Raw genomic sequence first — 114,955 nt, 5'->3', positions numbered from 1 at the left:
CTTACATAGATGTCACATCGGCATACTGAAACTGCAAGCAGAATTATTTTGGCATGTCGCTTTCCTCCCCACCCCCACCCCCCGCCCCATCAACCAGAACTATTATTATTTCCTGCCATATACAAAACCCAAGCCCCTCTCATCTTCCTGTCCCCTTTGCCTTAGATTTCTAATTTCTGCTCCAGTGCTGAATGTTCTCTTTCCCCACAATTCTTGGTCCATCTTTGGCTTGTCCCCCCTCTCTGGAAGCTCCTTGGGGCACAGACCTTGTGTTCTTGAAGTCTTGCGAAACTGGGCGTATGTGTGCATGTGTATGTGATTAGAACATTCTTTACCCCAGGCCAAAGGTCCTTTGCAGATATGTTTCCCTTTCCTTTTCCATTCTCTTTTTGACCCTCTTCCACATCTGAGCATTGGCAGATACACTTTTTCTGAACAAAGGGATATATTTTTCGTTTAGGCGTTTAATTGGACACTTAAAAATATCTGAAAGGCTGCACATGGTCTGAGAAATGAATCTGCTGCCACTTTTCAGGAGCCTGAAGATCTTGGCTTGAGAGATTAGAATGACCTGTTTTTAATCTATGAAATCCTAAGAAAGTGCTGCACAGGCCTATCTCTGACCCTGTTGCCTTCCTCTCTCTCTCCCTCTTTCTCTCTGTTGTCAGGTTGTTGCTGAAACCCTGGTGAGTGCCTGCCATTTTTGTTGTTTGACACTTTATTCAGGACTCATGGGGTGGACTCACACAACAGTGCCTTCCAAACCACAGGAAGGTTTTTTAGAGTGACCATTTGTGCACCGTCAAAAATGAGGATGTGACTTCGCACAAAATGTGCATTTGGTAATTTATATGTACATATAGATGCAAAATTGCTGAAGATTTAAATAGAAGTGCAATACATCTTGCCATAGTGGGAAGACTGGCCAGGTGAGCTTTGTGCAGACTCACATTGCTGTCCAGCTGCTAACAGCTAATGGGCAGCTTCAAGGCTCCTCCTGCTTTCCTTTTTTGGGCTCTTTACCTTTTAAAGTAGGCTTATGTTGGTCAGCTCTTAAAACAGCAAACTGTCCTTTGACAGCCCTTCAAAGGGAGGAATGTCTTTTGCTTAGAGTTGGGCACATGGCCACTCAGAGGTTTGCCAAACCCATCTTAGCCCATATCTCACTGGCTGTTGGGCCTGCCCTACTGCCTGTATTCATCTGGCTCTCCAACCAAAGATAACCTGAAAACATTCCCTTACAGTAGTGGGGGAGGATAAATTATAAAAAATCTACTGTTGGCTTATTTAGGCATGACTTCTCGCCTGCAAAACTGGGAAGGCAAGGGAGGGGGTATGCTTCTCAAAGTACCCAGAGAGGAGCAGAGAATGTCAAAAGTTTGCATAATAACTAGGTAATTAACTGCACAGGGAGGACAATTAAAAGCAATTGGGAAATTGTTAGTGACCTGCTAAGTATTCCAAAACATAAGAGTGCCATTAGTTGTGCTGTACATTTCTCACTACATATGAAGCACATGGGAAGATGAATTGTCATTGCATTGTTGCATGTATTTATTGTCAAAAGGCAGTTTCACGCAACCTTTTTTGGTGTTTGGGAAGAAATGGTTGCTATTTCTGTGTGTTAATGTCCCACAGGTGACGATGCAAAATATGACCTCCTTTTTTACCTGTTGTGGCAGGATTTTTAAAAACCAGCTGAGTTGTCTGTTTAGGGGTAGGAAAAGATGTTAGAGTTACATATAGCCTTGAGGTGTTCATAAGCTTCTCGAGGTTGAGGGGTGTCTTCTGTTATAGACCCATTAGGCCAGGAGTGGGGAACTGGATCTGTCTGGCTTGCCACATTTCCCTCACCACCACAGGCCAAGTTTGACAAGTCAGTCACCTGACATCATTGCCGCATGTGGGCAAAGGCACATTGCTCTGCAAACCTCCAACAAAAAGTGGATTGTCAAGGCTTGCAAAGTGCCCTGCATGGGACTTTTCAGGTATTCCGATCAACTACAGTCCCCTTTTAGCCCACCTGCATCTTGTTACCTGCCCCACACTTGATGTCCTATATGCCTCCTTGTGTAGGACCAATATGTGGCTTAACCAAAACAGCCTTGCAGGCCAAATGGAGAGGCCTGTCAGAGCCCTAATGATTAGGGAGTGTCTCTCAGTCATAGTCACATGGAACCTTTTTGAGCCTGATGGTGATCTCTCACTGGATCAGCTCAAATGGCAATATGTTTAGTACACTTGGAGAGAGAATCCTACTTGGGCAGACTTCTACTTGTTGCCAGCCTTCTCATAATAGTCACAGAAGCTTTTGCTGAACTGCTTTCACAATCTTTGCTGCCATATTAATAGAAGAATACATAGCAACCTTCTTACAGGAATGCACTAGTATATAGGCTCTCAGGAATCAAAAGGAAAATATTTCACTAGCCTGTATCCTTTGCTGTTCTTCCCCATCCCTTCAATCTTCTTTGGTTTCGCAGAAATTGTCCGATGTTTCCGGTGATGATTCGACATCTCTGGAGACACGCTTCATGACCATCTTGTGTACGCAGAGCTACCCCCAGCTCCGGAGAGGTAAACAGGGAGGGAGTGGTGTGTTTGTTGAATGTTGTGGAGCCCGTGCCTAGATGCAGACTCATTGACCTGACCTTTCTCAGGCCGTGTTATTGTAGTTTGGAAAAGGGCAACTATTACCTCCTCAGGGGCTTTGAAGGAAAGAGGCTGCTGATGCAATTGTTGTGCTACAAAAAAGAAAGAAAGAAATTCTCCTGCTCCTCTGATGGAATTCAGGGTTAGGAGGTTTGTTTCACTAACTGTACTTTTCTGTAGAACATCTTGATATTTGATACTTCCCTGTGGCAGCACCTAATCGCCCTTGGACATACTTGACCTTGCCTAACACACTGTAGAAGTGGACTAAGGGCATAGCAGTTTTATGACACTGCTGTTGCCAGTCCCATTGCTCACTGAGGACAGTTGGCTAGTTCCCTAGCTTAGCTTTTAGGTCATTCCAAAGCCGTAGAGGGTTCTGATTTCTTATTCTCTACCTTCAATCCTTGTAGTCTTCCAGGAGTTTGTTAAGATGACGAACCATGATGTGGCACATGCCATCAACAAGCGGATGTCTGGAGATGTGCGTGACGTCTTTTTAGCCATTGGTGAGTGTCTCTTGCACGGGCGTAAAAAAAAGAGGCTTGTGCTTTCCTTGCACATTGAGTGTGGACTTCAGCAAACCTTGCCCTGCCGAACTTGCTCTTGCAACTAGTTCACCTCAACAGTCAACCAAATTTTTATAATATTCCTGAGATGAAGCAAGCTGGCCTTAGTTAAATTTCCTGTTGTATTCCACTTGCAAAAAAATGTGTGGGCTGGTAATTGTAATTTTATGTTGTAAACTGCCCTGAGATCTATGGGTATAGGCAGTATACAAATTTAATAAATAAAAATAATAAAAATAAAGTGTTTCACAGAATTCAGCTATTCCAGTGAATGGTATTAATGTCTAAGAGAGGCTATATGGGTGACTTGCTATGTATCCAGTGGGGACTTAGCTATTGGCCTGCTGAGGAAGGAATGGTATGTGGGATGCCTCCTAACCAGCTGAAATCTTATGTTGGTACACTATGCACCTTTACCAACATTTGTATGCATGTTTCCGGCCTTTTTTTGTACAGCTTTGAGAGCTAGAAACTTGCTCTTGGAGATTGCTGTGCAGATTTCAAACACCTTTGGCTGAGACTTGGCTGTTAGATAGAATCAGTGAATAGGATCTCACTGACACTGTAACCTTTGGCATGGCTCAGCAGTATGTCATATAGGTCTTAGAGGCTTCAAGCACGACCTCTCTTTATCAGCGACTTTCTGCTTGGTTGCAGTATGTTGATTCCCTCAGGCTGCTGACCTGCCTGCAATCTTGTTCTCCTGAACAGACTTTTAAAAATGTACCTTCACCAAGACTAACAGGAAATGGCCGCCACCCGCTGCGAGCTTTGCCACCACTGAGCTCGAATGTGGCTTCTTCAATGGCTGCTTCTCTAGTCATCTTGTAGCGTGTTAGTGGGCCTGTTGAATTCACTGCAGACCCAGAGATCCCCTCCAGTGGTGTCCAGAGAAGGATGCTGGATAGACAAGAAGCCTGGAGAACAGTCATGAGAGAAGCAACACCAGCTGGATGCATTGCCCCTTGCTGCATAGTTAAAACATTTTGCAACATCCTTGCACACTTAAATTTAGCAATTCCCTCACAGAGCAGGAAGTGGCTACCCAACCATCCATATGGCTTTCCTCCTACTGCAAACAACAGAATCATGTGCAGTTTTTCAAAAAATATTTATGGGTTTTTTCTTTAATGGAGATGAGGCAACCACACTATACATTTAGAGCCCTCTGCTTGCAAACCTGGGCTCTAGAAACCTACATCCATCTGTGATTGACCCAGACAGCAAACATGAACCATTTATCCCACCCTGTCAACCAAATTGGACATTCAATACAGTAATTGGGGGGGGGGTGCTTTCCAAGAGCTGTCTTTTCCTCTCCACTCCTTTCTTTCTACACACAAACCAAAAAAGCAACCTGAGACACCGTAGTTCTTTAAAAACATGGGTGTGGGGGTTGCTTGAGATGGGGCTTCCTGTACAATGTTTTCATGTTGCACTGCTCTTTCTTTCAAGTGCGGAGTGTCAAGAACAAGCAAGCTTTCTTTGCCGACAAGCTGTACAAGTCCATGAAGGTAAAAACTACATTCCCTTTGCTGTTTTGACTCTCACCAGGAAAGGGAAGGCTAGATCAGAAGCTTTTAAATTACAATAATAATCATCTGATTGCAAAGTAGGAGTTGGGGTGGTTTCCTGAACGGACCTGCATTTGAGAAGGCCAGGGATGGCTAATTCCTGCTTGTGATTCACTGAAACAATCAGGAGGCCCCTTCAGCAAATAGTTTGTTGCTTGTTCGAAGGGAGTCAATTTGGAGAATTTGTCATTGAAACAGATGCAGCAATGAGAGTCACAGTGCTAAAGGCTTGCATCGTTCTCCCATTTCAAATATAGAGCTTTGCTCTAAAGAGGTTGAGTGGGGTAGCAGCAGCAACCTGAGGCGGCATTGGAATGTGCCCAGCACCAGCTCATCTCTCAATGCTGATGTTCATTAGCAGAACAGAGCATGAAGCTCCCATTCTACCATCTGCCAAGTATCACTGTAAACAACTATCTGGTTGATAGAGCTTGTTGCCACCTTTTCAAAATATTTTGCTGATAGCAATGTGCGGGAAAGTCCCCTCACTTCCTGCCCTTGCTCTCTCTTTAAAAAAATAAATAAATTCTTACTGGTTTTTTGATCTCCCAAGGGTGCTGGCACAGACGACCGAACTCTTATCAGGATTATTGTCTCAAGGAGTGAAATTGATCTGCTCAACATCCGGCGTGAATTTTGGGATATTTATGACAAATCTCTCTATCACATGATCGAGGTAATGAGAGGTTCTGGTTTTTGCCAGCACAAAAACCAGAACCAGAACCTCATGTTTGTGTGCAGTGAGCTGTGCTGACCTTTATGATTTGTTTCATGTACATCTTCGACTGGTTGTACTCACAGCAGCCTGTTCATACCACGTGAATGTTCCACCCAAGCATAGGTGGCAAAAAGAATGTGCAGTCATAGTAAGACTGCTTCACACCATTAGAATTTCCTCCATAGAGATGTGTCTTCCTGTAAGAACAACCGTAGACTAAAATTTGACGCGTATGGTCATATGTGCTTTACCACGATAGCATCTAATCAGACAGCTGCTATGAGTAGCAGATGCCTGATCAATGTGCTTGTACATTTTCAAAATTACCTGGGCTTTTTCCTAGACAGAGAATGAACTGTAACCTTCAAAAGCGGCCCTTCAGGTTTCTTTGAAGAATAACTCACCAGCAAACGACATTAAGGAGATGCTAAAGGAAATATAACATCCACATTAAGAAATGATATCATTTTATGCTATCTTAATAGTTACGGCTTATGCTAAAGAGTCCTAGTAGTTTGAGGCTTCTCCGGCACAAAGTAATGATAGTTAAATCCATTTAAAGGCTGCAGTGTAGATACATCAAAAGACACATGTTGGAATTGCCTTAAAAAGTTCATTTTTAAGTTTCTATATCCTCTGGTTTACCAGTGAGGCTGATCACTTGTAGGCATTTCTGGTTTTCATTTTGTCTTCCTTTCTTTTTGCAGAAGGACACCTCTGGAGATTACCGCAAAGCCTTGCTAGCCATTTGTGGGGAAGAAAAGTAACCAGCAGGTGACTCTTGTGGAAGCTCGTCCTCATGTCTGTGCCGGCGTCACTCGCATATGTGTAGCCTAGATATATCACTGTTGCTTTTAGAAGCATCAGGGGATGTTTTGGATCCACTGAGAAGATTCACATTGGCTGGGAGGGGGGGAAGATATTGCAGAAGAGCTTAACACTGCAAACAACAAAGAACACGGGGATTGCTCAGTCCAGTGGGTGGGGGAGTTGTCTAAACTGGTGCAAAACTAAGTAATGTACACATGTCCAATGAAGTAGCACTGTTGTAGGTATTTTAAACCAAAGAAATAAAATGTTACACGTTGCTGGCCACCGGAAGGCTCTGGTCTGCTTTTTCCCTCTTCTGTTGTAAGAAGAGAACATGTAAACAAGAGACACTGATTCTCAGTAAGGTGCTGGGCGTGCCAAAAGATCTCACTCACATAGTTCCTATGTAGCAGTTCACAACTGTGTAGTCACAAGTGGTGACCCTCTCTTGAGTTAGGCAGCTGCCTGACACAACACAAAATGAATGATATTTGGGGTCTAGTTTCCTTACACTGGACTTCAGAGAAACTTGAAGGCAATATGGCTCTTCTCTGCTTTTGAGTCTCCAAAGCTTAGTGTGACAGAGGTGAGACCTGACCTGTCTCCTAAGCCTGGAGAAAAGAAGAGCTCCGCCCCCATCAGCTTGCAGTGAGCCAGTTGGTATGTTTCAGTTTATCATTTTTTAATTCTTTCTCCACATTTCCACGTCACTTTTTTAAAAAAATTACAAAAGTCCTCATGAAAATTTATCAGCAACTTTGTGAGAATTAAGAAGACGATTATTATTGTTATTTTTAGTGCCTCTCCAGTTAGATTCTGTGTGTCAGGTAGGGCCGGGGAATAATAGTGACAGACCCTCACAGAATTGTCGTCATAAATAAGAACTGTATATTTTACATACCCACATTTAAATGGTTGCTTTTAATGAGGCCATTCTAAGCACCAGTAAACATATTTTGCTTGTGTGAGTTCAGTTCACTCAAGCAAGTAGCTGGCAGGGCTCTCATTTAGCAACAAGATAGGCATGATATTCAAGTTACTCAATGAAACAGCAAATGTATAGGAGCTTTCCAAAGCTAGGAATAGTCAACAAAGAGGCTTGTAAGTGGCTTGCTGATTATTTTATTTGTTCTGGCCTGAGGCCCAGCTGTAGAATCACTCACAACATGACCTGAGTTTCCACCAGAAACCATAAGCTTGAAATATTTGTTCTTGCACATGAGGATTTTCCCCAAGCTGCAGGCATAATAATATATTCAGCTCATCCTTATCAATTTCCGGTTTTCATTTGGGCTCAAGGCTTTAGAAAAGTTCCTTATGACCATGTGAAGGCCCAATGTGGAAGATTTTTGTTTGTGAAGGCCTCTAAATCTGCTTGCAAGAACAACGGGGGGATCACAGGCTTCTCACTGACCTAAGGGGGCTTGAAGCATGGGCCAAGATGGTGCTCTCGCTCACTTCTTCCTCAGCTTCCTAGACTAAGATGGTCCAGAGAGGGGACCATACATCACTATCCTCCCAAACACCACTCCCTCCCCCATTTTATCCTCACAGCGACTCTTTGAGGTGGGTTACACTGAAAGACCATGACTGGCTCACAGTCAACAACTTAGCTCCATGGCAGTGTGGAGATTTGAACCTGGGTCTCCCTAGCCCAAGTTTGACGCACCTAAATTAAGAGACACATGGTGCTGAATTTGTGAGGAGTTAAAAATGTTCAGTCATTTTGATACATCCATCTTGATCGTATCATGCTGGCGAATAAAAGTTTGTTCCAATTGTCTGTTCCTCACACAGCTTTTCTCCCTTAGCTAAGCTCCGATATGAGAAGGGTCTTGCGTAGGAGAGAAATAACAGCGAGGGGCTACAGAGGGAAGATAACGATGGGGAAAGGGTCTGCGTTCCTCACCCACATGCCTATTTTGTTGCTAAAATGTGACCACCTCTAAGCCCCTCACCTATATAATTGGACCCTTTCTATATTATTTCACATGGATCTGCTGCCGGACCCTTCGCTCTCATTGGAAGCAGTTGTCGTTGACGTCAAAAGTGACAATTGGAGTTGTTGCTCATGACTTCCCCAAATTGTGATCTGCCCATGGCTTTCTCAGCAGTGGCCCTGTTGCTTTGGAGGTGCAGTCTCCATCCCTGGCAAAGTTGAAGAGGACTTTTAAGACTACCTCCTTTCAGTGCCTGGGTTTTCAGGTTGCTCTGTTGCCTTATTAATTAGATTAATCTATGCAATGATTTTTATTTTTTTAAAAAAAATTGTAAAAATTTTAGTTACGAGAGAATTTATTTTGTGCAGAATATTTCTCGGGAAGAGGGGTATACATTTATTAAATAAACTTTTCAAATCCGTTCTCAAAATGGACCGTTTCCTGCAACAAAGGGGCCCCACAGTGATCCATGAGGAATAAAGGCCTCTCCCACTCACTCAGTCGCAGCATGTTTGAATCCAAAGATGTTTAAATATGGAAACTAATTTCTTACAACATACTGGGAAGGACCACCTAACAGCTGCATATATAACTGCTTTAGGGACCACGTCTGAGCTGTAGGCTGCCAGCTGGCCGTCTCTGAGTTAGAAATGGAGCAATATTTTTTTTCTACCCCCACCCCCAGCCCTGTCAAATATGAATTGAGGTGTGGTGAAAACATGTTGCTCCTAAGGAATGTTTTGGAAAGGGTTGTGTGTGCAAGAAAGGCAGAGCTGACAATCCACATTTTAACATTCAAAGGGCCCTGCCCTGAAGAAAATATCGATGTTCCGCTATAGTGAGGTGCCAGTTCCTCTTTCCTTCTTTTCCCCAGCTCCTACCTCTGCTAAGGGCTGTGCTGTGTTGAAGCGACACAACAGGAAATAATGTGTTAGTGTTTAGGAGAAATGAGGACAGCAAATAATGCATTTTAAGGAAGGCAAGGGAAAACTGAAGTCATGAGAAAAACAATACCCTAAATAGTTCCCACAGGAAAAACCACCGTTGCTAAAGGTTACAGGTTCACAGTCGCATCCAGCTGCATTGCATGTCCTCATTTCAAATTGGGCAGCCCAGATAAAACTTCCAGGAAATGCTAAATTATTGTTTGTGTGTTGCAACATTTAAAACAAAACAGAAAACCTCCACCAACTATAATTCTTCTCTTCATGCTGCATCCAGATATCTGGAGCATATCCTCCCGGAGTCAGCGGGCAACAATATTTCACATCAGTTTTGCCACTAGCAGACTCTAGAAGGAATGTTTGCTATGGGGCAGGAATGGGGAAGCTGCCGCCCGCCATATGGTGTTGGACAACAACTCCACCCCCGCCACCCATAGGCCAAGCTTGCTGAGATTGGAAACTTATTTACCAGAGGAAGAAATAGCTGGAACCAGTGCTTGCCCCCACCCCCCTAAAAAAATGTTTAGGGGTACTCTCATTTTCCTACTCATATTGAAATACTGCCCCTACTGAGGCCAAACTTAGATTCACAAAATGTTTAGGGGTATGAGTCCCCCCAGGAAAAAAGCACTGGGCCTGGAACATAAGTAAGCCAGTGAGACTCTTGGAACTTGGGTGTTGCAAAAGCACCTCCAAGGTTGCAGGATACGGCATATCCTTTTAAGTATATGCTAGTCACGCCTTCTGGTTTCTCTTCCTCCACACCTGTCTCGAGTTCTGCCATCATCTGTATCAAGCTACAGATTCTGTAAATATCAGCTCTGATGAGAAAACCTTGGGAGTTATCTTAGCATCTTCTTATTTGATGAGAGCAAACGAAACATATAATCCTCACAAGATAACGTCATCTTTCCACAGGAGCCGAAACATAGCAAAGAGCTGCTGGGTAACATGCATTGTTTTGGAATCTTACTACAAGAGTTGTCACCTAGTCATGCCGGGGGTGGGAGGGGGGTGTTCAAATGCTATTTTTAAGGTGTTCAAGACACATATCTTGCCTGTAGGGTTTTACTATGTATGAACCTCCTCACCCTGGCAAATGCATTCCAGCCACTGAATATACCTGCTCAGCCCAGAGGGTTTCATCTTTCATGCTTTGATGATACCAAGCATTAGGTAATAAATAAGCCAGATGCTGAAGGTGTGCGAGCTGAGCCATATTAGCGAGTTGAATTCAGTTAGAAAGAAAGAGATTGTCAGGAGGCAGCATGTTCTAGCTAATACAGTGGTACCTCGGGTTACATACACTTCAGGTTACATACACTTCAGGTTACAGACTCCACTAACCCAGAAATAGTGCTTCAGGTTAAGAACTTTGCGTCAGGATGAGAACAGAAATCGTGCGGCAGCAGCGGGAGGCAAAAGTGGTGCTTCAGGTTAAGAACAGTTTCAGGTTAAGTATGGACCTCCGGAACGAATTAAGCACTTAACCCGAGGTACCACTGTAAGTATTTAGACGGCGTGGGGGAGAAGATAGAGCTCCTGTGCCTTTAATGCTTGTGTAGAAGAAATGGGAACTTCATCTGGTGTCTCTCCCAGGACAAACAGCACTGGCTGAAATTCCCTCTTCTGTACAGCTATTCAATGTTTTTCTCCATTCCTTTTACCTGGCCCCTCTAATAATGGATGCTGCATGCACACCCTACATTTAAAATATCATGATTCCTCCAAAGAAGCATGAGATTCATACCCTAAGGTACAAATAAAAATTATAAAAAATCCTTCAGAAAATTTACTTTGGATGCTAAAAATGACTTTTAATTTATCTACAGGGTGGTGCAATACCCAAGCCAATAGACTTTTTGTTACATAGATTAACTTAAGAAGTTCAGAACACACTTTTTTAAAAGAAGAAGAAGATCTGTGTAGGCCCAAACATTCTTTTCTGGTTAATTTGAATTCTGTCATGTCATGAACCACATCCCAAGATTCCTAGGTGCATCAGGAAGCACCCATAGAGTCATAGAATAGTTGAGCTGGAAGAGACCACAAGGATCATCTAGTTCAAACCTCTGCAATGCAGGAATCTTTCACCCATTTTGCACACAAAACAGGCATGCTCAATTGGCTTGCCATGCACTGCTTGTGGGTCATCATCTGCAAGCCTATACCATGCAGATTGATAGATTTTAGATGGATGCATAGATGCAGATTTTAATAGGCCCTAAATCAGGGGTGCAGAACCTCCTCACATCCTGTCCTAATAAATACAGTAAAAGAAGTTGAGATGCAAAGCCAGTGAGGGATGGGGCCTGGGGACAGAAGGCATGGCTGGGGGAAGTCATGGTGGGCCAAATCTCACCCCCATCCATTAAGTTCCATACCCCTTCCTTAAGTTGAGCATAGGGTGTTCTAATCAGTAACTAAACCTGTGCAATTTAAAAAAACAAAAAACAAAACAGCATGATACATTGCAATAGAGAGCTGGCTTATACTGAATCAGGCTATTCCTATCTGCTCCAGTTGGCAATAATTCCATGAGATATTTGGCAAATAGATGCCTTGTCCGGTTCTGCTGTCTGAAACACTTTTACCTGGAAATGTCAGTGGTTGAAATGGGGACCATTTTCTGCCACCCAGCTATGTTCCCATGATGTCATGATGGCAACATAAGCCACTATGCCTGACTGTGCAAGTATTGAGTGTTTGGGAGCTGATGAATTTTCTCAAGGCCTATGTTTCTCCAGAAAACATGAGTAAGGTTTCCTGCAGAAATGCCCAAATGGAATGGTTCATCTGTGGTAGCCATAAGCTTTTGCATAGATGGTTCCTCTCAAGTGGGTCTGGTAGTGATGTTGCCTTTAGTGCTTTAGGTTCTAATTTCCCTATTCTTCTCCTTCCTTGGACTTCTAATACTGCTTTCTCCTACCTCAGTGGTACTCTTTTCATTCCCCTGGGCCACTAGACCACCTTCTATAAGTTCACAAGAATCAGTTGTATTGGGCCTGTTCAGAATGCACTCAGGTTAACCCAAGTACATGATTTGCATATCTCTATGTTCTGGAAATCCCCTTCTCTTGACCAAAACTTCCTCCCTAAGCTCAGAAGGCGTCATCATTTTGTTTCACTGCTTTCTTTCAGACCAGAGCAACCAAACAGAGCAAACTGAAGGGGTAAACAAAACCCACTCCTGATGTGAACTGGCAGGCAGTGCAAACAGCTTTCTTCTTGACTTTGTGGGTTCAGCCCCTTTTGAGTTACCTAACATCCATCCTGTTGTGCAGAAGACAGCTTTTCTTTCCAAAATCAAACTGATTACGAAGGATGTTAATGCTTCATTCCATGGTGGTGGTGATAGCATTATGGCAAATTTGTGCCACCTTTTGAGTTGTGAATTTCTCCCTATATATAATAAAAAGGTAAGAATGTCATCACACAAGCCCCACTGGAGGATTTCTAGTGCCACATCACAATCCTGGAGTTGCATGAAGTCAGGGCAGGATTGGGGAGCAAATGCGAAGGCAGGTTATACTACAGCAGTGGCCATGGCATGAGATTGAGAAGGGAGAAACACTGAGAGGGGGAAAGTGGTGGTTATAAAAGTTTGAGTAAAGTAGGAATGGACAAAACTCAGAAGAAAATGGCAATTGTAAGCAAAGACATAGGTTTGAAATAAATTACTTTGGAATACATTAGGAACCTGCATCCTTCATCCCTCACATGAGGCAACTGAGGATGAAAACCTATATTTGTAATGAACTGCACCATTTTGAAGAGAGTAAATTTTTCCTCTTACAATCATATATTTTAATCTTATATTTTGCGTTTTATTTAATTCATCATTACATTTCTATCCTGCCTTTTCCTTCAAGAAACCCAAGGGGGCAGATATGATGCTCCCTGTCTCCATTTTATCCTTACAACGATGATCCTGTGATTCAGGTTAGGCTAAGAGACAATGAGCAGCCCTAGGTCACCCAGAAAGCACTGTGCCATTTTATGTTTCAGAAGTATGCACCACCTTGATAGGTAAGTGGAATGTGGCGGCATCTTGACATCCATTCACCTGAACTGCACACATTGCCCTGTTCTTCCTGCCTGCTCCTTTTACCTCAGAGCTCTTAGGCACAACACTGTCTGACATTGAGAAATAGGAGCCAATGCAAAGGTCAAACAATGTAGCTTTCCCCCACTGCTTTCAGAGACAGAGCTAGACACATGCCTCAGTGCTTCCTTCTAACCTACCAGGAACAGGTCTCAGTTAATTCTGACAGACCAGACAACTGAGAGCTCTGTGCTGGTTACATCCGAGCATTCACCCAATCTGGCCTGCTGTGGGGTGTGTGTGTGTGTGTGTGTGTGTGTGTGTCCAACAACTGGTGTTCCCAATCTGCCTCTGGCACCATAGAGAAGTTGCAAGGCTGCATTCAGACTGCACTTTATTCCATTTCCCCATTGTTTCCTTATCCTTATTCCTTATTTTGTGTTTTATGTGATCTTTCCCGCAACGTAAAAGCCACTTCTGGGAATCTAGTGGAAGTTTAGTGCTCATAATTGCTTCCAGAAAAGAAAAGAAAAATAACTGTTTGCCTGGAGTTTTGCTCTGTAATTGCCCCAGTTTCCATGGATCATGCCATGTGATAAAATTGGGGGCTGTATACCACAGCTGTCATGAACTGGCTGGACACAGAGGAGTGTTGGGTGGAAGCAGCTGGGGAACCACAAAAGAAAGTTCAGAGTCCAAGGAGTGGTGATGGAACAACAATGAAAGAGGGAAGACTGGGAAGAGGAGGTGTCAGAAGCTGAAGGGGTAACAGGGCTCAGTGAGTTAAGGAAAGTCTATGACAGAGAAAAGTCCAGAACCAGAGGCAGGGAAGCTGAAGCAGAAGAGTGGGAGGGGGGAGACCAAGAGGCAGAGATGAGCCAGGCTAGTAAAGAGGCATGGGTGTTGTTATGTACTGAGTTGAATAGGATCCAAAATGCAGCAGTCTGATTGGTCCTAGAACAATAGGATTCAGAATGCAGCAGTCTGATTGGTCCTAGAACAATAGGATTCAGAATGCATCAGTCTGATTGGTCCTAGAACAATGCAGCAGTATGATTGGTCTGCAGGAGCCACCCAATCCAGCTCCAGATGGAAGTGAATCCACAACCTGATTGGCCCACAGGAGAATTCCAGAAGTAGCCAATCACGTGCAGCCCATTGTGTAAATAATGTATATAAAGCAGATACTGTGGGGGAACTTTCATTCCTGCTCACCATTATGAGCTGAATAAAGAGCATGAAATCCACTCTCGACTCTGAGTATATTTCAGGTGTCTCCGCCTCCTGTCGCAACAAAGTCCCCTCCCCCTAATTCCCAGGAGCAGGAGAGGAATGAAATGAGTGCACACAGGCACAGTCTCCAGTTCCCTGTAAGAAGCCCTGGAGAAGAGGAGACATGTCCAATGGCATCTGCTGCTGTGCTGTTGGTGGCAAATGAAGTTTAGCAGGACAAGGCACCATATTCATCAAAAAGCCACAATTCCATAATGCGGAGTAGAAGGAATGTTAGCAACCAGGACAGAAGTGCTAGCATTATAACCAGGAAAGCTAATGCAATAATGCCCATGTCTGAATGCATAGTCAGAACTGGAAAAATTAAGGTGTGGGTAGCCAGTGTAGGCCCTCCATATGTTGTAAATCTACATCATCCCTGACCATGATGGGGCTGAATTGTAGTTCTCAGCATTGGGGGGGGGGGGTACTACTGGGCTAAAGCAGAGTGGGTGCCACTTCCTTCATGGTTGCCCCCCTGCCACTCAGCGATACACCATGGCTTCTGCATATGCTGTTTGTCCTGACAATATATTTACACACCACACAATGGATTGGTAAAAGGGCTGGGTGTTGTGAGTGGTGTCCTGTAAACATTGCCCTGTATAGACCATTGCTCTGGTAAAGGCATATGTAAGTAAGGTCGGGCCTAAGGACATTTTTCTATATGAAACTAAAACCACCTCTAGGTCTCCCTTGTGCTGTTTATGTTCCTGTTTGACCTTTCTTAATCTAGGAGAGAAAGCTGAAAAAGAAGACAGGAGAAGGCACCTTTTATCATATGTGGTAGAAATGTAAGGCAGTAAAAGAATTTTGGGAAATGATATATAAGAAGTTGAAATAAATGTTTAAAATAACATTTTCTAAAAAACCTGAAACTTTCCTTTTGGGAATTCTAGGTGCCAAAATCCCAAGAGAGCAGAAAAGACCACAGTTACACAGATGTTACTGGCCCAGAGATGGAAAGAAGATAAAGTCCCTACCAGAGAAGAATGACAGATCAAGTTGGTGGATTGTGCTGAAATGGCTAAAATGACTGGAAGAATCAGAAATCAGGAAGACCAAAATTTTAATAAGGAATGGGGGAAATTTATAACATCTTAAAGACCATTGTAAACAGTTAAAATCATTAGTAGGATTAGAATACCACTTGTAGTTTAATGGTGAATTTTGGATACAATGGAGAGATAAAAGATTTGGATTATTATGAAAGATGCGGGAGGAAATGATTAATAACAGGATGCACAAAGGGGAGAAGAAAAGTCCAAGAGACTTAATCTGAAAAACCAAATAAACAAATTTTTAAAAAAGAAAAGAAGAAAAAGAAGACAGGCATTTGTGGGTAAATCTGTCCAGCTAATAATTTCTCAGAGGCTGGAAGCATCTGTAGCAACGTGGTATACGTGCAAATGTGGGGAGAATGACATGCACACAGAAATACCTCTGCAAGAATATGTTCACTGCTGGAAATAAGTTTACTCTGGATTGTGCATATATAGTGTGGCCTGCTTTGCATTGTCAAAGAAGGCACACATACCCCAAAATGAGGACAAAAATAGACACAAATCTGTACGTGCTACTTCATATGTACACTTGCACATTTAGAAATCATTTCCGTAATTTAAATAGAAAAGCGGCCTATCTGCCTTTTCAATTTGCTGTCCAGGTGCTAACCATTGATGAGCATCTTCAAGGCTCCTGATCTCCCTTCTTATATGCTTTTTAAAAATAGACTTCAGTAGGCCAGCCCTTCAAACAGAGAATGATTTCAAAGACTGATTTCCTGATAGCCCTTTCAAAGAGAGCAGTGTCATCTGTAAAGGTTGACACACATGGCTACCCTAGCTATAAAGCAATACTGCTGTGTTATCCACCAGCAGACTTTGTGCTGTAAAGCAAAGGGGTGGAACCTCTTGAAGTTGTTGGACCTATTAGCCATGCTGTCTGGGGGGCTGATGGGAGCTGCAGTCCAACCACATGTGGAGGGTCAAGCTTCCCCAGGAGATCTGAACATACCTGGGTTGCTGTCTACACTCTACCAGCACTGCTCCTAAGCTTAATCTTCAGACACTGGCTGCAAAAGGTAGATCCTGGCTATGTAGGTTGAATGCCAAGCCAATGTCCCTAATTTTCTCACAGAAAACAAAGACTATATTTGCTGTGATTTGACAGAGGCCAAAGACTGTAACAGCAGAAAAAAATATTGAATTATGAGAAGCCTCTTCTAAGATGGGATTTCCCCCCTTCCTTTTTCCACCCTTCCTAGCACCCATTTTTTATGACCCTTCATTTCACGGATTTCCATTTTTCCCAATTGCCATCTGTCAGCCACATGGAATGACGGCACAATACAAGTCAGGTGGCAACCCTGGAGCCTCAGGCCCTCAAATGATTGTGGCTTGGACTCATCTGCGACTGGATCTCTGAACTTTTTTAAAGCAGCAACAGGCTTTTGGTTAGCGGCCCTGAGGAAGGGTTTGATCCTTTCTCTTCCTGCCATTTCCATGACATAAATCCTTCCCCTATTTTCTCCACTGGGAGTCTTGATGTCATTATCCCACACTGTCTAGAGTATTTTCCCATCACTTTCCTTATCACAAAAAGTCTGGTCTTTGGGGGAAGTGGGGCTTTTTTGTGTGTAAGACCTCCCTATCAGCTGTAACTGAGAAACCTGGATTTGCTGGTATGTGATTGAATCTCACCCCTCAAATATTCGCAGTCTGGATGCACCCTAAGTCATGGATCTCCCGTGTCACATTGTAATGTTAACAAAATTAAAATGGTAGTTATTTCTATATTCCAAAGGATTTGGAATACCTGGTTACTATCAATCATGCAGACTTTCCCCAGGAACAATAAAACAGCTTTGTGGTTAGAATACGTAGCCCTTTAAGGAATGTGGCATGGAATAATAGTCTTTCCAAAACTGAATCACATTTTTCCTCAGTGAATTATTCACTGAATGGTGACTACTTCAGCATACCCCTCTGGGCTAGAGGGGAGCCCTTTAAATTACTTTTGGATCCTCTTCAAAAACCACCGAAGAAGAGCTGTCTATGGCCTCCGCTGGGGAATTCCCCATCTCCTAAGCTAAAAGTAAGCTTAGGCGTGCCTTCTTCCTCACATTCGATTAAAGCACCCTGAAAGGATCTTTTGGACCCCCCCTCTTACTTATCTGAGTGAGTAGTCAAAGAAGACATTTTAACTCCTTATTTTGGACATTGTGGGAGTTTGGGAGGGGGTTACGTAGCTTGTGATATATAGCTCAGAATTTAATCACAAGAAGCTGAAATCTCTCTCTACTCCCTGCTGGCTCCCCACTCCCAGCTCGTGAGCTAGAAGAACGTATACTGTTGGTTCTGTGCCTCTGACCTAGTATAGGAAACACATCATATGAGAGTCCATGTTTATAGAACAGACTATCTGGAAGGTGGTGAAATGTCCTTCATTTCAGGTTTTAAAGCGAAGGTTGGGTGTCCGTCTCTCATGGATGCTTTAGTTGAGATTCCTGCATTGTAGGATGTTGTAGGTGACCATCGGGGTACCTTCCAACTCTACAGTTATGTGATTCTGGGATTCTATGAACAAACCAATGTTTATTTGAGCAGCCTTGGTGATGTCAAACTGGCCAGCTGGTCAGCTAAAGAGAAGGGGTTTTTTTTGGTCTACTTTTCTTATGGCACAAGCATGGGAAATAAAAAGAGAATCTTGATAATCACTGGGCTTGGAATAAAAGGAAGAGGTGAAGTTTAATGGTGGGTCTAGAAAATACTCTTGGCTCTGAGAAGTGCAAGAGGAACTCATTAATTCATGTCTCAGGGTTGAAGGCTCCCCAAACGTGAGCTTGAAGGAGCACCTACCTGCATAGCTTCCAGCCCATGCTTTTAAGATCTGCCCTCTTCATGCAGCCATTGGTGGAAGGTAGTCTTTCAATATCCTGCATCAAGCTTCTTGGTAGTGTCCCTCACCTATAGCACTGTCCTTCCTGACTGAGATTTGGTTGTCTTTTCACATTCGTAATGTTAACATAAAATATATTCAGCTCAGCAGTAGTTGCCTACACTTTTCAGTATAATTTATTATCCTCTGAACTGTATTTTAAAGTTTGTTACTGTTTGGAATTTCTGTTACTGCTTTATGATATTTGCATATCGTTTTAAGATTGCTATGCTATGTCCTGCACTCTGGTAACAAGAAGGGCAGGGTAAAAGAACTGTGCAGGGAACCTACCCATACCAGCATCAATCCAGCACTGAACATTATTAATGATAAGCAACATCTCCTGCTCTGAGAGGAAAAGAGGATCCAAATGGTGGAGAAGAACTGACAGCAGTTCTTGGCCAAGAGAACGGACTCCTCTTCCTCCTGCTATTTCCATTGACCAGGTTGTTTATGTGTGTATGAGAAAAAGCTGCTTGCTGTACAGTTCTAAGGTTGATTTTCTAATACAAGTACTGTTTTTCAAAAACCCAACATGAGAACCACGCCCCATTTCTCACCACCATTTTTCATGACTTCTCTCTCATTCATGCATATAATTTAGAAGTTGGGTGCTCCTCAGGTGACCAGATGCCATGCAGAGGGCAGGGCTCCTGCACCTCCAACGGGTTGTGCAAATAAGGAAAGTTCTTTGGACACCACTTTCCCAATCCCTGCAGCACATGATAAAGCAGCACTGCCAAAATTCCTTCTTATATGCAACTCTTAAAGGTGCAGAAGCTCCCTTCTCTCTGCAGCCAGGCACATACAGGCAGGTTTTTTTTTAAAAAAAGGAGAGACAATGGCCAGCAGATCATCTACCCCGCACCTCCAGGCCCCAGCTACATCTGGTTGCAATGCTGCTTTTGGACCGGGGCTAGTGAAAACCTTGCTCCAAAGATAAAGTGTGTCTGGGACACTGTTTAGCTGACAGCATGGAAAGGCAGCCCTGTCAAGCCTGTGAGAACAAGCTTATTACACCTGTTATAGGCCTAGATAAAAACCCTTGCAGCAAGGCTCGCCTCCCTCCCCAGGGCACCCCCATTTTATTTCATGCTCATTTTGGAAGAGGGATCCTGTGGAATCTGGAAGCTTACTCGATTTCATTTTTAGCCACTAGTGTAGTATAAACACTGACAACTGGGAAACACTGGCCTGCGAGAACAGTCTTTACCAAAGGTGTCATGGGCTTTGAAGACGCGTGAACTCAGAACTCAGGACGAAAGGGAGAAATGTGCTAAGAGGAAGGCATGCTTGGCAAACCCTCACCGTGATCAACTCCCGCCTGGAAACCTATGTCCCCACTGTGGAAAGAGGTGTGGATCCAGAATTGGTCTCCACAGTCACTTATGGACTCACTTTTAACCGTGTTTACAGCAGCTTACTCCGCTACAAGTGACTGCCAAAGAAGGAGACACCTGGTGGCCCTCTTGCTCTGCAATTCCTCTTAAAAAATCGAAGAAAAATCTCATGGAGACTTCTTTCACTGGGCCAAGTAAAGCTTTGTTTTTAAAAAGGAAACAGACTATTTTATAGAGAGCCTTCATCGAATCCCCCGCAGACCACCTGGGGGAAGGACAGGCAATTGCACAGCTTGCTCATTAATTATGATTACTTATTTCTGCACCGTTTTATTTTTTTAAGGAGGGGGAAAAAATCACAAAGCAGTTTACAACCTGCATTAAAACATCCAAAAATAATTTTAAAAAAAATCCAGAAGAAAACATTGCAGAAGAAAGTCAAATATAAGAGAAAGCCCGTTCCACTCCTAAGTCAGCAGCCTACGGGATCAGGCTAGAAAGCGACCTGCCTAGCAGTTGCCCTTGTCGGCGATGCCAGCTAAGCTCGCCCGCGCGGGCTTTCCCCTCGCCCCGCCGCCGCTTCCTTTCTTGGGCTGGCGGGTCCCTTCGCTCTCTTGAGGTTTTTCGAGACGCCGTCCGTGCGCGCGGGGGTGGTTGGGAGGAAGCAGCTCGCTGATTAGCCGCTCGGCTTATCAATCACGCGCCGGGGAAATTCCAGAGTGGGCGGTCCTTCTGACTCACGCTTCCTTCCTCAGGAGAGAGAGAGAGAGAGAGAGAGAGAGGAAGCGGAGCGCGAGGGGGGAGGGCGGGGGGAAAGGGGAGATGCCCGCGGCTCAGAGCCCACTAGATCCGGGAGCTGATTGGGTCCCCGTCGCAGGATCTCCCGCAGGTAGGATCGGGGCACCCATTACCCCAAGCCAGCCTCATTTCTCCTTTCCTACGGGGAAAGAAACGGTCCCCCCCTTCCTTGTCCCGGTGGGGACAGAAGGGATGCTTTACGCTTATGGTCGGAGGGGATGGATGCTTAGCAACGGGCTTGTGGTGTTTTCCTGTGAGGGGGGCGACCAAATGGTGCGCCTCCTCTTCCACGGTTCCTTGTGCCCCAGAACTCCGGTCCTGGAAAAGCAAATGGAAATAAGGAGACCCCCCCCCACTCCCTAAAGCGGGGAGGGGTCAGGGGTTGAAGTTCTGTAAAAGTCGAGACCCCGTTTCTCCCATGCCTGGTGGACTCTGTTCCGTGAGAGGAGTTGTTTGCAACGTTCACAACCCGACGCAGGCACAAGTGGCTCGTGCTGAAGGGAAGGTTTCACAAACGCACCTGTGTCGTGTGTGTCTTTCCTTTGGAGTTATCAACAGGGAACCTGTCACACACTCCATAGTGCTGGATAACAAACGCGATTTTAGCGGAGGGGTTCATTGCCCCTGTTTTGTTGAATTGACTGAAGGGTTTCTTTCTTTCCAGGCTCTCCACAGTGGCAGTAACAGAATGCTCAGGTCATGTTCACAGAATAGGGATTGTTAAAGGAGGTCAGATTTAGGTTTGATGCGGTCCTAAGCTACTGAAGCTAATGGGGCCCTTTATATGCCCAGCTGTCCTTTGTCAGCAAAAAATTGTCACTGTTTTTTGTGTTGAATATATGCTATATATGGTAATTTATGGACCTAATAGGTATCTAAAGCCATTTGCACGTAACAAAATATGTATTTTATTGAAGTAATTGTTGAACTGAAACACAATTAAGAAGTCGTATGTTAATAGTGAAATACAATTAAGAAGAAGTATATTAATAGTTAAATAATTATTAAGCTCTAACTTAAAATGATTTTTTTTATTCATAACAAACAATCACACAAACACATTGGCATTGGGCAATAACAAAAGTTCCTTTAGAAACACAATTTACAAAGACTCATAATCTAGTCTCTAGAAACTTGGTATGACATTAAATAATAATAGGTGTAAGTATATGATGCAAACTACTAATAATTATAAATAGCAGAATGTAGGCACCCTATATATAGAAATGAGCAAATCAGTGATATTTTAGGGAGCAGGCTAGCAGGCAGAGCCCATTAGTTACATCATAGGAGCCTACACAACACAAAACACAGTTGCTGTATGTAGGTTTTATTTTATTTGGTTTTTTATCTTATATTTAGGAAATGTACATCCAGTTTTTCCCCCTTTAAATTTCTTGGAGTGGGGGGCCAAGAGCATGAGGCCCTAAGCTATAGCTTGTTTTGCTTATATGCAAATCCGGCACTGGTCATATCTTTTGCTTTAATGAGGTGACAATCTTCTATGTGGGGGTAAGCACCATTGAATTCAGTTGGATTAACTTCTGAGTGGTCATGCCTTGGGTTGTGCTGGGAAAAACACATTTGGGTTTAAAGATTGTTCCAGACTGCGATTCCACATAAATAAGTAAAATTATTTACTGATTTGCTGAGTGTTGCTCGGGGCTGAACATATGCATTATGTTATTAACGCATTTTTAGTCTGTCCTTAATGAAGGCATAGGCACATCAGTATAAGCACTGAAATACAATACTATGCAACAAAGACCTGTTATTATAAGATTAAAAAATACCACTGGATAGCTCATGTGGTTAGAGCATAGTGCTGATAACCAGTGGCATGCAGTGACATTTTTCGTCAGGGCCAGAGGCACCAGCTTGCGAGGGCGATAGAGGGGGCAGGATGACTTCGTGCATGTGGCCATCACATCCACCACCACCCCCAAGCTGGGCAAAAGCTTCCTGGGCTTTGGGAATGAGGCAACAGGCTTTAATATTTTAATTGACTTGGGACATTTAAGGGACTAACCTAGTCCCCCTAGTCAATTGACCGCATGCTACTGCTGATAACCATGGTTGCAGGTTCAATCCCTACATGGGACAGCTTCATATTCCTGCATTGTAGGGGGTTGGACTAGATGATCCTCAGGATCCCTTCCATTGTAGAATTGAAATCTATGAACACGAAGAAAACATGATTAAGACTACAGTACACATGGGATGTGGGTGGCGCTGTGGGCTAAATCACAGAGCCTAGGGCTTGCCGATCAGAAGGTCGGCGGTTTGAATCCCCGCGATGGGCTGAGCTCCTATTGCTTGGTCCCAGCTCCTGCCAACCTAGCAGTTTGAAAGCATGTCAAAGTGCAAGTAGATAAATAGGTACCGCTCCGGCGGGAAGGTAAACGGCGTTTCCTTGCGCTGCTCTAGTTCACCAGAAGCAGCTTAGTCATGCTGGCCACATGACCTGGAAGCTGTACCCCGGCTCCCTCGGCCAATAAAGCGAGATGAGTGCCGCAACCCCAGAGTCGTCCGCAACTGGAACTAATGGTCAGGGGTCCCTTTACCTTTGCACTGTTGCACTACTCATATAAACCAAATATGTTCTTCATAGAGTTGACTAGCTGTATTACGACTTAGAAACACCAAGACCCTGATCAAACAGATATGTTTTCAATGCTCAAAGGTATGGTGCCAAACATACCTCTTAGGGGGGGCATTCCAAAGGGTGTGTGTGTCACCATGGCCACATAACTAATAACACCTGATGGGGACACAAGGAAGGACCTCCTTTGAAGACCTCAATGCACGGGGAGGTGCTGATTCAAATGTTTAGGTCCCGGGTTATGACACCTACGGCCCATTCCTGTTCTGTAAGCCTCCACTGATTGCAGTGGAGCTTACTCCCAAATAAATGTGATTAGGATTGTAGCCTTAACTTTATGTATTTATTTTGTTAGAAAGATGTTGGAAAAAGAAAATTATGTGGTTTTGGTAGAAATGATATAAAGGATTAAGTAAAAATGAATTGATGAAATTGATGAAAGAGAGAACGTAAAATAGCAATATATTAAAACAAATTATTAAGATAAAAACAAGGATGGAAGGATTTGCTGAAATAACATTTTGAACTAGAATACAAAAATGGGAGGTGTGAGGAGGTCAAGGAAATAAGTAAAGGAAGAAAGTTATGTAAAGGTTTAATCTGTTCTTTTTCTTTTTCTAAATGATTGTATTTTTTGTATTTTTTCTGTCTTTTGTATTTTTCTTTTTTCTTTTTGTAATTTTCAAAATTCTGAATAAACATTATTAAAAAAACCACAAGCTTTATGTATTTATTTCTGTCCTACCCTACTCCCCAGTAGCTCTGGCTGATATGCAGAGTGTTGTACAATCTCGTCTTCTCAGCACTTCTACGAGGTAGGCTAGACTGAAAGATAGTGGCTACCTAGTGAGCTTCTTGGGAGAGCAGGGAATTGAAGCCAACACTATAGCTATCACGCTACTCTGGCTTTTTATATCACTTTTGTGTTCTTCAGCTACTTTTCTTTTTCAAAATAGTGAAAGGAGGTATTATCCATGTTTTGCAGTTGGGGAAAATGAAGCCAAGGTTTAGTGGTTTCACTTTGTACATGATAGTGACTCTAAAGCTGCAGGTCTATGCATGCTTATTTGAGTAAATGCTCCTGTGTGACTTATGTCTGTATAAACACGCATGAAATTGGATTGCAACCTTGCAAGCCCAAATAATGACACATGGTTCATTGTCAGTAACTTTAAATGAAACAGGAATCAAAAGGAAAGGAGCGTTGTTAACGTATGCCTAGTTCCAAACTCTTCCTACTCTTGAGAAAGAGTAAGCATGCCCTTCTAAAAATTTTCACTATATATTGGCTAGTTGACTGATGAAAAAATAAAGGATAAATTAAGGATAGAAATGATTCTCACCAGCTATTTGCCCTAATTCCAATAGCTGATACATGCTGATGTATTTTGGCCAGCAGAATTTGTAAATGTTCAAAAAGTTAGATGCCCCCATAGTGTCTACTCTCCTTTTCTAATTGCTACAGAAATACATCAAAATGGATTAAAGGTATTTCCACTTAAACTTTTCCAATGAGAAATTTGCTGAAGTGGTCTTCCAGCAGGAAGCACATTTTGTAAATAACTGCGTATTCTGGGCATTGTGAATGGATATTTAGCTGTTTTTTTCTAGACCATTCAAAACAAACAAACCCATAGATCAGTTGTGTACCATTGTGAAGGTAATACAGAATTGCAGTGTGCAGAAAGTAGCAGCTCAGAAAATGCCTTTACAAATGTCTGCTAACATTTTGCTTATTAATCTAAAATTATTCTATTTATAAAATAGAAGTTGTTTTTGTGGATGTGTTTGCTTCAGTTGTGGAACATAGAACCAGTTATTTCTTCCTATAGATCTTTAGCAATATGAGCAATCTCAGGGACACACATTCCCCCAAGCTATGTATGTTCTTGGCACTTATGTTGTACAGATGACCAAATGCTACCACAGTAATAATGGAATACTATGTTGAAATTCTGGTGATGATTAAGCAATTCTAATGATGGCATTATTAGATTACATATGTCAATGTTGTTAGTCTCCTCCAGTGATGCTGTTGGTTGTGTGAATTAGCTAGCCTTCCCAAACTTGAATGGTTTGGTATTCCTGCATTCTTTTCAGGTAATCAGAATGTTACATGGGTAGTTAATTCTGGTCATGTAGCCGATGGAATTTTGACTATTGAATTATGTATCTGTACTTTCTTGTAAGGAAAGCTGACTTCATAGTTTCTCCTCTTGCGAATGAAATCATATTGGAAGGCTATACTTCAAGGTAGCATTCTGATGGAGATATCCTGAGTTTCTAAGCTGTAGCGTTCATGAAGGTAAAACCCAGCTTTGTTACATGCAGTCATGTGCTTAGTGAACCCAAGAGAAGAGGGAAGTGTGTTATTGTTGCTTCTAGGCTCTTGTCAGTAATAGCTATTGTCTTGGAGCCTTTTCCATCAGTTTCTCAATGAATATATGTGTAGAATATATGTGAAGCTCATGTGATTCTAAGTGATGTATATAATATTTAGTGACTTCAGAAAGTCTGATATGGGGGTGGTAGTGTTTAAATGGTTAATTGAAGTTTATTTTGCCTGCAGCAAACTTGGAGGATCTATATTGACAATTACCACCAGAATTTGTATATTGCAAGTTGCATATAGTTGGAGGGGATAAATGTGTTGCTTATAAATGTGTGAAGAGAGGTGCTAATTTTAATACCAGCATGGTGTGTTTGATAAGTTGATCAGAACTTGTGGTCGTGCTGGCTGTTTCTATTCTATTTGACACAAAAAGGATTGGGTACCTGCCAGGCTCTTTTTCTTTTCCCCATGTGGTTTTCTGTTTGAAGGTGAAGGTTTAGAGCAGGCCTGGGGGGAACCTATGTCCCTCCAGGTGTTGCTGAACTACTGCCATCTTCACTGACCATTCACCATGCTTTCTGGGACTCATGTGGGTTCAGGATGTTCAGGAACATCTGGAGAGCCACAATTTCCGCAGTCTGGTTTAGAATCCATTGCATCGGGACCTAAACTTTGGGAAAGTGCTTAATGCAATTATCTGTTTCTCTCTCTGCAACGTTTTTCTGAACTTTGTGTTCTATTAGGGATGTCTGATAAACAAAATTCTAAAACAAGGCAGTGTTAGAAACTGGGATAGAATAACTAGGAGCCAAATGTCTTTTGGGACGTGAGTTGTGGGCACCAAAACAGAAGGTCCAGTCACCATGGGGGGGTAGCAACACTTTTTATTTATTATTTTGATAAGCATGAACTAATACACAATTCACATAAATAACACATTGTTGACACATTGTTAATATCATATTTTAGCAGAAATTGTTAATACATGTTTAATTTGATGTTTGCAATAAAAACATTGGTACCAAACTTTAGTTTTCAAAACACTCTACTCTTTATTGTTAAACTCCTTTACATATTGTCTATCCTTAACATATACTCCGAGGCTTCAAAGCACATACATTTCAGTAATCCTTGAGTGTCAGCCAGGCACAAAAAATGGCATCTAGACTTTTTGAGGTGCTCCCAAATGGAGAAGATTTAGGCGCAAAATGCGCCTGGCGCCCTGCTAATTTCAAACCCAGCAGCAAAGGGAAGCGGCAGTTCCTATTGAAAGTTTGTGAATGTGTTTCTCTCTAACTACAATCACTTTAGTAAAATTAAAATTGTTCTCTGAATTGCGTTTTGCTCTCTCTGTGTGTAAATAGAAGAATCACTTCAGTTTTTTATGATCTATTGTTATCAGATGGAACAGAGATGAGTTGCAAGTTTAATTCTAAAATGATTTGACAGGTCCTGGCCACATTTGATGCTCTGAAGCACATGGAATTTTGCTATGCTTGTGTGCGTAGGCATGTGGGTTTTTCAATGCAAAGGTCAGTGTACAGTGTGCCTTCTTTCAGGTTGAGCAAGGCATGACTTGTGGGAGGAAGGAAGCATGTTGCCAACTGCTGCAGTTGCATCCAAATATCAGCATACTAGATCTTTGCCAGCATAAGTCGGAGCAATGTTGATCCATCTTCCATTATTTTTAACACACACACCCAGCCTCATGCACTTTTTAGCCTCATCCCGTGTCATATCCTTTCCGCACTCCCTTCACTGACCCTCTGTGATTTTGTTTTCTATACCTAAGTGTTAGTATGAATGTCAGAAAACTGCAACCCTGTCAGACTTGCAAAAAAAATTTTAGACCTGCATTTAAGGTTGTTGTTGCAGTAGTTTTAATTGCGAGCTGCTTCGAAAGTCTTCAGATGAATAAAGTGTGAAAACAAAATAATCTTCAAAGCAGCAACGACACATCTTGAATTTAAATCAAATAGGGTACTAACATTTTTAAAAATCTGAAAGAAAATAGTAATAAGACCTGGGCAAATGAAAATACTTAAAATACATAAGGGTCAATGCTAGGCAAGCCTTATTTGGGAGCGCATTCCACAGCTGAGATGTTGTCATAGAAAGCGTATTCTTAATTTTATTAACCATTTTTAATATCCTGCCTTTCCAACAAAATATTGCTGATGGCAACTGAAAAGAAAATTTGTACTAGTGCAAGCAATGTTTTCCTATATATGCCTACTCAGGAGTAAGTTCCACAGAGTTCCACAGGGTTTGTTCCCAGGTAAGTAGGTGTAGGATAGCAGTCTAAAACACTCCATATAAATTACACAGAGACACAGAGACAGAGAGAGAGAAGTGTACAAAGATGTACAATTCTTTAAGTCCCTCTCCTGAAAACCTATTGATTTGATTGTCTACCAGATAGTATTTTGTGCATCTTCTTGCCATTCCACAGATGGCAGGTGTCATCACAGAGGAGATGTTTGTCCATATCTTGTACACACAGGTGCATAAAAAGTGTACCTCCCCCCCCAAATATAGAGGTTTAGTTACCAGATGCAGATTTTATGAAGATTTGGTTGACTGATCCATTCACACTCACATATGAATGAATTGACTAAGGCTGTACACCTGTGCACACATACCTGGGAATAAGCCTCATTAAACAGAGTAAACATGCATAGGGTTGCATTTCTGTATGGATTGTGCCCAGAGTTTCTTTATACCAGTTGAAATGCAGTGTTTCATCTGAGGAGTACTGGTTTGTCAACCAGGATTTATTTGGATTTGTGCACTAACATTTCAGTCTTGAGTCTTCTCTACACCAGCGTTTCCCAGCCTTTTCAGCTTGGTGATGCATGGGTTCAGATTTACCTATCAACTTATTGTCAGATGAATTTTGGAGCTTAGGTCTCTGGCAGCCAACAGTTTCATTCATTTTAACTGTAAGTTTGCCTGTTCTTGAGACATCCAAGCAAAAATTTACTTAACATGGAATTTGTTAAAATATTTATCGTTATTCACTATTTTGTTTATAGGAATGTAAGAGTGCCAACCACCTATTTGCTGGATATTGCTTCATAAGCTGTTTAAAAAATAAAAAAATGAAAATTAATACAGCTGCACAAGCAGTGTTAGATGTAACAAACTTCAGCTCACCCTTGGTTTAACTGTTAATTAACTGGGCGGTAGATTCAGTGATGGCACACCATGGGATCCTTGTGCAGGGAGTGTTACAGCTCGCTTCTGGTTCTCAGGTTCCAAAGGCCGTGGTGATCACTCAGGGCTCCTCCTTGTCTGAGCACTTTGTGGCGGGCCATCACTGGCAGCGGTTCCCAAGTGCTTTTTTGAGCTTTTCCATCATTTTGTTACAGGTGTCAAAGCAGCCTTATGATATACCAACCGAGCAATAGAGTTGTAAGGGGTATTAATTGTATCAGTGAAATACTACAAGCTATAGTTATTTTGGGTTTGCTTATAAAGCATGTGACCCATTTGCGCAGGGTTTATGACCTGCAGGTTGGGAAATGCTCTTCTAGATTATACTTGTATATCCAGTTCGTTACCAAAACAGATACAATTGTTTCAGCCTTGGGGCCTGTAAACACTTCCAGTGGAACAATCCTGTGTAATGATGCTAGGCTCCATCTTACGTTGGTGCCAGCCAGCATAGCCAATTGGGGATTGAGTGCTAGAGTCCCTGATGTATGCAAGCAACTTTTTTTCTTTCTTTCCCTACTTAAAGGGAATGTGATGGGAATGTAGAACTCTCTGTATGGAGATTTTCTCCATTCTCTAGCACAGCATGAACAAGTTCTTCTGGTCTACAAAAGCCAGATACTCTCTGTTGCATATGCATGAGTATCACTTACTGGCCCATTCTATGTCAGCATACAACTGACGCCCGAAAAGACAAAGTTCGTGGGAGGACAGATTTAGCAACAGTGGAATCTAGAACAAGAAGGTTGGGTGGCAGGAAAGCATTAAGAAGCCCAGCTCATGCTGTAGCAATGTGTGTGTGCAGTCCATTGGGAACCTGTTGAAAACCTCTCACTCCTTGGTTGGTCTGTGAGTAATGCAATGACTGCAGTAGTTTCTCATGTGTTCAAGGTGTTTCTGCTGTCCACTTCTCATATTCCAAAGATTTTCTGGGATAGCTAATTTAGGATGGAACCTAACCACTAAGAATGAAGCCCCCCCCCCAAAAAAAACCCCCACTTCATTTGTGAACAGGATGGACATGTGAATGCTGACTCCATCACAAATCAGCATAGAGAAAAGAAGATACTGTACCTGCAGACAGGTGTTTTGTTTAAAAAAGGGGAAACCCCGTTTTCTCTTCTGATGTGACTTATTATTAGCCTTCAACAAATTAATCTGGCTCCTGTGAATATTGTGGTCATGATCATAGCTTATCCTGTCTCCAGAAAGGTAGATTAATGATATAAATTACATTCTTCTTCAAATGTAGTCACCCAGATGGCCAAATACCTAGAATGCCGTTGACCGTCCTTGTGACTGGGATGCTGTGGGCTCTTATTGGTTATTCTGTTTGCTATATTATATTGCCCATTTCCTTGACTAGATTTTCTTTCCTTTATTATTTTAATATAATACGTATAATATATATTAAAGTGTTTAGAGGGCACTGTTCATCTAAATGAAGTGTGAGTGCAAGGATTACCACTAGCACAAGCGGAGTTTCCCCGTCTACCCCTCTGTCATCCCCAAATCCTCTGTAGAAGGTTGGGGGGGAACTCAGAACAGATTTAAGGGGGGATGGGAGGGAGAGAAGGAGAACATTCCACTGTGTAAAGCGAAGTCCTTGAGTTGATGGAATGTATGTTGAAAACAACCAATGAGCTTCAAAAACAAAAAACAAAAACAAAATACATAATTCCCAATTATGCAACCAGCAGGGACAAGAATTTATAGGCACCCAGTACACCTCACCCCTCTTCAAAAACCTGGGCAAAGGGTTGTTTGACAGTGGAATGGACTACCTCAAAAGGTGATGGACTCCCCTTCATTGGAAGTCTTTAGACAGAGGGTGGCTGGCCATCTGCCAGGGATTCTTTAGCTGTGATTCCTGCATTCAGCAGGTTGTACTAAATGACCCTTGGGTTCCTTCCAACTCTGCAATTTTGTTCTTCTTCTGCTACTGAAACAGAAGCAATGGCATAGTGAGGTGTAAGGCTGCCACAGAGAGAGCCTCCCTGTGGGGCCCCAGACTATTATTCTCATTAGGTGTGGAGACCACCAGCAGAATATCTTCTGTAGATCTTAAAATTCAGGTAGGTTGGTATGGGAGGAGGCGTTCCTTCAGTATTTGGGACCTGGGTCCTTTGGGGCCTCAAAAGCCAGCAACAGCACCCTAAATTGGGCCCAGGAGGCAATAAGCAGTCAGAACAATTGTTTGAGAATTGACATTGTATGCGAAGACCCCAAGGCAATGCCTAGGGTCCTGCACCAGTTACCAATTCTGGACTGTTGTCAGGGTCAACCCCATGTGGACTGCTTCCGCCTCCCCCCCCCCCCCAAAGAATTGGCTACAACATACATTCACATTTGGCAGAGATTCATTAATCCTTGCATTCCTTGCTACTGGGGGCTGGTGCTTGTGCAGAGTGTGTGATCAGCACGTTCAGAGACCTACACACACCACTTTTCTCAATCAGCTTCCTGTCAGCTGCTAGCGATTCTCCAGAAATAGACACTGTACTCATGTGTCACCTGGTGAGCCAGTGACTCTGTCTCACTGCTTTGATAAGCTTTCTGCTTCATTGTCAGCTGGGCCTGAATTGTCAGGCTTTGACCTTGACCTGGGTGCCTAGTGGATTAAAAGTGCCGAAAAAATATGTCATATGCCAATGAGATAAATGCAGAGAGGCAAAGAGAGGGGTGTGTGTTTCTTGTGCCATTAATTCTTGTCATTTCCTAAAGCATGCAAAACTTCTCGAACTGCAGGAGGGTCACCAGCTGCAAGTATTTTTATTTATTCCTTTTCTTTGTTACATTTATATCCTACCTTTTCTCTAAGGAGCTCAAGATGTTGTTCACAGTTCTCTGCCTCCACATTTTGTGCTCAAAACAACCTAGTGAAGACGCTTAGGATGAGAGGCAGTGACTGGCCCAAGGTCATCCTGTGAGCTTCGTGGCTCAGTGAGGATTTGAACTCTGGTCTCCCAGGTCCTGGTCTGACACTGTAACGATTACACCACGCTGGCTTACTGACTAAAGCAAGCATAACAGAGAATTGAAAAGGCTTTTCATTTCCAGCCTCTCTTATAAGAGGTTCCCCACCCCTTGGCATTCCTCTACAATATGTTGTCCAAATTGCCTGTAGAGTGTTTAATGCACTGCTTCCAGGGAGATGAATTTTTGGGCAAGTTATGAAAGCTACGCTTCTTTTAATGAAGTGTAAATCTTCCTGCGGTTGGTCAAGGCTTAAAACACCCACCCACCCCAGATACATGCCAGAGCATCTGTGCAGCTGGATGCCAAACACATTTTGCTAACTTCCAAAATAGCTACTTCTTGACATACTTGCATGCAATTTCTCGGTCTGTATTTATGCATTAGATTTGTGTGTGAGTTTGGGGGGGGGGGTGACGAGAGAGTGCACTCCAAGAGAGTGGAGCACAAAAGTGAAATTTGTGACAAGGCTCCAAAAATGCAATTATGTCTGGCGTGCTCTGGGATTTCTTGTTTTTGAGTTCTTCATCTTTTGCTTTGCTTAAAATTGGTTGTAGCCAGCAATAATGTCCCTTTTAGTTTGAGGAATTCGTTTGTGCATTGGAGCTTCCTATCTCTCCCCTTCATATTTGTTCTGGGAGTTCCCATAATCTTCCAGAGCAGATTTGTGGGGATATGCAGAGAAAGGAGAGGGAGGGGAAGTTCTGTTGTGGAGGCGCAAGTCCTAATGCAGAAGTGAGGAACCTTTGTGACCAGATCTTTATATTCTCCATCCCCATGGGAGTAGCTAGGATTTTCTGACTCTTTCTATTTTTAGTTAAGTAGAAACTACTTGAATAAACTACTCCCGCTATGCCCCTGTCCACCCCTATGGGCCAGTGTTGACAGCAGGATGGGGCCACCATGTATCTGCTTGCCCTCCTGCAAACTGCATGGGCTTCAGTCAAACCTGGACTACCTGTGACCCACGAGGCCAAATGCAGCTGACCAGCCATGTTATGGAGGCTCAATGAACCTGCCGTTGCCCAGGGCTGTAAAAACTGGAACGTTGACAAGGATGTGGCAAAGCTGGTGGGCTACCTTACTAGATGGGCTGTAGCTCAGTAGTAGAGCATCTGTTTTGCATGCAGTTGGTCCCATGTTCAATCCTGGAGGTAGGACTGGGAGAGAGCCCTGCCTGAAACCCTGGAGAGCCACTGCTATACTAGCTTGATGGATCAATATCTGACTTGGTATAAGGCAGTTTCCTGTGCCCAGCCCGGTATGGGATCCTGGCTTGAAGAGATCTTTGCTCTTTTTCCAAAGACCCTCGTCGTTCTCTTCCTGGTCGCATGTGTCCTCTTTCCCCACCCCATCAAGCTCTGGGCCACCACAGAGGCGATGGTGCTACATGTGCAAACTAAGGTCAAACATAAGGGAAATGTATTGGAAGAAGGATTTTTCTTCTCTTGTTCCAGTTCTCCCCATTTCTCCGAAACATTCCCTTGGAAGTCTTTCTTGTAAAAGACGTGGTGGTTTCCTTCAGGGGAAACTCCCTACATTAATTCATGGCAAATGAGAAGTTTGGAAACCAAAGGCGTTTAACAGCAGCCTGGAGTCATTCAACCCCCTGTGCACTGCCTTAAATCATCTTGCGTTCTTGTGGCTTTTGCATTGGGTGGGGGGACGACACGTCTGTGTTTTTGTATAGAGGGAAAGAAAGAGATCTTAAATATATTGTTGTGGCCATTGCGTGGGGAAAATGCTGTCCCCCATCCTGGCTTTTGCACAGCTGATAGATAAATATAATTTAATGAGTCCTTGATGACTGAAAAAGTGATTTTGGAACTGAAATGTAGCTTACAAAGACAGAAGTCTGAGCAAGGAGAGGGGTGTTTCCCAGGGACATTATGTCGCTTTTGTGAAAATTGGGGCATCCCTAAATATGAGTATTGTCTCCCCAGGTACTTATGTATTTGTAAATCTGCTGATAACATGAAAAACACCCTCGTCATTAAAAATGGCCCCTACAGAAACTACCTCTGAAGTATTTCCTACCACTTAGTGGAAGGATGAGATAATAGAGGATGAGATAAGAGGGGGGGGTCACATGTCCTTGAACAGTGCAGGGAGAATGCTTAACAATTGTTGTGTCTCTGCGTTTTCACGTACAAACAATTCTCATTGAAAGAACTGGGACTTGTGCGCACATGAGTTTAGAGACAGGACGCAACTCACTTTTGTAACTGGGTGCCCAGATCATAAGTAAATAGGAGTTACTCAGTTTTTACTTGGCGTGTCAGGAGAACTGTTAGTATCATGAGAAATGGAAACTTACTTGAAAGAGCCATGCTCAGATGGAAAACATTTATGACAATGTTTTCTCACCTAGCTTTTTAAGAACCTTCCTTTGTGGGAAGAAAAAAACCCCCATGTTCCTAACCATCAGGCATTTAATTGCTGTTCTGGTCCCGGATTATGCCAGGTTTCAACCCTTGGCTGGAAAATCCCCAGCATTCCTGACAGGCAGGTTGTGTAAACTGGGAAACACCTCCAGAGATGAGACCTTCCAGACTTTTGTTGTGCAGTAGCGGTTGCCTGCTCTGTCGCCTTCTTGCAGCTGGAGGGTGCCATCTGTCTGTCTTTTCTTTGACACAGGTTGTGTGGCAAAGCATTTTCTGCAAGTTGGTTGCCTTTGAAGAATAAAAAGGATGGTTTTGTGCTAAGAAGACAGACCTATAGTGATTGAGAACGCTAGACTTAAATACTGGCGTGCTGCCTGAGGAGTTGCTGCTGCTGTTACCACCTTCCCCCCTTCTCCTTTTGCCTCCCTCCCTCCCTCCCTCCCTCCCTCCTCCTCCCCCTCCCTCTGCTGTCACCTTCTCTAATTTGGGGTACCTTTGAGACCCCTTCTTGGAGTGAAGCTTTGTGACTGAGCTGGCTGTGGAGAGAGCTTGCATTACTGCCATGTTGCCTGATTGATGGCAAATCACTCTGATACCTCACTCTGTTTAAAAGGACCCCTTCCTCTGAGTGAGGACTGGTGGACTGGGACATCACTGTTAGGAACATCAGATAAGCTGAATCACACCTCTGGAGGTATTGGCAAAGTGGAGTTCCTTGAGTCCTGTCAGGGAAAAAGGCAGGGTATAACTAAATACAGTTGACTCCCCATTTATGTGGGGGTTACGTTTCAGACCTCTGCATGCATTAGTGAAACCATGTGAAATGGGGAGTCGCTTGTATCAAATCAGCTAACGTATGGGGAAGAAGCACGCACAGAAGTACGGCTTGCACAGCTGAGGTCCGGGGAAGCAGCTGCTGCCATGCCACATTCTCTTAGGGCTCCAGGGAGGGTCTCCTTGCATGTCAGGACTCTACAGGGTGCTCCCTGTTTTTGGGATCCACTTCTGGGTTCCTGGCACCACGCATGTGTGTGGTTGCACACTCAAAGAGTGTGTGTAAATAGGAAGTTGCCTGCATCTAAATAACTAAATAACAGTACAGTGGTACCTCAGGTTAAGTACTTAATTCATTCCGGAGGTCCGTTCTTAACCTGAAACTGTTCTTAACCTGAAGCACCACTTTAGCTAATGGGGCCTCCTGCTGTTGCCGTGCCGCCGGAGTATGATTTCTGTTCTCATCCTGAAGCAGTTCTTAACCTGAAGCACTATTTCTGGGTTAGCTGAGTCTGTATCCTGAAGCATATGTAACCCGAAGCGTATGTAACCCGAGGTACCACTGTAGTACTGAATTGTAGTCAACTTCATTGTTCACCCCAACTCCAGTTAACTTGCAAATAAGTTATATAGCACCAGATCCAAAGTCCTGTGTGGGACCTATCCAATTATTTTTTAACTACAGAATGATCCCTGTGGAAGCACATCACATTACAGTATCCATTTCTGTGAAATCATGAGGGGCTTTTATCAAAAGTTTTTTGGAAGTCCAAATATTGTTCCTTGAGGTGATCTGATATCTAAATATAGTTGTGTTTCAAAGGGTTAAGATGAGTAAACTGATTCTTTCTCAACAAGGCTTATTCTGCTCTGTGTTTTCATTATTCTTGTTTTTAGCAATGCTTTCTACCAATGCAGCCTCCAGGAGGAGCTAAAGTGGTAGGAAACATTGTTAAAATCAAGAAGAAGAGCAGGGCACAAATTGCTTAAGTCAGAGGTGGACCTGCAGTCCTCCAGATTTTTGATTCCAAATTCCACCATTGGCCACACTGGCTAGGGGTAAAGATAGTTGTCATTGTGGCCTGGAAGATGGCCTGGAAGGCCATTGATTAGCCTCCCTCTGCTGCCCTAAATAAGCAAACATATCTTACAGAACTGGTGCTAGTACGTGTAACACGAGGACTGAAAACTTTATTTAAAAAACAAACAAACACCAAAATTCTTTGGAATCCAGGACTCATGGCCTGCACCTCAATTACAATTGAGTAATTTGATTATTTCCATAGTCAGAATGCACAAAATTGCTGATATGGGGCAGGGTGACTGGAGTTCTAATGAACTATAGTGTATGGCAGAGGGGTTTATGCAGATCATGAATGGGGGGAAAATAGTACTTTTATATGTATATGGAAATGCTTGTGTCATTGAATTTAATGTCATGGGTCTGTGAAAACCCTCAGAGCAGTTAACTCCTGACTCCTCCACCCCCACACATCTGATCAGTAGTTTGCTCTTTCTTGTTGACTAGGCAACTCATGGCTTATTCATTGGTTCTAATTGTTTATATTTCACTTTGAAAAATACAAATCAAGCTGGCTTATGAGTGAAATCAAACTGCGATAATCAAGTTGCCATAAGTTAATACTGGAAACTCATCCCTCCCGTGAGGCAGATGGTGTCCATCACCCCATATTGCGGGAATGAATTTTGTAAGGTGATTGTGGGTTATGTGAGGAAGTACTGAATGTTGCTTTCTTCTGAATCTGCTGCCAGCCACATTGGGTGAAACAGGAAAAGGGGAATCTCTTCTGCCAGCAGTGTCTGCTTTGTGAGTGGATGGTCACCAATGGATTTCACCCATGGTGCCATGTGTATTCATCTTTCAAGATAGTATATACACACACATATATATTTACACAGTATACTCCATCAGGATACACACGCTGCAAGCATTTTCATTTCTGCACAAAGAATTGTAAGGAAACAAACAAAAAAACCCATAAAGCTAAAGCTGAAGGAGATTTGGGGTCTTCCAATTTTTTTAACTGTGTCAGCTTTCTAGAAGCAACCTATATATATACTGAGACGCAACAGGCTGACACCTTTGAAATAGTTCAACAAGTTGACTAACTGTTCTAAAGATACTTTGTAACAAGTCCCTGCAGAGATAGTATTTATGTTTTTATGCCAATACAGTTTTTATGCCAATACAGACATTCCCAGTGCAAACGATAGCAATCTGCATTCGGGAGGGACTGTTACCATTCTCATTTATCTAGAGACTAGAGATGAAGTATACTAATTGACCTCAAGCTCATAAGCAGAAATGTGATGATGCTTTTAAATAATGGAATGCAACCTTGCAAATAAATTACAAAGTCCTGTATAGAACCCAGTAGTCAATCACACTATAAAGTTTGTTATTTTGTGAATTCTTGTTGGGTCTCACAGCAGTCTCTTTTTACTCTTTCCCTGAAGCTAAAGAAAAAAAGCTCTAACTTTGAAGCATTGATTTGCAGGAAAAGCTCTTCTCACTCTTAGGAGGAGAGAAGGCATCTTTCTTGAACTAATTTATTGTGCTGTCAACTTGGACGGTTTAAAAGGAGATTAGAGAAGTTCATGGAGTTTTTGGTCATCAATGGCTGCTTGTCATATTTCCTCCCAGGTAGGCTTCCCAGAGGAATCATTGGCTGCTATAGGGAACAGGCAGCTGGTCTAGCACTGCTCTTACTATGTTCTTGTATCTACATACCCTTGAATGTGTTACTGATGAAGACAGTGGCAGGCTTGTAACACTCCTATTGAGGACTGTTTCCTGCCTCCACATTGCGTGTTGCTTTAATTTCTACTTCACCTGCTGTGCTCTGTATTTATGGACTGCAGCAATTCTATCCTTTGATTTGAAAATCAGGAGGCTCTTTGTTCATTAGGTCAAAACAGCACAGGGAAAATATTTTTTTTCCATCAGTGGCTTGTCAAAAGTTCAAAATATGCCTTGGCATCTGCGGTGTGTAGAAGCTATGCATTCTAAATTGAGAAGTGAATCACAGTTGTCCTAGCAGAAGAGATTTCACAGAATCTTAACGATGGAGGGGACTTCAGATGTCCTTATCTGTTGCTCTAGCATCTTTGATAGGTGCTCATCCAGCTTCTGCATAAAAACGCCAACAAAAGGGTGTGCATTGCTTTCCATGTGGGATGTGATACGTAAGTAGCAGTCAAGTACAACATTCCTTGTTTTCCTAGAGTGGACATGGAGGGGAATGTTTGGTCCAGCCAGTTGAAAACTTCCTGTTTCCTCCTGGCTGGGACATACTTCCTTTGCATGTGACTAGAGGTAGGCGTGACCTTACCTGTCCAGGTAACAAAAAGTCAAGGCACACAGTACTCTCTTTTTGACTTCTTCTGTCGTTGGAGCAGCTTTTTAGCTAGCCAGCAGAGGACACTGGGATTATCCCCATATGGAATAGCTCCACATGTATATACTTTGTAACTAAGCCTGCCTTCAGGGTTCCAACTGTGAACAGAATGTGAGTAAACTACTTTTATATACTTTACACAAGATTGTGGCAAGTTTATTCTTTTAAGAGGGATATAAGGGGACTGACCAGGAACTTAATAGTGAGAGGCTTACACAAGCCTGCAACCAACTACCCGCTGTGTGTTTAAAGGAGGAGTGTGAAACTCTGCTAAGTAAAGAAACTTGCTAGCACAAGTTAGGAAGGATATTAATAAACATTATATCCTCTCCTGCTTCCCTGAACATTCCCACATTCCAGCCATGTCTAACTTGTCTCAGTAGCCATGGGGCATTTCAAGGAGGATAAAATTCGCGGTGGTAGCCCTATCCATACCTTGAACCAGGGGTAAAGGAGGAGCATGATCACCCAGCAAACTCTAGAAATGTCACTGACCCTCAGGGATCATAATCCCTGATGCACTAAGCACTGAGTCATCTTCTTGCTTTCTGAGAGTCTGCAAGACTTAGTGACTTAGTGCATCCATACTGTACATTTAGAGCATTCTTGCATGGCTCCCCCCAAAGAATCCTGGGAACTATAAAGGTGTTGAGCATTGTTAGGAGACCCTCACAGTGCTACAATTCCCACCACCCTTCAACTGTAGTTCCCAGGATACTTTAGGAGAAGCCATGGCTTTTGAAGCGGCACAGGAGTGCTTTGAATGTATTGTGTGGATGTGACCACTGTGGCACCAGGTGGAGACCCTGCACTTTTGGATGTGGAGTAGGGTGCTGCCTTTCCCTGATTCTTCCTTCATCAGCTTAAAATGATAGTGCATTTGTCAGTGTATTTGTGGATCCTTGAATAGTGTTTTTGTTTTAAGAAATAGTATTTAAATGTACTTACCCCTCCTTTCTGTTCCCGTACTGATAATTTAATAGATATGTATATTATTCAGCATCAGCAAGCCTGTTCTAGTTTCAGACACTTTCACTGGTCTGTTATCTATTTATGACGCTTTCTTTCACACGGTTTGAACTGAAGCAAGGTTTGTATCAGCACCCAAATATCCCGGAGCTGTTCCTGCATCATTCAAGAAGAATGTGTGTGCACTTTTTAATGATGCCCGCTGACCTAGTTCTGTTCTCTGTTGACCCAGAGTGCAGTAACCTAGCTGAACTCTCATTAGTTTGGTGTGTGATGAGCATCATTAAATGATGCAGGATTAAATTTTGCAGCACGAGATGTGCATAGGTGAAGGGAGTTGAACACTCTGTGCATTAGATCTGAATGTTCCATCACTTTGGGCATTTTTCTCCCCAACCTAGTCAACTTGTGCTAATGGAGTGGATCTATTCATTTGTTTGTTTGTTTGTTCATTTTTGCTTGAAAACTGAGGTGTAAGAACCAGAGTAAAATACTGGATCAAGTGGGCAGGCATATACACCAAGAATCAGTAAGCAGGGTGCCTCTGAGCACATACTCAGACTGGGCATTAGTAATGCAGTACCAGAACCAAGTTTATACATTCTCTCTCACAAAAACCCCAGTCCTGGTTTTCTCCCAAATATTCTTTATCAGCAACCTAATTTGAAAATAAAAGGCCTTTTAGCTGGTTGTTTCTGTCATTAGAAAAGCTAGAAACCCTTAAATCTACTGCAAGGCACCCACAGACTTACTGGTGGATCTCATTTTACCTGTGTGTGCGTTTCGTAATGGATTGCTGCCTCCTATATTCTTCCTTAACTACAGCATCCCATTCAAACAGCGATCTGGTAGTGAATGTGATGACGTCGCAAAGCGAATCAGATTTGGCTACATACCAATGCTGATTAGGGCAAACCAGTTACATTGTCGTCGTTCTAAACCCCCGTCTTACCTGGAGTATCATTTGAGTGTATATCAGAGAGCACATTTAGGCATGCATCCTTTGGAGAGTACAGTATAGATAGATTATCCACAATCAGGTGAATAGGCTGTGAGTAGAAAGGCAGGGGAGCACAACCCTATTGGTTCTTCTTGCTCTCTCGGTAGCATTTGATATCATTGACCATGCTGTTCAACCTGTTTTGGCTGAGACTGCATTCATCCGGAAAGAGTAGGTTTGCAGTTTGGGTGCGCTTTTAGATTCACTTCTGTCTCTACCAGTCCAGATGATTTTGCTGCCACAGACTATCTTTTTACCAGCTGCACCATTCCTCAACAGGCATAGTCTGGTTACAGTGTTCCATAGTCTGGTAATACTTGGGGCTGCCCTTGAAGATTACTCAGAAGTTCAGTTAGTTCAGAATTTGGCTGCCAGAATTTTAACTGGTTATTATTATTATTATTATTATTATTATTATTATTATTATTCCCAAATACTTGCAAGAGTGCTTCTTCCCCCTTACCTGCCTGCCTGTGTTGAGATCTTCAGCAGGAGTTCATCTTCAAGTGGTAGTGTGCTCTGTAATAAGGAATGAGAGGTATTTGAATGCCTTCCCCTAAAACGTATGCCTGGCACCTACTTTGCAATCTTTTCAGCGCTAGATTAAGACATTTGTATTTACTGAGGCATTTTAATTTGTATACTCACTCAGCCTGCTTTTGTCCTTTTTATCTGCTGCTTAAAAATATATATATATTATGGCTGCACAGTGTTGGTGGTTTTTTAATTTGGTTTTAATTTTATTACTCTGGTTTGTTGTACAATGCCCTGAAATCTGTTTTCATTAAGGATGGTATAGAAATATGTTAATTAAATTGTATATCCCAGCTCTTTTTAATTTTTTCTCCTTTTTCTTTTTGCTGTGGTGTTTCCATAAAATCACAGACTCTTGGAGTTGGAAAGGACCCCAGGGGTCATCTAGACCAACCTCCTGCAATACAGGAATCCTAGCTAAAGCATCCATGAGAGATGGCCATCAAACCTCTGCTTAAAAACCTTTTGTTTTGCAGAAATGGAGACATTTGCTCTGGCAATCAGGGTGGTGGTCCTTTTTCTACAAACACAAGCATAATGAAAGAACAGTGCTCAGCAGAGTATCATAAGGATCATATTTTGCTGTGATGTTGTGCATATAGACCACTCCCAATATTTCAAGTCTTGGCTAAGATCGATGTCTCAGTTAGGACTAATTATTGGTTAAAGCCAGTTCAGACAGGGTTCGGGAAGAGCAAGGGAACTGGGGCAAAGGAAGGCAAGAGGATATACACTTGCACCACCTGCTCATAATCCCTTAACCAAGGTTAAAAATAATGGGAGCGTTATATCAGTCATGGAAGCTGTAGCCTCTGACCAAGGCCACCCTATCTGGAAAACCCCTGAAGTCCCAGTAACAGATGAACACTATTATCGGTATCTCTCCCTTCTATTAAATCCCTCTGGTTGTTCTAGTGTTCTTAAAGGATTTACACTGGGGATGCTAACCTCCTCTTCCATTGTTTCAGGCACAGTTACCAGGAAACTGGAGTATTAAGCTGCACCCATGGAAGGAAAGGGGCCTTATCGTATCTATGACCCGGGTGGGGGAACGGAAAAGGGAGCATCTGCTGCCTTTGAACGGCTGGTGGAGGAAAATACCCGGCTGAAGGAGAAGATGCAGGGAATTAAGTCTCTAGGTAACGGTGAGGATGACATGGAAGCAGAAAAGCAAAAGTTACTCATTGTTGCTGTTTCCAGAATGCCCAGGTCTGCGACAAACTTCAAAGAAGCCGCTTTCTTGTGTACTTAGCAGGAAACCTCTAAAACCTCTGTGGCACCATAGAGGCATAGTTGTAGCAGCACGTGAGCTTCCAATGGGGATAGCCTACTAGTTTCACTGGTGGTGAGCACTAAAGGCCAAGTCTGTGATTTGGACTTGCTGCCCCTTGTATGCTAAAGTCTTTCTGGGGGTGCTCTCTGTGTTATTGCTGTTGCTCAAAAGGCCTTTGCCTCGTGTCTGCATGTTGTTCAAGAGACGTCCCAGGTGATGACTTACCGGCATTTCTCACATGTGGGCTGTGTGTGGGATATGGACCTTTTAAAATATAGTGACAGCCAGTGGAAGATCTTAAGGGTTTTTCAGTAACGCTGAACATCGTAAGTGTGAAAATTGTACACAGGTCCCGGATGTAGTAGCAGCACATGAAGAATCTTTTACTGTTTGCCGTCTGAGAACATAATCGTTTTCAGAGGCTGAGAAACAATCCTGAATATGTCAATGGGTTCCAACTCAGCAGCGTTTCATTCCACAGATAGACCTCTCTGTAGATAGGGTTTTGAATTGGAGGTATATATTAGGAATTTCTTTACTTCTATTAAAGTTTTTAGTTTTTTTAAAGGGGTAGTTCATATTACCTAGCCTAAAGGAGAATTCTTTGTGCCTCCAAAAGCTTTCACCAATGCATATTAAACATTCATTGCTCTTTATTCCAAAGCCTTTTAAAATGAGATCTTGATAGCGATACATTTCTTAGCAAGCCCAAAATACTGGCATAAAATTTGAGCTTTGCATGTGTGTGGCTGAGTTGCTCACCAGTAAGTAGATAAGGCAAAACATTGCAGTTCAGCTGACTACTTTTTCCTACAGTTGGAAATATCTCCATGCTCGTGCCTGCTCCCTAATCCATGCAAAAATTTATGTGGCTGCTATATACATCATTCACAGTTCCATCCCCTGCCCCCCATGGCACAGAGATCTTCTCTGTGTAGTAAGAGTACTGTGTATAAAGCAGTCATTTGAACTGAAATGCAGTGGAGTTAGGCTAGAATTGCTAGAGTTTGGCTAGTTCTGATAACTATGCTGAATGTGCTGCTGTAAAGAAAGAACCTGCAAATACAAAGGAGTGTTAAATCGTGCCCTTGTTGTTTTGCCAGGGGATCTATTGGAAGAGTCTCAGTTAGAAGCCTCCAGGCTGCGTCAGAAAGTGGAGGATCTAGTGAAGGACAACGAAATGCTAAGGTCCACCTCCTCTCTTGACAAACTTGCGGAAATGGCAGGTATGAGCATCAAAGGACCAACTGTTTAGCATGTCCCAGTAATACGTTCTTTGGCAGACCTAGATTTTCACTGTGTGTGTGTGCGTTGCATTTAAGGGAATTGCAAGTTGAAAGGAAGAGTAATAAGCCTCCAGTGCTGGTGTCGGCTGTCTTGCATTAAGTGTAAAAAGCCCTTTCAAAAAAATATACATTCTGATATCACTGGGCCATCTATGCAGCCAACCTGCGTCTTCAGGTCTGCAGCCTGAATCTGTGTCATTTTAGTTCCTAGGGGTGTTTGGCTCATGCAACAGACTTCACAGTAGAACTTGCACCTCTCCTCTCCCCTGCAGCCCCCTGTGCACCATCAAAATCTGCTGAAGCAGGTTGTGGGACCTCCAGAGCAGATTCTGTGGATGCTTGGCAAGAGGAGAGGAAGGGGAGGTTCCATTGTGTGGGTAGAACTCAATTCGCATGGTTTTAGCTACAGCCCAGCCTCCTTGGATTGAATCAGTCCTGTCTTGTTGCATGCTACTTTCTGGGCAGGTTATGCATATGCAAAAATAAATTGAACAGCCTTTAGGCGGTGAAACATGAGGGAAGTTTTGGCCATGCTTTTTGCTCATGTTCACTGCTGTTCCCCTCCCTGACAAAAACATGAAATCTAATGACCAGTAACCAAAGGTTTTGAATACATTTTTGCTTCTGCAACAAAACTCTTCCTTCCACACCCCTGCCCTCAAACACTTTTTTCTTCTTTGAAGGCTGTGTGGTTTTAGGGGGCAGCTCACTGCCTACACTTTTGCATGCAGAAGGTCCCAGGAATAATCTTTTCCGTCTTCAGGCAGGTGATGGGGCAGGAGCTCGTTCTGTCTGAGACCCTGGAGAAGTACTGCCAGTCTGAATAGACAGTACAGGGCTAGATAGACACATATGCCTTGGTTTGAGCCAGCTTCCTAGACACCCCCCTGTCCCGGTGTGTTTTCTTTTTGAGTCTCAAAAAAATAATGAGGGCTTCCAGGTGACTGATTTTATCGAGCATTCATTCCTGTTTGTTGGTGGGGAGGTGCATCTTCTGGGGGAGAGTGGGTTTGTTGTACAAAACCTCCCCTTCAACTGTAATTGCACCTGGGTTTACTGGTCTGCGATTGAGTCCCACCTGATACTAGCAAAGTCTGGGTGTAAATATGTGCATGCCACACACATTGCGCACATACCCCCAATTCAAGGCGAGGTCAGCTGCCTTGGGTAGTAGAATTTTTCATACCAAAGAGCAGCCAATGGTGAATTACTTGATTTATTTGTTTAGACCATTATTGGGGGTGCTATTTAGAGGGAGCTGACTGGCTGGCACTTAGTGGGAGTCTTGCAGTGTACCTGGGATCACACGTTTGATAGCTCTGAGTGTGAAAGCCCTGAGAGCACCCTCCTTTAACCTTAGAAAAGGTGACTGTCATTCTGATATGCATGATATCATTCTGCTATGGCACACTCTCACCTTCATCAACCTGTTGCTGGCTGGAGCTAATGAAGCTTTTAGTCCAAAACATCTGCAGTGTGCCAGGTTGGCAAAGGCTGATGCAGTGCACTTTAAAAAAAGTGACTGTTCTGTTCTCCCACCTACCACCCCTCTTGAGAACTAGATGGGCTTCAAATGGAAAAGCTGAGGGGTGATTTTTGATCTTTCAGTATTACCGTATGCTGAGCCCAGGAGGAAAGAGGGAAATTCCAGCTGACACTCATCAAAGGCCACTTATACACATTTGCATCGCACACCAAACATTTTAGCCTCTGTGCCCCCAGAGACCAGCTACTGGTTCTTGCATGGGGAAGGTGGGGCTTGATGTGGGGGGAGTGTATGTGTAATTTGTGCATGGGGACTTAAAACAAGATGGAAAGGGGCAAGTACTGTTCCTTGTAGACTCTCTGGTGTGTGTTCTTAAATTGGTTATAAAATGGATTTGTTTTAGGAGGGTAATAGCTGCTACCAGCCCTCCTGCTCTTGAACCTGTTTCCTGTTAATGCAGAATGGGAGATCTCTATCCTGCCTAGCAACCTGTTTTCTCCTTTCCCCACCAACTTTCCCTTTTCTTCTTTGTACTTTTGCTGCTGTTGTTTCTGTTGGCAGAGTTGGATCTCTGCAGTGAGAAATGTTCACTTGCTTCTTTTCTCTTTTTCCCCCCAGGAGGAATCCCAGATCTTTGCTCTTCCTCAGAGGTTCCAGGTGACGATCAGAAGGGGATGGAAAAACCCACACAGAAGCCACCCAGCAGTGTAAGAAATCGGACTTTAAATAGCCAAGGCTACATAAAAATAATAATAATGATTAAAGCTGCAAGCCCTGCTAGGCAGACACAGGAGTAAGTCCCAATGAATTCAGCGGCAAGTATTTCCGAGTATGTATAGAACTAGGCTGCGAGAATGCTAAACACATTGCAAAGGCAGTGAGGGGAATGATATCAGAATGACTTTTTCTTCCAATGAACTACTCAGGTTTGAGGACTCTGGCATTTTTAGTCTGTCCATGTAACTGGAAGGAAGCTTCTGAACTAGAAGAATGCTGCATAGCACTTTTAATGGGCAACATGCTCTACAGTAAACTTGATCATCCCAACTGCTTTGGGAGGTGCTTTCTGTTTTGAAGAACTGGAGCTGAAAGGGCACTCTCTTTTAAACCACCCTGTGATAGTCATTGAGGTCCAAGGCTGGTGCTTTTATTCCTGATCCAAGCTACATCTATTTAAGTCTTGTGAGGCTGCGGGGAGAGTCCATTCTATGGTTCAGTGTCTGATCCCAAACTGCCTGGCTTTGTTGAGTGCCGCTTAATGACAAAGAGATGTCTCTTAGATTGTTTCTGAGAGGTAGCTGCCTTATGTCGTTGGCATATCTTGTTCACCATGGCCTACACTGATGCCAGCAGCTCTCCAGGGCTTCAGGAAAGAACTTTTCTGAGCCCTTCCTGCAGACACCAGGGATTGAACCCGGGATCTTTTGCATGTGAAGCAAATCCTCTGCTGCCGAGCTCCATAAAACTGTTGTAGTTTTGAATACTGTATTATTTGAGAAAACATGTAGCCCTATTTCATTCTGTATCATGGACAGTTACAGATTGCTGTGGTTTCTAATAGTTATTAGGTTGATTTTGATCTCGCTACGCCTCCAGTTTGGTGTGTAAGATGCTATCTTCCTTTCACACACGACCTTTTTAGATCAAAGAAATAAGCAACATTTGGAAACAGCTCCATCCAGTGAAAGATGCAGTCCCACTCCCCTTTGACTTTGAACGCATTGCCTCTTGCTGACAGAATTGGAGCCCACAGAGGGTCACTGAGAAACATTAGAGAGTTATTGGCGCACTCAGAGAAACCCAGAGATTTGCAGAACCACAAACAAACAAACAAAATAAAAAAGCAAACAAAACTGCAAAGGAGCCCAGCAAAGACTAGATTGACCTCCAGGAGCTCAGGAAAGTTGAGGGTTAGGTGGGAAAGACTTAACAGAAAAGCAGAGACCTGCTTGAACCCTTGACAACCTATATTATCATGGAGGAAGGCATATTTGGACCAGTGTATATAAAGGTATATTCAACCATATCAGACCCAGGACCCACTTTTGACCCAAACATGCATTTGGGGACCCATTTCTTAATCTTTTATTGCACATTTGCATAGTGGTGGTTTCTTCCTGTTGCGACTTATCTTGGATCATGCAACAAACCACCTTTTGAAGATCAGTATGCTGGGAGGTGAGGATTTATGGCAATATTTTGTTGCAGGTTTTTTGCTTTTTTATCCTGTTTCTAAGTAAGCAGGACACCATATATTTGTTTGTTTGTTTTTTAAACACATTCAGTAGACAGCGGGGAAACCCAAATTACTCATTTAATCCCTACTCTGTTTTTTTCCTGTAAGGGGCCCATTGGAATTTGGGGTATATAACTCTACATTCATTCATTTTCTCTACAGGGATCTTCATCTGAGTTTGAAATTGTTGGAGCTGAAGATAAAAGGTCTTCTCAGGGAAGCACCGGGAAATCGGTATGTTAATCCAAGCAGCTTGTTTAGATTGAGACACAAAAGGGGAAAAATGTTTTATGGGTCGTGTTGTCTTGGAAGTTCCTTTGTTTGTTACCTTTTTGTGTGTGCGTTCAGTTCTGATGTATTTTTTTCATACAATCTCCTTGTGTGGTTTGATAGCTCAGAGACAGGGAAATATAGAGGTCTCCAGAAGATGAAAGCTAAACTAGTCAGCAGGTTTTATTGAGCAGGTGAACTATTTTATATTGCATTTCACAGAGTAATTTAAGCAAAAGAAAAGAAACAACAAAGGTATCTGCTGTGAGCCACTCACAGTCTTCTTTTTTTCACATGGAGAAAACATCAGGAGAAAGAAAGAGATGTGCTGAGGAAGAAACGACAAGGGGTGCTCAGTCACTGGAATATTTCCCCTCCTCGTGTTGTGGTCTTGAGCTGGAAGCAACAATGAGTTGCTATAATCTGTAGCCACATATCTTGTGGGGCAGAATGGGTGCTCAATCCTTTTGCTGTGGACCGTTTTTCCTTTCACAAAACCCTCAGTTTCCTTATGCCGCAGTATGATTATATCCATACCCCTCTTTTTTCCTTCTTCATAGAGCTAAAATCAGCTGGGAAGTTATTGTGCTGGGGAAATTGGCACTGGAAAGAAAGAGAGAGCTGCTCCCTCTTTGTAGAACTTTCTGCTTTAGGTTGCTGCTTCTGCAACTGAGTGCAGTATGTGTAAAAAAGGTAAAGGGACCCCTGACCATTAGGTCCAGTTGCGGACGACTCTGGGGTTGCAGCGCTCATCTCGCTTTATTGGCCAAGGGAGCTGGCGTACAGCTTCCGGGTCATGTGGCCAGCATGACTAAGCTGCTTCTGGCGAACCAGAGCAGTGCATGGAAATGCCGTTTACCTTCCCGCCGGAGTGGTACCAATTTATCTACTTGCACTTTGACGTGCTTTCGAACTGCTAGGTTGGCAGGAGCAGGGACCGAGCAACGGGAGCTCACCCCGTCGCAGGGATTCGAACCGCCAACCTTCTGATCAGCAAGCCCCTAGGCTCTGTGGCTTAACCCACAGCGCCACTCGCATCCTGAAGTATGTGTAGTTTGCCCCTAAATAAGTGATTGTTTCAGGACCTGACTTGGGCCACCAGCTGAGTTCTGCCACTCACAGAGGCTGTAACCACACAAACCAGGCACGTGCCGCAGTTTTTTCATTTGGCCTCTTTCCCAGAACAAGCTGATGGGAACTCTCCTACTGAGAAGTGAGAAGCGTAATCTGAAAGTGCTGCTGTCAAGAGGCTTCTCTCCCCCCCCCCCTTTCTTGCTCACATATGCAAAGCTGTGTGGTGGCCAGCTACTTCCTTCTCCTCAGTGAGATGTGCAGGCTCACAGTCTTGGGCAGCCAGCCAACAGGATGGCAGAGAACTCCGCTTATATCCAGACAGCACTTCTCAGGAAAGGGGCTGGGAAAAAACCCAAGTGATGAAATGAAACCGACTGGAGCAATCTAGCGAATCCTTCTAGATCACGTGAACCAGTGTAATGTCGGCGGTGGTTTTAGTACCTGCTTTAAATAGCACCCCTGCCTCTCTGAAAGTTTTACAATCTTTTAATGCAGTGAATGAGAGCTCTCACTTCACCTTCATAAGCGAGGAGCTCTGGAGATCTGACAGATATCTCTGGATTTCGCTATCTGTTCGCTTCTCAAGCCTATCTTCTTAAATAGTAATGCTCTCCCCAGGGAAGTTCGCCTGGCACCTTCATTATACACCTTTAGGCGCCAGACAAAAACGTTCCTTTTTAACCAAACTTTGGTTGATTCAATTGACATCCTATGCCCTTTTAACCCTTTTAAAATGTGGGGTTTTTGGGGTGGTGGTGGTTTTTTTTAATCTTTATTATATATATTGTGGTTTTATATTTTGCTAATTTTTCTGTGAACCACTCTGAGACCTCCAGGTATAGGGTGGTATATAAATTCAATAAATAAATAAATACATGAAAATATTTTGTTAAAACATTAGCCCGCAAACAATCTGCCTTGTTCATTTGTGGTGGTGAGCATAGGCGCCGACTCCATGGGGCTTGAGGGGGCCCGAGCCCCCTCAAAAATTCGTTTGGGGGGGCTCCGCCCCCCCAATAATCTCCGGCGCCCCTCCAGCAGAGCGCCATCGCCACCCCTCCCCCAGCCCAAAATGCACAGGGAGGCGCGGGCTGCATGCCTCCTGCCCTCCCTCCCGAGCAAAAGCTCCACCCAATTTCCTTTGGAGCTGATTAATAGGCGCAGCACGCTCTCCCCTATTCGTTCACGAGGAGGCGGCGCCACTTTATTTGCATATTCATGAGCTTATTTATTATTCATGAGCTTTCCCGGGCCCCCCCAATATTTTTTATAAGTCCGCGTCCCTGGTGGTGAGTTGCCCCCATCCTGTCACATCAGCACAGCTTGAAATTGGATCTGGCCAGTGGCAGAACAAGGTATACATTCCTGTCGAAACCAGTGCTAACCATGAGGGAGAAAAGGGACTCTTCCTCCAGAGAAATACTTTTAAATAGCTGTTTCTTAGCAAGAATCAGACCCTCTTTCCCTAGCCAGTGACTTCTGTTGCCGAGCCAAGTGCCTCCTCCTCGATCTTGCCCATGACTTTCCTAGGGCTATTACACAGAGCGAAGGGGGAATCCTAACTCAATTATTTTAAAGCTGTCGCAGAACAAGCCCCTTCGTGCATTGCTCTTGAGCCAGCATGGGCGAGGCACAAGAAACAGAAGGTTAAAAGAAACAGCTCTTACAAAAAATATGTCCTTTAAAAAAAGATTTGGAGAAGGTGTGGAACAGGCCCAGCATCAGTGCTTGAGGAACTAGGTGGGGCAAACAGCCGTGCATATTTAAGGCACACACAATGGGGGTGGTTGTTGTAATGTCAACAGCTTGGCTTGCTGTTAGTTGCCTGTAGTAACTGCTTCCCAGGGTTTGCAGTAGGTTAAAGAGCCTTTCCCCCAGATAAGTTGGCATTGTGTCAGCCAATGTGGCTCCTGCCACATCTTCAAGCTGGTGTGGTTAGGCGGCTGTGAGCGGTTCTCTGCCATGCTTTGCTGCTGGCAGAAACAGCAGCTGGTGAACTCTGGTACATCCCAAAGCTTTATGAATTCTTCTGACAGCCAGTAAAAGTTGTGATGCCCCAAAAGGTGCACCGTCTGCCTTAGGCTGCGCAGTTCTGTGCCACTTGTGATGCTATTACATTGAATCTATTAATGCTTAATCTGAGCATAAATTGTGTTATGAATGTCCATTGGACGTTCTCAGGATCTGACTGCCCCAAGGTAAAAGGTATCACAGGTTTTGTGAGCAGGAAGCACAAGCAGAAACGAGTGCATACAACAGGAAGAACTGTGACTGCAAAAATGGCATCAAGCTTGTCGTGCAATATGGTATTACTGAAATGAATTCATGGGGAGGTTTAGAAGCAATTGATGGGAAGTATAGAAACTTTAGAGAACTTAAGGGGAAAGCGTCTAGACCTTGAGCAGTCTGGGAGATTGATTCACAAGCAACTTCTATTACAGTCAAACCTCGGTTCCTGAATGGCTCCGTTTTTTAACGTTTTGGCTCCCGAACACCGAAAACCCGGAAGTAAATGCTCCGGTTTTCGACACGGCTTTTGCTTGAGAGCAAGAAGCTCTTGCAGCCAATTGGAAGCTGCATCTCGGTTGTTGAACGTTTTGGAAGTCAAACCGGGCTTCTGGAACGGATTATGCTACTGCTCCCAAATGAGACTGAAGCTTTAATATTAACTAGGATACTACAAGTAGCATCTGAAACATTTTCCAAGATATTTGGGATAGCTGTTGCCATCAGAGTAAGATAGTGCAAGGTCTTTTGCTTCTTGAAAAAGGCTTTTGCCAGTACACCCAATGGGCAGGGACGACGGGCCATGGTGTAGTCAGAGAGCTGTAGTCCAGCAACACCTGCAGGGCTCTGGTTTTCCCCATCCCTGCTATGGGAGAACAGGTTGGAACCTGCCCAGAGTACAGTTGTCTTCCTTGGTGTAACGTCTATTGAACTAGAAACAGATGAGGCAATAAAGATCTGGCACCAAAGACACACTATGATTCCTGTGTGTATTTCCCTTATGAGTCAGCAGCAACAGAGATGGACAAAGTCTCTTGCAAGACTGGGTTTTTTTCATTTTGTGGACCAAGTTCATAGGGGCATGTTCACGGAGCGGCAGAGAGGATGAGTCAGCTCATGAGTCCTGGGTGAAAGCTGCTTTTTCCCTGCCTTTTACCTTCAAGGATTCCTTTCTGATGGGCTGCCTGCAAGGTGACTCTTTGAGCTGGCATGCAGCCTGATCTGGCCATGCTTGCTACATCTACGCAGGGTGACATCCCTTTCCTGACCTGGATTGCTTGGCTGTGAATGGTGGCTTTCGTCTCCAAGGCAACCAAGTAACTAATCAGCCATAACAACCCAGACCAGGTTAGTGCTCCACTATGCCCGGCTCAACCACGTCAGGGAGGAGGGTGTGGCTCTGCGGCTGCCTGTGAAGGGCAGGTGTGCCATAAACCCAGGGCCTCGTATAAAGCGGGTGCATTTCAGTTGTAGAGCTTCTGACAGAGGGACGCATGTGCCGCCAGCACTTTGGAATCGAAACCAATTGGAACTGAACAAGAAAGAGGTAGGAGTGAGAGAGGTGGGGAAAGGGGGAGTAAAGTTAAGGTGGAAGTTGTGGTCCAAGTTGCAGGAGTGTTTTTCTCCATTAGCAATGTGGAAATTACAGAGAATGGAATGAATAGAATCCTTATTCAGAGGCACTTGCTGGAGAGTAAAGAGGTGTGCTCAGCTTTTTGTTGTTGTTCATTGGTTGTCAAGTTTTTGCCTGCGCTTGTGGAAGGGCCAGAGCATCTGCAGAAGGTTCAACCCCTGGCATCTCTGGGTAGGACTGGAAGAGAACCCTGCCTGAAATCCTCAGTCAGTCTGTGAGGGCAATACTCAAGTAAAGGGACCAATGATTTGACTTGGTATAAGGCAGGTCTGATGAGTTGGTTCCTAGGAGTGTCTCCATTTCCAGTCTCCTTGTGGGAGACAGAACATTTCTGAATGCCAGTTGCTGGAATCCTTAAGAGGGGAGAGTACTCTTTTGCTCAGCCTTCCCACGGGCATCTGGTTGGCTACTGTGAGAACAGGACGCTGGACTAGATGGGCCATTGGCTTGATTCAGCCTATTCTTATGTAAGCTACCACACTGTCTTCCCAGGAAGCCACATGCCATAATTCCAAGTATACAGACCAAAGACATGCTGCCTTGCTCAGTGGTGAAGGAAAGACACCAAGTACATGATCAGAGACACTCTATCTATCATTCATTCATTCATTCATTCATTCATCCGTCCTTCGTATATTTAGTATGGAAAATGAACTCTGAAACTGAGTGCTGGGGAGCCCAGCCACAAATCAAGCCCAGAAGATATGCCAGAGTCTCCTGTCCTAAAGTGCGTGGCAGAGGTGGGGAACCCAAGTCTGTAGATTTCTGCTGCAGAGTTCAAGCACCCCTGGAGTTCTCCTACATTACATGCTACATTACACGCTTGGTCAGGAACTAGGTCCAAATTGGTTTAAAGTCCTTTAGAAGTTAAATGAGTTGCAATTGGAAAAAACTGAGAGGGGATTATTTTTAGGCACTACTTTTAGGTGACATTAGAAGCTTGGAAGCAAACTAGTTCTGGCAATCCTTTTTTTTTTACTGGCAAGGTTAGCTTTAAACATTTAGCATTCTGAGGTGAAGGAAAAATGGCACATACACAACTGGACTAGCAATTGAATTTTTCTTCAGTGCCAGCAATGAGGGAGTGTCTTACTCTGTGCCTGAGGGTAGCAGGCACTAAACTATTAAGTGGAGCGGGACAGGCCATGTGAGACACACAGCTCTGTCCTTCAAAGAGAAGAACAGCCAGGGGGTCATCCACTTCTGTTCTTAGCATCTGCCTCTTGAGGCGGTACAGTAATTTTACTTTGCCTTAATAAGAGGGCGGGCTCCATTTGCTGCTTACAGCTAAGGTGCATTCAGGTGGAATTTTCAGCAATAATAGAAACAGGGCAAAGGTGAAAGGGGCATGGGTAATGCAATGAGTTCTTCTGGAAGTGCAGAATACCACAGACAAAGGTAAGTCCCTTAAAGACACTGGATCTCTCTAGAATCATCTCTCATACAGGGCCTCAAGGACTAAACACTGGCTTTGGTGTTAGGTTCCCTTTGAGGAATTGGAGTTGGACATTAAATTATGCTTAGAACATTTAGACCATAAAATGAGAGCAGTTTTGTACTGTTAACACTCCTGGTCAACGCACCTTAAAAAAGAGAGAGGAATTTATTATTATTTTTTAAGTGGAAGAGCTACAGGCAACGGCAACCGAAAGGATCCCAAGGGATTGGAGAAGCTGAAGTGTTTGGGGAAGGGCTGTGGCTCAGTGGCAAAGCATTTGGCTTCCATGCAAAAAGTCCCAGGTTCATTCCTGGCATCTCCCAAGTAGGGTTGACAAAGACTCCTGCCTGAAGTCATGGAGAGTCACAGCCAGGGGGCTGACTTGGTAAAAGGCAGCTTTCTATGTTTTTGTTTTAGAAAAAAACACCACTCAAGGTTGCCAGGGCAGGTGAGTGGGACTGTGAGAAGGGGAAGTCCCCCTCTTCCCTCCTATGCCATCTTGTTCACCCCCACCCTGCCATTGAAGCATGGGGGCAAAGTGCAGCTTCAGGGTGAGATTTTCAGAGGGAAAATACCTTGTCCAGGAGAAGCAAGGCGTGCCCGCCCCCCAATCATGGGGACTCTATCCAGCGTGCTTACTTTGTAGCTGATATTTCTTTAAATGAGTCCAGAGTAACTCATCCTGAGACAAAAGTGTTGCCAACTCTAGGCATCAGATGAAGGAAGGAAAAGGTGGCAAGCTGCTTCTCTGAGCCTGCCTAAACTTAGCCCTTATTTGCCCTCCTCCCAGATTACAATGTTTCTGCGCCTCCGTGTCTTTTGCAGGACGTTGAGCCACTTCAGAACGAGGACGGCAACCTGATGCTGCACCTCCAGCGCTTGGAGAACACGCTGAGTCTCTTTGCTGAGGAGTCGGACAAAACGCAGCTCTTTGCCCCCCTGGGGCGCATGGCTCTGGAGTTCAACCGGCTGGCCTCCAAGGTGCACAAGAACGAGCAGAGAACATCCATCCTTCAGGTTCGAAGGCTGCTGGTAGATGTGCATAGTTCATTTTGCTTTTCGGTTTTCATGAACAACTGTCTTGGCTTCCTCTCTTCTCTCTCCCCACCCCACCCCTGATCCCAGTGAGCGGCCAAAACACATGTGCAATGTGATGCACTTACCCTCAACACTTTCCTCCCACAAAAATAATTTTTATTTCTGACAGTAAGAGCTGTTTGACTCCCTTGGAAGATGGTGAACTGTCCTTCATTGGAGGTTTTAAAGCAGAGGTTGAATGGCCATCTCTCAGGGATTCTTTAGCTATGATTCCGGCATTGCAGGGGGTTGGACTAGATGACCCATACAAGGCACCAGACATGCCCACGCCTTCCACCCATGACACCCATCCATTACAACAAAGGTGCAACTCAGTACAAGTAAGCTCAACATACATTGCAGATAAATAATAATAATAATAATAATAATAATAATAATAATAATAATAATTTTATTATTTATACCCTGCCGTCTGGCTGGGTTTCCCCAACATATAAAAGCAAAACAGGAGATCAGGATACAAGTAAGCAGAAGAAAGAACCTGAGTTCAGCTATTGGACCAACCAAGAAATATTACAAGCCACATAGCTGTTTTGGCCCTGTGATTTTATCACATTTTAATTTCTCCTTCCAGGGCTATTTCTTTGTCTTCCTTTTCACTCACTCCCCCCTCTAAAAACAACAACATGTGGCCAGTATTATCACTCCCATGTGATGGATGTTGAACCACGCCTGGGAAATAGCAGTGTGTTTGCAGCTGAGCTGAGTCTTTAACTGGGAACTTCTAGATCACAGTTCCACCTTTAACCACTACTGTACTGATAGCAATAATTAAGCCCCGTTGAATATGTGTGTTTCCAGTCACGTTGCCACCAGGCTTTGCTTTCAAGTACTCTCTAAAGCCACCCGTGCTCTGGCACACTGTTGGCCTCATAAAGGTTCCTGACCACCGTTCGCAATGTTGTCGATGGGGAAAACACTGGCATTTCTGAATGAAGCTTCACTTTAGTTTTTCTTCCGTCATCTCTTCTTCCCTTTCCAACTAGGAAGGGAAACTTTGAGGATATGACACACCCTTAGTAAGGCATCAGACACCCCCCACAACCTTTCAGGTCATAAACTCACCACTAAAAGACTTTTCCCTGGGGCAAGCCATTGTGCAATTGACCATTTAAAGGGTGATTTATACTTTGTTTCAGTAAATTAAACGAGGGAAGTCCTCAAGAGGAAGGAGAATTGCATTATTTATTCCTTTTTATTCCCTGGCAGTGATGCCCAGAAGCGCGTCCTGTGGGCCAAACTGAACAGGATGTTATTCCGTGTCATTTGGCATTGCACAGTTTGCAAAACACCATGACAAATAACCAGCATGCTGGGGGGTGGGCTGTCATATGGGGATCTGGAGGACTTTAACCCTTTTGTCCCAGTCAGTCCCAAAGAGGTGCAAATACAGGCTGCCTCTAATCCTGACTAAAAATATTCTTTGCACCTACCGTTTGCGACTTTCACCCCATTGCGAATAGCAGGTGTGGAGGGTGGGGCAACAGGAGCTGCCTCTGATCAGAACCGTGATGGGGCAGAGGTTTAAAGCCCCCTGCTCCCCCATGATCCCAATCCATCTCCCCACACCTGTAGCAACTATTAGTCCCCCCCCCAAAAAAAAGTCACGCAAGGTCCACATGAATAATATCCTGTTTACTTTGGCCCTGCAGTTTTAATAGGCAGATATAATTCCTGCTTTCTTATTCCCATCTTTCCTCAACATTAGAGAGAACCAGAATAGTTACAGTGTCATACCAAGGCTATGTAAGTGCAAATGAACCTCACTGGATGAGCTTGAACCAGGGGCCATCTCTCAACCTAACCTGGCTCCCAGGGTTGTTGTGAGGATAAAATGGTGAGGGAGACCCAGTCTCTGTCCTGAGTTCCTTGAAGGAAGGGTGGGATATAAATAGCAAGGAAGACAGAGTGGAATATAGCTTTGGCATTCCTGTCAAAATCTGAGAAAAGGGTTCATGGGATTGGGGACTAGGAAATTCAAATTTCAGCATCGACAGCTAGCTAAGAGCAGGTGGCCAATTTCCAGAAGCTGTTTATGACCAAGAAAATGGCCCTTGGCTAATATGATATAACTCTTTCCACTGCTGATGCTTCTCGTACCCCTCTCTCATTTCTTTTATACAGGCCTTGTGTGAGGAGCTGCGGAACGAGAATGAGGAGCTGAGGGCAAAGTTGGAGAAGGAACTAGAGCAAAGGAACCAGGTTTCAGAGAAGCTGAGGTGAGGGCAGGAGGGAAAGGAGAATGCAGTCATGCTGGGCAGAGCAGTGATCTAGGCGTTTTCATTGTGTGTCTCTGTGTGATGACTCTGAAGGAAGCCTGAAGCTGGTGGAAACCGGGCCCCGCCCCTTGCCCTGCTCTGCTCCTAGGGAGATTTCTTAAGACCCATCACACTGTACAGCCACCCTGAGCAAGCATTAAAGAGCCCAGAAGAAACTTGGATTTGAGAGATGAGTGCAGTTATGGTAGAGAACACTGGTGCTTAGAAAGTTCATTTTAGAAAAGGAATTAATTCTAGTTCATCCCTTGCAAAAAAAAAGAACTAATTCCATTCCAGTTCATTTCACAGTTCGCTTGTGATGGTGCTTGGCATATATTTTTCAGCCTTCAGAATTTTGCAAGCTGACCTGCTAAAGTAAAAAATACACTGCAAGAACATCAGAACATGCAAGCATTTTATTTTTCCCAACAGTTCTGATCTTTAAGCTTTAAACAGCAGCATCACTTTTCAGATAGGTAAAAATGGCAAAGGCAGTGGCCACAATTACGGAGTTATGTGCAATGAAACACATGCGCGCGCACATATATAATTAAAATGATTTTTAAATCTTCCAAATTTCACTGCAAAGGAAATTTAATTCATGTTCAGTTGACCCAGAACTACTTTCAGGTGTAATTCGGAGATTTATTTTTTAAAAAAATAATTTGGTGAATTAGTTAATCTGAATAGTTCATTCCAAGCACTGGGAGTCCAACCCACCTTGCAGTAAGGAACAGAAGGAGTGGAGCCACTCCCTGAAAAGTAACAATAATGGTGGGAAATCCCAGAGAAAGATAAGGGGAATTTCCTTGCATTGGGTAGCACAGGGTGAACCTTGGAAAAGAGACCCTAATACCAGTGCTGGCCCACCTTGGTGTTGCCCTTTCCCCCCAATAAGTAATCCCCCAAAACACTCTGCAAGTGTTTGTCTAAGCAAGCCCCATCCTCAATTTGCCATGTAGTGCAACCGTCTGAAGTGCATTTTACGGAATGTACTTAGAAGTATTTACATGACAGATTCCTGATAAAGTCTGGTTCTCTATTTGCACAGAGGCCTCTAAGTGCTTTCAGTCGAACCTGCATAGCAGCCTCCTTCAAGCCATGAAGGTTTAAAAGGAGCAAGTGGACTTGGAAACATGGATGCAGCAGGGTTTGCATGCATGCCCCTGCCCCTCCACACACTTTGAACACCCCTGGGCTCAGGCAAACACCTTTCCCTAACCTGAAGATCATGAAGTCCTTTGGCCTTCTAAGACCCATCCAGCAGTTCCCTAGAGACAGCAGACACTGGTGTCCTGATTGCTTTGGCTGGGGAAGACCCAAGCTTCTCTGAATAGCTGGGCTTTCACCTTCTTGATATTTCCAGTCAAAAGACCTTTTAAAAAGTTGTCCCTTGATCTTCCTAGATGAGATGCTGCCCTCTAGAGGCCCTGCCTGATTGTGACTTCCATGCGCTCTCTGAGCTATTCTCCATTGTGGTCTATAACGGCAGAGCTGGCCCTCAGGAAAGAAATCTTGTCCTGAAGTCTTGTACTGCGTCACATTCTTCTACATTCTATAGAAGGGTCTGGAAACTTCTGTTTCAGTGTATCTGAAGAAGTGTGCATGCACACGAAAGCTCATACCAAGAACTGACTTAGTTGGTCTTTAAGGTGCTACTGGAAGGAATTTGTTTTGCGTCACATTCTGTTGCTGAGGGGGTGCAAGCTTTAGAATGTAAAAGACTTTGACGCCAGGAAAACCTCCCCGTAAAATCTAGCCACCATACCAAGCAAAAATTCAGAAAAAACATAGAAGTCTTGCATTTCAAACTTCAGGGGCAATTGTCCTCTTTTTAATTTACTTGCAGATCTTAGTAAAGAAGAAACTTTACCAGGTTCCATGGGGATGTAGACGCTGTATTGATTTGAACACTGCCATTATTAACATAAAAGTGAACTAAGAGACTCATTTTTTTTCTTTCAAAGGTTATGTTACTTTAGAGTAATGAGATCCTCATTGGCACTGAAAGACCCTTAACTGGTGGTATGTAACCAGGGAGGGCATCCTTAGCAGGATCTGCCTCGCAAGCCAAACAGGACAGGTGGCTGGGGTTGCCCACCTGTCAATCACATGCCATCCTTATGACATCACATGGTTGACAAGTGGGCCTGGCCTTGTGCTCTGATCTCAGAGGTTTAAAAGGGAAGTGGGTGGAGACTCAGAAAGCCTTTTCCAAGTCTCCTCCTGCTTCCCTTTGCAGTCCCTTTAAGATAGGAACCTAGAGTTTTTAAGGCAGGCCTATCATAAGTAACACTGAGCCACTTGTCTCAGGTGGCAGAGGGGCAGCCAAGCAAGCAGCCCCCTGCACATACTCCCGCCAGTGTGCCAGAACAAGTGAGCCCTTTTGCCAGACACTCCCATGCCATTTGAGGTTCAGTTGCTGGCAGCTGCATGGCTGGGCACTGTGGCGAACCCTTTCAAGACTTGGGAGCAGCTTCACCATGGCGTTTACAGTAAGTGGCAGCCCTGGCACACACCATGGGGCAGAGGGGCTCTGCCATGCCTCAGCTGGCAAAATGTCTTTGGTTAGCTCCAGCCAGAAGAATGATTTCTCTTCCCTGGTGCTCATCCTGCTAATATTATTCCTTCCCAATGTAGGTGTGAGAATCTGGAGCTCAGGAAGATGGTGATGATGGGCAGCAAAGAAGGAGTCAAGGCAGAAGGCGTAGAATGTGCTGGACAGCAACAGGTGGGAGGCTTTTCCCTTTGAAACAGAGATGGAGAACCTGAGGCCCTCCAGAAGTTGTTGGACTGCACCTGCCATCATCCCTGACCCTTGGCATTTTGCTTGGGGATGAGGAGAACTGGAGTCCAACCACATCTGGAGATTCCCCAGCCGTGTTTTAAAACCAGATAGTCTGTTCATCTTGGCCCGCTACCCTGGGCCTGATCTTGCAGGGTAACTGTTCAAGAGCGCAGAACTGGAGTGGAGTGGCTGTTGGACTTCCTGCTCCAGCCACTTGAAGGCTTAAGAACTGCCTCTTCCCCACCCCCACTCCCCACCCCCACATGCATGCATGCATTAAGCATGACAGTAAAACCACCCTGGTTGTTAAATAGTGATTGCTCTTATTTGCCTTTCCAATGTATATTGGATCGTGGTTGTTGTGGGAGAAAATCGGCCTTACTGTCCAGTTCTTTGGATGCTGGCTTTGGGAAGGAGAAGCTCTTGAATTGTGAGCTGCTTGCTATGATCGGCTTAGCATCTTCTCATGACCTTTTTGTGTGCCATCATTTCAGAAGGGGGCCGCAGAGGAGAAAGCCACAGGGAAAAGCATGTTGGGGTCAAGTGAGAAGAAAGTGAAAATCCTCGAGCACCAACGCAATGAGGTAAGCAGGACGCCTGCCCCAAGTGACCTAAGGCCAGAGGAGAGCTCAGCACATTTATTATTTTAAGTGTTACATCTCCTGCCCCTTAAATGCACAGTTTCCTGAGGCAACTCACAACTGTAACGAGTCACAATACTGCCCCGGCAAGCGGAGAACCCACAAACCACAAGGCAGGGCAGTGTTGGATCACGTTGAAAGTGTCAGAACAAAGAGCAGTGCTTTCATTCCCACCCCTCACCCCCGAGAGGTGAGCATCAAGAAAGCCTGGGAAATGAACCAGGGAAGAGCCACAGAGGTGGATCATCTTGCAGGTTTCAAGCCCTGGCATCTCTAGGTAGGGCAAGGAGTCTGAAAGCATGGAGGACCCTGTCTGAAAGCATGGAGGACCAGTCATTGTAGACCAGGCATAGGCAAACTTGGCCCTCCAGATGTTTTGGGACTACAACTCATCCCTAGCTAACAGGACCAGTGGTCAGGGATGATGGGAGTTGTAGTCCCAAAACAGCTGGAGGGCCGAGTTTGCCTATGTCTGGTGTAGACTATACTGAACTCCGTGAACCATTGGTCTGGCTTCCTACATTCTGCCACAACCCAAAAGGCCCTGTTACCAGTTACTTGCCTCACTTGAGAAGATAGGGATAGCCTGATGAGGACCTCTGAAGACGGTCTTAAATGTCAGGCTGATTCTTGTTGGGACTAGACAGTGCTTCCCATATCTCCAGGAACCTGACATCTGCCCCCCGCCCCTTCCTTGGAAACATCAAGATCTGATTTAGACCCTCAACATATTGAGTGAGCTGCTGCTCCATGATGTTGTCATGTGGTCTAAACTGTGATCCCACAATGGTAGCCTGCATTAGCAGCAGGGTCAGGTGCCTTTTTCTGTTCAGCCCAGGATTGTCTGCTGACAATGGCTCTCTGGGGTCTCCTGCTGAGATCTTCCCTTTTAACATCGCATCACCATTTTTAACTGGAGATGCCAGATGGGATGAAGCTGCAACAGTAGCATCCAGGCAGCAGCATCGCTGCCATGTGTCCAAAAGAGGTGGCAAGGTCGGGGCTGCATTGGTGCAGCAGTGGAGCCAGTCCAGTGCCGCTGCTGCTCAACTCCAAATCTACCACTGTCACTCCACTCCTCCTGCCTCCGATAAGCAGCAGCAGGTCTGCTGCTAGGCATTTATTGTTGCAGGAAAGCTGCTCCTGCTGTTCAAGAGAGGCCCAAGGTCAACCAGCTTTGAGTGCTATCAGGTTTGGCAATCTATGCAGAGCCTGAAGGAGGCTATTCCTGTAAGAGAGTTGCTGGACAGACTAGAAAGCGCTGGCAATATAGTGCTTTGGCTACATCAGTAGGGAGTTGAGATTCTGTCCTTTGATAACTCTGTGCCTTTCCTTCTAGCTGCTGGAGGTAAATAAGCAGTGGGATCATCATTTCCGGTCCATGAAGCAGCAGTACGAGCAGAAGGTAATAGCAGGGTACCAAATGTCTTGCACAAATCAAGTTTTATAGGTGACAGTTATTTCACATAATATGACACCCAGAGAACTTTGTGTTTCTCTCATATGCCTTGTTGGAGAGGAAGAATGTAAACAGGCATGTTGCTAGAAGGAAAGCTGGGTCTCTCTATGGCACTGACATTTTCTCTCTGGCTTTAATGCTTTTTATGATAAATGTTTGTCTGCCATCTTACTGGCCTGCATCAATGCACCAAACTCAACATACGGTTGACAGTCAGCCAGAACAATCAGATTGTTGTTGTCTGCCATCTCTTAATCTCATTACTTCGGTTAGCTTGGCTTGTGCTATATGCCAGATTTTATTTACCCATTCCTTACGTGTTGTGATCCTAGAACTTTTCCCATTTTTAGCTGTAACAAGCTGAGCAGCTGTTAATAAACCAGAGATCATTACCTATTGAGTGGGCATGTTTTCATGATAGATTTCCAGTTGAATTGGTTTTAATTCCAATAAAAATTCATAACCGGTTGTCCTCTCAATATCTCTTTTAATTTGACTTCAAAACATTGGAATACCAGGGCAAGGCCTCTAGGGTGTGTGTGTGTGTGTGTGTGTGTTTTGTCTGAGATGTCCCATTTTATTAGCATTTTTATTCTCATTTCTCTATAGTATTCTCATAGAGTCAGACAAGAGATACTGCATATTTTTAAATGTTTGCAGTATTTCTAGCTCTGTTCTGTGGTTTGTTTCATGTTTCATGTCATCTTCCCCTCCTGGCAGATAACAGATCTACGACAGAAACTTGCTGACTCCCAGAAAGCCCTGGGGGAGCTGGAGGCGGAACGAGAGCAGAAGCAGAGGGATTTTGACCGTAAGCTCCTCCTGGCTAAATCCAAGATTGAAGAGGAGGAGGTGAGTCTGATAAGAGGTCCGACACTCCCTGGAAATGCATCAGCACCCACCGTGGCCAATAGGGATGATGGGAGTTGTAGTCCCACTCACAAGTTCTGCATCCCTGTTATAAAAGATGAGACCAAAGATACTGAGCATGGGATACCGAGCCTGTCTAGTGTGAAGGTAGATGAGCTAGATAGTATATTTGACCAGAGAGGATAGGACATGGGTTAGAGGGATGTACAGGCAGTTTGAATTATGATGGCAAAGCTATAGCCACTTGCATTTGTTGAGATTTCAGCAGGCTACCCAGTTATAGACAATTAGTCAGTGGCAGCTGTGGGGAACTTTTGGCCCTCCAGATGTTGCTGAACTACAACGCCCATAATCCCTTGGCCGTTGACCATGCTTTCTGGGGCTGATGGGAGTTGTAGTACAGCAACACCTGGTCTGTGACAGTATGTTCTCAAGAAGGTAAAGGAATCTGCAAGGCAGGAGCCTGAAATTTATTTTTAAAATCTTCTCCCAATTCTCATTCATTTCATTTCATTTCCAGTTTTTCTACTTCTGGTTTTGAGGCAGGGAGGGAGGGTGGTAGAATGAGGATCTGTGGTCCTAAGGTATACGGCTGTCTTGACTTTTATGACTTTGTCTTTCTCAGGCAGAAAAGGAGAGACTTGCCGGTGAGGTGAAAGACCTAAAACAGAGGGTGAAATTCCTTCAGGATCAGTTGGCTCCAGTCACCAGGCAAAGAGAGTACCAGGAGAAGGAGATTTTACGGCTTAATAAGGTGGGTAATATACTTCTGCTTCTCTGTAGCCATGCCAGTTTTTCCTACCCCAGGTTATGAGCTTTCCTGGACAGTAAGATAGCTTTAAATCTCTTACAATATCTGCAAACATATTGTTTACTGATGCTAAGCTGCTGTGGAGAAAAGACCATTTTAACTGTCCTCTCTGTTCCTGACCCCCCTCAGGCCTTAGAAGAGGCCCTGAATGTTCAAGCCTCTGCTCCTTCCCCTTCGGCCTTCAACAGCCCCATTGAACCTGGAGCATCTGTCCGGCATCAGGAGGTGGTGACCCAGAATGAGCTCCTAAAGCAACAGGTATGGCAGGCTTCCATGAGGCTAAGACTCCCCTTGGTTTGACGCCATTTGTGAGTTATTTCCAGAAAACACAGTGTCCCTTTTGCCTCCTAAGCTTGTGCCTCCCAGGCTGGGGCAACGCAGTCAGATGGGCAGGGTACAATGTTGTTGTTGCTGTTGTTGTTGTTAACGTCTTTGAAGTTGGGCTCAAAACACGGTTGTGCCCATTGCCTTTTCCTGACATCAGCGTTGGGACACTTGGCGCTTGCCATACATTGGGATTGTATCTCTGTGAACCAAGGACTTCACTGCCTCTTGTTCCCTGCCAGGTGAAGATTTTTGAGGAGGACTTTCAGCGGGAGCGGAGCGACAGAGAAAGAATGAATGAGGAGAAGGAGGAGCTGAAGCAGCAGCTGGATAAGCTTCAGAAGCAGTTGGTGCTCACCAACAGCCAGGTAGGAACCCAGAAAGCACAATCTGGTTTCAAAAAGGAAGCTGTGCAGTGAAGGGGATGACAATTAGGCCACTCTGAAATCCCAGCCTGCTGACTGATCCAGCTGCCCTGTGCTTTCCAAAATCCAAAAGACTGCTACATACCCTTTCTATCCACCATTAGTTTCATCTCCCATGTTCCCTCCCCCCACATCAGTGTCCAGTTTAGGCACTTCCACTTCTCTCTCTCCCCTGTCTTTATCAGCCTGCTCCCCGTTGCCATGATCTTCAGGGGATCCCTTGCTATATCCTGCATTGCTGCACTAAGACTGTCCGCCTTCTCTCAAAGGGTAGCCAGGAGAACAAAGAGGCAAAATCTCACTTAGAAAGCGAAGGCACCTTCTGGAAGTTCTTCAGAATCTGGATGCAGTTCACAAGCCACAGTTCAGTCACTTCACTCCTATAGCAGGGCTGGGGAACCTGTGGCCCTCTAGGTGTTGCTGAGCCACAGCACCCGTCATCCCTACCCATTGATCATGCTAGCAGGGGCTGATGGGAGTCCAGCGGTGTCATGGAGAGCTACAGGTTCCCCATCCCTGCTCCACAGGTTGCTCACATCTGCTGCCTGTTTTATCCTTAAGGGAAAAGAGATAATTGTGTCATTTGTTTTGGAAGAAGAGGAGGAAGAGGCATGCCAGTAAACAAAGACAAGGTGTGTTCAAGTAAGATTGGGTAGTTGCTCCCTCAGCCAGAAGTGGTTCTTGCTGTCTAGCATGTCCATCGAAATCTAGTATGGCCTCTTACTTCCTTCAGTCATGTGACCTCACTGGAACTTTGTAAGAGTATGCTGGGGCAACCTCTCCTTATATCCACACAGAGGTCTAGAGCCAAAGAACTGTGTTATGTGCCGCCTTTTGTGCTCCACGAGGGCACCTAGATTCGGATGGAGCTCAGCTGCTCTGGCAGATTTGAGCAGAATGTTTGTATATGGTCTCCTTTGATTTGCCTCGCCTCCTTCCCAGCGTGCCGTTGACAGGGAGGCCTTTAGCTCCTCGCTTACCTGTGGCCTTCTCTCTCCCTGCCAGATGCAGATTTTTAAAGAGGACTATCGTAAAGAGAAGGAAGAGAAGGACAAGTTCAAGAAGCTGCTCAAGCAGCACAAACAGGTACAGAACGCCGTGCTAGGAAAAGCACTTTGCTGATAATAGGACTGCTCAGGCAATACCGAATTTAGGTCACAGCCAGTTGAACTGAGGGCTAGGTGGACTGTTCAGAGGGGCTGGGAGCTGGGGGCACTGTCATACAGTGGTTCCACTCCTTTCTCCTGGGCCGTGTCCAGAAAGTGGTGTTGGGGGATTGTTCAGACCCCTGGGCTCTCACTTGTGGGGTGCCTCAGGGTTCTGTCCTCTCCCCCCCCCCCATGCTTTTTAATATCTATATGAAGCCGTTGGAAGAGATCATTGGGGTTTGGGCTGGGTGTTCATCAGTATGCAGATGTCACCCAGCTCTACCTCTCTTTTAAATCAGAACCAGTGAAGGCAGTGAATGTCCTGTGTGAGTGCCTGGAGATGGTTGGAAGATGGATGGCAGCTAACAGATTGAGGTTGAATCCTGTCAAGACAGATGTCCTGTTTTTGGGGGACAGGGGGCGGGCGGGTATGGGGGACTCCCTGGTCTTGAATGGGGTAACTGTGCCCCTGAAGGACCAGGTGCATAGCCTGGGAGTCATTTTGGACTCACAGCTGACCATGGAGGCTCAGATTAATTCTGTGTCCAAGGCTCTGTGTCCATCTGGTACACAAGCTGAGACCCTACCTGCCCACAGACTGTCTCATCAGCGTGGTGCATGCTCTAGTTATCTCCCGCTTGAACTACTGCAATGTGCTCTACGTGGGGCTACCTTTGAAGGTGACCCGGAAACTGCAATTAATCCAGAATGTAGCAGCTAGACTGGTGACTGGGAGTGGCTACCAGGACCATATAACACCAGTCCTGAGAGATCTGCATTAGCTCCCAGTACGTTTCCGAGCACAATTCAAAGTGTTGATGCTGACCTTTAAAGCCCTGTATACCTGAAGGAGCATCTCCACCCCCATTGTTCAGCCCGGACACTGAGATCCAGCGCCGAGGGCCTTCTGGCAGTTCCCTCATTGCGAGAAGTGAGGTTACAGGGTACCAGACAGAGGGCCTGTCGGTAGTTGTGCCCACCCTGTGGAACACCCTCTCATCAGATGTCAAGGAAATAAGCAGCTATCCTATTTTTAAAAGCCATCTGAAGGCAGCCCTGTTTAGGGAAGTTTTTAATATTTAATGCTGAATAGTTTTTAACACTTGATTGGGAGCTGCTCAGAGTGGCTGGGGAAACTCATCCAGGTGGGCGGGGTATAAATAATAAATAATTCTTCTTCTTCTTCTTCTTCTTCTTCTTCTTCTTCTTCTTCTTCTTCTTCTTCTTCTTCTTCTTCTTCTTCTTCTTCTTCTTCTTCTTCGACCCAGCTTTGACACGTGGCTCAGATTCCAATCACTTGTATAATTTTTTAGTAGCTTCCTTAGGGCCAGTTCATACTAGGGATCAATGAATGAATCGGGTCACTTTTGCATGTGTTCACCCACAAGTCCATTCTGTCCCAAGTTAATCTGAATAACCAACTTGGATGACCTAAAAAGAGGATTAGACAAATTCATGGAGAATTAAGCTTTCAGTGGCTACTAGCCACGATGGCTATGCTCTGCTTCTATGGTTGGAAGCAGTAATGTTTATAAATACCAGTTTCTGGAAACTGCCAGAGGGAAGACCGCTCTTATGTTGGGGTCCTGCTTACGGGTTTCCAACAAGCATCGGGTTGGCCACTGTGAAAGCAGGATGCTGGACCAGATGGCCAAGTGGCCTCTTCTTATGATATCCTCTTTGCCGTGACGCACCTATAAATTATTTCTATACATTGTAGATGTTTTCCAGTCAAATTGAACCCTAATTGGGTGAAAGGTGTGAAACTTCTAGCCCCAAACTGGACACTACCTATTTTTTTACATAATGATGTGTTTTTCTTTCAGGGAAAGCAACCAATTACCAATGCCATTGTGGTTGATGATTTTACTAGGGTCCTAGGTCACACACACACACACACACACACACACACACACACACGGGGGGGGGAGGGGAGGGAGAGAGATCTACCTCTTTAATCCACCCCAGCTGGTAAGGACTGGTTCTGGCCCACAGACTATAGGGCATGATATCCCATTAAATTGACAGTGTCAGATTTGTAGATGGCTTTCTGTTTACCTATCCAGGGAGATCATAACTGCTTCTACATGTAGGTCCAGATTAGATCTGAGTCATTTTTCTCTTACTACCCACTGCTTTTATTTAAAAGGTAACTCCTTTTTCTCAGCCTACTCTTACTTTTTCCTCCTGGCAACAATGAAATCAAAATACTGTGAAGGGGGCATGGTGTTCCTTCAGTCAGCCCAGGATGAAATGTCCCTGGATGAAAAGTACAGGATAACCAAAACAATAATGCCTCTGCCTCCAGGTGCCCAGATATTCCAGCAGTAAATCATTAGCCTTGTGTATGGCTTATCTGTGTTCGCATCATTTTCAGCCTCCTTCTCTCTCACTTACAGCATTCTGGTGACAGGCTTCATCCAGAGCCGCAGCCAGGACCGGTGGCCCCAGTCTGCCCCATGTACCAGTTCCAGTGCCCCACTCCAGTCCAGCCCCACATGTATCATGGTTACGAGGAGTGGCAGCAGATCCATTACCCACCAGCGGCAATGCCAAATGAGCGTCCTCCGGTTCAGAACTACCACCGATTCCCTCCTGTGAGTTAACTAAATCAGAAGGCATCAGGGCTGTGGAAAAAAGGCAGCTGGGAACTGGAGGCTATCAGTATAAAGCCATCCATTGCCTCATTAAACAATAAATGAAGATCAGAGTCTCAGGATTGTGCCAGATTCTGTGCAAAATTCCAGATGCAAGCGAATCCCCAGAACGAGCAGCTCTGCTTCTCCTAATTTCCAAAATCTGAAATTGTTGGCTTTGCCCAGCAGAATCTGGGCTTAAAATTTTGTTGCATGACCTGATTCTTTCTTTAGTTATAGAATTCATATTAAGTTCTTCCTCTCGAAGGAGCCCAGGGCATGTTCACCCCAGAATGAACGGTTCTGCTTAGTCTATTGCCAGTGCCTCCTCCTACTTGCACAGTAGCGCCATTCAGTTTGGAGAAGCAAAGTTTCCATTTTGAAGCACGCATTAGTTGTGCGCCATGTTTATTCTTGTTTATTTATGTCTTGCTCACTTTAGCCAGAATATACCTGGTATCCACCATGTGTTATTTCACAAAATCAGAACGCGCAAGCGCCAGACGGTGGGAAACAACTCCCCAAGGAATCGGGTAAGGAAGGGGTTCAAATTTCTTTGGTGAAATTCCCGAGAGCTATTGTGAATGCTGCTTTTCCTTCCTCTCCTCGAAGGGTCTTCTTATCTGCTAGGATAACTGTGCAGAAACCTTTGGCTGCTCCACATGGTGGATCATTTCCATTGCATGGGGCGCCTTCATGCCATCACCAGCACCTGACATTGGTAGCTTTGTGGTGACATGCCAAATTGCCACACAAAACTGGGGAGGTTCACTCTACGGCAGCCACACTGTGTGCTGTGAGGGTACTGTTTCAAGCTGCCTTCGCCTGCCTATCATAACACACAAACGGGCCCTGAACAAATAGGAGAAAAGGAGGCGGGATGCTTGAAGGTGCAAATCTTTTTCATGCCTGAAAGGTCACATGAGTTTCTGATGTATGCGATTCACAGAGATCTAACTTCTAAGTGGTCTTCAAGTTCATGGAAAACTTGCGCCTCAGTGTTTCAAGGAGCCAGAGGTGTTTGTCTTTGGGCCTCCCTAGCTCTCCCTTCACCCAGCCCTCAACATTTTGTAACTGTGCTGATGACCCGCCAAAAACTGGTGGCCCCTGCACTAAACCACAGTTTAGTGTGTTGTGCAGATACGGCTGAAATATACTAAATGTCATCAGCCAGATTTTAAATATCCACCGGGCATTTGGCTATGGAGTTCTCAGCAGTTGCTGTTGGTGAGGATTGGGATGGTGGATTCAGTTCAGCTCAAATCTCTGTGAGCTGAACATAATAGTATATCGTTGATCAAAGACCTGTCTGCCACTTTTTGTAATATTTGTGTGTTTTTGTCTTTCAGACCCTACAGGCCTTGGGTTACCTAAAAACCAAAGGCCCGCCTAACTCTGTGGCCATGTGCAAGAGCATAAAAAATGGAGTTGTGATATACGCATGTGAGTCTGCATGTACAGATAAAAGCCTCCTTGTGCTCCTGGACACTATTCACATTTATCTGTGTACATGGAATACATGTACACTTGGATGCTTGAGCTAACAGCAGCTTTAGCAGGAATTTCTGAAGACGTATGGAAGATACTGCCAAGGAGTGACAGTGGCCCAGTATTATGGGGATAACCACTGGAAATAACTACCTGGGTCTCCCTCTCACTCAGCATTTGGATGAATAACTCTTTCTGACCTCAAGGATTCAACTGCCATGGATCCGCTATCAGATTCCAGTGGCAAACACCGGCAGCCCTGTGTCAACAGAACCTATATCTAGCTGATTCCCCCTGTGATGTGACAGCTTTACATTTACGGCGTCTGAATTTGGTGGCAGCGGAAACATTTTATGTGCAAAATGACTTTTGCAGAGCAGCTGTTGTGGCCAATGCCTGGACAGGTTACAGACACTGAATTTTTGCAAGGGGGTAGGGAGAAGGAGAAATCCAATCCCTGTATAGTGTATAGGAAGTAAAATATACTTTTCCCATGCTGAATATATTTTTTAAAATTTGCATGTCGAGTCCAGTGGTTTAGCCCAAGGAAACATTATACTTCCACTGAGTTGTGCTGTTCAGCGTGGGTAAAACTAGTATTTGTGTATTGCGCCACATACTCAGTTTATACATACACCTTAACTTACCCTCCTCTTAGTATCGGCAGCTTCCTGCATTGTTTTCCTGAGCCTGAAACTCTGTTCCTGTCTCTTTTCGATCCCACAGTATGAAATCGAACCCATTAGATGCAATGTAAATGTGGTGTGCAAACAGGCTAGCAGGTGTTGCTGCACAGCTTCTCTCTCTCAACTCTTGAAGACAGCTTGCTGGACTAGATGGACTTCCAGTCTGATCTAGCAAGGCAGATTTTAAATGATTCCTGATGGACTGGATGTGTTAACAAGAATAGCTAATCTTTGGTTGCAATCCACTTTCCTTGGCATAAGTCCACTTGAGGCCAGTGGGATTCACTCCAGAATAAGGTTGTGCTGTAAATGTGGTAGTTTAGTAAAAAAAACGAAGAAGAGTTGCACTCCTGGTGCAGGGCAATAGTGACCAGCAAAGGCTTTTGAGGAATATGTGTTGCATAAAATCAAAGTTTAAAAACTCTGCTATAAGTGGTACTGCTGATGTTACCACTGTTTTACATGAGTCGGAAGGAATCACAGCTGTGTGACCACCGATTGCATGTGTTGTGGTCAGCTGTGTTACTCTTAAAAGAGCATTGATGGTATAATGAAACAGCTTGGATGCAATTGGGGCTCAGCTTTTTATAGGCATTCTGCACACTGGCTCGATATATGGTTTCTTCCCCAATCTCCTCCTCGCACAGAGGCTGGTTTCTCCAGCAAAGCAGCAGCATCCTTGTGGAAGTGGAGAGGCTTCATTTTAAGATGGGAGGGACCTTAGAATGTGAATGAGTGAAAGATGAAATACAGGGAAGTGATGGTTGTTGCTTTTTAAGAGACAAATTAATCATGAGGGTGCACCATACGGTGAATAGGTAGGATGAAAAAGAAAATAGGTGCATATAGAAAGTGGCTGAATCAGAGTCTGTAAAACCTGCAAAGACTTTGGTCAGTAAGGTTTCCACTGTTCACTGTTCCTCAGCATGATAATCCCTAAGGAAACAAAGGTGCCCTTTATTTTGACATTTCTGTAAAACCTACACTTGTTTCAACCACAGATTGCTTTAAAAAAACTGTTTTGAAATCCTGATCCAGTTAACCTAATTGTCATAAGCATTTCTTTCAAAGTGTGCTATGCAAGAGGTGGTACAAATGGCTTGTTACATGCTGCTGTAATAACTGGAATACTCCAATGTAGGGGTGTTCCAAAGGTTGGCCAGGTTGGCTCTCGCCAAGGGTGCAGGCCCAGGGTGGCACCAAAATCGTGCCCCTCCACTCAGGCTCTCTGCCCATCGGCGCACTCCCTGGGCCACCACTCCACTGCTTTGGGTGGCTGGACGAGGTGCACAGACTACTCTGGGCACCTCGGCAGGCCCCCGGTGTGAGCTTGGAGGGAAGAAAGACATGAGTTGCAAGAGGAGCGAAAAGGAAGGAAGCAGAAGAGGAAGCAGCAAGTGGAGGGTGGAAGAAAGGCAGGTAGGCAAACAGAGAGATCAGTGGAGGAGGTGGTGGTAGGGAGGCTGAGCAAAGTGGACTTGACCCTGATGGCCACAAAGGAAGTCAATAGTGGAGCGTGAAAGGCAAACCCTTTGAGTTTCTGGTCCACGGTATCTCCTGGCTTCAGAGGTGCCAATAGAGCTCCTTGCCAAGGGTGCCCGGGAATTTAAGTATGCCTTTGCTCAAATGGTTAATGCCTGGGCTCATTTGAAACTAGAATTGGATGTTTACAAATAGTCAGCCCTCAAACTCTGCAGGGAAAACTCTTTCCCTGGGAAGTAACCATACAGGGTGGTCCTTTTTTTCTCTGTCCTCACAGAGGGAAAGAATAACAATTTACAAAATGTTACATTACCAGATCAGTGCATACCACCCCAAACATAGATGCTATGGCAGGGGCACTTGTAAACCCCCTTTTCTTTCTGTCATAGGAAAGAAAGAGGTGAAGGAAAGCCTGATTAGAATTTACTGTACACATCACTCTAAATAGTAACACCTAGTATTTTTGCTTGCCGATCTTCCTATTGTATAAATGTTAGAGACATTTTGTTTTGGCAAAATGATATTAATTATATATATTAATTTTATTCTACTCCTAATAAAGTGTGATTCCCCCCCCCTGTGATCTACAGTCCCTGGAGTGTTATGTCGAAGTGAAATGTGCCTTTGTGCTATCCGGTGCTATTTATTAGATGCCTTTTGGATTGCCATAAATGGAAAGAGGATGAGTGTCAGGGTGTTGGGTATTTCCCTTCATCATCTGTATGAAATAATTCCCTGCACAGCATAGATGGGGAGCCAGTAGTCCTCTGGATGTTGGACCCATTAGCACCAACCAATATGGGCTATGGGATAAGGGATGATGGGAGTTGCAGTTCAGTCAACTGGTGACTTCTGTTTCAGTGTATCTGAAGAAGTGTGCATGCACACGAAAGCTCATACCTAGAACTAACTCAGTTGGTCTTTAAGGTGCTACTGGAAGGAATTTTTTTATTTTATTTTAGTTCAGTCACTGGTTAGCTACCCCTGATCCACAGTGCAAAAAGTGAAAGAGAAGATCCAAGTTGTGTGGGTGTTGTGTGCTTGTGTATTTTATCTTCTCTTTGAATCTATATTTGCATGAAGTGAACACCAAGGGGAAGTTGCCTGAACCAGGGCAACTGGATACAGAATGGATTCAGGATGTCAGATTCTAATGCTATCACACAGTTTTTAGTATGATACTGGTTTAACAGGGGCAGTTTTTAGTATGATAACACAGAGCAAAAAAGGATGAGCTCTAACCAGAAACCACTTCTGTTCCATTTTCACCTAAATAGCAAACTCATTAGGTTGCCTTAAGCAAGCATCTCTCTATATATGGGAAGAAGAATACTGACTCAGCTTAGAGTTGTCATAAAGGATCATTATGTGAATGGCTTTCGTACCCTCTAAAGGCACCCTATAAATTGGGGTGCCCAACCTGTGGCCCACCAAATGCTGCTGAACCACAGTTCCCATAATCCCTGAGCACTGTCTGTGCTGCCTGGGATGGATGTGGAGGGTCTTGGCTTAGTGGGAATGCTAGTGGCAGTATAGACAAGCTCCCATTTTGTTAAGACTGTAACCTAGCTAGAGGATCCAAATTCTCCAAGGAACACACATCTTGTATTGCCACCAGATCTGCACCCTTGCTTAAAGGAGAGTCTCTCACAAGTTGCATTGAGTGCTTGCTGTTTTTTTAATTATTATTAGGCAGTTTTTCATACACAGGGTGGGTGTGGAAGCAAAAGAGGCTAGGATCATGGGGCTGATCAGAAGGACTGCATCTCTGCAAAGGTGAGTTGTGGGGCAGCACGAATGCACTAGAAGAGCTGCTCCACTGTCCCTTCGCAGCTTTGGGCTAGGTCCACCCTTTGGGAGCTTTCAGACCCAACCTTCATACTGATGCATCATCTTGTCCCCAGATCCCTCTCTCCTGTCATCCACACTCGGAGGAAGCAGTGTCATCTTTGAGAAACTTCAGTCAACATAACCTCCTGGCCTGGGAGGATCTGTTCAGTTTGCTGTGGAAGGGAGGTGGGCTGTGCCTTATCCAGAGCTGTCCAAAACATGGATCCTATCTGTTAGCAAAAGATCTGCCCATCCCTAACAGGAGCAGTGTGAGTTGGGTTCTTATAGCAAAGGGTTGCAAATAAAGATCTCTGAGACCAGAGACAACCAATATGATGTTTTCTAGATCTTGTTGGGATATGACTCCTATCATTCTTGACCATTAGCCATGCCTGATGGGACTGATGGAAGTTTTAGTCCCAACAAGCACTAGAGAGCACCGTGTTGGCTGCCCTGGTGGAAGCACTAGTCTGTGAAAGCTTATGCCACCATAAATTGGCATAATTGAGTTCTATAGATAGAAGTGAGTGTGGTTTGACTTATAAAGCCTGATGGCTAAAGACTGCTGAATATATATTTGCATATAAATATGTTAACAAAGAGTGGGGAAAGAGGTCCCTCCCATACTTTTAATGTTGTAGTATCAAAACCAAAAGACTACTTTGTGTGTTGTAATATACAGTGATACCTTGGTTCTTAAATGCCTTGGTTCTCAAACGCCGAAAGTGTTCTGGTTTTCGAACAATTTTTGGAAGCTGAACATCAGATGCGTCTGTCAGCTATTGTTTCCAGGGCACCTGCACCAGTCAGAAGCAGAGCCTTTATTTTCTAACATTTCGGAAGTCAAACAGACTTCCAGAATTTTGGCGCTTTGTTTTTGCTATTTATTTTGCATTTTTGTTTTGAGGCTTTTTTGGTTAATTTGGTTTGTGACTGTGTGGAACCCAGTTCAGCTATTGATTGATTGATTGATTGTGTGACTACGGAAATGGATAAAAGTCCCCCATCCAAACAATGACTAGCATCAGTGCAGGTAAAAATAATAATAATAATTTTAATTTTTATCACGTACAATACTGTCTTACTTATTTTATAGTATAGTAATTGATTATTGCTTTCATTTTATGGATCAGTGCTCTCGTTAGATAGTAAAATTCACATTAAATTGCTGTTTTAGGGGTTGTTTTTAAAAGTCTGGAACAGATGAATCCATCTTGCATTACTTTCTATGGGAAAGCACGCCTTTGGAATGGACTTTCGGAACAGATTGAGAACCAAGGTACCGGAAGACTGGAGTAAATTTACAGACTATTTGAAAAGACCAGACAATGTTTGTAGGTTTGCAAGAAGTTCTGTGAGGAGTATTATTGGAAGTATTACAAAAATAGATAAGGGAAAGGATAATTTGTTAAGAGACTTAAAGGCAATATAAAGTTAAGAAATATATAAGAAGTGAACAAAAGGGTGGATTATCAGAGGTGCTGATGGAAGTCAAAAAAGATGGTATAAGTGATAAGTTTCGTGGTACATTTTATAATTTATATGTTAAAATCAATAAAAATTATTATTTTAAAAAAGAGAACCAAGGTACCACTGTACTCAGCTTTGATCACAGAATTGTAGAGTTGGGAGGGACCCCAAGGGTCTTCTTCGTCAACCTCCCTGCAATGCTACCAATGTGCTACGATGGGCTCAAAGTTGGAGTGATGGCAGGGAGAGATCCCACTTACAACATGGTGGGAGCGAAGCCTAGAGAGGGACTGGAAAGCTGAGGCCCACTTTCTCTTCCAAAGTGTGTTTGGGAAAACAGGTCAGTCGAGGAAGGGTTGCAGTCTGATTTTGAATAAACTAGTACATATTTAACAGTATATCTTAACCTTTTGGTTTTGGTCAAAGGAAGTTCAGTTTCTTTTTCTGTGATTTGAGGATAAAATGTCTGGTTCTGGATAAAGCAACAGGTCTCCCCACCCCTCCCATCTTATTTCTCTACATCTTCATGACCTCTAGCCCTTTGACAGGTTCTGCTGCTCTCTAATATATTTCAGGATGTCGCTCTTCACAGTGCCAATGTTGGTCCTGTGTGCCCACCTCATCACAGGCTTTCCGTCCGGACCAACCAAAAACTTCTCAAAGTTCCACTTGATATCGTGGACCTTCAGCGGTTCCCAAAAAAGTTTCTTGGGGTCACCAAAGCTTTCTAAAGGAGGCGGGCAGGAGTTCTACCAGAGAGAGAAAGAAAAGCATTATTTACTTTTCTGTTGTTAGAAATGGAGGCCATTTGAGAGAAGGTGCTTTAAGAAGTATAAAAACAAGCTTTTCGTCATTGCTCTAGTGGTGTAGGGGAGATGTAGGCAACTGTGAACAAGAAGAGAGGAGCCTGAAATGTACTTCCTGACAGCGACATTTGAGCCTAAAAAAGGGCCAAACTGCCCTATCCGCAAGTGGATAATGATGCAGCAACCTGTTTTGTTCTTAAATGAATACCAGTCAGGAGGGAAGAAGGTGCTTAACCCCTCCTCACCAGCTGCTTTTCTGCTTAAAATTTCTCCCCCTCCCCAGCTGCTTTTTTCTCTCTGCCACGTTCCACATAGGTGCTTACCTATCCAAAAACTTATAATTTTCTTGGCAGCCTCACCCCTGGCATTTGCTTAAAGAGAACTTACTTTCTTGGATCCCGAGTTGCATTTCCATTAATGGGAGGGCCATGATCTATTTATGGGAGGGACCTGTGTCCATTGGATACCCACACTGGCAGAAGAGGGAGAGAAAGGGAGGCACGTCTCACTGATTTCCCCTTATGGACCCCTGCTCCATCTCTTAAGCTCTTTTATAGGAGACCCCAGTCCTGATTATAAGAACCCTGCTAAATCAGGCCAAAGGCAATTCAGCATCCTTGTTCTCACAGTGGTCAACCGCTGGAGCAGATTTAGTGGGGACACAAGGGGAAAGGAATCAATTGGTTAGAAATGCCCCCCTGTCTCTCAGTGAGAGCATCATCGGAGCGTAGTTCTGTTTGCGGAATCCTTAGCTCCAAGCTATTTCCCTTAACATCTTCATGAGCCAGGATGAGAAGTGGTAGAGGTTCAAAGGAGCCGATACAAACCTTCAAGAAGGTGTAGATTCTCTGTTCTTTATCCCCATTCACATCTCCTTTCTGAAAGAGCTGGAAATTTGGGACAAAACCTCCTCCAGGCCTGACGTATCTGGAACAGAAGGAGCAAGTTTAACCAGCTCTTTCGCAGAGAGGCTGCAACAAGGAAAAGTTTCTACTCTGTTCAAAGGACAGCCTCCTGGCCCCTGCTCAGAATCTATTAGGCACAGTCCCTGCTGCCCAGCCGTAAATATCCTTTCCATTCCCTGCTCCCAAGCAATCACTATTTCCAGGGAAGTGTAGGTAAGTTCCCTAGAGATTAAAGAGTCTGTTGCCTGCCCCCACCTTCTCGCCAGAAGGAGAAGAGAAGTGAAAATTAGCAATACATGCATGTGAGTCTGCTCTGGGGTACATGGTAGAGCCACAGGAGAAGGAGATAGTGAGCAACTGTAAGCATTAAAGACAAGAGGCTTTCTAAATTAGCCTGTTGTGGAATGTAGAGTTACCTGGCATAACCATCAAGTCGTGCAGTAGGTGTACTCACCTCAGTCCTGGAAGGATTTCTGCGTTCGTGCCAGGTTCTTGTTTTCCAAATTGATTGCATGGGAAACCTAGGACAACCAGTCCATGATTTCGCAGCTCATTCTGTAGTGCATTCAGTTCTGCAACATAATTACCAACAGAGGAAAATCCCAATTCAGACTCTAATTGAAATGCCACAGTCCCTGCACTCCACTGCAATTTCAGCTACAACCTGTACCCCAAATACCTGCCATTTGAGGATCACACTTCTGATGGTGACAGCTTATGCCACAATAAAAATGGTTACCATTTATGGTGCTGTCAGGGGCTCAGGAGCAGAGGCACAGGAGAGGGAGGAAATGGAGAGCGAGGGGGAGGAATCCGAGGGGAGCGTAGGCAGTGACAGTGGTCAGAGTGATTCCATGAGCCTCTCCAGCGAATCGGAAGATTCACAGAAGGGAGCGCCGATGGCCAGGGCAAGGGGGTGCCAAGGGGGAAACACCAGAAGGAAGGGGCCAGCGGGGACTCCCAGAGCAGCAGTTGGAAATCAGGACCAGCTTCCCCACCAGAGCGCAGTGGGGGGGAGGAGTCCCAGGCATCGGGACCAGTGTTCTCACCACCAGCGAGAGGAGATGAGTCAGGATTGACCACACCTCCATCGGAGAGCGGGGAAACGGTCAAGAGGAAAGTTACCGGCTGGGCGCGCGTGCCAAGTTCAAATGTACAGGCGAGCGGCACAGCAGGTAGCCCGGATAGGGAGCCAGGTCCTAAAGCCCGCCGGAAGGAGGGGCAAGACTCAGGGGGGTCAGCGTCAGAAGAGTCCAGAAAGGAGGAAACCCCAGGGGGCAGAAGGACCCAGAGGAGGAAAGAACAACGGAAGAGGTGGAGTAAGGCTAGAGTCTTAAACTGGTGTCTAGGAGGCGGAGACTCAGATGGAGCTTCGCCGGTCTAAGATCTAAGACGTAGAGTTGCACGCTGCGGTTTGGAAATGGAAACTAATCTTCAATAAAGACTTTTATACGTTATTACTGGCTAGCGTTGGTCCTCTGTGAGCTGGGACCTGGAGGCAACTCTGACAGGTGCCAAAAGAATACAATCGGCTATCCCTCTAGAAGTCACCTGCAGGACTTAGCTCAACAAAAAACGTGGCTCAAATCATACTTATGTGACGGTGCCATCCTGAAGTCAACAAGAGGCAGCGTGGCATCTCTGAACATTGCATTGTGGAGATGAACCTCCAAGAATGGTGTTCTCACAGTCTCCAACCAGATGCCCGTGAGAACAGGACCAGATGCCCGTGAGAAGCAGGACCAATGCACAATAACACTCTCCCCTCCTGATGCCTCTGGCAGCTAGTATTCAGAAGGCAGTATCGCTGCTGACCATTAAGACAGAACACCGCCATCATGACTAGTAGCTACTAATAGCCGCCTCATCCATCAATTTGCCCGATCCTCTTTTAAAGGATCCAGGTTGGTGGCAATCACTGCATAAATTAACGATGCGCTGCCTGAAGGAGTAATGTATCTGTCCTGAATCTCCCAAGGGAAAGGCAAATCTGCCTAAGTGTAGATATGCCTGGGTTGAACCTTGGAACCTGTGCTTAGGCCAGATCTCATCTGCTGCACGTGACACAATAATAAAGAGGAAGGTATCACAGAACAGATGATTTCCATCCCTACCAAATAATCTTAGCTAGTCTTCATGCTTCTGGGCTTAAGAGACAGGTTTTCTCAGCTTCTGACATTGTTGGAAGTCTAGTGCCTCCCATTGAAGGTATCCACCACTAGGGCATGTGCTGCTAGCTAGGCTTCTCTTCCTAGCTAAGAAGCTTACCAAGGTACTGCATTGTGAGTCCTCAGTAGGTGGCCACATTGACAAAGAGGACCATCCTCCCCGAGTACTGCTGGAAAGGGATGTACTCATCACCGTTTATGGTGAGAGCCCCATAGTCGTAGATTGTTCCTGCTTTCGTGTTGTAGCAGTCCACCTGGAGGGAAACAAGAGAGACTCTACCTGAAGAAGGATAAGGAGGTAAAAGAAGATACTCTGGAATGCAGATCTGCACCAGGGCTTTTCTAAGAGCTGCTTTGACAGCTCATATACATTTCCACAAGTGTACCTGGATGCCCATACCATGGAAGGAGATCGGACCACAACAGGGGAGGGGGACCTCAGGCCAAATGTTCCATGCAGGTCTTTTTACCAGGCCTTCGGGACTCTACTGGCCTTGCTTGCCTGGCTAAACTGTGCCCCAGAATTCTGAAAACAACTCTTGATTGCCTGGCTAGAGAGGGATGTGTGAGCATGTGCAGAACGCAGCCTACTGTGCAAAGATTATATTGGTTGCTCCTCCCACTTTTGGCTCTTGCCCTGCTCTCCTCTGGCATGTAACCTTTGGCAAATTGCCCAGAAGAGAATGCAGCCGGAGGTGGCCAAAAATTCCCTACCTCTAGAGTAGTATGAGAACCAGTCATCCCACACAGTCTAAATGGGTAGCAGTGACTTCCAGCTTTACGATACAAAATACTGCAGGGCTGACAACAGCACCTCTGTCTGCAGGGACTCGGGAACATCAGGGCTGGCCCAGATTTCCCCTGTGCATGGAGGAGAGTCTGCCTGTGTCTGCCCCTTCCCAAGCTCAGTGAATGCACGGTGGCAGGGTGCATGGCTCGGGTGCAAATGCCCAGTGTGTCTGATGTAGTGATAAGAGAAGCCATCCCTGCTGAACTCCCTTCTTCTTCAGAGCTGGCAAAAAGGCACAGGAGCATCTTCCAAGCAGAGGTATTGACAAACCTATGAATGTATTTAGAGGAAGTGTATAATGAAAGATGAAATAAATACAGTAGGGTGGGCACACCCTTCTGGTGCTGGATGCTGAAAATATATTCCATCCTCAGTGGTGAGGAAGGGAAGAGCTAAAGTTTAGTGGTAGAACATCTGCTTTGCAGGTCCTGGGCTCACTTCCTGGCATCTCTGAGTAGGGCTGGGTAAAATCCTGGCCTGAAACACTCGAGAGCTGTGCTGCCAGTCATACCTGCCAACTTCCTGAGGCCCTGGGTGCCCGAGCACCCACAAAAGTTCCCATGAAGGGGCCAGGCACCCACAAATTTCAGAACCAGGGCCGTGTACTCTGCATGACAGCCACGGCTCTGGGCACCCAAGCTGGCACTCCTGCCAGTCAATACTGATCTGGACCGATATAAAGCAACGTCCTATGGCAGAGCAGTTTATAATTGGTGACTGAAGAACTGCCCCCACCACTTAGCTCTTGATGGTCACCTAGAAACACATGGTTACTAGGCTCCGATCGGTACACTTCATCATTTGCTCTGAACTTCTGGTTCACGGCAGGAGAGAGGAAATCTATTTGCGTCAGAAGCCACAGATCAAGCACTGCTAAAGCTGTTTTATTTTTCCGGTTTGCAGGGATGGGTGCTGGATGACAGAGGCAGGTACCCTTTACTGCAGGCCAACCCAGATTTGTTTGCGTTCGAAGTTTTGTTCCAAGTCAAATCCCGGATTACAGCCGTGGGATAGGATGTTAACTGTGGAGAGGGATTAACACTTGCGTACATCTTTTGGCTCTAAACAAACCAAAGGCACGTCACACAAAAAATACTAAGCGAAGGCACAGAACAAGAGGAGTCAGTTTCTGAGACCAGTTATTAAGTAGCGGTAGAAGGCACAAGGGTAAAAATAGCACTGGCCAGCGAACCCACAAAAGATGGACAAACATTTCAACCGTTGTAAACAGACCACGGGAATGAAAAGCTTGGAGAAGCACTGTCATTTCCTTGGCTTTTAAAGATAGCCTTGAGAGGGCAGGGGTATATGTAAGCATTTGGCAAGCTGTTTCTCCATCAAATGCTGTGGATTGCAACTCCCATCAGTCAGCACAGTAGATTGCTGTACAGTGGTACCTCGGGTTACATACGCTTCAGGTTACATACGCTTCAGGTTACAGACTCCGCTAACCCAGAAATAGTACCTCGGGTTAAGAACTTTGCTTCTGGATGAGAACAGAAATCGTGCTCCAATGGCGCGGCGGCAGCAGGAGGCCCCATTAGCTAAAGTGGTGCTTCAGGTTAAGAACAGTTTCAGGTTAAGAACAGACCTCCGGAACGAATAAAGTTCTTAACCCGAGGTACCACTGTAATGGGAACAGGACAGGAACAATCTACCTAGGCTAGATGTATTTGAGACTGGGGGCAAATAAAAGTGACGACGTCTTTGTACCTCTGCAGCACCATCCAATGTGTTTGCTCTGCCGGAATCCAATGCAGCCTGTCTCCTAGCAAGTATGCCTGGCATGTGCCCCAATGGGCATCTTGTACAGCAGGCATGAGGCAACTTTGGCCCTGCAGTTGCTGATGGACTGCAACTTCCATTGGCCTTGATACTGGCCGCGCTGGACTTCCGGGTTGGCGCCATCGCCGAATGGCGGACTCCCTCCGAGCTCCGGAGGGAGCCTACTCGGTAGGGGCTGGGTCCTGCCGCGCCGGCGACGCGGGGACCCTTAAAAACCATGGGTGCTAAAACCCATGGACATGGTGACTCGGCTGGCACCTTTTGAGCCCCCCCCCGACCCGCGAAGGAGCCTTTTTAAAGGCTACGGAACGGGTGACGGGGGGGTGTGCTTTGAGTCCTCCGCTTCCCCTGCCGAGCGAAGCCGCATGCCATTCGACGGAGAGCGCTGACTTCTTCCATTGGAAATTTGGACTTAAAAGCATAACCCGTGAGTAATCGGAACTTGGATTAAAAAAGGCGAGAAATTTTTAAAGAATTCGGAACGAGCGGGGGAGGCATAAAAAGGAAGTCAGCCCCCCCCCCCCGTTGTAGAGGAGCTAAAGTAAAGGACTTAATATCTAAGATTGAGCGCAACCTTATTTTGATAAAGTTATGAAATTTCGTGATGGAAAATTATAAGATTGAGCTGGAGGAGAAAAGTGGAATTTATTCAAAAAGCAACCCCCCCCCCCGGAACCTGGGAGCGTTTTAGTTAGAGCGCCGGGAGAAGACAAGGAGAGGTTTTGACAGCTGTCAAAGAGCTGTCAAAGCAGAAGAACAAAAATGAGAACTTTGTTATGAGGACTTTGCCGGTTATATTTGTTACAAATTGGATACAAAATGTTTAAAACAAGGAATAATAAGTTACTTTGACTGGTGGACGTGATCTGGAAGGGAACTGAGTTACTACAATCCACCTAGAGGAGCCGAGGGATATTACAAGTTGTTGGCATCGAATTTGACAGAACTTTTTATCTCCTGGGAAACTGCAGAAATGGAACATTATTTTGGCTACAGAGGTTTACACACTAAAGTAGACAATAGACTTATCTATTGAAAAATGGAAGGGACTTGGCATCATGTTTCGTTCCTGAATAACAGAGCCTCTGCAGTGGAATTTAGAAGCTTTTGGAATTAGAACATTTGTGCAGGAAAACAGGAAAAGAAAGAGGAGAGAGATTAACAAGAACAACAAGAATAATAAGAATTGGACAAAGTTGGAAGTGGGAACATTTGGGACATCCAGATTTGAAAGGTTTAAGAAATAAAATTGGAGTTTTACTCCCAAGTATATAAAAATCTGGATGGAAAAAATGGGCCTTTTTGAGATAGACTCCTTCCAAGATTGGACATTTAAAATTAAAGAAGACTGGTAAAGGACTATGGTTTAAATAAATGTGGGAGCTCCAGGAAGACATCAGATGTTGATCAATATGGGGAACGCAACCAGGAAAAGGGGGAGGGAAATTTGGAATCCAAAGGCTGCAAAATCATATTTTATTTTATTATATTTTAATCTATTATGTATATTAAAGGGGGGAACGCGCGGAAGGGAATAGGTCGATCTTAGGAGATGGGAAAATATTTTTAAATTGGGTTAATGATAATAAGGTTAAAATTTGGGATAATAAATTGCTGAATTTATTTGTAAGAATTGGAATATAAGAGGGGGAGGGGAGGGGAAGTCCTGGAAAGATGTTACGGAAAATAAGATCTTAAATTTGGATGTTTTGTTTTTTTTATATTCTTATAATTGGAAACTCTTAATAAATATTATAATAAAAAAAAAAGATACTGGCCGCGCTGGCCGAGGTTGATGGGAGATGTAGTCCAGCAACATCTGGAGGGCCAAAGTCTCCCCACCCCGCCTCACAGCTGCTGTTCTGGAGAGAAATGGAAACATACAATCATGGAGTTGGAAGGGACTCCGAGGGTCATCTAGTCCAACCCCCTGCAATGCTGGAATATTTTGCTTAAAGGGCTTGAACCCACAACCCTGAGATTAAGAGTCTTGTGCTCTACCAGCTGAGCTAGGAATGGTGATTTAATATTTTCACTTGTTTTTGCCCCTCCATCTTTCTGTGACCCACACAAACTGGTCTTGTGCATCAGTGCAGGTATGAGCAGAAACCACTTTAAATGGAGCAGCAACAAAGGGACTATTGTGCTTCCCTTTTTTAGGCAGATTATATGTGGCTTTCTTCTTCATAATAAGATGTCACTGAGGCTTCTCTCACATCTCTGCCACACTATCTGCCTGTGCAGATAGCCCTGGGAGTAAACAAGTCACATGGGACCTATCCTATCTTGCCTAACCTTGTCCTTTGGACTGATGACATTGGTGCACGAGTTGCATCCATCTCCCGTGCTTTAGACAGCAGCTCCCCCTTTCCCTGCGCGAGATTAAAGTTCCGTGCTACAGAGGATCCGCCTGACCTGCAGCACTATATCTCTGGGTTCCCCTCCTGCCCTAGAAGGGATTCAGATATCAGTTAGGAGCTGGGGGGTGAGATTCGCACTGGGTCCTTTGCAACCATAGTATCGTTTATCATCGCAGCTATCCTGTGAGGTTGATCTTCTGAGTTTCACAATAAGACAAATGGGTATTTATAGCATTCCTGGCAAGAACCTAAGGATGTAAGAAGGACCCTGCTGGATTGGACAAAGGACCATGGCTCCGTGGCAGGACACCTGCTGTACCATGAAGAAGGTCTCTGGTTCAATCCCTAGCATCTCCAGGTAGAATAATATTTTTTAAAATAATTTTATTATTTGTACCCCATCCATCTTACCGGGTTGGGAATACACACACACAACCGCATCTGAAATTCTGGATATCTGCTGCCAGTCAGAGTAGACAATATTGAGCTACGTGGTCAAACTCAGTATAAGGCAGGCTCCTAGGTTTATGCTCCTCTGGCCCATCTAGTCCAGCATTCTGTTTTTGTGGTGGGCAGCCTGCTGCCTTTGGGAATGCCACAATCGGAACATGAACCTCCATAGCACTCTCCTGTTCATGTCCCTCAGCAACTGGCATTCAGACGTATGCTGCCTCTGATACTGGACATCAGATATAGCCGTCGTAACTAGTAGCCGCTGAGAGGGTCAGCCTCCATGGAGGTGTCTTATCGTGTAAAGCGCTTGCCCAGCAGCATCCAGGTCAAAATTCACAAGATCATATTGATATAATCATTCTGGAAAACGTGAAATTTCTGTTCAGAAACTAGCTTAGCAAGACAGAGCCTGCCAGCTCACATGGGAAGAAGGGGGACACCACAGGGACAGGCTGATCATAAAATGCGCTCCATTCCTTTCACCACTTGATAAGAAGCAGCGAGTTTACACGGCTAAAAGAAGCACTCCCTTTATCCTCTGACAATGCCCACAACAATATAGGCTCAAATACATACGGTACCCTGATCTAGATACACAATTTCAAAGGCATTGTGGGAGAGGAGATGAATATAAACTGGGACCTGCCATTCTGCTCATAATTTTGTGGTATGGAATCTCTGGTCCCTACGCAGGCCAGATCAGGTTGGTTCCCACTGGCTGCAGATTCATAAGGGGTGCTTGATTGTGCAGAGAGTATTATGTTATATAAATCACTAGGCAGCTGTTGCTCGTCCTCCCCAAACCCTGCTGTCCGATACTGCATGGTTTCAAACCAGAATACAAGAGCTGTCAGATCCCAGGTTATCTTCCTGTTTGAGCACCCATTGAATGGTACTGCAATATCTTACCTTCTGTTGTTCCTGTCCCAGATTTGGCTGAATTAAGCCAGCTAAGAGCAAGGGCAAAATCCACGTGTCCTTATGTCTGCTCCTCATGGTTGTGGCAGCCACGGGGACAAGGGGGGTAAGCACCCTCCCTTTGCCTCCCCCAGAGGGCTACTGCTTGCCGCAGGTGTCTCCCTGTCTCCGCCACTCGTTAGCACCTTCCAGCAAAAATGCTGCGATAAATAGGGTGAAGCAGAACGCTTCTGGCCAATCATGGAACAGCAAGGACTCGTGGGCTGCTCCTGCAAATATTAACCGTGTAGGCTCTGCACTCAAGAATTCCTCACAGATTGGTGTGCCATGTGCTGTCTTAGGGGTGAGCTCACATAAAATCCATCTTAGAGAGAATGTCAGTGACCAGAATTTGGACTAGAGAGAAGATTCAAGAATATAACATGTCCCCTGTTATCTGCTGGGAATTGTAGCTCTGTGACACACAAACCGCAGCTCCCGGGATAATTTGGGATGCACATAAATAAAGCTCTTAGGCTAAGATTCTATATTCACTTATCTGGAAGTAGCCTTGAACTCAGTAGAATTTACTTATGAGTAGGTATGCACAGGCTAGTTAATATCTTTGTGTGTTCTTTTCTGCATTTAATTTCATTCTGGCTGACCTCCCTGCTCACAATTCATCTAATGATTTTGAAGGTTTTGTACACCGTTCTCTTCCTAATGTTGCTATTTGCAATATGATTGATTCAAAATGGTATGAATGAAGAGGAATGAATAGATTTTGTGGATCGCTGTGAGCTCCTTGCAAAGGTTACCAAATAGAAAAGCCTGAGGATGTCTATCTTAAATAAATAAGAACTTAAAAGTGTGAGATGTGAAAGCAACATTTCTTGGAAGAAGACAGGGCAGTTGTGCCCATTTGCCCAGAAGCAGCCTGAGGTAGGACTGGAACACGATGGAAAAGGCCTTGCAATCTTGGTAAAGCTCAGTTGGTTAGAGCTTGGTGCTGATAATGCCAAGGTTACAGGTTCAATCCCCGTATGAGTCAGCTGCATATTCCTGCATTGCAGGGGGCTGAACTCGATGATCTTCAGGGTCCCTTCCAACTCTGCATTTCTATGACTCTATGAATTGAAAGCAGTCTCTACAGCTGACACGTCAGTCTAAAAGACTGAGCAGAGAGTATAGGTACTTGGGCTCGGGAGCGTGTAGGCAGCCAATGTTACTGGAATAGAATTGGTGCAATATGATCTTTTCACCTCGGTCAGCCAGTTGGGCAGCCAAGTTCCACACTAATTGAAGCTTGACATAATAGTCCAGTCTTGAAAATCCAGCTCAGATTGCTGCAGCCAAGTTATCCCTGTTCAAATAATTAATATGTTTTAGAACATTAGAATTAGAACATTAGAATTAATAAGATTAGAACATTGGGCCAACATAAGCTGGCTGAAGGTACACTGTTCTACTGAGGCAACCTGTGCCTTAAGCAATGTGAATGGCTTACCCTCTAGCAGTCCCTATAGGGCTGGGGCAACCCCAGAATAATGTCTAAAGAAGAAGTAGAAGAAGAAGAAGAAGAGTTTGGATTTGATATCCCGCTTTATCACTCCCCTAAGGAGTCTCAAAGCGGCTAACATTCTCCTTTCCCTTCCTCCCCCACAACAAACACTCTGTGGGGTGAGTGGGGCTGAGAGACTTCAAAGAAGTGTGACTGGCCCAAGGTCACCCAGCAGCTGCATGTGGAGGAGCGGAGACGCGAACCCGGTTCCCCAGATTACGAGTCCACTGCTCTTAACCAGTACACCACTCTGGCTCTCAGAGTCACAGCTTCTGACTTGATCCTGGGGTGTCCCAATTTCTGCTGGCCAGCAGATGGGGGCTGCGAAAGCAACTCCTGGGATGACAGCAGCAGCAACATTAGGAAGGAGGCATGAGGGCTCCTTCTCAAAGCCTACTTAGCATTTACTAGGCTTTTGGGAAGAAATGGCAGCCTACTATTTATTTCTCTCTCTCTCTCTCTCTCTCTCTCTCTCTCTCTCTCTCTCTCTCTCTCTCTCACACACACACACACACACACACACACACACACACACTGCACAGGAAAAGCAAGACCTTAACCTGTGGTGGCATATTATCAATATCAGTGCTTTTTTCTGGGGGGGAGACACAGGGGGACACATACTCCTAAACATTTTGTGAATCTAAGTTTGGCCTCATTGAGGGGTAGTATTTCAAAATGAGTAGGAAAATGAGAGTACTGTACCCCTAAACATTTTTTTAAGAAAAAAAACACTGATCAGTATGGTGTATTTCTTTGTTTTTTGTTTTTTTCCTATATTATTAGCCAGAAAAAAACAGACACTGCCTTGGCCTGTGGATCAGTGGAAGAGAGGTGGATCGCAGAGTAAATGGACACAGCAGATGGACTAGATTTCAGCAAAGTGTAATTTGGTGGGGCAACTCAACCAGTAGCTTTTGATAAGAGAATAGCATATCAAAAGGTTATAAGTTTGCTGTGTTGGGGCTTAACCTTTAAAGTCCTGAACACAAGATTGGCATCCAAATACATAAAGGAGTGCCTCTTTCCAGACCCCTTTCCTCGTGACTTAAGGTGTTGTCAAGTGTTTCCAGGGATTGTGGTGGTGCATTTTTAGTAGAATGGAAGGAGAAACTGGTGATAGTAGTCTAGTGACTGAGAGGGAGATACACAGTTCCACATCGGATGCTTTGTTCTCTTGAATAGAGAGGGGGCAATTCTGAGCTTGCCAACTTTGGTAGCGCTGGTGAACTTGGGACGTCATGTGTGCATCTTAAATCCTGCATACAATTGCAAAATGTACTTACTGCTCAACCGTCCTGGTTTAAGCGAGACATCCCAGAATTACAGAAGCCATTCTGGGTTCTGATTGGATCCCAGAATGTCCTGTTTTTTGGTCCAGCATTCTGGCTTGAGTCAGCTGGCTTGTGCCAGAGACCTGGACAAAAAGGAGCCCGTTTTTTGGTCTCAGTTTCTGGTGCAAGTCAGCTGGCTCTTTCAAGAGCTTGGGACCAAAAAGACTAGCAACCTGATTTGCCTCATCTGGATGCTGGAGGGTATGAATGTGTTCCAGGGTGTGCCAAGTGGTGGTGTGTGTGTGGTCTCCATAAGAATTTTTCAAGTTTCCAAATACAGTGGTACCTTGGGTTAAGGACTTAAGTTGTTCTGTAGGTCCATTCTTAACCTGAGACTGTTCTTAACCTGAAGCACCACTTTAGTTAATACGGCCTCCCGCTGCTGCTGCGCCGCCAGAGCACGATTTCTGTTCTCATCCTGAAGCAAAGTTCTTAACCCGAGGTACTATTTCTGGGTTAGCAGAGTCTGTAACCTGAAGCGTATGTAACCTGAGGTACCACTGTATTCATTACAGATTGCCACTGATCACAGCTAGTTAACAGGTGTTGAAAATTGACACAGTGATCCTTTTTATTCCAATTTTCAACAGGCATATCATATATTTCTTTCCACCTTTTGTGAAAACTACCAAGAGACTTTATTCAGGGTGTGTTTTTCAAGGAAGGCAATTGTGCCTTAGTTTGGTGGAGTTCTGAGCAGCGATTCAAATGCTCTTCAGGTTTTCATACCCAACTGAAGTCAACTAACAGTGACAGCATATACACAGATCAAATGGTGAAGCAAGAATTTTGATAAGGTCCACAATGTTAGCAGAGAACCACCTTGTAGATGCTGTGAGCAATGCTGAAATATAACCATGTTGTGCAGAGCCTCAATGAATTTGAAGACATGCAAAACTCATTTAGGCAAATGGGGCCTAATTCTAGATTTATCTTCATCCTCCCCACCCCCCACCCCCCTCTGAGTTCTTTGCAAGTAACACTAAGACTAAGGAGGAGGAGGAAGAACCTGATTGGCCGTACCACCCCCTGAACTGGTTGTAAATAAAAAGTCAGGCAGATGGGGCTTGCTGGGGGCAAACTGAGGTGGTCAGGGCAGGGCCCCATTTGCAGGAAAGGGTTAGCCTCCCCTGCTCTCTACGCAGATGTTTTCTAGATCAGTGACACAGGCACTGTGGAACCAGAGAGCATTTCAGGAACAAAGTGTACCTTTCAAAGCGTTCATAGTTTAATCCTACTGTAGTCCTGCCAAATCTTTTCAGCAAATTGATTAATGATTTTCAGGTCAAACAGCCTGCCTATTTATGAGACTTCACCCATTCCCTGCTTTGTCTTTGAGTCATCTTCATTTCAAGAATTTCAGTTTTTAATTGAGGTTTCTCAAGCAATCACCTTGGCTATTACAAAAAAGATAAGCATATGCTAGAGCTGAACTGCTGAAATCAAAATTTTCTCTTGAGAAAACCATCTTCTCAAGATATATATTTTATTTTAGTAGTTCTTCTAGTTAGGTAATGTGAAAAATGTCAACTGAGAGCCAATGAAGTTAAAAAATTACAGAACAGTGGAGAAATATAAAAATCTGCTGGAAAGGAAAACACCCTTATGGCTATCTCCTTTATGGCTATTACAATTAAGAGAATCAATATGGATAGACAGTGGGAAACTAACAGGGAATTGCTGCACTTTACAGAGGGGGAACCTAAACTGAAATCAATGGAAAGTGTAAGGAGCCATGTTACGGACTGGGTTCAATATCATCAGTTATATGCAATGTTTAAAATAGACAGGAAAAATGGTTCTTTGGACCAAAGTTCTCAATTCGAAAAAGAACTAACTTCTTCAAAACAAAGAAAAACTTTTATCTAAAATGTACATTCTGTTATTAGATTGGGAAATAAAGACGAGCTTGTCAAAGCTTCTATGGCACACAGGGCAATAGATATAGGGCATAATATAGATTTTTATCTCTGGGGAGAAACTTTGGAAAAACTATATGAAATTTACAGCATGTTATTATTTGAAGGAAAACTACCTGAAAATGATTTACAGATGGTAATTAACTCCAAGTAGGCTTGCTAAGATGTTTAAAACTGAATCAGATGAGTGCAGGAGGTTGAGGGAAGGTTTTTTCATATGTGGTAGACCTGTAAAGGGGTAAAAGAGTATTGGGAAATAATCCATAATGAATTGAAAAAAAATGTTTGAGAGTACTCCCCCCCCACACAAAAAAACCAACAGAGGCCTTTTTGTTGGGGATAATTCAGATGGAAATTCCCAGGTGTCAATAAAGGTTATTTATGTATGCCACTACTGCGGCCAGTGTTTCGTTTGCCCAAAACTGGAAAACGAGTGAGGTCCCAACTAAAGAAGAATGGCAACTTAAGTTGATAGAATATGCGCCGCTTGCAGACTTAACATATAGAATAAAATGAAGAACATACGTTTAGAGAAGCCTGGAAAAAATTGTGTACACTTGAAAAGCTTGGCAGCATTAAGATAAATTCAACAGTGTAAATAAGTTTTGATGGATGTAATCATGGAATAATGGAATACTGAATGGTTTAGTTTATGTAAAATATGCAGGGATTTATGATATGCAAAATGAAGCATGGGAAGAGAAGAAGGGAAGTCATTCCCAAGCCAGGCAAGCACTTCCTGACTTAGGGGAGGAGGCAGGAGGGTTGCAGGATCCTGTCAGAGCTTCACGCCTCCTTCCCAAACCCCAGGAAGCTGAATGCAGAGGAACAGAAGGCAACTTCATGTGCTGGAAAGAGGCAGAGAGGGTGATTTGGATGTTGCCAAGTGGGGTGAACCCTTCGTCCCTGTTTTCTGTCCCAGATTCTGCTCCTCTTGAAAAGGCCTGAGATGCTCCTCCCAGACTCAAGGGCAGCTTCAAAGGGCATGGGAAGACATTATGGTGCCCATTTTGGGGAGGTCGGCAGGAGCAGTACGGGGCTGGGATCAGCCTGTCCAGAACGTCCTCAGGAAGACACCTTGTTGCTTCTACCCACAGGAAGGAGTTTTGCGAAATCTCTCCACAGTTAAAACCCCACCCAGGAAAGGATATGTGTAATTTCAAAAGTATAGCAAAAGCAGGCCTAATCAAGAAATAAAAAATGCACCAGAACGTACGTGATAAAATTAAACCATCCCCACATAAGTCATAATGAGATCTAAAAATAAAGATACAAAAAACCTATAGCAATACAGTAGTACCTCAGGTTAAGAACTTAATTCATTCCGGAGGTCCGTTCTTAACCTGAAACTGTTCTTAACCTGAGGTACCATTTTAGCTAATTCATTCCAGAGGTCCATTCTTAACCTGAAACTGTTCTTAACCTGAGGTACCATTTTAGCTAATTCATTCCGGAGGTCCGTTCTTAACCTGAAACTGTTCTTAACCTGAGGTACCATTTTAGCTAATGGGGCCTCCCGCTACCGCCGCACGATTTCTGTTCTCATCCTGAAGCAAAGTTCTTAACCGAGGTACTATTTCTGGGTTAGCGGAGTCTGTAACCTGAAGCGTCTGTAACCCGAGGTACCCCTGTAACAGCAAAATTAATGTCTCCATAGTGGACATCAGAAAAAAGCACTGGGTATGATAGTGTTTTAAATGTATCGTGCAGATGGGGCCTCTGACTTTCCTTGGCTCTGGCTCCACCTAGTGTTGGCCTCCCTGCCTTCCACTATACCAGTTTTAATGGGCAGGCACCAGCTACCACTAGCAGAGAGGCAGCAGACAGTCAGAGGGGCAGAACGTCTTGATCTATATATAGCAACCTGAGCATTTTTAGGCAAGGGAGGGAGGGAGGGGCTGCTTATATCCAATTAGACATATACATAATCTTCTTCTTTGGCGATCACCCGTAGCCGAGTAAGATTGTCTTCCATAAAAACAGTTTTAACAATGAGTCTGTAAGTGACTGTGAAGACTGTGGAGGCAGTTCTGGATCCACACTCCTTCCACAGTGGGGACATTGGTTCCTGGGCAGGAGTTGATCACAGTGTGGATTTGCCAAGCGTGCCTTCCTCTTAGCACGTTTCTCCCTTGTGTTCTGAGTTCGAGTGTCTTCAATGTGCATGCACACGAAAGCTCATACCAAGAACTAACTTAGTTGGTCTTTAAGGTGCTACTGGAAGGAATTTTTTTATTTTGTTTCAAAGTCCATGACACCTTTGGTAAAGGCTGCTCCCCAACGGAGCGCTCACAGGCCAGTGTTTCCCAGTTGTCGGTGTTTATACTACATTTTTTTAAGATTTGCCTTGAGACAGTCTTTAAACCTCTTTTGTTGACCACCAGCATTATGTTTTCCATTTTTAAGTTCGGAATAGAGTAGTTGCTTTGGAAGACGATCATCAGGCATCTGCACAACATGACTAGTCCAACAAAGTTGATGTTGAAGAATCATTGCTTCAACACTGGTGATCTTTGCTTCATCCAGTACACTGATATTAGTTCACCTGTCTTCCCAAGTGATGCGTAAGAATTTTCAGAGACACTGTTGATGGAATCTTTTGAGAAGTTGGAGATGGCGTTTGTAAGTGGTCCATGTTTCACAAGCATACAGTAAGGTTGTTAGTACTATAGCTTTGTAAACAAACATTCTGGTTTCCCTGCGAGTGTCCCGGTCCTCAAACACTCTGCATTTCAATCAGGAAAGAACCGCACTCACAGAGCTCAGGCGATGCTGGATTTCAGCATCAATGTTGACCCTTGTGGAAAGAACTACCTAGGTAGGAGAAGTGATCAACATTTTCCAATTTTAAGCAAGGCTTAGGCAGAGAGGGAGGGAGGGGCTGCTTATATCCAATTAGACATATACATAATACAGCATAGCAGCTTTGATTACTAGGGCTTCTCTGTGCTCAGTTGATGAAAAAGATCACTCTCCATTTTTCAGTAGTATTTAATCACTGCTGCTTTCTCCTGTGGACTGGCTGCTTTGTGAGAAATGTTCATCAGAAACAAATTAGAAATCTGTTTCATCGGCCAGTCGTGCAGGTGGGTGTATATACTCTTTGTATATACATTGTTTCCCAGTTTTATCCAATTATTGTCTTGTCTTATGGAGAACTGTCATGACAGTTCCATTGGCATGGAAAGCTGTTCCTTCTATACAGGGGGTTCATATGGGTGAACAGGCCCTCATAGGGATGCAGGTGGTACTGTGGTCTAACCCACTGAGCCTCTTGGGCTTGCTGATCAGAAGGTTGACGGTTCTAATCCCCGCGATGGAGTGAGCTCCCATTGCTCGGTCTCAGCTCCTGCCAACCTAGCAGTTCGAAAGCACAACAGTGCAAGTAGATAAATAGGTACCACGCTGGCTGGAAGGTAAACTGCATTTCCGTACGCTCTGGTTTCCATCACTGTATCCTGTTGCACCAGAAGCAATTTAGTCATGCTGGCCACATGACCTGGAAAGCTGTCTGTGGACAAACTCTGGCTCCCTTGGCCTGAAAGCGAGAAGAGCGCCGCAACCCCATAGTCGCCTTTGACTGGACTTAACAGTCCTGGGGTCCTTTACCTTTTTTTTAAACCTTAATATGGAATACCTCATGAGTTAAGGAATATGAAGGATTTGGTAACCACTACAATCACACACAACAACAACAAAAGCCACCCAGAAATAGATCGGATGTGATTCCGGATAACTCAAGAATAGTTGCACTGTAGCCAAGGGCTTTGGATGCTCAGGACATATTTGGAAGTCTTGCTTTCAGTCTTCTTGGAAGCTGACAAATATTTGTGAAGGAAGAAGAAGGCGTGTAGATCTGTCTTTGCAGTAATGTGAAATAGGAAGGAACAGAAGTAGGCCTTGATCACAACGATGCTTTGTGAGAGGGATGTTAATCTGGAGCCTGGTCAAGGCTTTGTAGGGAATTAAGAAGGAAGGCTGTTCCTGCTTTACCATTTGGACTAATCTTTCTCTGGTTGCACAGTGAGGGAGATTAAACTAATGTCCTGTTTTGATGAAACACACTACTATCTAGGTTGTTGTTCTATGTGCATCAGGAGATTAGTATTAAAAACAACGAAGAGATTTATTCTAGTTGGTATCAGCTAGCTCTCTTGGTATCAGCTAGCAAGCCCCACTCCCTGATCCACTTTGCATGCAAAGACAAGCACATTAATCTGAATTTTCATTCTAAGCATCCAGTGAGCCTGGCTAAATTCCACTAAATCCAATAAAAATCCCATTTTCTGGGGTTCTGGAATAAAACTCTAGGTACAAATCTTTAGTTATCTGAAGGCACAATCTATTCGAAGGCAGAGAGTTGTGATGGGTAGACAATAGGCGAAGAACAAATTTAAAATATGCAGTTAACATTTCAATTAAAAGCAGCAAAAAAGTAACCCCCCACCCCACCCCACTGCTTTTACCAGCAATGTTGAGAGCAAGGACAAATGAAATGTGCAGAGAACTTTACAGATTTCAGATATGCAAACATGTAAGCAGAAATGAGAATTGATATCTGCAGGGTTGGTAAATATCTTCACTTCTGGAAAAGTTAGCAACACGATGAACGTAACCTGCAAAACGTACTGGATCCTGCAGTTAGGTTTGTAAGAGTCATACATCCATTCTAAAGCTATGGATGTGCCCTTTTAAAAAGGTAACATAAAAGGCCTTTCTCCAGCATTTGCCTTTCAATTATGGGTTTTGTGCCAAAGCACACAGTGCAATTAGCATTATCATGTTCTCTCCATATGGATTATAGACAAGTAAGACAAGTTAGTCCACACAATCATTTAGTGTGAAACAGAAAACTCCATTTGCATTAACTTCCAGCAAGTTTTAAGTTACTCAGATAAAAAATGTGATATGCTGTACTGTTGTGTGATGTGCGTGACGAACCAGGCTCTAAGTGGTTTTGCTAGGTGAACTGTTGTGATAACAAAAGCAAGCTGGCATCCCAGAATATGTAATCCCTCAAAGGAGAGTTTAATCTTCTGAATAGTGCCTGGTATAAGTTCCTAGCTGTGTTCTTGGCAGCTACCATATATGCTGGCAGTAGTAAGCTCTATTTTATAAGTGGGCTTGCTCCTATAACCTTTTCTTCCCCAATAACTCCTGTTGAGAAAGAAGGATTATAGCAGGTGTGCTTTGCTGGCAGGAGGACTGGCCCTGCCATTAGACACAGTGATGCAATCGCCTCAGGCGGCAGATACTGAGGGCTGTGGTGGGAGATCCCCTGGCTATTGCTCTGAAGCTTCCTGCCCATTCTCCTCTGTTTGATATCAGAGCTGTGTCGATCACACTACCAGTCATGCAGACCCTCCAAGGTGAAGTTTGCACACATATAAAAAAAAACTGTGAAAATGGATTTTGAATGTTATTTTATTTTTGAGAAATACATTGAATTTGGCATAGCTCACTATCACCATCTAGTGTCGCATTTGCACTTTACAACACAATTAAAATGTTTTATTTGCAGCTGTGTAGCTGTCCCTATTTTCCAGAGACAGTCCCGGATTTACAGAAGCTGTTCCAGTTTCTGGTTTTATCCCGGAATATCTCGCTTTTCCTTAGAACATCCCTATTTTCATTGGAGAAATGTTGGAGGGTATGGTAAGACATCCCTATTTTCATTGGAGGGTATGGAGTTACTCAACCCCTGAGCCAAGAAGATACAACCTTTATACAACATCTGGAGACAGCCCTGTATAGGGAAGGTTTTTAATGTTTAATGTTCTATTATGTGATATAAAAACATAATTGGAAGCCACCTATTATGGAATAGGACATCCCTATTTTCATCAGAGAAATGTTGGAGGGTATGGCACAACTTGCCTGCTGCCTCAGGTGCAATGGAGGGCTGATCAATGGTCAGCCCAGTCAGCTTCTGTACAGGAATATATATATATATATTTATGAAAAAAGTTCAATTCCTATCAGTACTGTGGAATATCCAAGTCTGGAAGACAGAGTAACATAGAATGCTGCCTTATACCAAGCCAAGACACCAGTTCATCTTGCTCAGAACTGCCTACCCCAACTGGCAGCACCCCTCCACCATGTCAGAGCGGGGTCTCTCCCATCCCTACCTGGAGATGCTGGGCAAAAGAGATGTCCTGCCACTGAGCCACAGTTCTTCTTTTTGCTAGAAAGAGATGGGGCTGGTCTATAGTCTCCGCAGCCTGAGCCTGCAGAGCACAGTAGTTCATCTTGCATCTTTGGCGGGATCTATACTCACTCTTTAAGAGTTCTTGGAACGATACTTTTTGATATTGTTCTAAAATGTCAAGGCATTTGGTTTCTTGTTCGAAACATTTTCTTTTCTACAATGTCTACCCACTTATTTGATGGGGAGAGCTCTGCATCGCCCTCTGGTGTCTCATTTTAATAACGTACAGTGGTACCTCAGGTTAAGTACTTAATTCGTTCCAGAGGTCCGTTCTTAACCTGAAGCACCACTTTAGCTAATGGGGCCTCCTGCTGCTGCCGTGCCACCAGAGCATGATTTCTGTTCTCATCCTGAAGCAAAGTTCTTAACCTGAAGCACTATTTCTGGGTTAGCGGAGTCTGTAACCTGAAGCGTATGTAATTTGAAGCGTATGTAACCCAAGGTACCACTGTATTACTAACTATTTACAGTAAAGCTATTTGAAGCTGAGGCTCCAATACGTTGGCCACCTCATGAGAAGAGAAGACTCCCTGGAAAAGACCCTGATGTCGGGAAAGATGGAGGGCACAAGGAGAAGGGGACGACAGGATGAGATGGTTGGACAGTGTTCTCGAAGCAACTAACATGAGTTTGACCAAACTGCGGGAGGCAGTGGAAGACAGGAGTGCCTGGAGTGCTCTGGTCCATGGGGTCATGAAGAGTGAGGCACGACTATGCTTTTTCACTCCAGATTTTTACAGTTCCATAGAACCAAGTAATGAATATCCTTTACTTCAAGTAGTAGAACTCCAAAATTGCACTTATTTTTGGCTAAAGCGCTGGAGGCAGAATGGCTGAGCACTCTAAGGGAACAGGAAACACCCAAACTTTGCTAAAATGGTGAAGCAAGCAGCATTGTACAGACTGGTTTTATAACACAGCACACTGTACACATCAGCTATCTGTGTAAACTTTGTACATTTCAGGGAGTTTTCTCTTTCAGGCAGAGGTTGGCCAGGTTTTGATGACATCAACTCGTCATTCCCAAATCCTAACAAATCTATGTTGTCTCGGTTGCTGAATTTCCTGACACTGGCGGAGAAAAGATCAGTGACCAGCCTCGACGACAAACACCCGATCAGCCAAAGTGTCTATACACAAAGAGTAGATGAAGACGGTTTACAGGAAACATTTTTCGAGTCATGTGGGGAAGAGATGACAAAGCAGATTCTGAACTGTTTAATGATAAACCATAATGCAATCCAGAGGAGGGGGGGAAAGAAGGTTGCTAATATAAAAGGGACTGTCCCATTTTGCAAGCTAGCGTGGGGAATTTTGCAAGCAAATAAACTTAGGTAAAAACCCCTTCATTTATTTATTTAAATATGTCAGCGGGGTTAATACAGAGGGGAAAAACAGCATTCAAGATCCTCTTGCCCTCTCAGACATCCCCAAAACTGCTCCTCTTCTGTCCTCAATAATAAACTGACCACCAACACCCCTTCTGAGGTGGCCAGTGGCCAACGGCAAAAGTTGGATTTTATCCTCTTGACTTTAAAAATTAAGTTTAATAGTGCCAATAAAGAGATTGTGCAGTTGCGCAAACACTACATTCCATCATATTCAATTTTATTTTGATGCTTTTGTTATTGAAAGCAACGGTCAATATATACCACTTTTCACTGAGAGCAAAAGCTACTCTCCGAGTGAGGAGAACTGGAGTCAAAGAATTTTATGAACATAAAAAAGCCCTGCTGGACCAGACCAAGCACCTATCTAATCCAAAATCCAGTTCTCCAAAGGCCTATGGGAAGCCCACAAGCAAAGCATACTCTCCCCCCTTGTTATTCCCAACAGCTGGTGCTAGAAGCCACTGACAGCCTTGTCCTCCATAAATTTTTAGGGTGGTACTAGGGAGAGAAAGAGCATCTAGTGTGATTTTTGGCACCAGGGCAGAAATACCCAGTTCAAAGAGTTCAGCCCATATTGCATAAAGTATGGTCTCTCAAAAGCAGGGGGGAAAGACATGAACAAATAGACCTTGAGGCATTGGCCGTGTATTACTTAGCAGAACATATGAAAGCAAGCCGACCTCTTAGCACAAGCAAAGACAGGAGGGGAAATCCCAGACACACCAGCCATTTCACATGGGAGAGAATGAGTAAGATCCTACACTTCTGTCTATAACTAATTGCCAGCAAAACCTAGAGTTTACTGCAGCTAGGGCTGGATGGATCTGCCAATTTCTGTCCTCTCAGTTTCTTATTTTTCTAATCTTATATTCAGTTCCTCACATTTCTGCAGAAAACTGCAGTTTTTTTTTTTTTTAAAGAACCATGAAAATTCATCAGCATTTTAGTGCCAATTTCTCCTAATAAATATGTCTGTCTGTCTGTCTGTCTGTCTGTCTGTCTGTCTGTCTTCTTCTTCTTTGACAATCACTCGTGGCCATGTAAGATTGTCTTCCTTAAACAAGGTTTTTAAAGTGAGTCCATAAGCAACTGTGGAGGCCAATTCTGGATCCACACGTCCTTCCACTGTGGGGACATTGGTTTCTGGGGGGAGTTGATCACGGTGTGGATTTGCCAAGCGTGCCTTCCTCTTAGCATGTTTCTCCCTTGCATCCTGAGTTTGAGTGTCTTCAAAGCCCTTGACACCTTTGGTTAAGGCTGTTCTCCAATTGGAGCACTCGCAGGCAAGTGTTTCCCAATTGTTGGTGTTTATACTGTACTACATTTTTAAAGATTTGTCTGTATGCAAATATGTCTGTACTGTATGCAGTTTTGACTAATGTGAACGTTTTGCAAGCAATTTTACCCAATATTTATGTGTTTTTTAAAACATTGTTTGGAGAACTGCATCACAAGCTTGGGCTATAAGGACAGATTTCAAAAGCGGGATATGTTTCAGTTCGGTTGTCATATTGTTTCAGAAAGTGTGAATTAGACAGGTTTGCCTTTAAATGTGGACTGAGCCAAATTTCTCCCCCAACCCTAACTACATTCTATCTAGTTTGTACTGCCTGCTTGCTCTAGAGCAGGGTTTCCCAAACACTGGTCTCTAGCTGTTTTTGGCCTACAATTCCAATTGGTCCTGCAAGCTATGGAAGGGCTTCCAGTGACAAGCGCAGGGACTGCAGAAACACACCCATTTTTTGATACTTCTTGGATCATCCAAATGTGATTTGGAGTCTCTTCTTGCATGACATGATTCCCTTTAGTAAATAGTCAGGATTTTGCATTTTGTCCTCTTTTGTTCAAGGTATTATAATCAGAGTGTTGTGTTATAGAAAATATGCAAATGTGTGCTGACAAGTGATTGTCATCTGTGTCCTCAGACTGCACAAGTAGCAAACTGTGTATGTGTGCAAACACTGTATGTAATTATCTGCACATCCCACTTCTGCCAAAAAAACTACTGCAGTTCATAGAATTTGTCGGTTGCATGAGAATAAAAAGACTTGTAAGATTTGGACTTCAGTAGTGCAAATATTGAACTTCAGTAACACAAATACACACCCTTGTTTGCACTCAAATCCAACACCAGTAGACTTTATTCATTATTTTAACCACTCCCAATTTTGTTTTTGCGTGTTGTTTTTAGCAATCTCACCAACGTCTGCAGACTCCAGAAATATCTGTACAGAGGAATATCTTTGGAGAGATATTTTCAGAACAGGAGCTCAATTTGTTTTGGCTGTGTAATTTTTCTGCATATCTGTACACAGTACTCCAAACTTTCAAACAATACTGAAAACGAGTGAGTCAGAGCATTAACATATCATCAGCCAAACCCAGAGTGGAGGCACTTCCGGGTTGGCGCCAGCGCCGAATGGCGGACTCCCTCCGAGCTCCGGAGGGAGTCTGCTCGGCAGGGGCTGGGTCCTACCGCACCGGCGATGCGGGGACCCTTAAAAACCACGGCCAGAGGAGGCCGTGGACATGGAGACTCGGCTGGCACCGTTAGCGCCCTCCCGACTCGTGAAGGAGCCTTTTTAAAGGCTCCGGATCGGGTGCCGGGGAGAAGCGTGGTGCTTGAGTTCTCTGCTATCCCTGCCGAGCGCAGCCGCATGCCATCCGGCGGAGAGTGCTGACTTCTTCTATTGAAAATTTGGATCTAAAAGAAGAACCCGTGAGTAATTGGAATATGGACAAAAAAAAAGGGGACAAATTTTTAAAATTTGGAGCGAACGGGGGAGGTGGAAAAAAGGAAGTCAGCCCCCCCCCCGAAATTGTAGAAGAGCCAAAACAAAGGAATGGATAACTAAGATCGAGAGTAACCTTATTTCACCGAATTAGCAACTTCGCGAGGGAAATTTATAAGATTGAGCCGGAGGAGAAAAGTGGAATTTGTATTAAAAAGCAACACACCCCCCCGGAATCCCTGGAGCGATTCGTGAAAATGCCTGGAGAAGAGTAACGGAGGTTTTGACAGGTTTTGACAGCTGTCAAGGAGCTGTCAAAACGGAAGAATGTAACAGAGACTTGGTTATGGACTTTGCCGGTTACATTTGATATAAGTTGGGTATAAATTGTTTCAAATTGTTCAAATAAGGATAAACAAGCTATTTGGACTGGTGGATGGGCTTTGGAAGGGAACTTTGTTACGGGAATCCACCTAGAGGAGCTGAGGGATATTGCATGTGTTTTTGACAGGAAACATGTGCAGTTGAATAGAACTTTTAATCTCCTGGGAAACTGCAGAAATGGAACACTATTTTGTCTACAGAGGTCTACACACTATAGGAAACAATGGAACTATCTGTTGGAAAATGAAAGGATCATGATGTAATGTTTTGTTCCTGAACAACAAGCCTCTGCAGGGATATTAGAAACTTTTGGAGAAAGAACATTTCTGTGGGAGAACAGAGAAACAAAAAGGAGGAGAATGGCCGACAAGAACAAGGAAATAACAAGAACTGGACAGAAATGGGAAAGGGGATATTTGGGATATCCAGATTTGACAAGTTTATGGATTTAAAATTGGAGTTTTTACTCCTGGATATAAAAATCTGGATAGAAGAAATGGACCCTCTTCTCGTTAGACTTCTTTTAGGATTGGACATTCGTAATTTAATGATTGGACATTTGCAATTAATAAGACTGGCAAAGAATCAGAGGGATGTGGGTTTAACGCAATGTGGGAACTCCAGGAAGATATTAGAGATGGAGGGTTAGGAGGAACGTAACAGGGAAAAAGGGGAGGGAAAGTTGGAATCCAAAGGTTGTAAAATTATTATTTAATTCTATGGTTTTTTTTTTTTTTGTATTATGTTTGAAAGGGGGAAACTCGTGGAAGGGAATAGATCGATCTTAGGGGGATGGGAATTACGCTAAACTGGGTAATGGAGGATGATTGCAATTTGGGGATAAGAATTTGTTGAACCTAATTGTTTATTTGGAAGATTTGGAATGCATGAGGGGGTGGGGAGGGGAAGTCCTAGTTATTGGAAAAAGTTTATAAATTGGATTTAATTTGTTTTAATTTGGAAAACCTTAATAAAAATTATTTAAAAAAAAAAAAACAAACAAACCCAGAGTGGAGGCAGCTGCTGGTGATATGACACAAACATTCAGACAAGTACATAACTCATGCTAATCAAGAAACATTTCTGCTGAAAAGATGACTAAAGATAGGCATAAACCATTCTTGATGATGGGTTCGAGGGACTCTCATCTCTTTCTAACATTTGGACAGAAGCTAGTTAGAGGCCTTACCACTTAGCCCTTCAGCGAGCATGGAAACTAATTTACTTTTCAGAACAGCTTCTGGCAGTTGACCTTTGAATGAGTTTTTTCTGCATCTTCTTATGTACGGTTGGGTGTTTGCTTCTTTTAACCATCTGTATCTTAGTGTGATTTGTGGGTTTAATATTTGTTGCATGCTGCCTTGGGTCTTGGAGAGTGGTCACAATATTTTAAAGAAAATAAATAAAAAATGAATGGGAAGCCCAATTTTATTGTATGCTGTAGAACAACAACAACAACAAATTATTATTTATACCCTCCCCCCATCTGGCTGGGTTTCCTGAACCACTCTGGGCGGCTCCCAACAGAATATTAAAAACATGATAAAACTTCAGTCATTAAAAACTTCCCTAAACAGGGCTGCCTTCAGATGTCTTCTAAAAGTCAGATAGTTGTTTATTTCCTTGACATCTGATGGGAGGGCATTCCCCAGGGCAGGAACCTCACATCTCGCAGTGAGGGAACCGCCAGAAGGCCCTCGGAGCTGGACCTCAGTGTCTGGACTGAGCAATGGAGGTGGAGACACTCCTTCAGGTATCGAGGGCCAAGGCCGTTTAGGGCTTGGTCAACACCAACACTTTGAATTGTGCTCGGAAACGTACTGGGAGCCAATATAGGTCTTTCAAGATAGGTGTTATACGGTCTCGGCGGCCACTCCCAGTCACCAGTCTAGCTGCTCCATTCTCCAGTCTAGCTGTCCAGTCTAGTATTCTTCTAGTCAATTACGACAAAAAGACCAAAGGGAAATCCACCCAGTGCTGCCAGTGTGAGGATATCTTCCGTCAAGGTCACTTCCCCACAGGGGGCTCCTAGCACAACCCAGTTATTGCTCTTCCATTGTAAGCTGCAAGCAGAAGGGAAAGTACCTTTGCATACCATCAGGACTACTGCACTTTTTCTATGTGTCTCTCCCACTGTGTCCTGTCCAGACCAGTTGGCCTGACATAGCAGCTGTGGGTGAGGCCATTTGCAGCTCAGCACACACAGTCACCATAACCCTTGTGGTGGGGGCCATCTTCATTTTTGCATTTTAAGGCAATTTTAAAATTATCACTAAAGCAGTGTTCCAGCTTTTATTTGGAACAAAATAGAAGTATAGTGCTATAACATCACACTGCTATTATGCTGTAACACTATACTGTACTGTGTTGTAGCTGTCATGAATTGGCAGGACAACGGGGAGGGGGAAGAGGATCCCGGTGAGAGATTGCTGGGACGGGGACACACCGGGGCAAGCAGGGGATGGGGAAAGAAGTATTCACAGGGTAGCAGAGGATAGTGAGGGGATGGGGGTCAATGCACAGCAACCAGAGCAGCAGGACCCATCACCAGAGCCAGAGGGGCTCCTGTCTCCACAAACACAGTGGGCTCTGAGGGAGCAGCAGGAGGGGCACTCTAGGAGGCTGAGGCAGGCAAGGGCCCACAGCCCAGCTCCCTAGCTGGCCAGGTGAGGCTCACCAGCTCTGGGGAAAGCTCTGGGGACTTGATTCCTCATCAAGTGCAGGTGCTGTAGTCAGCATGCAAAGTCCAAAAGGGAAGCAGAGCTGAGGTGCTGTGTCTGCTCAACTGCCCATGTTCATGGATCTTGACTTGGATGCTCCTGGACCTGTGCTTTGGGTTTGTCTCTGAACTGTATCCTGACTGGTGGACTTCAGACTTGGCTACTTGGATTGACCCTGAATTGTATTTCCTGATCTTCGGATGTGGGACTTTGTGTGGGCTGACCCTCATGACTTTGAACTTGGCATACTGACTTGCTGCCAGGTAGGCCAAGGGTTTAGGACAATAGCTGTCTTTCAGCATGGTCATAAAATGGCACCTATTATCCTGAAAGTGTGATAGGTTGTGATAGGTTCATTTTACAGTGGTACCTTGTTTTGGGTCAGGGATCCATTCCAGAGTCCTGGACGTTTGATGAAAAGGACGCTCAACAAACCACCGCTCTGTGCACACACGTGGAGCGGTTTGCGCTTCTGCGCATGCGCGAGCAGCGAACCCAGAAGTAACCCGCTCCAGTACTTCCTGGTTTGCCGCCGACGTCTGCCGAAATGGATGCTGGACAGGGCGGACTTATACAGAGGTACCACTGTATTGATGTATCACTGACCATGTATAGCACTGAAGCAGTGTTTCTCAAACAGTGGACTGGTATCCACCGGTGGTCCACTTTCAGATGGACCTCATTGCCTCTTCAATTGTTGTCTCTCCCCTTAACCCACAACATTTCGGTTGGATCAACGTGAGCCCCAGCAACTGCTTGCATGCTGGGGGAAGGAGGGAAGGAAGGTCTCCTTCCTGTGTGGGGAAAGGGCCGCAGAGGAAGAAAATTAGAAAGTGAGATAAAAGGTTGTGATGGTGGTGGTGCTCTCCTCGTGCTGTCAGAGGCCTCCAAATACCCGTTGCTGGGAATCACAAGTGTGGAGAGTGCTGTTCCTTTCAGGTCCTGCTTACGGGCTTCCCATAGGTGTCTGGTTGGCCACTGTGAGAATAAAAGGTGGTACTAGATGAGTCTTTGGCCTGATCTAACCTGCTCTTAATGAAGCATAGAAACTCCAGACGAAACACCTTCTATGGAAGCACTCCAAGTGGAGCATATGTTAAATCCATCAAAGGCATAATATGAATATCAGGCCGTCGCACAGAGATGTTTCATGCTGCCTAAATTGCTTCCAAGAAATGTGCAGTTCCTCTTGTGTTACGAGAAATCCCAGGTCTTTTTGCATAAACCACTTCCAGTCCATGATGTTGAAATGTTTATGCTATTAGACTAGGGGGACCCCTTCCCAGAGCGAAAGAAAGGCCAAAGCTGACTTGGCTCAGCTTGAGCAATCACAGCTCTAAACAGTGTATAAATACAATCTATTATTGAGGCTAAAATTCCTCCAGGAAACAATACGGTTGCCCCCCTTTGGACATGGTTCAGCCTTTGCGCTTAACTTCCTTAAAACCCTTGACAGGGATTCAAAGATTCTGAACCAATTTTGTCTTTAAATAGCTACGAAGGAAAGGGACTGGACCTGTGATCCAAAGCAGTTAGTGTTGCCAGCAAAACCAATTGTGCAGCCAAATCTGCCTTAATGTGGTTTCTCTGCCGCAGCTCAAATTCTTGAGGCCAGCCCCTTCTGTATACACACCATACATTTAAAGCACCCTCCCAAGAATCCTTAACAAAGTATACCTCACTGGGTTATTTGGGGAGGGGATGTGCTTTAAACATGCTGTGTGAGAATGCTACAGAGAAAAAGCCCAGCTCTAGCAAATACAGTACAGTGGTACCTCGGGTTACAGACGCTTCAAGTTACAGACTCCGCTAACCCAGAAATAGTACCTCGGGTTAAGAACTTTGCTTCAGGATGAGAACAGAAATCACGTGGCAGCGGCACGGCAGCAGCGGGTGGCCCCATTAGCTAAAGTGGTGCTTCAGGTTAAGAACAGTTTCAGGTTAAGAACAGACCTCCAGAATGAATTAAGTTATTAACCTGAGGTTCCACTGTATACTGTATTTTTACTTTGGCTCATGGCCCTCTCGCTGTAATGACAAGAAAAATGAAATGAAGTTCATGGGTTATATGTGGCTAGTTGCCATTGAACTCGTTGGACTTACTTCTGAGTAAACAGCTTTAGGACTATGCTTCAATGCCAAAATTTCAAATTATCCTCTCCCAAGAACAATCCTCCTTAAAAATGAAGGGTTTTGGGGGTTGGGAAAGGAAGTTGAGAGGGAAAGTCAAAACCACAATAACTTCACAAATATGCCTACAGGGTGTGTGAGACCTGGCAGTGAGTGAGAAAGAGGGATCTTGGGATTGTAGCAGCTTTTAAAGGGAGGGTGTAGACAAAGTCCTGGAGGATAAAATGACTGGCCATTGTGGCCACGTATTGGAAGCAGCAAATATCCATATACCCATTGCTGCGAATTGCAAGGTGAGAGACTGCTTGTGTCCTGTGTCCAGGCTTCCTATAGGCACCTGGTCAGCTACTGTGAAAACAGGATGCTAAACCACATGGGCAAAGCTCATCTCATGATCTGAACGCCCATGTATTCAAGTAAGCTGCTTAAATGTTGCCACCACCCAAACATTTTCCTTTGGCTTAGCAAGACCTTACGAAGCCAGTTCTGATCCTGAAGGTCCTGTTCCTTCCTTCTCCAAATATACTGGGACATTTACAATAGGATTTAGAGTCCCACAGTTAGCAGAGACCCCATCTACTATCTTTAAATGGCATCCAGGAAACATGGGCTATAGATATTGACTTTGGCTGGCTTCTCACCACAGCCTTAGTAGTGGTGTGATAAAAGTAATCTGACACGTGAATTTCTCTTATATAAAGACAATCACCACTATACAGTACTTACAATGCAGGCAACTGATACGGCAGGCGGAGGAGGCAGGTTGAAAGGTATTACAGTCCTTCGGGTACATTCAGACAAACAGATTCCTATCCAGACCCCTGTAACCAGAATATAAACCCATTCCAATATAAAATAAGATTTGAGCCTTTATCTGTCAAAACTGCCATCCCTTGTACAGTGGTACCTCAGGTTAAGTCCTTAATTTGTTCCGGAGGACCGTTCTTAACCTGAAACTGTTCTTAACCTGAAGCACCACTTTAGCTAATGGGGCCTCCTGCTGCCGCCACGCTGCCAGAGCACGATTTCTGTCCTCATTCTGAAGCAAAGTTCTTAACCTGAAGCACTATTTCTGTGTTAGTGGAGTCTGTAACGTGAAGCGTATGTAACTTGAAGCATATGTAACCTGAGGTACCACTGTACACCCATTCTGCAATCTTGTCTATTTCTGCTAGCTCAAGATATTAGATCAACCATTCACAGACAGCAGGGAGCTTCATAGCCCTGTACCATTTTTGCCGCTACCATCAAATTCCCTATCAACAATTTCCCCAAATCAGGGATGCCTACATGTATCACATTAAATAAGAGCATAAAAGGCTCAAAGGCAGTTCATGATACTGCAAAGGAATCACACCTGACTTAATTATGTTGTTTCCAAATGCTGAAATGATCATGTCGCAGTTTGGCAAGCCTGGCTAATCATCCAATAGCGTTTAGAAATTCGAAGAGCTGCACTTTGCCTGTAAAATGATAAGCGAAAACTTCATTTCCTGGAACATTGGGTAATTGGCCATTTACCTTCATTTCACCTCTGACTTTCTGTTCTAATTACATGACTGGAGACACTAGACTAATAGGCATGATGGATTAAGAGCCACTGGTTACCATTTCTGTCTCATGGCTGACGCCTGTAGGTACAACCTATTATTTGCACTGAGCCCTTTGTTTCCGCCTCAGCATGCTGTATGCCTGTTTGAAATGGGAGAAGCAGACCAGAGACTGTGTAGAATTCGGGGGGGGGGGGGTTTGAGTTTCAAGCCTGTGGATATTTTCTCATATACCGTAATTTCCAGAAAGGTATTGAAAACAAAACTGCCAATATCATAGCACTACTATATTACCTATGGCGCAACTGCATTTGGAATACTGTGTTCTGGTCACCTCACTTCCAAAAGGATATTGTAGAAGTGCAAAAGATTTAGCAAAGGCTGGAGCAGAGGCGTAGGAAAGTCAGGTGGTACCTGGTGCGGAAAATTTCTTGTCACCGCTGGAGAAACTTTCCTATGAGAAAATGTTACATTTCTGGCTTTATAATTTGAGGGGAGGGAGATAGCATGTAAGATGGGACACTACAGAGGTCTTTTTCTCCCTCTGTCATAATTCTAGAACCCAGGACCATCCAATGAAGCTGAATGCTTTGAAATTCAGGACAGCGAGTAGTACTTCTTCACACAGCATACAGTTAAACTATGGAACTCACTACCACAAGAGGCCACAATACCCTCTGCTGCTAGACAATATCCATTATGTAGGGATGGTGTGATGGAATAGTTATAATGAAGTGGGGCTTGAAGGAGTGTTACACATAAAGGGGTAATATTTGGTTGAGCACTGTATTTTTTGTTGTTGTGTGGAAGCTCTGGTTTCCTTTGGAGAATTCCTGCAGTTACCTAGGATATCCACTAGATGGTGGATTGGATAAGAGCAGTTTATGATGGTATATACAGATCTCTCTCTCTGTTTTACTCCTTCATGTCTGAAGGATGGATATGAATGCTAAGTGCTTACTGTGATCAGACTAGAACTCTGCAACCAGGACTGGCTAAACAACACAGCATCCAGTCCTGCTCCCTTTCACATCGCACATGCTTTTTTAACTCCTGTGCTGACGTCCCTAATGTGTCTTTTGCAGTCTCTACAAACAGAGACCCTATTTCTTCTTTCGACCCTGATAACACAATTAGCTAAGGCACCAACATTTTCAGCTTTGTTAAAACATGAATGTCATTCCACGGCACCTAAATATATTCCTGTGGTGTCCACTCCTCTCTACTCCAGAGCGATGGACTCGTAATCTGGTGAACCGAGTTTGATTCCCCGCTCCTCCACATGCAGCTGCTGGGTGACCTTGGGCTAGTCACACTTCTCTGAAGTCTCTCAGCCTCACTCACCTCACAGAGTGTTTGTTGTGGGAGAGGAAGGGAAAAGGAGATTGTTAGCCACTTTGAGACTCCTTAAAGGGTAGTGAAAGGCGGGATATCAAGTCCAAACTCCTCCTCCTCCTCCTCCTCCTCCTCCTCCTCCTCCTCTTCTTCTTCTTCTTCTTCTTCTTCTTCTTCTTCTTCTTCTTCTTCTTTTCAGAAGGCTGTTTAACAACAAAATCAAGGAGGTAAGAATACATAAAATCCATAAAGTAGCACTCTATGTGCTGGCAGCTAAGAAGATCAGGAGGAAGGAACTAGATAAAATAGCGGTCAACTGCAAAGGAGATTCGGATATTTAATTTGGTACATCTTACCTGAGAATCTTTTGCTATTCTATTCTATTTAATGCAACAAATAATTTTAGAAGCCTTGGCCGTGGTTTTATTGTATGTGTGGTGCCCGATGATTTTTATAGTTATTGTTGTTGTTTATGTTGTCCTTCTGAACGATGCCATGGTCTATGGCTAGTGCAATAAAAGTTTAATTGGAAAACATAAAATCCATAAAATAACAGTCAATTAAGAATGCACAGAAACAAATCACTGAATGCTGATGCATCTTCTTGTCCAGCTGCTTGAAGCTTTAAATAAATGAGGCCAGACACATCTCTTAAATTTTTTTAAAAAATGTTAGATTTTACATTTTAGTATTCAACACATTTATCATATAAACAAAGAAGATAGAAATTAAAACACAACTCCCCCCACCCCTTGACGTCCCTCAACTTCCCCTCCTGGTTCTTTGACAATTTATTACTTCTGCTTAAGGCCGGGCACATCTCCACAGGGAGAGATTTCTGCACGCAAGCACCCACCTCTGACTGAAATAGCTCTGTCCCAGGCCCTCACTCAAGGGCCACTAGGAGGAGCTCATCTGATGACGTTAAAGCATAGGCAGGTTGATATGAGACATGAAGTTGCAGGTATTTGGGTCCAAGCTGTTTATGGCTTTAAGCATCAGAGTAAGCACCTTGCATTGGTGCTTTCATTTGCAATAGCATAGATTGTATTAGTTTAGGTTTCATATATATGGTCATAACAGTATCCCTCGGGAGCTTGTGGGCTCTCCTTGGAGGTTTCTAAATAGAGGTTGGATGGCCATCTGTCATGGATGATATAATCAGAATGATAATGATAATGATGATGCCGTTGATGATGATGATGATAATAATAATAATAATAATAATAATAATAATAATAATAATAATAATAATAATTTATTATTTATATCCCGTACATCTGGCTGGGTTTCCCCAGCCACTCTGGGCGGCTTCCAACAGAACATCAAAAACAGAATAGAACTTCAAACATTAAAAATTTCCCTAAACAGGGCTGCCTTCAGATGTCTTCTAAAAGTCAGATAGTTGTTTATTTCCTTGACATCTGATGGGAGGGCGTTCCACAGGGTGGCGCCACTACCGAGAAGGCCCTCTGCCTGGTTCCCTGTAACCTCACATCTCGCAGTGAGGGAACCGTCAGAAGGCCCTCGGAGCTGAACGGTGGGGGTGGAGACACTCCTTCAGGTATACTTTAGCTGAGATTCCTGCATTGCAGGGGGTTGGACTAGATGACCCTGGGAGTTTCTTCCAGCTCTACAATTCTGTGATTCTATACATGCATCATTTTATTTGTATACCAACTTTCCCTTGTTCAAACCATGCTCAAGGCGCCTTGCCATGTGAAAAAAATTTATCATTACAAACATAACCAAAAGTAGCCATAAACAATAAATAAAACATAAAAAGGACACAACCAAATTAATTTAAATGCAAATCGTAATCAATTTTCAACCAATTTTTTTTTTATATCAATAACAGCACACACCCCTGAACAAAGCCCCCCAAACAATACCGAGCCCAAGAGCCTGTTTGGCAGCCTCAGTTTTTGTAGCTGGACTCAGTCAGGGGCCCTGCCCTTCCAGGCCAAGTGGGAAAAGGCCTGCAAAGCAGGGAGCAGGACTTCCAGGACTCACAGAAAAGATGGTCATAGTTTCAGTCAAGCATGAAACTTTATCTTTGCAGTTGTTGTTCTTTAGCATTCCCTTGTTGATTAGGCAGTTCTCCAGGCACTTCACATAAAGGAGTATTTATTACACACTAGTGATTCCTTTAGAATAGATCTCCACCCCCCACTGCCACCGCCAATATTTTTGAGAATTAAATTCAGCTTTCTGTTCATCCTCCAGCTAAAATCAGGATGAACAGCTGCACTCTCAGCCCTTACCTCCGCCCCTTTTCAGATTTTGAAAGGGGAATTGATTTCTTGGCAGTCATGAAAGAGCAAGTCTTTCATCACCCGGAGAGACTTTTCCACTGCTTCCTAAAAATTTTATTGCTTTGCACACAGCAATTGCCTGTATTTCTTGCCAGTATGGATGAGTCTTTTGGTTCAGCCTCAGAACCCTAAAAATCTTTCATTTCACTGGCATGCATTAAAAAGCATGATTTCTTTCCTCACCATCGTTAATTTGTGCTTTTTAGCCTTAGCCACCATCCAGTAGCCCATGTCTTTAAAATCTCCTCGGCATTCAATTGCTTAATCACAAGGCAATGGAGGAGTCTTAGGTTATAGTTTCAAGACAACTTTTAGAAAGTAGAACAAGCATTGCTAATGTGGCATCCCTGGGCACCTGCAAAGTCCTTCCCTTGCGCTCAGCAGACTCTTCTCCCCTCACTGAAATTAAGCTTTTGTAGCCAAAAGGATAGGTTGTAGTTTATATGCTTGGTTGTGGTCTCTTTTGTTTTGCAAATGTGCCCTTGGGTCCCCAAAGGCTGGTGACCCATGATGCAGCTGTTCCTTGCTTGTACTGAAAATATTTATGTTGGAGTCTTGTAAAGTATTATTGTTTTTCCTTCCTGAAGGAAAGGAATAACAGCAGTGGTTCATGCTTGTGGTAGATAGAGTCCATTCCTGAGAGTCTTATTTCAGCATTTAGTTTTAAAACAATAGTTTCTCCACCTGGCAATCGCACACAGGGATGTTCTTGGAGAGCAGCAGAGCAAATGAAGAAATGTGCTCTGCTTTCACAATATCCCCATCCTCAGGCCAGCTCTCAGCGGATAGGTCAGCCAGCCAATGTGAAGGCATGTATTTGACCCTTGTGGCTAGTGACTGCTTAGTTACATAAATATGTTGCATCTATCTTTGGAACCAGGAGTTCTGTGAGTTAAGAGCTTCCTTACGCAACACTAATGTGAAAAGTGTGTGGTGTTGGAAGACAATAGCCCTCCAGCTTTTTGTGTTATTCTCAAACTGGAGGGTTCTCTCTCAGTCCCATTACTGAGGGATTTTCTCTGTCTGTGATATGTCATTAATTCATTAATTCCAATAGCTTGTCCTGTTCTAGCTTCTGAAGCAAGACCTGTTAGTAAATGGATTATAAATGTGTGTTCTATTAAACATCAAAATTTCACAGTAAATCTCATTATGCTCATTATAGCATATTGGTTGCTCAGAATTGTTGATCAGTGTTTGTTCTCTGGATAGGTAGTTAGGGGAAGGATCACAGGCATTTTGAGCCCACAGGTGTGTATTTGCATGCACGTTGTTCACCAGAGTAAGGAATGATCTGATACTTGCGCATCTCTGATGCACTTGCAATATTAGAAATACTATGGGGTTGGTAAAGCTATGAACTATAGCCCTCTCCCTTCATTCAACTTTGCATCTGTAGACCAACCGCACATCTATGATTTGGGGGTGGGATTCAAAAGTAGTAAACAAGGAAACTCTGACATCAAGGCCACCTCCCCTCAACACATGCACACAAGGCCTTTTCAGGAAATGAGATGATCACTCCACTGTGGTTGGATTAAGGAAAGTGTTGGCAAAGGGCTAAAAGTAAAATTAATGGGGATTTTGTTTTCTGCAAAGTCCTGTTGTTCCATATATATTTTTTACAAAATGCTTTAACAGACTTCTGACTTGGGCAGACTTTTCTTATAAAATGCCATGGGAGTTGGAAAATGAACTAACTCATTATTTCTAAAGCAGATGCACTCAGCTTCCCTTCGAAAAAGGGCTTTAATGAAATGTTGACAATGGCCACCTTTGGCAGCACTGTCTGTCTAATTAATAACATGCGCAGTTAAGCAGAAACCTCTGAAAAATGCATATCTGGGTTGGAAAACCATCTTTTGCTCAGTCCCTGACAAAACAAAGCTGTGATGGAACTGCAGAACGTTCCAAATCCCCTTTAATGCTGGGCTGCAATAGGGGATTTATAGATATGTGCAAAATTAGGGCTCCTTGTCACTGAGAATTCCCCAAGTTATTAGTATACATTGTTAACTGAGAATGTATACTAACTTTGAAACATAAGTACAAACAATGATTTGCCATGTTTGAATTCTAGCATTTTAATTCGATGCTTTACTTTCCATTCTTCCTACTCCCTGATTAAAGTCAGTGGAGGCTGGTCTATTAAGGGAACCAGGGCTTAGTTGTACCAAGTGAAATGTAAAGCCATTTTTAAAAAAGTGTTCCCCAGAATCTCAGAGCCACACTCTTTTCTGTTCTAAACATCATTTGAACTTGAAGAGGCATTTCTGTCAATTGGCTGCTCTCTAGCTGCTCTCTGCGCCACTCACTCCAAAAGTATTGCGAGGAAGTCCATCCCATCTGTCTCCAAACAGAAAAACCATGTGATTGTATTTTTCTTTTTTAAAAAGATAATGGAAGAGAATTCCAATTCCTTAGAGAGTTTGACTCTAGGAGAAGGAGGCCAGGGAGTACTGTCGTACCTCGGTTCTTGAATGCCTTGGTACTTACCCGTTTTGGCTCCCGAACGCTGAAACCAAGGAAGTAAGTGTTCCGGTTTTTTAAACATTATTTGGACGTCTAGTGTGGCTTCCGCGGCTTCCAATTAAGTGCAGGAAGCTCCTGCAGCCAATCAGAAGCCGTGCCTTGGTTTTCGAACATTTTTGGAAGTTGAATGGACTTCCAGGATGGATTACATTCGAGAACCAAGGTACAACTATAAAGCTGACTGAGGAAGCTGCCTCAGGCGGCTGATACTGAGGTGGGGAGAGTGGCCGGAGCAGTGAGTGCCATGTGCACTGCCCTGTAACCACTACACTAGCCCACAAATGCAGTAGAAGACCTTTTCCTTTCACCAGTATTGGAATAAGATTCCATTGCCAGCGCAATTTGCTTCTGTATGTACCTTGGGAAAGGACGCCATCTTGTCCTTTGCCTCAGGTGGCAAAATATATTGAGCTAACCCCTTATTTCTTAGTCTAACTGGAGTATACCCAGGCCTTTGGACTCCCTCCACATGCCGTCTCCACCTCTAACTGGCTGCGTTCCCCGTAGGCAGCTGGCTTTAAGGAGAAAGTGTGCACTCTGAGCCTCAGAAAACCGGCCCTGGCAGGGTGAGTTTTATGGCAGTGGGTTGGACCAGTTGACCCTCAGAGAACCCTCCCAACTCTACGGTTTTTTGAGTCTATGGTTCTCTTAGGGAAAGGCATGTGTCACATGACTCAGCCCCAAAAGATGCTAGTCCCAATTTTCTTCTGTGGCTTGTTGGAAGGTACGGGATTTACTTCTGAGAAGAACTGCATAGGATTACGCTGAAAAATGCTTGCAGCACTTTAAAGTCTAACAAATTAATTATGGCATAAGCTTTTGTTGTACATAAGCTTTCATGGATTAGAACCCACATCATCTGGTGAAGTGGATTTCGTGTCACAAAAGCTCATGCCATAGTAATTAAGATGTTCCAAGAGGCTTTGTTGTTTTTGCTACTTCTCTGGAAAATCTTCAAAGGTCTGTTCCTTAAAAGACATTCAAGAAAATACTTATCTGATGTAGTGGACTAATGCAATTGTTTTGGAAAAGAATTAGAAATTGGTTAGTCACTGTGGTGGAGATGCTGCTTTTATTTTTATTGTATTGGTTTTATGTTATATACTGCCCTGAAATCCAGAACCTAACAATGTTAGGTTCTTTAAAATTAACAGCCACCTGTTTAGGTAGTATTAGTACTACTACTAGTAGTAAAAAGGGACGCTGGTGGCGCTGTGGTCTAAACAACTGAGTCCCTTGGGCTTGCTGATCGGAAGGTCGGCAGTTTGAATCCACACGACAAGGTGAGCTCCCATTGCTCTGTCCCAGCTTCTGCCAACCTAGAAGTTTGAAAGCACACCAGTACAAGTAGATAAATAGGTACCATTGCGGCAGGAAAGTAAATGGAGTTTACATGCATACTGGTTTCCGTCATGTTCTTCTGTTGTGCCAGAAGCAGTTTAATCATGCTGGCCACACGCACCAAAGCTGTCTGTGGACAAATGCTAGCTCCCTCGGCCTGAAAGTGAGATGAGCGCCGCAACTCCATAGTCGCCTTTGACTGGACTTACCGTAATCGTCCAGGGGTCATTTACTTTTACTACTTACTACTACTACTACTACTACTACTACTACTACTACTAAATTTGTATACAGTAGAACCTCTGTTTTACTTCTGGGCTTTAGGTGTTTGGGAACCGAAACGTACAAGAACGGAGGCGTTTGGGAACTGAGGTTCCACTGTACTGCCTTTCATCCAAAGAACACAGGGTGG

General features: G+C 44.1%; 3 protein-coding genes and 2 long non-coding RNA genes across 11 annotated transcripts; 2 read left to right on the top strand and 3 right to left on the bottom strand.

The window, feature by feature from the left end:
- Positions 1 to 557: 557 nt before the first annotated feature.
- On the top strand, positions 558 to 6,608 carry LOC309336122 (annexin A6-like). The gene is made up of 6 exons (XM_081851603.1): positions 558 to 686; positions 2,484 to 2,577; positions 3,066 to 3,161; positions 4,677 to 4,735; positions 5,349 to 5,471; positions 6,221 to 6,608. The coding sequence occupies exons 2-6, from the start codon at positions 2,535 to 2,537 to the stop codon at positions 6,278 to 6,280; spliced, it is 381 nt and encodes a 126-aa protein (XP_081707729.1). The 5' UTR covers positions 558 to 686; positions 2,484 to 2,534; the 3' UTR covers positions 6,281 to 6,608.
- A 10,980-nt stretch (positions 6,609 to 17,588) lies between these two features.
- Positions 17,589 to 72,200, top strand: TNIP1 (TNFAIP3 interacting protein 1). Of its 6 annotated transcripts, none has more exons than XM_081851524.1 (18): positions 17,589 to 17,703; positions 41,776 to 41,952; positions 43,184 to 43,306; positions 45,471 to 45,559; positions 47,251 to 47,322; positions 54,336 to 54,542; positions 56,733 to 56,827; positions 59,507 to 59,597; positions 60,149 to 60,238; positions 61,635 to 61,700; positions 62,475 to 62,606; positions 63,250 to 63,378; positions 63,565 to 63,693; positions 64,002 to 64,127; positions 65,190 to 65,270; positions 67,732 to 67,929; positions 68,411 to 68,501; positions 69,318 to 72,200. In XM_081851524.1, the coding sequence occupies exons 2-18, from the start codon at positions 41,814 to 41,816 to the stop codon at positions 69,359 to 69,361; spliced, it is 1,902 nt and encodes a 633-aa protein (XP_081707650.1). In that variant the 5' UTR covers positions 17,589 to 17,703; positions 41,776 to 41,813; the 3' UTR covers positions 69,362 to 72,200. The 6 variants fall into 6 exon arrangements, with proteins under 6 accessions (XP_081707650.1, XP_081707654.1, XP_081707651.1 ...); XM_081851528.1 differs by lacking the exon at positions 17,589 to 17,703 and adding an exon at positions 20,569 to 20,692 and having other exon boundaries at positions 41,776 to 41,946; positions 54,336 to 54,527; XM_081851525.1 differs by lacking the exon at positions 17,589 to 17,703 and adding an exon at positions 20,569 to 20,692 and having other exon boundaries at positions 41,776 to 41,946.
- On the bottom strand, positions 71,891 to 72,789 carry LOC309336131. The gene is made up of 2 exons (XR_014153901.1): positions 72,596 to 72,789; positions 71,891 to 72,466 (listed from the first exon to the last, which is right to left on the bottom strand). It is a non-coding gene; the product is annotated as an uncharacterized lncRNA (long non-coding RNA).
- A 494-nt stretch (positions 72,790 to 73,283) lies between these two features.
- On the bottom strand, positions 73,284 to 85,303 carry GPX3 (glutathione peroxidase 3). Its single transcript, XM_081851589.1, has 5 exons — positions 85,101 to 85,303; positions 78,904 to 79,057; positions 77,090 to 77,207; positions 76,558 to 76,657; positions 73,284 to 75,673 (listed from the first exon to the last, which is right to left on the bottom strand). Exons 1-5 carry the CDS (start codon positions 85,185 to 85,187, stop codon positions 75,458 to 75,460), a joined length of 675 nt encoding a protein of 224 aa, XP_081707715.1. The 5' UTR covers positions 85,188 to 85,303; the 3' UTR covers positions 73,284 to 75,457.
- A 17,013-nt stretch (positions 85,304 to 102,316) lies between these two features.
- LOC309336071 lies at positions 102,317 to 111,987 on the bottom strand. Of its 2 annotated transcripts, XR_014153886.1 has the most exons (4): positions 110,217 to 111,987; positions 106,828 to 106,927; positions 106,197 to 106,291; positions 102,317 to 104,318 (listed from the first exon to the last, which is right to left on the bottom strand). It is a non-coding gene; the product is annotated as an uncharacterized lncRNA (long non-coding RNA). The 2 variants fall into 2 exon arrangements; XR_014153887.1 differs by lacking the exon at positions 110,217 to 111,987 and having other exon boundaries at positions 106,828 to 107,118.
- Between the last annotated feature and the right edge of the window lie 2,968 nt (positions 111,988 to 114,955).

This window comes from Podarcis erhardii, assembly GCF_964252035.2.
Source record: "Podarcis erhardii genome assembly, chromosome: 2".
Taxonomy (NCBI): domain Eukaryota; kingdom Metazoa; phylum Chordata; class Lepidosauria; order Squamata; family Lacertidae; genus Podarcis; species Podarcis erhardii.
The sequence above is the reverse complement of the archived record's forward strand: the minus strand, read 5'-3'. Positions and strand labels throughout refer to the sequence as shown.

Excerpts from the sequence above, each read along its gene's own strand:
- TNIP1 (XM_081851524.1), top strand. The coding sequence starts at position 41,814 with ATGGAAGGAAAGGGGCCTTATCGTATCTATGACCCGGGTGGGGGAACG. Across the intron at positions 43,307-45,470 it reads CAAACTTGCGGAAATGGCAG|GAGGAATCCCAGATCTTTGC; the intron begins GTATGAGCATCA and ends TTTTCCCCCCAG. Across the intron at positions 65,271-67,731 it reads TGCTCAAGCAGCACAAACAG|CATTCTGGTGACAGGCTTCA; the intron begins GTACAGAACGCC and ends TCTCACTTACAG.
- LOC309336122 (XM_081851603.1), top strand. The coding sequence starts at position 2,535 with ATGACCATCTTGTGTACGCAGAGCTACCCCCAGCTCCGGAGAG. Across the intron at positions 4,736-5,348 it reads AGCTGTACAAGTCCATGAAG|GGTGCTGGCACAGACGACCG; the intron begins GTAAAAACTACA and ends TGATCTCCCAAG. Across the intron at positions 5,472-6,220 it reads CTCTCTATCACATGATCGAG|AAGGACACCTCTGGAGATTA; the intron begins GTAATGAGAGGT and ends TTCTTTTTGCAG.